This window comes from Coffea arabica, chromosome 1c (genome assembly GCF_036785885.1).
Source record: "Coffea arabica cultivar ET-39 chromosome 1c, Coffea Arabica ET-39 HiFi, whole genome shotgun sequence".
Classification (NCBI taxonomy): domain Eukaryota; kingdom Viridiplantae; phylum Streptophyta; class Magnoliopsida; order Gentianales; family Rubiaceae; genus Coffea; species Coffea arabica.
In genome coordinates, this window is record NC_092310.1 from 56,581,449 (window position 1) to 56,722,545 (window position 141,097).

The following is a 141,097-nucleotide window of genomic DNA, read 5'->3' on the forward strand; positions in this document are numbered from 1 at the left end:
TTTTTTTTTTAAATATTATTGATATGTGGAGATTGTGATTTGAAATTACTTGAAGCAACGTCTTTCACGTTGGAGGGGTGCTTTTTGATGCATCAGATTGGGGACAGCTTGATTCCATTGCTAATTCCATTGAAGCGAGTAGCAAAAACCTCACAAAATCAAATAATACGTACTAGTTGGTGGGTTAGTTGGGCTCTTTTTCATCTCTTTTTGACTCGGTGACACCCATTAGCGCGCCCCTGCGTGAATGGTCCAGTAGCAACGCCTCTCACCAGTGAATCTTGAGGTCACGAGTTTGAGCCTCCGTTCCGCTGGATTCCTCCGCGCACTTAATGTGTTCGGGTCAGGTTGGGGTGCCGAGCCCGGGCCATAGGGGATTAATCGGACCCCATAAGGATTGACCCGGGCACCCCTGTGTCGACAAAAAAAAAAAGAAAAAAGACACCCATTAGCGCATTTGTCCTTTCGTCCCAGAATCTGAAAGAAGTCGATCCAATTTTCGCGTAATGCATGAAAATAGCAGAGTATCAGGATTCAATTTCCCGCTACCATAGAAGAAAATTGGCGAAGTCATTTTCCATTTTGCCACCCATAGTACTGCCCTTGACTCCTTTTTATTGTCTAAAAGGCCTTTTTTTTTCCCTTGATGGGAATAAGAACTTTAATGCATATGACCCTATTCATTGTTACAGATTAAAACATGTTTCTCGAGCCGTTTGCGGAAATTCATATCGATCACTCGTCCATACAATTATCACATCGACAACGATATTTGAATATGAATGTCTAAATAATTTCCATTTCTACCGTATTGAACTGACTAATGCTTTGTCATCCGCGGATGCGGGTATGCAAACTCTTTGTCCCTTCAATCTCTGTAATAAATAACAGAAGATTTCTCTGATCATGAACACATTGATCTTCATGTCAATTCCACTCTCTTTTGTTTGTTTAGTAAAGAGCATCTTAATTCCTCAATCTCTTCCCATAATTGATTTCATTAATTTTGGGGCGTCTCGCCTCTTAGGAAGCTTTGTTATATCAATGGATCCGCCAAGGATTATATGATAAAACTGGCAGCCATCAATTTGTTTGAATACTGCATCAATCGTGTATATGTGATTTTTATAGGCAGGCAGAAACTAGGTAGCCTATTGTAATTAAAAGTTCAGGGGATTTCAGTAATGTAACTTTGTTTTTTTTTTCTTTTTCTTTTTGCACCCAATAAGTAAACTTATCCGTCATAAGTAGCATTGAACTATGTAGCAAACCTTTTTTTGTCTTTGGGTTAAAAAAAAAGTGAACATTAATTACCAGATAATTAACTGGATCTATTTCTGGTGGAAACAAACTTAAAGCCATTATTGAAGGCCTAGCTCGAAGACGCTGATCACTTCTCAAGGTTTTTTGGGAGTTTATCTCTTGGTAGCTGCTGGCCCCTGTCCATTATTGGACTGGAAAGGCATGGACAGCCACCTTCCCTGCGGCAGCGGCTGAATTTGGAAATGGGTTCAGAAAAATTATTTACCACCGACCACCAGAAGGGAAACATAAACACTAGTCAGGCCCAACAACATTCCTCAACTTACTCCAACATCAGCCCTGGTCCATAGAGCAGCAACTAGTTCAGTGACTTTAGACAAAATTCGCAGTTGGACCATTCATCTGTTGCTTGTCACAGAGAAAATCAAATTCTACCAAAGGTAGAGCTAATAGTGAAATTTGTGACGGTATCAGATGTAATCGTCGTAAATAGATAAGAGTGGCTGTCGTTAGTTAGTTTAATTAATATAGCTAGTGGAGGAGTAGAGGCTTTCACACACTACACCCTTCTTATACATGCATGAGCAGTATACTTGAGGCTAAGGTAAGAGTTTCAAATAAAGTCAAGATTTTAGCCTACTGAAATAAATTAGCCTACTGAAATACACATGCTTTGGCATCTTCATCATACGTAAAAAAAACTGACGCTGGCTGAAATATATATATATATATGATTAAGCCAGAATTCTACAACAAAAAAAAAAATAATAATAATTTTGTACCAAACCCACTTTTTTGCTTTTACTCTCCTAAGAAATTAGAAATAAATAGTAACTCTAAACTTTATGTTTTGGGTAAACGCAAGAATAGAAATCACAGCTCATTGAAATGGTCCCACAAAATCCGGTTTTCTTCCTTGTGTGAATGCGGATTGTGACGCAGCAAATAGTGGGGTGGAGTGAAGCAATCAATGGTCGAGTTTGGATTTGACGGGGTCAAGATTTTTTTGTTTTTTGAAGCATACGGGGTCAAGATTTAGTTTAAGACCCTGAGAGATCGAAAAAGGAGCATGTCGAGATTGACCAAGTGGCATACGTAGTTGTGGACTCATGTGATTACAATAAGTATGCAAATATGTGACACATCTTCATCAATCAATTCATATTATTTACATATTAGTTAATAATATGAATTGATTGATAAAGACGTGTCAATATAAATATAATTATGTTTAGAGATGGAATAAAGATGTGTCAATATGTGATTACAATAAGTATGCAAATTCTAATATGGAGAAGCTGATGCAGACTTTTTTGGTTTAGTAGTAAGTTTTGTGGTATCGTGGACAGCAAGATTCAAATAGGAGTGGTAAACTTGTGGGTGTGGGAAAGTGGAGCGCAGTAGAAAAGTTCAATGGGTTGTCACTTCCACTTACTTACTTCACTTAGTACACCAACAGAAACCAGACGAAATAGAATTGGTTTGCGAGATGAGGAATTGGTTAATATTATTATTATTCTAGGTTTACGGTAAATTGAAATGTTGAAACTAATTGCAATCTTCACTTGTTAATGTAAGATTTTTTATTTTCCTTTTTTTTTTTTTCGCCTTCTAGCCTAGTTGTGTTTATAGGTTTTGAGTTCTTTAAAACTAATACTCCATCAGAGTGCAAGCATTTTCCTCTTTTTGGTTGGAGTCAAATTTTCTTTCTTTCTTTCTTTCTACCAAAGTAATTAAACTGAAAACTTTCGTGAACTCATCATATAATTTCCAGCTGCTTCACAGTGTTAGATCAAATATTCGTTCCAATGTTAATAATGTCTTTAAATTGGTAATTTTGACTATTCGTTCCACTTTTACTGTCATAAGGAATAAGCACAAGATGGCGAGAATAGGACATTTTGCAGAGGCATATCGTATGAAATCAAACGTTTGATACTTATGTTCCACTGATTGCTTCCTCCTTTTTTACCATCACTCTAGATAATACAAGACACAATGATAGATTGTTGCAACATTATTATTTCCTGTTTGTTTGACGATTCTTTCATCATCTGTGAAAGTGGATTTATGCACGTTCGTTGCGGTGCACATGAATTGAATTTAATTGTAAAGGTTGGATTGATGAAGTAAATTATGAAATTAGGAAAGGATCTGATGAAAATAAGATCGATAGTAAAGTTTGTAGAATTGGTGAAACAACTCTCGTTGTTGGAGATAGGCATATATAAAAAAATTGATAAATGGAATTCTACGTATATGATTATGGTACTTGAGAGGGCCGTATATATTCTTTTTTGGATTTCAGGACGTTCATGATGATTACAAGCTGTGACAGAGTATCAAGTGTAATTGATTGCTGTAAATGGGTAGGAACAGTAGTCGTTGCTTGTTTAATTCTCTATTTGCCGGTTTGGCTTCCGCCAATCTTGCAGCAGAGAGCCTGTCTGTCACTGCAAGCTCTATATACTCGATCGAGGTACGTACTTAAAGCAGAGTTTCAAATCTAGAAGTCAAGATTTTAGCCTACTGAAATAAATAAGATGGTACTATATACGTGCATTGGCATCTTCATCATACTTAAAACTGACGCTAAAATATAAGCGAGAATTCCACAAAATTACTAATCCGTACCAGACTCACTTTTGCTTTTACTCTCCTAGGAAAGAAATGAATAATGCTGAACTTTATGTTTTGGTGAAAGCAGGAATAGAAATCACAACTCATTGACACCATATTCCCTGGCTTTGGGTAGCGTGTGACGCAACTCACGCTGATCCAGTCCAGTTTGAAGGGATTAAGAGTTAAAGACCCTCCTAAGACATAGTTGTAGGGCTGGTGCGAATGGTTAAATTTAATTTATCTCTAATCACATATTCACTCTTATGTTAAAAAAATTTGCCAAGAAAGAAAAAAAAAAAAAAAAAGAGGTTCTGCTACACGCACAATATTTGTACTGCAATTGTAAAAATGTTGAAATCAGCAAAGAATTTTGTAGGCTTGTGGTGCTGCAAATTAAGTGGAGGCCGGTAATAAAAATGATGATGTTGTCGCCCCCATTTAGTTCTGCTATGCAGTAATACGTACAACAAACCTACCTGTATTATTCTTGTAACGAAAACAAAAAGAAAGAAAGATACTTTTGTGATTTTTGTCTGAACTGAAACCAGAGAGGAATATATATTTTATAATTGATGGAAATTAATAGTAGCGTAAATGAGTGGCACGGCACTTTCGGGCAGAACTAGAAAGGATGTTGTTGTCAATTTGATTTTTGGTCATGGTCTCACTATACATATATACATCTGAAAGGATATACAGCAAGCTTTGCTTTGGAGCAGCTTGATGAGCAGACTTTTGACCCTTCCCTTCATTACTGACACACTAATGATGTCAGTATAATCTTCAGTGCTCAAATTTGATTGATGGGCAGAAAAATTGGGATGAAATGCTCCAGCTTGAATCTTTCTCCACAGAATATGGGGTTGTTGTACTAATTGTTGAGGTAAAAGAAGCAGGCCAGCTTAGAATTAATATTATTGTTTTGCAGTATTATTGCTTGCAGGCTTCCTGACTGATGCTGCCAATTGCTCCTTCCTCAACTTGGAATTCCGGTGATTTTTAACATCATTATTGTCTGTTCTTCCCGGAAGTTGAGAAGCTATGATAGACCATCTGCGATTTAATATTGGACGTCACCAAAAAAAAAAAAAAAAAAAAAAAAAACAGGATAGCTACTACTTGCTACATATTACAGAGAATGAGTCGCAAAAAACAACATGCCTGCTTCCCATTTTACTGTAGAGAGTGCAAATTAAGTTTTATGTCTGGTCTTAGGTAATTAAGCCATCTCAAGCGGCAACTTTTGCCACAACGCTTGAAAGATTGCAGTAACTTGTAAGTGCTGTGAAATGCGCGCCTTTTTTTTGTCACTTGTGTCGGACGAGTTCCGCCGCAAGCCCCGCCTTCCTTTCAGTTAGTACGAGAAATCTACCATCCATCCTGTACCTCACTTTTGGTCCTACGTGCTAGGGCACCCACTCCAAAAGAACACTATACTATAGCAGGAGGCCTAACTCCACTTTTTAACTTTGCTTTTTTGTACCCCTTTCTTAGCTTTTGCAACTTAAATTTTAATTTTAAACATTTTTATCTTCTAAACTCTTAATTTAGACATTTTTTTTAAATCTGTCTCATTCAACTCCATGAATAATAATGTTAGCAACACTGACGGAATAAATTATAACAAAAATCAACAATAACATGTTTAAAGTGGTCAAAGGAAGTAAAAAATTCCATCATTCGTTATTTGAATCGTCAATTCCATCCCGTTTATTTTGTTAACAATATTCGTTATTATTTGGGATGAACTTTTTTATGTAGTTTATTCCAGCTACTATCCCTTTGCTCATTTTCAACGTGTTATCATTGTTGATTTGTGTGATCCTTCATTCCTTAATTTTGCTAATGTTGTAATTAACTAGACTTGAGTAGAATAAACTTGAGTGTTTAGGATCCAAAGTTTAAAAATTTGACAATTTAGAATGCAAAATGTTCAAAATCAAAATTTAGAGCACAAAGTGATCGAAATAAGTTTGAGGGTACAAAGTAGAGTAACTCCATAGTAGTAGGAGGGACAAGCGAAAATTTTGCGACCGTAGTACCTACTAAGTACCACCTAACGACCATGCATGCACTTGGCAGTTGGTTCAGCCCCAGGGTTCCCAACCAGGTGCTTATTTTACTTCATATTTTACCGGAAGAATTTATCATACCAGCATTATGCCTTGGTAAACTTAAACGACCAAAAAACACAGAGAGATGGAGAGAGAGAGATCCTAATTTACCAAATCATGCCAATTTAGCAAGCATTAATTAGAAAAAACCCTCATTCAGTTAGTCGAATGGATTATACAACTTTGCAAAGAATCAAGTTGAAACTAAAAGAACTTCGGATGTACTTGAGTGTTTCGGACTCTCAACAAAGAAGAAGATTAAGGGTAGTGCAAGTAGTGGTCCGTCATGCAGGAGTGCCTCTATTACTCCCATTATCTTAGCTTCATATATAATACTACCACAAAGCCAAACCAATCAACAATTGGATTTGTCTTGTCTGTATCAGTTGAGCCAGCATTTGCATCTCAAAGTAGTAGTAGTTAGAAGATATATATGGATAACAACAATAGTTGGGATCGATGATGTTTAAATATATTTGAACCTCACTTTCGTTAAAGGTATATTTAAACAAAGATATGGATATTTTTCCCCCCTTTTGGGTTAAAGGAAACCTTTTTTTTTTCCCTTTCCTGCTGCTAGATATAAACTTCGCCATTTGTTCAGATTCCTGGTCGCCTTAAAGAAATAAAAGAGCACTTAAATAACATCAGACTTTGCATTGAGATCAATACATTAACCATATACCAAATATAAAATTATAATGGGATCTGAGACGTGTATGTCAAAGCTCTAGATATGCCACAGTTCCATCCCACCAAAGTTAGGGGCCACTTTCTTAGTTGAGTATTTTCTTTCTTTCTTTCTTTCTTTTTTTTTTTGGATGGGAATCCCAGTAGACAATAATGAAACAAAGCTACAGACTACAGTGTATATTCTTCCATTCTTCTTGAAAAAGAATACTAGAGAAAACCCACGTTTCTTGTTTTAATTAAAGTAAACAGGAGACTTCAGGGTTTTAATTGCTGCTAATTTCCATCCACTAGCTGCCTGCATGCGCAGGATGGTAGAATTTTTACATGTACTGTAACAAAGTGCATAAATGGCGTCAGATTTGCCCCACGAGACAGCCTTGCGAGCTGAGGTATTTGGGAAAAAATTTTCTGTTTGTGGCAAATCTAGCTAGCTAGCTAGCTCAAATTCAAAAACAGTTAAATGAAAGAAGACATGGCGTGCCTGTGGATAATTAGAATAAACTGCTGAGTGCTGACTCTATAGATTGCCATTAATCCTCTCTTCAAGCCTAAACACATCCGGCAATGGCAATTGAGGATTGGCTTCCCATATGTTCCATTGAGAATTAGAAGAAGAAACTAAGGATATATTATTGGCAAAAATTTTCTGCTAAAATCGTTTGTTATTCATTACAAGTAAATTAGAGTTGTGAATCTAAAGCAACATGAAAACAACAATAACAGAACCCCATATTCCAATCTATGACAGCTTTAAGAAAAGCAATATAAATTATAAAGCTAAGATCAACTAGATTAAGAGTAGCGTATTAAAAAATGATTATGTCTCATTCACCTGACATTTCATTTCATGTGTCGCCACGAATTACTAATACCTCAACAACAAAAGAATTAATTAAATAGGCTTTGGTCATAGTTTACAACTTTAAATAAAATTTCCAGACTGAAATCAACGTTTATGGAAAGTTCTTAGCCAGTACTCTTTATCTTTACAAGATGGCAATAAAGGAAAAGCAATTTCTAATTATATCCTTTACAAGGATGTCTAAGATATTTGGGGGACAATTGACCTCCATTTCACAAACTAAGAATATAGACGGCCCTTGCTGTACTTATATATGAGGGTGGGTACGCTCTCTCTTCTCCCCAAGACCTCTTACCGACCTACTGTACAAGCCACAACCAACTACCACCAGAAAGATTTTTTTTTTTCAAGAAAAAGGAAGAAAGAAAAGAAAAAAAAAAAGAATAAGAAGAGGGATGAAACTGTAGCACCTCCCTTTCTTCCTTTTGTCTATAAAAGCATCAGTGGGGGGCTCTGAAGCTCTAACTGCAAGCAATTCAAGACCTCTATACTCTCTCCCTCAACCCAGTAATTTCCCAATATCTTTTCATACAATACATTTCTGATTTCTCCGCCACCAACCCGTATTCCTAACTTCCATTTTTCTCGTTCATTTGCAGGTTTTCGTACTCCGTTGCTGAATTCACGTCCACGCTTGCTTTGTTCAGGTAATCTTGTATTCCTCATCCAATATTTTTTCAAGTTTGTCTTAAAATTGCTCCTCTTGAGAAGTGATCAGTGTCTTCAAGCTAGGCCTTGAAAGATGTGGGAAGAGTTGCAGGCTGAGATGGACTAACTGTCTCAGACCCGACATTAATTAAGAGAGGAAACTTCACTGTACGTAATGACCCGACTCATTTGTCATAATATTCGCCACCACCATAGATAGCTGATAGTGTAGAGATGCACAAAAGGCTATGTCTTTCCCCTCCCAACAAACTGTATCTTTTTTTTTCTTTTTTGGTTCAAGGGGAGACTCCAAGGCTTTTTCCCCCCTCCTTATCCTACCTTTTTGCTTCTTAAACTCCTCCCGGTCCTTCCTCTCCCTCTCCTTCTTCTCTTTCCCTTCTCCAAACATTGTTCATGGACATATGATAAGAGAAGAATAAAGTAGAAGAGCAGCCACAAAGCAAACCATACAAGCTGCGCCAGCATCTTTCACTCCCAATAATTCCCTCTCCACAACCACCACCACCATCATCATCAATATCCGAGTTCTACAAGATCTACTCAATGTCACTTTTTCAAGCAGCTTCTTTAATTTTGGGAACCTGTATTAGGATGGACAGAGGGCCACTTCTTCCCCTCCCAACAAACATAGTACCTGCATCAGTCTTCTGGGTATAACCACCATAGTTAGCTACAAAAGTGAGGAATGAGGAAAAGCAAAAGGCCATGTCTTCCCCTTCCAGTAAACACTATACCTTTAGGCTTCTGGGCATGACCAACATAGCTAGCTGCAAAAGTGCAGATGAACAAAAGGCCATGTCTTTCCCTCCCTACAAACACTATACCCTTATTAGGCTTCTGGGTATGGATATAATCAGCATGAGCAGCAACGGTTCTCCTAATCAAGCAATTTTCCTCAATTTCCAAGTGCTCCCCATCCTTTTTCCCCCCCTCCAGGAATCTCCATCACCAGTTCACCACCTAGCACATTCTTTTTGTTTTTTGTCAAACACCTAGCACATTCTATTTAGGTGAGATCTTCTTAACTATCAAGAAGAAGTTTATGCTGAATGAGCATGTTCCAGACACACCACCCAATGGCTATATATACTAACTTGATCTCATTATAATAGTTTGAGATGGACAAACTAGTTGATGACTGAGCCTAACAAAGTTATGATACATAGGAGGACTAGGATAACAAAGGCCTTAAATTTCCATGGAAAATTTTAAAGTATATCAATTTTTAGTCTTTCTTATTCTTCCAGCTTAAAGTTATACACTTCAATGGATCTTTATTAGGACTTTCAAATTAAGTTGTCATCTCTATGCACTATGAGTTCCTTAGAGGACAGGAAATTCTCCAAATATGTCACCATTCAAAGTTTTGATGCTTCTATTTGAATATCTGTTTGTTGAGTAATGAAATCATGGTGATATCACTATATCCTGCTTGATGGATGTAAAAGTAAGGAAAATTGCAATCCAAATCTAACTGTGAGTGAGTTTATGCTTCTGGGAAAATTTTGCCCCGGAGTAGTCTCTTGTGATGATATACACTGTTGAGTGGAATCTCCTAAGTCTCAGAAGAAGAAGAAAGAAACTTTGAAGGGCACACATCTGAAAGTAGGCATGGAAATCAAGAACCATAGATAGCTAACGGAGCGGAGATGGACAAAGGCCATGTCTACCCCCTCCCAACAAACTGCACCTTTATTAAGATTAAGAACAAGTTTATGCTAAATGAGCAAGTGCCACATGCACCGCTCAATGGCTATACGAGCTTGATCTCATTATATTAGTTTGAGATGGACAAACTTGTTGATGACTGAGCCTTACGAAGTTACCATACGTAGGAGGAGTAGATAAAAAAGGCCTTAAGTTTCCGTGGCAAATTTTAAAGTTTATCGGTCTCTTTTTAGTCTTTCTTGTTCTTCTATCTAGCTTTAAGTTATACACTTCAATGGGTCTTTATTAGGACTTTCAAATAAAGTTGTCATCATTATGCGCTGTGAGGTCCTCAGAAGTAATTGCAGTATCTCCGACCCTTTATGGTGCAAGAACTTTCTTGACTAACTCCACTCTATAAGGGCTCAGCTTTTGGGGTGAGTCAGTATAATCATCAATTCATTCGTGATTGAAGTGCCTGGATGATCAGGTGCTGCTTCACGCAAAAGCCGGCATGCACACGAGTCGGTCACTGCTGTATATTGTTTCTTTTCTACACACGTCTTGAAAATAAATGGGAAGGGTACATTGTTCGTTTAGCAATGAACCTTAGACTTTCGGTTTTCTGTAGGATGGCTGGTCGAAGAAGGCCAAAAAAAGGTCCTCGGAGGCATGTTGTTCTTCAAGGTCAAAAAGCAAAACCCTATGAACGTGGATCAACATTCATGGCAGAAAAGATAGATCTTAGCATGTTCAGCAGCAAGTACACACTGCTGGAGATGCATCTGATCGAAAAGTCTGGCGGGGGCTTTCGTACTTATCCCGGGGGAGCAGACTATCCGGTCATAACCTACACCAAGTATAAGGAGGACGGTAATGAGCGTGAGCTGAACAGCGAACCATGGGAAAGCTTTGCAGCATCTGTCTCGTATATCCTCATCAACAGGAAAGAGGCTTAAATTACTTGCTGATCAAGTCGCAAAAGATGAGGGTTAAAGCATTTCCTTTGGGTTCCTGTTTGAATAAAAAAGACTCTGCAATACGTAGTAAAGAATCCAATTCTGCGTAGAAAACCTAGAAAAAAGTTTGGATCAATCATTATAATTATTAATATCCATCTCGTTGTCAAACTTTGAATTTGATGTCAGTTACGGCCCTTAATTTAAAGACAGGTATTCCAGGTTGTTCCCTTGTGGCCTTGGTTTGAAAATCAAATGATATGATAACCAAATTCATATTTTGATCTCGGAGAAAAGGGGGAAAAATCATACTTTGACGATCTCTTTTGCAGCCTAAGTACTAAGAATTTGTAGTCGTATGCATAGAAAAGGAACTAAAATATGCCAATAAGTCACAGGTAGCCTATTTCATACTCAAAGGACGCTAGTGTTAGATGCCTAGATATGGTAACAATCCAGAATAGTTTGCATGCCAGAAAATAGAAACAAACATGTTGATGATGATTATAATAATAATGGTGATCACAAAAACGAAGCTAACTGCCTAGTAACTAATACTCAGTCAATTAATGTGCCGGCCATGCAGTTCCTTCTTTCACATTGACAGTGATTATAGTTTCTAAAACGGGGAAAGCTCATTTGTCATTACGGACACTGCATGGATTTTCACTACAATTTGGCACAAGCGTCTCTTCCTTTTAGTTACTGCCACTCTCACAGCTCACCCTCTTGATTGATGGCAGGAGGACATCATCAGCTAAGCCCGTAGGCAAGTTTTGTTACAAAATTAACGGAACATATTTGTTTAAATAAATACTTATGTCTATCAAGTTTGATTTTATTAAGCTGGTTACTTACGAGGAGGTTTGCGGCCCTCAGCAACGTATCTTGCAGCAAATTTTTCTAGCCTCGTTAATCAACTATGTATATTGATTATAATTGCAATTTGCACTGTTCGCCAAACTCTGTCTTTCTCTTGGCTTTAACACGAACACCTTTTTAATGTTTTCTCTTTTGGCTATACTTGAACATTCTTTTGTGGCTGTAGTTCCAGTTGGTTAGCTCAGCTCAGAGTCTACTTTTTTTGAAAGCTGGTGCTCCATGATTAAGAAAGCATATCTATTAACTATTAAGAAAGGCACATTTCTTTTATTTGACACTTCCAACTGATGTAAGTAAGACTGCAGAGAACTGTGGTCACAGTATCCAGTGTGAATTGATAAAGTATTAGAACAGGGTGGGTGCACTTTGAGAAGTTTTGTTTCTTCTTCCAGGTTCATAAGACGATAATACTAGTATATATTTTCTTATGAAAACGAAATCTTAATCATCTGACATCTATAAAATTAGATCCTCCTCCATTTCTTTGGTACTGATTAAAGAAGCTTAATTAATTCCTGTATGTTATTACTCATTAGCCTTGTAGAGGCAAGGTTTGTCACAATGGACCAGACAGATTCAACTCTTGAATGGCAATATTAACACGAGAGAATCTTTGTAACCCATCCAATTTCTAAATTTCATACATATTGGTATCTGTATACTGATATTGAGTTTTTAACCCAGCACCTTTCTTTGTGGTGGGGTGGTGGGGGTTTGCATGGGTCCTCATGTATGCATGCGGGGGTACGCAACTCGTCGAGTTTTAGTGGGTCTAGCAAATCAACTTATAATTCTTTGTGGTGGAAAAATAATTCATTGACTACAAAGTCGCAATGCCTCGTGGAAAAATAGGAATATATACACTTTTGTGTGGGACTAGCAAATCAACTTAGGCTTCATTTTCATCGAAAATTTCCATCACCAAAACCAAGACTCTTGCAGAATGGGGTTAACATGCCACCTGCATCATCAACCCACCAATACCGGTTGCACGTCATTTTCTATCCGCTCCTGTCCAAAAGAAAAGAATCATGAGAGACCTATACTCTTTCTGCCCCCTTTCCAGTTTTCTTGTTCTTCCTTTTAAGAAGAAGCCGGAATATTTCCGCCTCTTTTGTTGTCTTTCTACCTTTGATTCTTTTGTAGCAGTCTCCCATCCACGCAAAGTGGCACATGTGAAGGTGGAGCCCTTTATCTCTATTACCCAAGAAATCAAACTGATGAGAATCAAAATCCCAACCTTTTTTCACAATATATAATGGTGGGATTTTGATGATAATCAAAATCCCCCACGTACCACTCTGGCTGGCACTTTTCTCGCAGCAAATTTTGTTTCGTCCAAAACCCCAAACATGAGAATTCATAAATTTTCCCAAGTCCTAGCGTTTGGATCGACTCTCTTGATCAAAGCAATAAGGCCTTCGTAAAGTGATACAGCGAAAATTTAAAGTGTATGCCTCACGTGAAATGTGTATGCAAAGTAATATTTGCGCTAGCTCAATAGAAATTTAGTGAAGAGGAGATAATATATATATATATATATATATATATATATATATATATATATATATATATATATAAAAGAAAAGTCTACCGGGCTCCAAAATTGCATTGAAATATATATATCAATGTTAACTCTTATCCTCGTGTATAAGACCTTAAATTTATTAAAATTGTTAATTGTATATGTACAAAATTTATAGAATTATGCTATATGTCGTTGTTATTTTGTATGTAACTAGGAAGATAAGTCATTGTCCTTACTCAAAATTAATTTTTTTTTAAAAAAAATTAAAGTATAATTTGTGAAGTATAATAAATAAAAAAATTTATTACATATTTTATATAGTTAATTGAAAAGTATAAATACTTTTCAGAATATTTTTAAAATATATGAAATATGAAAGTTTTTTGAATTATATGTATGAATGTGTTTTGTATTGAGTATAATCCGAGTATTTACTGACTACGATATCAAACCCAATTTTCAGGTAAAAGATACATTTTTTTTTTTAAACTTTTTACCAGTGGTGCAAATTCAACATCCAAATGCTTGAAGTCCTATGTCCAGTAATCCGCAGACCAAACAGTAAGCCCATAATTCTGCATCTAAGCTCGTAGCTTTTTCAAGGGTCACCACAAAGCCCAATAGACACAGAGACCTTGGTCGTTTCATCATGGATGGAAAATTAACTTCAGGGGAGCTGACTATTTTCATCATGGATGGAAATTAATTTGCAGCCAAGCCATAGGAGGCTTTCCAGCTCCTGGTTTCAATGCTTCAACGAGAGGAGCACGACCCACACATATTGCAGCTCCTGTTCTCAAATTCTTGCTCGAAACTATGAAATATTCTGTTGTCGACAGATGACAGAAGCATAATCTACCACAAGCCCATTTCCCAAAATATGGGGTTTTATGTTTCAGACATGTCCTCTGCTCTTCAAGGTTTTCTCCTTGAGTCAACTGCTGATTGCCATAAAAAGTTCTGCTAAACATGCATGCAAGAGTACCTACCAAAAATCAGTTACAAGAATGCAAAACAAGCATTAATGCAATTGTCTCACATAGGCTGATCTCGTGATAAACAACATTCGAAGCTATCAAATTACGACAATCAATGCAAAGCAGGATACTACAAAGTTTGCCACTTCAGGGTTGATCTTGCTCTCCTGCCATAATCAAAGCAATAAACTTTATAGCAGACGGACGCCTTTGTAGTCGAAGTTCTTGACCTCCAAATGTTACTGTGTGTGTCAAGCATGCATTTGAGCTGGGATGTTCATAACAATCTTCATTTCTACGTTCCACCATATTTATCAATTAGTTTTTTTATCCATCAGTGGAAATCCGTATGCAAATTCTTTTTCTTCCTTTTTTGCTTTTTAATAATTACTACTAATACAAAACTTCTGTGATCATGCACACTCATTGGCAAATGCATGACAAAGAAAGAGCCAAGAAAAAGCACCACAACTACAAGAAGCTAATAAAATTACACCAAGAATCAAGCTATTTCCTCTAGTCTGGACTTGATCCTCTGCAAGGCGCCTTCAATAGCAATATCAAACGCATCCTTCTTGCTCCCCAAACCGAGTGAGCTCTCATGCTTTCTATACATCATTTCCAAAACCTTTTCTCTCATTCTCCTAACTTCAGCTCTTGGTACGCTCATCAGCACATCCAAAAACCCTCAACCCTTCGTATACTACCTCTTCCTTTGGTATAAAAACAGAGAACTCCTCATATTTCTCCTCAGGCAAATGCCATTGATACTGCTTTTTGGAAGACAAATCCTCAAAAAACACTGGCATGCAACCAGCAAGAATCCCATCAAAAGTTGACCTCCTAGTTGGTGTATCACCAGGAGGCTGCAAACAAAAAGTAGCCTGCAACATTGGCTTCATAACCCTTAACGGATCATGCTCACGAACCCCATTTGAACAATCAACAAATTCACATAATTTAGTGTGCCTTGTACCATTCACACTCATGCTAGTCCTATTTTCACATTCAAGCCTAATACTCCTCCTAACATTGGGATTGGCCGAAATTCCAACCCCACCAGCAAACAACATTAAACTAGTTCTCCTAGTCCTCCTCAACCTGTTAACCCAAAATTGCCAAATTTGGCGGATGAAATGAGGTGGAATACGGAATTGCCCTTTCTTGCCAAGGATATGCCCTGGCCTCAAATTTCAATACTGTGACATTATAAAATTCAGGAAATTCAAGAAATGATGTACCAAAAATTGGTGGATCAGCAGATGAAGGTTGGATAAGGTCCCATGCTGGCCTAGCCATGACCAGAAAATGGTCGTGACCAATGTTTTTATTTCACGTTGGAGCGGTGCTTTTTGATACATCAGAATGTGGACAGCTTGATTTAGATGTTCTATTTTTTTTTTTTTTTTTGTTATCAAACACATGTAATCTGATTCCATTAAATTTAAACACTGAATTAAATTATTAAACAAGGTCTGTTACTTTTTGTAACTAATCAGTTTGACCTCATTACCTTGTTTAGAGATTTCGCTTCCTACTTTGCTCGGCCCCATTGCAGTAAAAAGGAGATTTTGAAAGGATTGGGCAAGATTTTTTTTTTTTTTAATTACATGTCGGGGAAGAATAAATTATTTGAGCAGGTTTGGAGAATTTAATGAACCAACAATTTCGTATCGGAATTGGCTTGAAAGTTTAAATGAGCCAGACGATCCCGATATAGCAAGTAAAAGTCTGGAACTCTGGCCCAATGGAGCGCACAATAATGTCAAAAAATGTGCGAATATCAGGAGGAGTGTTTCGGATCTGGGAGTGGGTTGGATTTTTGTATCTTTACGAGGTTTGATCGTTGGCAGCCCTGTTGAGCTATCCTCTTCCTCCAATATAGTACAGTATATATTTTTTTGGAGCATCTTAATTCTCTTTTCCATTGCTGTACAAACAGATTATCAAAAACTTTACCATGAATATGCTTTTCTTCTTTTCTTTCTTTTTTTTTTTAAAATAATATTGATATGTGGAGATTGTGATTTGAAATTACTTGAAGCAACGTCTTTCACGTTGGAGGGGTGCTTTTTGATGCATCAGATTGGGGACAGGCAGCTTGATTCCATTGCTAATTCCATTGAAGCGAGTAGCAAAAACCTCACAAGATCAAATAATACTACTAGTTGGTTCTTCTGCATCGCTTTTTGACTCAGTGACACCCATTAGCGCATTTGTCCTTTCGTCCCAAAATCTGAAAGAAGTCGTTCCAATTTTCGCGTAATGCATGGAAATAGTAGAGTATCAGGATTCAATTTCTTGCTACCGTGGAAGAAGTCATTTTCCATTTTGTCACCCATGGTATAGTCCTTGACTCATTTCTATTGTCTAAAAGCCCCCCCCCCCCTTTTTTCTTTATAGGAATAAGAACTTGAATGAATTTGGCTCCGTTCATATCGATCACTCAATCTCTTCTCATAATTGATTTCATTAATTTTGGGGCGTCCCGCCTCTAGGGAAGGTTTGTTATATCAATGGATCCGCCAAGGATGATATAATAAAATTGGTAGCCATCAAATTGTTTGAATACTGCATCAATCATGTATATGTGATTTTTATAGGCAGGAAGAAACTAGCTAGTCTATTGTAATTAAAAGTTCAGGGGATTTCAGCAATGTAAAACCATTCCTTATTTACACCCAATAAGTAAACTTATCCGCTATAAATAGCATTGAACTATTTAGCAAACCTTTTTTTTTTGTGGGTTAAAAAAGAAAAAAAAAAAAAGTGAACTGGATCTTCTGAAAGTATAGACTCATTAAATAACCGGATCTTAACGATGGATCCTCTTTCCTATTTCTGGCGGAAACAAACTTAAAGTCGTTAATTTGTCTCTCAGGCTCACTAAATTTCATTAGCCTCGTTGAAGGACATCTTGGCACATAAATAAAGGCAACAAGGCTTTGTTTGGACCAATTATTAACGCATGGATATTGTAACCCGAATTTTCTTAAATGCAACATTCTCTTTTCTATCAATTTTTTATTCTTTTAACGCGCTTACATACGAAAGCCATCATTGTCTTTGAGCCTTCAGACCGCCTGATGGTTGTCTGGTTCATTTTAAAAAAGATCCACATATATACATCTCTACTTTAGCAGAAAATCCCGAGAAGCACTTGATAGATTGCGGAATGTGTTTTTCCTGTCTCTGCATTAATTAGTTAATGCCAGAATTTTACTTACCTACAAGTTAAAGACCTTGGGAAGATGAACGAACCTAACAAAGACAAGTAAAAAGGAAAAAAAGAGGAGAAAAGAGTTGTTTACTTTCTACTACTATACATGCAAAACAATCTTATCTTATCAAGGAAGACGATAGAAATATATGTTTGGTCCCTTGGATTCCCTGCCCTGAGGCTAATTGCTCATTATTGTACTTGTCAATTGCAGAGGCCCCATCTTGGGCCTGAAAACGTGGCAGCCCAGACAAGGCCGAGCTGGGCTTCGGCCCCTGGCCCCTGGCAGCCGACCTGAGCCGCACCACTAGGGCTCCCGAGGGGGCAAGGGTCCATCCCGAAGAGGTCGGGGGCAATCCCCCTGAGTGCGGGATATCGACTATTTTGGGTAGGTCCCGAAACGTGCGGAGGCTGGACTCCCTCGCAGGTATAAATGGTAGCACACGTCAACTGTACAAGGTACGCTCATTATAGGCAAATTACTCCCGGTTGTTATTACTTCCCGTGAACTTTACTCACCGGATGACTAACTTGGCCGTCGGAGTGCCCTCGGGGACAACCCTCGGGCCCCCTTTGCTAGTTCATCCTTGTTTGTTTTGCAGGCTTAGGATCAGCTCTTCCATCAGCACACCGAGCTCGTTAGTTCAGCTCGGTCCAGGGAAGCTCAGCGCTTCTTCAGTTGGGGGAAGCTCAGTGCTTCTTCAGTTGGCGCCGTCTGTGGGAACGTAAGATAAGTAAAATTGTGCTGATGGCCAGGACGCGATCCAAGCGCACGGTAGAAAGCACTGGCCCGGGGGGCGGTGAAGGTTCCCAGCAAAAAGAAGCTGAGGCGTCTCGGGGCGCCGGGGGCTCAGCCCTTTCAGGGGAGCGCAGGCAGCAGATCTTCCAGTTTGTGACGGAGAATCACCTCATGCTGGAAGATATAATCCGGCAGGCGAATGAGGGAGAGGGGGCTGAGGGTGCACAGACCTCCAAGGCCAAGAGGAAGGAGAAGGAGTCACCCCCTGATCCTTCGGAGGATGAGTCACGAGACCAGCCCCCCAGGAGGAAGCGACCCCGGACTCCTCCCCGCCCGCGAGCCTCAGTGGTCGAAGACAGCGAGAGGTATTCCCGCGACAGGTCCGCGAGGAGTCGTCCCAGAGACCCTCCCCCAGGAAGCCCACGCGGAATGGGTTCGAGCGCTCCCCTGCTCGGTCCGTCAAGAGCCGACCCCGTGACCTCCTTCACTTGGAACCTGCTCGGGATGAGTTCGAGCAGATCTTGAGGCCCCGGCAGTACGAGAACAACTACGCAATCTCGCCTTTTACCCGGGAGATAGAGGACTACCCCCTACCCCGGAGATTTAAGATTCCGAGCATCGAGATGTACGATGCCTCTAAAGATCCGGAGGACCACCTTTCGATTTTCTTGACGCATATGCGCCTGCAAACCGCCGCGGATGAGGTCCGCTGCAAGACCTTCCCTATGTTCCTAAAGGGGAAGGCACGGCTCTGGTTCCAGGGACTGGCGCCGGGGTCTATCCGGAGCTTTCCCGAGCTGGCTCGGCAGTTCGCAGCCCAATTCGTCTCCTCGAAGGTCTACGCGAGGAACGCAACTCACCTGATGTCCATCAGGCAAAGGCCCGACGAGTCACTGAGGAATTTTATGACCCGTTTCAATGCGGATAGCTTGCAGGTCAGGGACAATGACGAAAAAGTGGTGATGGCCGCCTTCAAGAATGGGCTCAGGGTAGAGGAGCTTTTCTACGACCTGGCCAAGAAACCTCCCGTCAACCTGGAGGAGCTCTTACGCAGGGCGCACGAGGCCGCTAATTCGGAGGAGGCAGGTCGTCTGAAGAAAGAATCAGATCGGGAGTTCGGAGATCGGAAAGGTCGGACAAACCCCCCAGAGGGCAAGGACGTCCCGTCCAAGAAAAACGTCTTCGACCGGCTCTCGAAGGAGAAGGCCCCTGCTCCGCCGCCACTCCCAGAGAAGACCTACACCCCTCTAACACGGCCCAGAGCCCAGATCTTGGCTGTTATGGAGGCGGAAGGACTGGGAGATCGGCCGCCCAAGATAGGGACGCCCCGGAACAAAAGGAACCAGGACAGGTACTGCGCCTTTCACCGCGACGTCGGACACGACACGGAGGGGTGCTGGGCCCTGCGTAAGGAGATAGAGGACCTGATCCAGCGCGGCTTTTTAGGACGGTTCGTGCGCCGACCTGGTCAGGAGCCCGGGCGCAACCACTACGGAGATAGGTACGAGGGACGGCGTCGAGACCGCCCTGAGCGGCGCGACGCTCCTCGGAACCCCTCCCCCGACCTGGAGAGCCAGAACCTAGCGGGGGTTATAAACACTATCGCCGGAGGCCCCACGGGGGGAGACAGTCACACAGCTAGGAAAAACAGGCGACCACCCCCCGAGGGAGACGACTCCTTGAAACGCCTGCGCATGGACGAGGAGATCACCTTCGGACCAAGAGATGCAGTTCCCCTAGCGATTGGGAATCACGAGACTATAGTGATAGACATTGTCACCAACAACTATCGGGTGAAGAAGGTGTATGTCGACCAAGGTAGCGCGGTCGACATTATGTTCTACCGGGTGTTCAAAGAGCTCGGACTGAGGGACGACCAGCTGACCCCGGTTCGAACACCTCTGGTGGGCTTCACAGGACCACCCATCAATCCGGAGAGAATGATCACCCTGATGATCACTGTAGGGCAGGCCCCCAAATGCCGGACCATCCCTGTCAATTTCGTGGTGGTCAAACAGCAATCCTCATACAACGTGTTCCTGGGCCGGCCAGCTCTGAACGCCCTCCGAGCTATTCCGTCCACCCTCCATCTCAGCGTGAAGTTCCCCACTCCAGGAGGGATTGCCTAGGTGCACGGTGACCCAGAGGTGGCCAGAACTTGCTACTTGGCCACGCTCCGCGGGCCGGAGAAGATGGTCGCCCAGACGACCAGCTTGGAGCCCTACATCCCAGGGGATGAGGCCCAACAGCTAGGCACCCAGGATGAGATTGAGGAATTTCCCTTGAGGGAGGAGCGGCCCGACCAGGTCATCCGCATCGGGGCATTGCTGCCAGCCGAGGAGAAAGAAGGCTTGAAGGCCTTGTTGAGAGAGTACTCCCAGGTATTCGCATGGACGGTGGAGGACATGCCTGGATCCCAACAGACCTGGCGGTCCACCACCTCGACGTGGACCCTCACTTCAAGCCAGTGAAGCAGAAGAAAAGGAGCTTTGCCCCCGAAAGGAATGAGGTGATCAAGGCGGAGGTAGGCAAGTTGCTGGAGTCCAAGATCATACTGGAGGTCTACTACCCGACCTGGCTGGCCAATCCCGTCCTGGTCAAGAAGGAGGACCAGACCTGGAGGATGTGCGTAGACTTCACGGACCTTAACAAAGCCTGCCCGAAGGACTGCTTTCCCCTGCCTAGAATCGACAGGTTAGTAGACTCTACTGTGGGTTTTGACGTTTTATACTTCCTGGATGCCTTTAAGGGATATCACCAGATAGAGATGGCTGAGAAAGACCGGGGCAAGACCTCCTTCATCACCGAGGAGGGAACCTACTGCTACAGGACCATGCCGTTTGGGTTGAAGAACGCGGGAGCTACTTACCAGCGCCCTGGTCAACAAGTTATTCCAAAACCAGATCGGCAAAAGCATGGAGGTTTATGTTGACGACATGATCGTCAAAAGTCGAACTGACCAGCGGCTCATACCCGACTTGCGGGAGATCTTGGACATCCTATTGGGGAGTCGGATGCGCCTAAATCCGAAGAAGTGCACCTTTGGGGTCAGATCGGGAAGGTTTCTCGGCTTCCTGGTGTCCCGAGACGGAATCCGGGCCAACCCGGATAAGCTCCAGGCTATCGTGGATATGGCTCCTCCAAGGAACGTGAAGGAAGTCCAGCGGCTCACAGGGAGAATGGCCGCCCTGAGCAGGTTCCTCTCGCGCTCCGCGGTCCGTGGGCTGCCCTTCTTCCGAGTTTTGAAAGCGCCTAAGGATTTCCATTGGACAGAGAAGTGCCAGAAAGCCTTCACCGACCTGAAAGCCTATTTGGCCGAGCTGCCAACTCTGACCGCCCCGGAGTTGGGGGAGACCCTGTTCCTATACCTGTCCGCTTGCAACGAGACCGTCAGTGCGGTCTTGGTGCGGGAGGACGGGGGGGCTCAGAGGCCGGTGTATTACGTCAGCCGAGCTCTACAGGGGCCAGAGACGCGATACTCGCCGGCCGAGAAGCTGGTTCTTGCCTTGGTGCATGCTGCTCGCAAGCTCCGCCCTTACTTCCAGACTCACAGCATTGTAGTCCTGACCGACCAACCCCTACGACAGATACTCACCAAGCCCGAGGTCTCGGGCAGGATGACCAAATGGGCCGTCGAGCTGGCCGAGCACGACCTTAGTTATCGGCCTCGCACCGCGATCAAGGATCAGGCCTTGGCGGACTTCCTTGCTGAGGGGGCTAACTTAAAACTGGCCGAGCTAGCCCCAACACCTGCGGAAGCCCCGGCGGAGGAGCCGTGGGTGCTGTTCGTGGACGGTGCCTCGAGCAAGGAGGGGAGCGGAGCTGGCCTGCTGCTCACCTCGCCTACCGGGGAAGAGCTGACCTATGCGCTTAGGTTCGATTTCCCGGCATCCAACAACGAGGCAGAGTACGAGACCCTGTTGACGGGGCTGCGGATAGCTCACCAGATGGGCATCACTGCGATCAGAGTTCGGAGCGACTCGCAGCTCGTCGTCCTCCAGGCTCGCGGAGAGTATGAAGCCAAGGACGACGTCATGAAGAAATACCTGGCTAAGGTACGGGAGGTAGTAGCCTTGTTCGGGACTTTTGAAATCGAGCGGGTGCCAAGGTCCAAGAACAAGCGCGCGGACGCCCTGTCAAAGCTGGCATCTTCCTCGTTCGCCCACCTGAGCAAGGAGGTCTTGGTAGAGGTGGTGAAACAGAAAAGCATCGACCAGGTCCAGGTCCTGGCGATAAATAGCTCGGTCACCTAGATGGCTCCCCTCATTGACTTCCTCAGCTCGGGTGCCCTCCCTGAAAACAAAATCGAGACTCGTCGAATCCAGCTCCGAACTGCCAAGTACGCCTACGCCGGGGGAACCCTCTACAGGAGGTCGTACTTGTCCCCCTGGCTAAAGTGTGTGACGTCCGAGGAAGGTGACTACGTTCTGCGCGAAATTCATGAAGGTATATGTGCGGCACACGTGGGGTCCCGGGTGTTGGCCAAAAAGTGCCTTCTTTTGGGCTACTATTGGCCCTCCGTCTTCCGAGACGCAGCAGATCTGGTCCAGAAATGCCGAGCTTGCCAGGTGCATGTTTCGCTGCGCCATCAGCCAGCTCGGGAGATGGTCCCCATCCACAGTCATTGGCCCTTCGCTCAATGGGGGATAGACCTCCTGGGTCCCTTCCCCCGAGCCCCGGGAAGATATGAACACCTCGTGGTGGCAATAGACTACTTCACAAAGTGGGTGGAAGCGGAGCCCCTGGTCTCTATCTCTGGAAAGGCAATTCAGAAATTCTTTTGGAGGAACATAGTTTGTCGCTTTGGGATTCCGCACGTCCTGATATCCCACAACGACCGCCAGTTCGCCGAGAACCCTTTCCGGAGCTGGTGCGCTGAGCTCGGAATCAACCAACACTTCACGTCGGTTGGTCACCCCCAGACCAATGGTCAGGTGGAGAACGCTAACCGAACTGTTCTGCAAGGGTTGAAGACTAGATTGGAGTCCGCCCAATCGAGCTGGCTGGATGAGCTCCCCAGTGTCCTCTGGACTTACCGTACTACGCCCAGGACGGCTACTCACGAGACCCCGTTCTCCCTAACTTACGGAGTGGAGGCTGTGGTGCCCGCGGAGGTCGGTCTTCTCTCACCCAGAACACAGAATTTCGTGACAACATCCAACGAGGAAGAGTTTAGGTGCAACTTGGACATGCTCGAAGTCAGCCGTGAGGAAGTGGCTGTTCGAATGGCTAAGTATAAATGTCAGCTCGCCCGCTATCACAACGCCAAAGTGAGGACTATACAGTACCAGCCCGGAGACCTCGTCCTAAGAAAGAACTCGGTCAGCCGAACTCACAGTTCCAACAAGCTCGACCCAAATTGGGAGGGCCCCTACAAGGTCCTTGAGGTGGGTCGGGCCGGTTACTGCAAGCTCGCCGGCATGAACGGATCTGAGGTACCCCGTACTTGGCACTTCTCCAACCTGCACCTGTTTCTAGCGTAAGATAAACCAGAATGTCCAGTTGTCTGTACTCTGGAATCAGAATTTTTTGGTTTTTTCATTCAATAAAAGTTTGCCTTTAGCGTTTACATTTCACTCGTCCCTGTCTCCTTTCCAAGCTAATAAAGTTCAAAATTCACTAGCACACTTAGCGTTTCCTCCCTAACTGTTCTAGTGGGGGGTTAGGGGTAGTAAGGACGACCAAGGTATAGTGTTCGACCCAAGAGGTCGGCAGGATCGAGGAAAAACGAGGAAACTTGGAAGGGTTAGTATTCATGGGGTAAATCCTCCAAGGCTTCCAAGTCAGGGTCGGCATGATCAAGGAAAAACGAGGAAACTTGGAAGGGTTAGTGTTCGGCCCAAGAGGTCGGCATGATCGAGGAAAAACGAGAAAACTTGAAAGGGTTCTGGGTTTTGAAAACTCCGCGCTCGGCCCAAGAGGTCGGCATGGGGTAAAGCCTCCAAGGCTTCCAAGTCAGTGCTCGACCCAAGAGGTCGTCACGATTGGGAAACTTGGATGGAAGCTGATGCTCCACCCCAAGAGGTCGGCATGGTTTAAGTCCTCCAAGGCTCCTAAGTCAGTGCTTGACCCAGGAGGTCGGCACGATCGAGAACTTGGATGGAGGCTGATGCTCGACCCCTAGAGGTCGGCACGACAGAATTGGGAGCAGGCAAAGAAATGCAAAATAAGTCTCCTCAAGTTTTATATATGCATTCAAAGCCTATCTATTACAAGGCTTACAGAGTCTTTGAGCCGCCTATCTATTACAAAACGCCCTGCCTATCTACCGTAAAATTTTCGAGTTGGCGATCTCCTTCGATGTCTGTTCTACCTGCTGGTGGCCCGACCGGGGTGGGAGCTGAAAGTACACCTTAAGCATGTTGAGAGGCGTATGGTGAAGGCTATTCAGGAGCCCGGATGCAGGGAAACCCTTCCGTCCCGGATGGACCTCCAAGAGCATTTTCAACTGGAGTATGGTCACATCCTTATAAGAAGACGGAAAGGGTTTCTGGAGTGGCCGCCGCCCTAGACCACCGGCTCTTTCCCAACAGCCCTGCCAGGAGACTCGCTCTCCCCCAAGGGGACCTCAGCCAGCTCAGCCCCAACGTCGGTTCGACCTACCAACCCTTTCAGGGCATGCCCCTTGCGATACCCGTCGAAGAGCCAGTCCAGCCTCTCCTCGGCCGCGGGGTTGTAGTCCTTGAAGTCCGCCAAGCTGAAACCAGGAGGGTTGAGGCTCTTCACCTTGTCCAGGGCCCGCGTAGCACCGACCTGGAGGATGGGCAGGTTAAGGAGGGCGATGTCCTCCTCAAACTGTTCGGAAGAGAGGAACTCTCGAACAGCTTTCTTCCGCTCCCGGCTGACGGTGCCGGAGAGCTCATGGGCATGGTCCTCCTTCAGCTTGGCCACGCCTGCCTTCTCTTGGTCGAGCTCCGACCTGGTGGAGGCGAGTTGGACCTGAGCCGCGTCCAGCTCCCCCTCGGCCTTAGCCAGTTTGGCCTTAAGGGAGGTCGCCTCCTTAAGGGCCTGGGAGAGCTTCTTCTCCGCCTCCAGGTTCTTCTTCCGCAACTTCTCCAGGTCGGGAGACAGTTCGGAGAAGCGGGTAGCCAGGGCGGCACCAGCAGCGTTGGACTGAAAAAGAAGGAAAGCGGGTCAGCACGCCACATCACTTAACCCCGACACGGGGGCGAAATTAACCCACGGGCGATACTTACTTGGGTCTGGGCGGTGTAGTATGCGTCCAAGAGCTCGGAGGGGCTGGCCAGCTCCATCCACCTCCTGTCCCAAGGGAGGATCGAGCCCACCATCAGCTCGCGAGTCACCTCGGGGAACTGGGCTCGGTCATTGATGGAGAGTTCCCAGGCCGGACAGAAGTGGCGGGGGTCATGCATCGTGGGGGCTTGGTCCGGCTTCAAGGGGGCCACGTGGCGGAAGTGCCACAAGCTCGAGGGAGTTGCCTCCTGGGCATGCTCCTCGGCAGAGCCCACGCCTAGGTGGACCGGCTCCCCGGAGACCAGCGCTCGAGGAGGGGGTTGCACGGGGACCAGCGCGAGCTTCTTCTGCCCGACCTGGGAGGGCTCGTCCCCTCTGCCCTTCTTCTGCCCTGCCGCCTTCTTCTTGTTGGCGGCCTGCTTGGTGGGGGATGGCTGCGATGCCTCCTTCTGGGAGGCTGAGCCACCCCCAAGGGTGAAAACCCCTCCTGAGGCCCCCTGAGCAGTCTCGGGCTGGGGGCGGGGGTGACCTCCTCGGTAGCAGCACCTAGCAGCTGGGAGAGCTTCCTCACTGCAATGAGCACCACCAGATCAGCAAAACGCAAGACGGTAAAAAGAAAAAAATCTATACACTGTGAATGTGACAGGGGCAAAGCCAGTGTTACAGGTGTCGAGTTTGGGATGGGGGGTCGCCACTTCCCCAGAGGATCCGGACAACGTCCCCATCAGTCCGGCTGCGAAAATCTGCTCGGTGGAGATCCTGGTGACATCGAGCTTCACCTTGGAGCCCAACAGCTGGCCGAGGGTCTCGTAGTTCAGGTCCTCCGGATAGGAGTCGGCCTTGACTCCCCCAACCTTCCACACATTGGGGGGAAAATGTGTGGATCTGACAAAGAAGAAGTCCTCCTTCCAATCCTTCACGGAGGAGGGGAGACCGAAAAACAACTCCTGGGCCCCTTTCCCTCCTTTGGTCTGGGGGCCACGGCGGGAGAAGTAGTACCATCCTGGGAGAGCGGTCTTAAGGATGAAGGCCGCTCGGAAGAGAGAAAGAGAGTAGGGGATGTCGCAGAGGAGGCAGTAGATCAGGAATCCAGTAATGATCCTGATGGAGGTGGGGTGAAGCTGGGTGATCCTGAGCCCCCACTAGTTCAGGATCTCGGTGAGAGCTGAGGGGATGGGAAGACGAAGCCCTGCAGCGAGCTGCTCCCTATAGATGGCTACGAAGCCTGCTGGAGGTCGGCAGGCTCGGTCGTCGGGCCCGGCCGCCCTCGGCTCATAGGCCGGAGGAATGAAGTAGGACCTGGCTAACTCGGCCACGGCCTCGGGGGATAGGGTAGCCTCCTGCAGGTCTACACGACCGTAGGAGAACTCAGGTTCATTCTCCTGCTCAGAAGCAGGGGTCCCCTCAGAGGAACCCCTGTCCTCCCCGACTCCACCTTGGGCTCCGCCGGGGGAGACTTGGGGGGAGAGGCGGTGGTAGCCAGCCGCCCGATAAAGGCATCGAGCTCGGCTGCCTCCTCAAGGGCCCGGGCAGAAGGGGAATGTGATGAAGGAGACTGGGGTGAGGGAGAACTCATAATGACTATAGGGTCAAGAGGTCGGGGTTAGAAGCGGAAGAAGAGGAAGGAGGAGGAGGGGAAGGCGACGGCGAAGATGAAGATGAAGACGAGGAAGAAATGAAGATTCTGGTGGCTCTGCGGCGGAACGGAGACAGGGAGGCGATGGAGGTGACGTCGGAGTGACCCGACATAAAAAGCAGAAGGTGGCGGAAGGCAGGAGAGACACTGTAAACAGGGAAGAGGATCGCAAAAGGGACTTACTGATGATGATCAAGGCAGAGGAAGGATGAAGGACTCGCCGGAATCTGGGCACAGGGCACCGGAATCTGCTGGAAAATGGAAATGCGAATGCACAAGGGAAATGGGAGTGCAGAATGCGCCAGGGGAGGAAGAAATGGCAAATGGAGTCGGGTGAAATCCGAGGACCCCTATTTATAAGGAAGGGGAATGGGGAGAAACGGTTGCGTGAATTTGAACCGACCCCCATGTGAACGCATTTAATGCTGGTACGAAAACCGAAGAGGTGGGACAACTGAAAGGAAGCGGGCGCAGCGTCCCTGTAGCAGCACTGTACCGGAAATGACCTGGGCAGAGCAGTGCGCGGCCCTGGCCTCCCCACGTGGCAGAGGTAGATTAGGTCTGCCTAATAGCCCTACCTAATCTAGGGGGCTAGTGCAGAGGCCCCATCCTGGACTTGGACACGTGGCAGCCCAGACAAGGCCGAACTGGGCTTCGGCCCCTGGCCCCTGGCAGCCGACCTGGGCCGCACCACTAGAGCTCCCGAGGGGGCAAGGGTCCATCCCGAAAAGGTCGGGGGCAATCCCCCTGAGTGCGGGATATCGACTATTTTGGGTAGGTCCCGAAACGTGCGGAGGCCGGACTCTCTCGCAGGTATAAATGGTAGCACACGTCAACTGTACAAGGTACGCTCATTATAGGCAAATTACTCCCGGTTGTTATTACTTCCCGTGAACTTTACTCATCGGAGGACTAACTTGGCCGTCGGAGTGCCCTCGGGGACAACCCTCGGGCCCCCTTTGCTAGTTCATCCTTGTTTGTTTTGCAGGCTTAGGATCAGCTCTTCCATCAGCACACCGAGCTCGTTAGTTCAGCTCGGTCCGGGGAAGCTCAGCGCTTCTTCATCAACCAACATCAGTATTAAAATTAATCGAGGAAGATAAGAAGAAATGGTTCGCCTGTTTCCTAAGAGATCAGGGAGTTGAATGATTGTTTGTTCCTCTCTTAATTAATGTCGGGTCTGAGGCAGTTAGTCCATCTCAGTCTGCAACTCTTCCCACACCTTTCAAGGCCTAGCTCGAAGACACTACTGATCACTTCTCAAGATTTTGGAGTTCATGACTTGCTACCACTTGTAACTGCTGTCCCCCTGTCCACTATTGGACTGGACTGCAAAGCTATGGACCTCGAAGTACCTTCCCTGTGGCTGAGTTTTGGAAATTGGTTCACAAAACTAATTGACCACCTACCACCAGACAAGCCAGGCCCAATAACATTCCTCCACTTACTCCGCAGTTCAACAGTTGGTGTTCAACCCTGGTCCATGGCACCGCCACTAGTTCAGTTCCTTTATACAAAATTCGAAGTATCTGTTGCTTGTCACATGTAAAATCAAATTTTACCAATGGTGGAGCTAATACTACTGATACTTAAAACTCAGATGTAGTCGTATCCAACGAAATATTATTTGGAATATCCAACGAAATATTACTCAGATGTAGTCGTCGTAAATAGATAAAAGAGTGGTTGTCGTTAGTTACTTTAATTAGTATCGCTAGTTTGGCTTTGGCATCTTCATACTTATAACTGACGCTGGCTGAAATATATATATATATATATATATATATATATATATATGCTTAAGCCAGAATTCTACCAAAAAATTATAATAATTTGTACCACAGCTCCTTGAAATGGTCCCACAAAATCCGGTTTTCTCCCTTGTGTGAATGCGAATTGCGACTATCCGTGACACAGCAAATAGTGGAGTGGAGTGGAGTGGAGTGGAGTGGAGTGGAGTGAAGCAATCAATGGTCCAGTTTGGATTTGACGGGGTCAAGATTTTTTGTTTTTTGAAGCATACGGGGTCAAGATTTAATTTAAGACCCTAAGAGAAAAAGTAGCATGTCGAGATTGACCAAGTGGTATGCTTAGTTGTGGGACTCATGTGAATGGTTAAATTTAATTTATCTCTAACTACATTATCTTATGTTAAAAATATTATTAAGAAAAGGAAAAAGGGTTATGCTCCGTTCGCGTACTACTACAATATTTTTGTACTCGATCTGGTTGGAAAAATATTTGTAGGTAACTACTCTACAAGACTACTACAAGATTCAAGACAGGGCATGCAATATTTGTTGGCATGCAACAATTTTACCATATCAAAATAAGCCGCCACTGAAACCATGCAATTAATACTACAAATTGTGAAAAACTACTATTCGTTCTCGGAGCTTACGGAAGGCATGAATTGATAGATAGTAGTTTAGAGAATAAAGACGTGTCAATATGTGATTGCAATAATAAGAATGCAAATTCTAATCCGGAAAAGCTGATGCAGACTTTTGGTTTAGTAGTAAGTTTTGTGGTATCGTGGGCAACAAGATCCAAATAGGAATGGTTTAGTCGGTAAACTTGTGGTGTGGGAAAGTGGAGCACGGTAGAAAAGTTTAATGGTTTGTCACTTCCGCTTACTTTCTTCAGTTAGTACACCAATAGAAACCAGAGGAAATAGAATTATTTTCTCAGTTTATACTGCTAATGAGCTTTTCTCAGGTTTTTTCAGTGCAAGCATTTTCTTCTTTTTTGGTTGGAGTCAAATTTTCTTTCTTTTTACCAAAGTAAAGGGGTCACACTGAAAAATTTCGTGAACTCATCATAATTTCCAGTTGCCTCACAGTTTTAGATCAAATATTCGTTCCAGTTTTAATAATGTCTTTAAATTGGTAATTTTGACTATTCGTTCCACTTTTGCTGTCATAGGAATATGCACGAGATGACGAGAATAGGACATTTTGGTACGAATTAAACGTTTGATACTTATGTTTCACTGATTGCTTCTTCTTTTGAGCACAGGATTTATTAAATTAAGGCATCCTTTAATTTACTACTAATCGGGTACCTTAACTTTTGATGATAAAAAGTAAAAGGACATTAAAGGTCGGTGGAACCGAGGAAGGTGTTAGTTATACTACTACTTAATCAGTGACAGTAGTATAGGGTTATACCCTCCCTCTGAATTGTTATTGTTTGACATCTTACCTATAGTTTTCTATGACGAGTGATAGATACGTGTCACTTCTTATAATGCATTTTGTTGACCGGAATTGGAGTTTGCAAAAGAGATTAGACGTGTTTCATCATGTACCTCCTCCTCGTAATCAATGGTCCAAATTTATCTGAGAAGCTGATTAGTTTTCTAAAATGATGGGAAATTGAGAAAAAAAAAAGATTTTTACCATCACTCTAGATAATACAAGACACAATGATAGATTGTTGCAACATTATTATTTCCTGTTTGATGATTCTTTCATTTGTGAAAGTGGATTTCTGCACGTTGGTTGCGGTGCACATGAATTGGATTTAATTGTAAAGGTTGGATTGGATGTGATCGATGAAGTAAATTATAAAATTAGGAAAAGGATCTGAAAATAAGATCATAAAGTTTGTAGAATTGGTGAAACAACTCTCGTTGTTGGAGATAGGCATATATAAAAAAATTGATAAATGGAATTCTACGTATATGATTATGGTACTTGAGAGGGCCGTATATATTCTTTTTTGGATTTCAGGACGTTCATGATGATTACAAGCTGTGACAGAGTATCAAGTGTAATTGATTGCTGTAAATGGGTAGGAACAGTAGTCGTTGCTTGTTTAATTCTCTATTTGCCGGTTTGGCTTCCGCCAATCTTGCAGCAGAGAGCCTGTCTGTCACTGCAAGCTCTATATACTCGATCGAGGTACGTACTTAAAGCAGAGTTTCAAATCTAGAAGTCAAGATTTTAGCCTACTGAAATAAATAAGATGGTACTATATACGTGCATTGGCATCTTCATCATACTTAAAACTGACGCTAAAATATAAGCGAGAATTCCACAAAATTACTAATCCGTACCAGACTCACTTTTGCTTTTACTCTCCTAGGAAAGAAATGAATAATGCTGAACTTTATGTTTTGGTGAAAGCAATTAAGAACAGAAATCTCAACTCATTGACATCATATTCCCTGGCTTTGGGTAGCGTGTGACGCAACTCACGCTGATCCATCCAGTTTGAAGGGATTAAGAGTTAAAGACCCTCCTAAGACATAGTTGCAGGACTCGTGTGTATGGTTAAATTTAATTTATCTCTAATCACATATTCAGTCTTATGTTAAAAAAATTTGTCAAGAAAAAAAAAAAAAAGAGGTTCTGCTACACGCACAATATTTGTACTGCAATTGTAAAAATGTTGAAATCAGCAAAAAGTATGTATTAAAAGTAACCCTACTAAACTGCAAGATTCAAAACACAGCAAGCAGACGAAACCAATTCTTCGGAAGGCATTCTCAGGTAACAATTTACCATGTGAAAACGAGTCACCGAAACCGAAACCGGGGTGGTTTCCTTTCAATTAATAATTCAAATTGTGTAAAACTATTAATTCGGTTCATGTCTGAGATTAAGATGGAATTAAAGCAACCAAGAATTAAAAATAACGTTGTAGCTGTTACATTCTCTGGCGTTTTCTACGTACCTTTCGATTTGCTCTTTACTGCAAATATTTTTTTACTGTAGAACAAGTGGTAATTATCCCATGATACCTGCAATGGCAATTTCATCTTTTAAATCAGCAAATTCTTTGTGCACGCGAGAGAAGTGGTCTATTCTATTGAACACAAAATTCTAAGATGAAAAAGGCGATGCAGACGTTTTGGATAAGTTTGGTTTGTGTTATCGTGGACAATCAAATTCAAATTGGAGTGGCTAATTAGTTGGTAAACCTTTGGTGCTGCAAAGTGGAGACCAGTTTGCAATTTAATATGATGTTGTCGCCTCCAGTTAGCTAGTTTTGGTATCAGTAATACAAATAGAGGAAATAGAATTACTATTTTCTCAACTAATGCTACTAATAGTTCTAGGTCTATTTTCTCAACTAGAGGAAATAGAAAATTGTTCTGGGTTTAGGGTACATTATTGGAACTAATTCCCATGTTCACTAATTATACAATGTAAAATACTTCATTTCCTTTTCCATCTTTTTTTTTTTTTTTTTGGCTTTGGGACCTAAGTCTAGTTAATAGGTTATGAGTTCTTTAAAACTAATATTAAAGTGCAATAATTTTCCTTTTTTTCGTTTGGTTTCACAAATATAAATATTGAATATTGGTTTCCAATTTCACTGTCTCAATAATGGTAGTTTTGAAGCATTTGGCTAGAGAAGTAATCGTATTCCGAAAAGAATGTTTTTTTTTTTTTTATAATAAAAAGTTTGGATGTGCTCGACTCCTGTCACCATCGTAGGTCACAACAGGTTTTTGGAACCATAGGTTGTTTAAAGAGATACTTACAAATCGACCACCAACAAATCCTCGTATTGGTAAGGGGATTCAAACACACAATTTTTCATGAGTAAGTGATTCATTCTTGCCAACTGAACCAACTCATGCTGGCTGTGAAAAGCTTGTGATGGTTTTGATTAAAAAGCAAGAAGAGCCATCGTATTTTGCCCAAAAGCTAACAATCAATTAGAGCCTTTGGGTAGTGAAAGTTTCTGCAGAGCCCCCTTCATGCCTTCCGTTGACCAGAATTTGTAGTAGTTTGAAAAGTAAATCCAAAGAACTAACCAGGTCAACAATATAATTAAGCAACACTGACTGGCCATTTCATATAGTACATTACAAGTGCATAATACTTTCGCCATGATCCTCTAATTAATTAGCAAATGCCATTTTCATATTTGCCACATTTGTTGATTTGCACCTTGACAGAATTGCCTGCCTGAAGTAGTTTTGCTCTTCCTGGACAGTGGGATTCGTTGAGAGTTAAAAGTTAAAGACATCATAGTTGCCTAACGTCATATGAATTAAAAATTTGATACTACTGCATGCTTTAGCATAGCTTTTGATCAGAATAACAAGAGGACAACATCAAAGGTGGAAGCCCGGAAGTTGTTAATTATTCTACTACATAATCACTGACATGAATTCGTTATACCCTTTGGTTAAAGAAGATCAAAGGTGGAAGGCCGTAAGCAAGTTGTTAATTTGATTTTGGTCAATGCAGTACAGTACATATACATGACAGGAACTGAAAGGAACAGCTTCGGTGGACTTGGAGCAAGTGGCAGACGGGTACTAGTACAATGAAATGCGCTCTCTTTTGTTACTTGTGTCGGACTAGTTCCGCCGCAAGCCCCGCCTTCCTTTCGGTTGGTAAGAGAAATCCACCGTCCACCTGTACCTCACTTTTGGTCCTTGGCGCTGGAGAACCCACTCGAAAAGAACGCTATACTAGGAGGGCTAAATCCACCTAACTTTGCTTTTGTAACCCTTTTTAGCTTTGCAACTTAAATTTTAATTTTAAATATTTTATATTCTAAACCCTTAATTTAGACATTTTTGCATTCTCAATTCTTAAAAATTTGTCTCATTTAAGTCCATGAATAATAATAGGGGTGTTTGGATTGTGAATTATTAGAGATATTTTTACTGTAGCACTTTTTATGATGTGATGTATGTGAGATAAAAAGGTAATTGGGAAGATAAAAAGGTGTGTTGGAAATTGTAATGATGATGTAAGCAAATATATTTTGGTAAATAAACTACAATCCAAACAAACCCTAATGTTACAAGATTGACGGAATAAAATATAATAAAAATCAATGACATAGTGCTTAAAGTGATCAAAGGGAGCAAAAACTTCACAACCATAATAAAATGATATATTATCGTTAATTTGAATTGTCTTTTATCTCGTGAATTTTGCTAACAATATTAGTTATTAATTAGGATAAACTTTTAACTAGTTTGCTCTAGCTACTGTCCCTTTGCTCATTTTTAACATATTATCATTGATTTGTATGATCCATTTTTCCTTAATTTTGCTAATATTGTTATTAATTAGACTTAATTTGAATAAACTCGAGAGTTTAGGATGCAGAGTTTAAAAATTTGACAATTTAGAGCGTGAAGTTTTCAAAATCAAAATTTAGAGTGCAAAGTGAAATAAGTTTGAGGGTACAAACTAGAGTTACTCCATAGTAAGAGGGACAAGCGAAAATTTTGCGACGGTAGTACCTACTAAGTACCACCTAACGACCATGCATGTACGTGGTAGATGGCTCAGCCCCAAAGTCCCCAACCAGGTGCTTCTTTTACTTCATATTTTACCAGAAGAATTTATCATACCAGCATTATGCCTTGGTAAACTTAGACGACCAAAGAGAGAGATCATGCAAATTTAGCAAGCATTAATTAGAAAAACCCTCATTCAGTTAGTCGAATGGATTATAAAACTTGGCAAAGAATCAAGTTGAAACTAAAAGAACTTTGGATGTTCTTGTGGCCTGGCTTGCCTGCAGGAGGCAATTTATGTCAATGATCCGGACTCTCAGCAAAGAAGAATATTAAGGGTAAGTAGTGCAAGTAGTGGTCCGTCATGCAGGAGTGCCTCTGTTACTCCTATAATCTTAGCTTCATATATAATACTACCACAAAGCCAAACCAACCAACAATTGGATTTGTCTTGTCTGTATCAGTGTTGAGCCAGCATTTGCATCTCAAATTAATTAATAGTAGTTAGAAGATATATATGGATAACAACAATAGTTGGGATCGATGATGTTTAAATATACTTGAACCTTGCTTTCGTCTAACATGCATGGATATTTTTCTCCTCTTTTGGGTTAAAGGAAACCCTTTTTTTTTTTTTTTTTTTTTTTTTCTCTTTTCGTGCTGCTAGACATAAACTTTGCCATTTTGTTCAGATTCCTGGTCTCCTTAAAGAAACAAAAGAGCACTTAAATAACATCAACTTTGTATTGAGATTGATACATTAACCATGTACTCAATATAAAATTATAATGGGATCTGAGAGGTGTATGTCAAAGCTCTAGATATGCCATAGTTTCATTTCATCCCACCAAAGTTAGGGGCCAGTTTCTTAGTTGAGTATTTTCTTCTTTATTTTTTTGGATGGAAATCCCAGTAGACAATAATGAAAGAAAGCTACAGATCGACTACAGTGAATATTCAACCATTCTTCTTTTAAAAAGCATACTACTAGAGAAAAGCCCACGTTTCTTTCTTGTTGTAATTAAAGTAAACAGGTGACGTTAGTGTTGTGATTGCTGCTAATGCCATCCACTAGCTGCCTGCATTCGCAGGATAGTAGAATTTTTACATGTACTGTAATAAACTGCATAAATGGCGTAACATTTGACGGCCTTGCGAGCTGAGGTACTCTGGAAAAAAAATTTCTGTTTGTGAAAAAAATCTAGCTAGCTACCTCAAATTCAAAACAGTTAAATGAATGAAGGCGCGCATGGTGTGCCTGTGGATAATCAGAACAAACTGCTGAGTGCTGACTCTATAGGTTGCCATTAATCCTCTCTTCATGCCTAAACACATCCGGCAATGGCAATTGAGGATTGCAGTTTCCCATGTGTTCCATTGAGAATTATAGAAAAAGAAACTAAGGATACATTAAATTTCTGCTAAAATTGTATGTTATTCGTTGGAAGTAAATTAGAGCTGTGAATCTAAAGCAACATGAAAACAACAATGACAGAACTTCCAATCCATGACAAATTTAAGAAAAGCAATATAAATTATAAAGCAAAGATCAACTAGATTAAGAGTAGCATATTAAAAAATGATTATGTCTCATTCCCCACAAAGCTGATGTTTCGTTTCGTGTGTCGTCACGAATTAAAAATACCTCAGCAACAAAAGCATTAATTAATTAGTCTTTGGTCATAGTTTACGACTCTAAATAAAAGTCCAAGACTGAAATCAAACGTTTGTGGAAAGTTCTTAGGCAGCACTCTTTCATCTTTACAAGATGGCAATCAAGAAACAGCAATTTCTAATCATATTCCCTGCAAGGCTGTCTAAGATATTTGGCGGACAATTGGCCCCCTTTCCACAGACTAAGAATACAGACGGCGCGTGCTTTACTTATATGAGCGCGTGTGCACTCTTTCTTCGCCCCAAGACCTCTTACCGACCTACTGTACAAGCCGCAACCAACTAACACCAGAAAGTTTTTTTTTTTTTTTTTTAAATGGAAGAAAGAAAGGAAAAGATAAGAAGAGAAATGAGACTGTAGTAGGATGATTAAATTCCTGTGAAAAACCTTTACCTCCCTTTCTTCCTTTTGTCTATAAAAGCTTCAGTGGGGGGCTCTGAAGCTCCAAGTCCAAGCAATTCAAGATCTCTATACTCTCTCCCTCAACCCAGTAATTTCCCAATATCTTTTCACACAATACATTTCTGATTTCTCCGCCACCAACCCTTATTCCTAACTTCCATTTTTCTCGTTCATTTGCAGGTTTTCGTACTCCGTTGCTGAATTCACTTCGACGCTTGCTTTGTTCAGGTAATCTTGTATTCCTCCTCCAAGTTTCAACCAATATTGATGATGAACCTGATGAAGACTGTGAAGCAAGTGGCCCTCCAGGAAAGCTACTAGTACTGCTTGAGATCACCTCATCATGCAAGTTATTTTGATCTCCACTCCTAAGCATACTGAAGAATATGAGGATACTCGTGAGGAGGCGGAAATGATCGATTAGAATGAGAATGAGAAACTTGCTGATCGGCTACAACTCGGGCGTCTTGGCGAGTTGTAAGATAACCATACTCAGTTTTCCCTTGAACTCTTACAGGAAAATTGAGCTTTGCTTTGTTTCCCTCGAATCTTAGAGCTGCTTCATCATAAGCAAGAGCTGCAGCTTCGGCAGTTTCGAATGTGCCTAGCCAGACCCTTGCCGGCTTCTTGGGATCACGAATTTCAGCGGCCCATTTGCCCCATGGTCTTTGCCTCACTCCTCTATAGTGTCTTCTTCTCTGGTTCCCTTCGATAGTAATACAACATATGTGACCACAAAAGTAAGTGTTGCATCCATATACAACATTTGCTCTGAGGAATTCATTTTACTTCTTTCAGCATAAGATATCAGATTTCAAGTTCCCTTACATTCATACTCATATTCATACAGCATAAGATATCAGATTTTAAGCTCCGTTACATTCATACTCATATTCATACGCACTTAAGAGGAATTAAACTCTTTCAGCATATTGATTAAATGTCTCGAGTAGCAGTAGTTTTATAAGTACTAAGTGAATTGATGATTCACCTGAATCTCGGCATTTTCATCGTCCAGACGATACTCATGCATGATCCAATCTGTCTTTTAGCCGTGAGGAGCACGGCCTATGTAAAACACCAGAGTCTTTCTCATGCCAATTCTCTTGGAGTTGCCAAGGTGAATGGCTTTGTCCCTCCCAGTCGCCTTCCAGAATCCGGCTGAGGTGGCCCGATCTGTCCGGGTTCCTGTTGGGTACTTCTTGTCCTTGTGGCTAAAGAAGTACCACTCATTCTGAGGACCCAATCCAATTCTACATTTTTCTGCAAACAAAAAACTCACCCGTTTATACTTGTTGATAGATTTATGTAATTATGTAATAGCTATCTAGCTAGGTTACGAACTATGTACATGGCATTATTAATTCTGTACCAACTTAAGGGCGTATGAATATGAGTATGAATGTAAGGGAGCTTAAAATCTGATATCTTATGCTGTATGAATATGAGTATGAATGTAAGGGAACTTAAAATCTGATATCTTATGCTGAAAGAAGTAAAATGAATTCCTCAAGAGCAAATGTTGTATATATGGATGCAACACTTACTTTTGTGGTCACATATGTTGTATTACTATCGAAGGGAACCAGAGAAGAAGACACTATAGAGGAGTGAGGCAAAGACCATGGGGCAAATGGGCCGCTGAAATTCGTGATCCCAAGAAGCCGGCAAGGGTCTGGCTAGGCACATTCGAAACTGCCGAAGCTGCAGCTCTTGCTTATGATGAAGCAGCTCTAAGATTCGAGGGAAACAAAGCAAAGCTCAATTTTCCTGTAAGAGTTCAAGGGAAAACTGAGTATGGTTATCTTACAACTCGCCAAGACGCCCGAGTTGTAGCCGATCAGCAAGTTTCTCATTCTCATTCTAATCGATCATTTCCTCCTCCTCATGAGTATCCTCATATTCTTCAGTATGCTGAGCTGCTTAGGAGTGGAGATCAAAATAACTTGCATGATGAGGTGATCTCAAGTAGTACTAGTAGTTTGTCTTAAAAGTGCTCCTCTTGGTTGGCCACTGGTGAACATTCGCCACCACCATAGATAGCTAATAGAGTAGAGATGGACAAAAGGCTATGTCTTTCCGCTCCCAACAAACTGTATCTTTTTTTTTTTTTCTTTTTTGGTTCAAGGGGAGACTCCAAGGCTTTTTTCCCCCCACCTTATCCTACCTTTTTTGCTTCTTAAACTCCTCCCGGTCCTTCCTCTCCCTCTCCTTCTTCTCTTTCCCTTCTCCAAACATTGTTCATGGACATATGATAACAGAAGAATAAAGTAGAAGAGCAGCCACAAAGCAAACCATACAAGCTGCGCCAGCATCTTTCACTCCCAATAATTCCCTCTCCACAACCACCACCACCACCATCATCAATATCCGAGTTCTATAAGATCTATTCAATGTCACTTTTTCATGCAGCTTCTTTATTTTTGGGAACCTGTATTAGGATGGACAGAGGGCCACTTCTTCCCCTCCCAACAAACATAGTACCTGTATCAGGCTTCTGGGTATAACCACCATAGTTAGCTACAAAAGTGAGGAATGAGGAAAAGCAAAAGGCCATGTCTTTCCCTCCCAACAAACACTATACCCTTATTAGGCTTCTGGGTGTGGATAAAATCAGCATGAGCAGCAACGGTTCTCCTAATCAAGCAATTTTCCTCAATTTCCAAGTGCTCCCCATCCTTTTTCCCCCCTCCAGGAATCTCCATCACCAGTTCACCACCTTGCACATTCTATTTAGGCGAGATCTATTAGTTTATGCTAAATGAGCAAGTGCCACACGCACCGCTCAATGGCTATACTAGCTTGATCCCATTCTATTAGTTTGAGATGGACAAACTTGTTGATGACTGAGCCTTACAAAGTTACCATACATAGGAGGAGTAGATAACAAAGGCCTTAAGTTTCCGTGGCAAATTTTAAAGTTTATCGGTCTCTTTTTAGTCTTTCTTGTTCTTCATTCTAGCTTAAAGTTATACACTTCAGGGGGTCTTTATTAGGACTTTCTAATAAAGTTGTCATCATTATGCGCTGTGAGGTCCTTAGAAGTAATTGCAGTATCTCCGACCCTTTATGGTGCAAGAACTTTCTTGACTAACTCCACTCTATAAGGGCTCAGCTTTTGGGGTAAGTCAGTATAATCATCAATTCATTCGTGATTGAAGTGCCTGAATGATCAGGTGCTGCTTCAAGCAAAAGCCGGCATGCACACGAGTCGGTCACTGCTGTATATTGTTGCTTTTTTACACACGTCTTGAAAATAAATGGGAAGGGTACATTGTTCGTTTAGCAATGAACCTTAGACTTTCGGTTTTCTGTAGGATGGCTGGTCGAAGAAGGCCAAGAAAAGGTCCTCGGAGGCATGTTGTTCTTCAAGGTCAAAAAGCAAAGCCCTATGAACGTGGATCAACATTCATGGCAGAAAAGATAGATCTTAGCATGTTCAGGAGCAATTACACACTGCTGGAGATGCATCTGATCGAAAAGTCTGGCGGGGGCTTTCGTACTTTTCCCGGGGGAGCAGACCGTCCGGTCATAACCTACACCAAGTATAAGGAGGATGATAATGAGCGTGACCTGAACAGCGAACCATGGGAAAGCTTTGCAGCATCTGTCTCGTATATCCTCATCAACAGGAAAGAGGCTTAAATTACTTGCTGATCAAGTCGCAAAAGATGAGGGTTAAAGCATTTCCATTGGGTTCCTGTTTGAATAAAAAAGACTTTCCATCGTTGTCAAACTTTGAATTTGATGTCAGTTAAGGCCCTTAGTTTAAAGACAGGTATTCCAGGTTGTTCCCTTGTGGCCTTGGTTTGAAAATCAAATGATGTGATGACCAAATTCATATTTTGATCTCAGAAAAAGGGAAAAAAATCATACTTCGACGATCTCTTTGGCAGCCTAAGTACTAAGAATTTGTAGCCATATGCATAGAAAAGGTACTAAAATATGCCAATAAGTCACAGGTAGCCTATTTCATGCTCAAAGGACGCTAGTGTTAGATGCCTAGATATGGTAACAATCCATAATAATTTGCATATCAGAAAATAGAAACAAAAATGTTGATGATGATAATAATGGTCATCACAAAAACGAAGCTGACTGCCTAGTAACTAATACTCAGTCAATTAATGTGCCGGCCATGCTAACGATGCAGTTCCTTCTTTCACATTGACAGTGACTATAATTTCTAAAACGTGGAAAGCTCATTTGTCATTATGTACACTACATGGATTTTCACTATTTCTTTTACTATTTGTTTGGTACAAACGTCTCTTTCTTTTAGTTCCTGCCACTCTCACGGCTCACTCTCTTCATGGCAGGACATCATCTAATTAAGCCTCAGCCCAGAGTCTGCTTTTTTGAAAGCGGAATCATGGTTATAAGCTGGTGATCCATGATTAAGAAAGCATATCTTTTAACTATTAAGAAAGGCACATTTCTTTTATTTGACACTTCCAACTGAGATAAGACTGAGAACTGTGGTCATTGTATGCAGTGTGAATTGATAAACTATTAGAACCATGGTGGTGACTGATGATGACGATGAGAAAATGAAATCTACGAGCGTAGAATCAATGCAACTTTATCAGATATACTTATAACCAAGTGGGTTCACTTTGAGAAATTTTGTTTCTTCTTTCAGGTTCACAAGACGTTAATACTATATATATTTTCTTATAAAAACGAAATCTTAATCATCTGACATCTATAAAATTAGATCCTCCTCCATTTCTTTGGTACTGATTAAAGAATCTTAATTAATTCCTGTATGTCATTACTCATTAGTCTTGTAGAGGCAAGGTTTGTCATGATGGACCAGATTCATTCAACTCTTGAATGGCAATATTAACATGAGAGAGACCAGCACCTTTCTTTGTGGTGGGGTGGTGGGGGGTTTGCTTGGGTCCTCATATATGCATGGGGGAGTACGCAACTCATCGAGTTTTAGTGGGTCTGGCAAATCAACTTATAATTCTTTGTGGTGGAAAAATAATTCATTGACTACAAAGTCGCAATGCCTCATGGAAAAATAGCTAGGAGTATATATACTTTTGTGTGGGACTAGCAAATCAACTTAGACTTCATTTTCATCGAAATTTCCATCACCAAAACCAAGACTCTTGCAGAATGGGGTTAACATATTACCACATGCATCATCAACCCACAAATACCGGTTGCACGTCATTTTCTATCCGCTCCTGTCCAAGAGAAAAGAATCATGAGAGACCTATACTCTTTCTGCCCCCTTTCCAGTTTTCTTGTTCTACCTTTTAAGAAGAAGCCGGAACAACATTTCCGCCTCTTTTGTTGTCTTTCTACCTTTGATTCTTTTGTAGTAGTCTCCCATCCACGCAAAGTGGCACATGTGAAGGTGGAGCCCTTTATCTCTATTACCCAAGAAATCAAACTGATGAGAATCAAAATCCCAACTTTTTTCACAATATAATGGTGGGATTTTGATTATCATCAAAATCCCCCACCACTCTAGCTAGCACTTTTCTCGCAGCAAATTTTGTTTCCTCCAAAACCCCAAACATGAGAATTCATATATTTTCCCAAGTCCTAGCGTTTGGATCGACTCTCTTGATCAAAGCAATAAGGACTTCGTAAAGTGATACAGCCAAAATTTAACGTGGTGGACAATTGAATTATTGGGAGAATATAATGCCTGAATATATAAAAGAAAAGTCTACCGGGCTCCAATATTGCATTGAGGCGATGTCCAAACATCACCTTTCTAATTAATTTCGTGTATTTATCTCGTTACATATGGTCTAATTAGATGTTTCGAGAATTTTATGTAGGCTTAGTCATTCATATACGGTTTCATCGATTCTCCTCAAAATGATTTCCTTCATGGCAGCAGTTAGCTAGCTATATCAACCATAGTTAGTAAAATACAAAACAGGGTATGGCACGAGATATCATACGTATGCTGAACATTTTTTGACCTTCATTAGCTGCAAACGGCTGCAGTTGCACTTCAGGACTTACAGCTTTTTTCAATTCATCAGGTTTACAAATTTTAGACACTCCTTCAACTTCATCTGATGCAAAAGAAGGAAAGGAATGTTCAAAGATTTTTTGAAGGGTGCTAATATCATTTCCCTTTTTTTTTTTCTTTTTCTACTTCACTTTGATGCAAGTTAAAGCTTCATTGCGTTTTCTTGTTAACGCCCCTACTTGAATCTAAACAGGAAAACAGGAAAATTAACTTCAGGGGAGCTGACTATTTTCATCATAGATGGAAATTAATTTGCAGCCAAGCTATAGCAGGCTTTCCAGCTCCTGGTTTCAATGCTACAGTGAGAGGAGCACAAGCCACAGTTTGCAGCTCCTGTTCTCAAATTCTTGCTCGAAAACATTAAATATTCTGTTGTCGACAGATGACAGAAGCGTAATTTCCCAAAATATGGTTTTCTGTTTCAGACATGTCCTCTGCTCTTCAAGGTTTTCTCCTTGAGTCAACTGCTGATTGCCATAAAAATTCTGCTAAACATGCATGCAAGAGTACCTACCAAAAATCAGTTACAAGAATGCAAAACAAGCATTAATGCAATTGTCTCACATAGGCTGATCTTGTGATAAACAACATTCGAAGCTATCAAATTACGACAATCAATGCAAAGCAGGATACTACAAAGTTTGCCACTTCAGGGTTGATCTTGCTCTCCTGCCATAATCAAAGCAATAAACTTTATAGCAGACGGGCGCCTCTGTGGTCGAAGTTCTTGACCTCCAAATGTTACTGTGTCAAGCATGCATTTGAGATGGGATGTTCATAACAATCTCCATTTCTACGGTTCTACCATATCTATCAACTAGTTTTTTATCCATCAGTGCAAAATCCGTATGCAAATTCTTTTTCTTCCTTTTTTGCTTTTTAATAATTACTACTAATACAAAACTTCTGTAATCATGTACACCCATTGGCAAATGCATGACAAAGAAAGAGCCAAGAAAAAGCACCACAACTACAAGAAGCTAATAAAATTACACCAAGAATCAAGCTATTTCCTCTAGTCTGGACTTGATCCTCTGCAAGGTGCCTTCAATAGCAATATCAAACGCACCCTTCTTGCTCCTCAAACCGAGTGAGCTCTCATGCTTTCTATACATCATTTCCAAAACCTTTTCTCTCATTCTCCTAACTTCAGCTCTTGGTACGCTCATCAGCACATCCAAAAACCCTCAACCCTTCGCATACTACCTCTTCCTTTGGTATAAAAACAAAGAACTCCTCATATTTCTCCTCAGGCAAATGCCATTGATACTGCTTTTTGGAAGACAAATCCTCAAAAAACACTGGCATACAACCAGCAAGAATCCCATCAAAAGTTGACCTCCTAGTTGGTGTATCACCAGGAGGCTGCAAACAAAAAGTAGCCTGCAACATTGGCTTCATAACCCTTAACGGATCATGCTCACAAACCCCATTTGAACAATCAACAAATTCACATAATTTAGTGTGCCTTGTACCATTCACACTCATGCTAGTCCTATTTTCACATTCAAGCCTAATACTCCTCCTAACATTGGGATTGGCCGAAATTCCAACCCCACCAGCAAACAACATTAAACTAGTTCTCCTAGTCCTCCTCAACCTGTTAACCCAAAATTGCCAAATTTGGCGGATGAAATGAGGTGGAATACGGAATTGCCCTTTCTTGCCAAGGATATGCCCTGGCCTCAAATTTCAATACTGTGACATTATAAAATTCAGGAAATTCAAGAAATGATGTACCAAAAATTGGTGGATCAGCAGATAAAGGTTGGATAAGGTCCCATGCTGGCCTAGCCATGACCAGAAAATGGTCGTGACCAATGTTTTTATTTCACGTTGGAGCGGTGCTTTTTGATACATCAGATTGTGGACAGCTTGATTCAGACGTTCTATTTTTTTTTTTTTTTGTTATCAAACACATGTAATCTAATTCCATTAAATTTAAACACTGAATTAAATTATTAAACAAGGTCTGTTACTTTTGTAACTAATCAGTTTGACCTCATTACCTTGTTTAGAGATTTCGCTTCCTACTTTGCTCGGCCCCATCGCAGTAAAAAGGAGATTTTTAAAGGATTGGGCAAGATTTTTTTTTTTTTAATTACATGTCGGGGAAGAATAAATTATTTGAGCAGATTTGGAGAATTTAATGAACCAACAATTTCATATTGGAATTGGCTTAAAAGTTTAAATGGGCCAGTGTATCCCGATATAGAAAGTGAAAGTTCGGAACTCTGGCCCAATGGATCGCAGAATCCTGTCATAAAATGTGCTAATAGCAGCAAAAGTGTTTCTGATCCGGGAATGGGTTGGATTTTGGTATCTCATAACTTCAGCCCGGACCCGGTACTTTGCAGTTAAAAAGTTCATACCACTGGCCAGAGTGTGATGGCGTTAAACAAGTTACAGGGGAGAAAATCGCAACGGATCTCCTGTCCAACACCTTGTGTCATTTTCTGTCCCATTTTTTATTATATTATTATTTCTCTTACATAAACACCATGTTTAATTTTTTTTTTGTTTCCTTAAGACCCAATAGCTATTAACTGAATAATATACAAAATTTATCAAATTCAAAAAATCAAAATGCATAAAAAATGAAATTTTTTATGAATTTTCTGCTGTATTTTTAAATTTTCTATTATATATTACTTTTTTGAAATTGTTGTATTTATTTTTTATTCAATTAATAGTTATTGGATCTTAAGGAAACAAAAAAAAAACTAAAACATTGTATTTATATAGGAGAAATGACAATATAATAAAAAATGGGACAAAGAATGGCACAGGATGTGAGACAGAAGATCCGTTGCGGGAGAAAACCCTATCAATAGTCTCAAAACTAGAAGAAGCAAAGGTAAGATCCAGAAGGTCTTAAAACGGCTCCAGATTGAACATTTTCCACGACCAACAATAGTTGTGAGCTTTGATGTCCGGTGAATTTGATTAAGAACCCAAGAATCCCGGTTGACTCTTCTTAAAGTGAATACAAAACTTGCCTGTACTGTGCTCACGAGGTTTTATTGTTGGCAACCCTGTTGGGCTGTCGTCTTTCTCCAATATAGTATGTGTACACACACATAGGAGCATCTTAATTCTCTTTTCCATTCCTGTACAAAGGGATTATCAAAAACTTTACCATGATTATGCTTTTCTTCTTTTGCTTTCCTTTTTTTTTTCAAAAAATATTATTGATATGTGGAGATTGTGATTTGAAATTACTTGAAGCAACGTCTTTCACGCTGGAGTGGTACTTTTTGATACATCAGATTGGGGACAGCTTGATTCCATTGCTAATTCCATTGAAGCGAGTAGCAAAAATCTCACAAAATCAAATACTAGTTGGTGGGTTAGTTGGTTCTTCTGCATCGCTTTTTGACTCAGCGACACCCATTAGCGCATTTGTCCTTTCGTCCCAAAATCTGAAAGAAGTCGTTCCAATTTTCGCGTAATGCATGGAAATAGTAGAGTATTTGTCGTTTCAATTTCTTGCTACCGTGGAAGAAGTCATTTTCCATTTTGTCACCCATAGTACAGCCCTTGACTCATTTCTATTGTCTAAAAGAGCCCCCCCCCCCTTTTTTTTGCCCTTCATGGGAATAAGAACTTGAATGAATTCGACTCCATTCATAGTCTCCATTCACAGTTATGAATTAGAAAATGTTTATAAGTCGTTTGCAGGAATTTATATTGATCGCTAATTAATACAGTTCTCACGTCGACAAGAGCCACATTTAAACATGTGACCTTTTATGACTCGGAAAGCCAGTTATCTACAAAGCCAATTGCTCCATCGTCCTGGGGCCGGAAAAGTTGTCTGCCTCATCCATTGGCACCGTGGCCGGCCCGCTACAATCCTTCATTATTCATTCATCTACGTTAGTGCAGTGATAATTTGATGGGCTCTTCTCGCCACATGCGGTGATTAATTATCTGTTCAACCATAAAAAGTTTGTTCGCAGTTTAAACTAAAAAATGGTGCGTTTATGTTGTGCGAAAAAAAATAAAGCTTCGATACTAAGACATGTTATACCTGAAAGGACAAATCTTCAATGATTCTGTACGTTTAGATCGAGCATTTACATAGAGGTATGCACTTTCCGATTTCGAAAATATTCTTTGCACTAAGGTTAGAATCTTTTTCAATGAGGAGATTTTGGGTTGTATATTGAAACAAATTTGGGGGAAAAAAAAAAAGAGAGAAGAGCAAAAACATAAAACTTGGCAACTATAATAATTGATCAACACAATAAAAATAATGTTCCCGAATCTAACTCACTTTTATGCAAAAGTTCCGTTTTCACTTTTCTTTGGAAACAACTTGATTGGTGAGAAGCTAATGCAAATAATAAAATCTAGAGGAGTCATTGAGAAGCAATGCCCGAAGCCTGATGCGTGATGAAGACAGGCCTACCCTTCACCCATTTGACCCCTTCGACACCTTCGAGGTTGACACAATAAAACTAAGCATTAGTAATTATTAGTACAATATTTGCTGCTCTAACATCTCGGAATATGATGAGAAGCATGCATATATATATATACATATATGTGTCTGTATGTATGCATGTACCGTTAACTAATGAATAATGAATTAGTACCGTTATCTCAATCTGGAGTATGGACTAGGTACGTAGGTAAGAATATTCCCATCCCATGTTTCTATCATTTTGTTGGCCATGCATGGTTAAATTTCTCAATCTATTGACATGCACGCGCAATTTTGATGCAAAGGCAACGGAGACTGGGAGGCCGACTGAAATGACTCTACAACGAAAAGGCAGCATGGTAGGTGTAATTGTTATTGATATTTGATAGTAGTTTTTTTTTTTTGGGGAAGTGGGGGGGGGGGGGGGGGGGGGGGGGGGGGGTTTTATAGTTAATTTGCCGAAAAAAGAAAAACCACTTTTTCGTCTAATTGTTATTCCTAATTTTCATCCAAAACCAAAGTTTAAACTGAAATTACAGTCTCAATTTATGTTCCCCATCATTATTGTTACCTACAAATCATGACCAAAGTTTTGGCCAACGTGTATTTATTGGATATTCGTTAAAATATATTATAGATATTAGCATGTGCATACACACACACGAAAGAAGTTACGTACATGATAAATGATGAGAAAGTGGGGAGACCATCTTAGCTTAGCTAGACAATAATATAAGTAAACAGATCCCTTGTCTAGAATTAACTAGTACTATTTGTTTTGTTAGCAAATGACTTTTAATGGAGTAGACTTGGCACAACATTTGTTAAAATATTAATGGTTACTGCTGTAAAATTCTAGTAGTGGTCTTAATTTGGTGGGACAAAGAAACAAGTGTAGTGCAGTATGGAATATTTTAAATTCTGGTTGTAAAAAAGGGCACTTGGGATTTTTAGTCAGTTTTACCCTTTATTCTGGCATCAAAGTGGATTAATGGTTTTGAATGCTGCTGCAGCAGCAGCAGCAGCAGCACGCTAATCTAATGGTGGTGTCATTAGACCCGCATTCCTGTCGGAAAAACACAAGTTATCAAGTAATGCTGATGGTAGTTCGGGCGCACATTAATTAATTAATAATCAAATACTACTACTAGTCTACTGCTACTGTATTGACTTTATTTTTTTTATTTAAACAAATAATCGAGAGGCTGTAGATACATACATATGATACATAAATGAGATAGAGACGCCGGACCCATTCGGCGCTGCCGCACAGCAGCACACGGGCGAGAAGTTTGTGTTGGGGTGGCTGCCTCCATGTCACATCACAAGAGGTGACCAAATTTCAAGAAGTTTTATTTCGGGAGCATCAGCCGCAGAAATTTGCCCTTCGTCGCCGAAATATGCTACCACCAGCAGCCGCAGAAATTGCACGTTGTTCCAGGCTTTATTGCCCACAGATTTTCATTGAACCCAGTATTCATATGGAAACAATAATATACACTCGTACGTTCATGTTGCGGTGCCGCCCTTTCGAGTCTCAGGTTGTGTTTGGATTACATTTGTCGTATGAAAAATTACTGTAGCAATTTGATATATGTGAGAGAAAAAGGTGATAGAAAAATGTGATCACAAAAAACGACAATATTTATCGACGGAAACAAGCAATCCAAAGCATGCTTTTTTTTTTTAATCATTACGATAATATTTATATAATCTACTCTAATTTAATCTAAGGAGAAGAAGGGTCGAAATTTTTTTCCGTCGAAGGAAACTATAATTAGATGACAGTTATAATTAAGTAAGAATATAAATGACAAGGATTGAACCTTAACCTTCTATTCCGAAGAGGCTGTTGGCAGCCTCAGTTTATACTTGCGAACGTACTGAAACAAGTAATGGTGGGATGTGCATATATATATACATATACCAATCCGGTGAATCTGGGAACACTCTCCATCACCGCTCAAGAAAAGATTCGTCGCAGCATTATTAAATTATACGAAAAGTAATATAAAAAAGTGGAACTGGTACAGGGTAGTAGTATCAAGTATGTGGGAAAGACAAAATCATATAGCTATCTATCATCATTCCCGTTCCAGCCTCAGCCCAAGAAAACACACTCTTTCACATGCCGTTTTCTCCAATTATGCACACATGACATCTCCAGCTATACGTCTAGATTCTTGGATTTATTGTACGCTTTTTCCAGCAGCTGGGGCTTGTCTAGACTTTGGATGCCACCGTTTCTGACCATTTTATCTTCCGCAATCCCCAGTTCCCACTTCTTTCCTCTCTCTCCTTGGCTATAGGACGGGGAAAAAAAATTTCACTTTTTATCTCTAAATTTTGAAATAGGGATACATTTTATCCCTAAATTTTTAGGCGCAACACATTTAGCGCATGAATTAATAATTTTTATCACATTTAGTCCAAACATGTTAAATTGTTCAATTTGGACGGAGAAGACTCACATTTCTAGCATGTGACTGTTAATTTTAATTAAAAATTTGATTTTACTTAACGGTCACGTGCTGGACACGTGAGTTTTTATCGTCCAAATTGAACAATTTACTATTTTTGGACTAAATATGGTAAAAAATCATTAATCCATGTATTAAATGTGTTGTGCCTAAAAGTTTAGAGATGAAATGTGTCCGTCTTAAAGTTTAGGAACGGAAAGTAAATTTTTCCCGTATAGGACAGACCGCTTGCTTATCAAAATTAAAAGTCTTCACTCTTCACCGCTCTTCTATTCTTGGACAAAAAAAAAAATCTAAAATTTGGATGACCCTTAATTTATATATATATATATAGTTGATCAACTTTTGACCCTTTAATTATTAAGTGCATATTTTACACTCTGGTCTAGAAATCAACCAAGTTAATAGTTTGAGGGAAGAGGGACAGGAATGACTGCAATTCATGGCCAAGATTTGGCTAAAAAATAAAATGTAAGATTCAAATTTCATCTTATATATTTTTTTTCACACAATGTGTGAAGTTCATAAAATTTTATTCTATAATTATAAATTATTAAAAATAAATTACGCCATTTGCAATCTGCTTAAAATCGCCCCGAATGATTTCCTGATAACCGTTCAGCCCCTCGTCCTAGTTTGAGAGCGTTTTGCCAGCTCTTTTAACCACTCTTGCCAACATAACCACACCACCCCATCTGTGTGGTTTATTCGGCCAGGTCATTCTTGCTTCTCCTCTCGTACTTATCGCACTATTTTCATGCACATCATACTAAGTAGTATGCATGGTACGATAAACCATTTCCCCCAGCCGCCAAGGAGACGGCGTGTCTTCACGCGCCTCCGATGTCTCCGCCATCCTTTGTGTGTGTAAAGTCCCAACCCAACGCGTGCCAAAACTTAAAACTTGTCTCGTCTCTTACCGTTCCACCTCAACCCTTTTCTCTTTCCACGTGGACTAAAACCAGTGGCTACACCTCAGAATCACTTGTACATTAGCAAGACCCCACCTCTCACCACCAATAATTGATCATTCTCCTAATCCCCTCTGGACTCTTGCTGGCAGCAGTCTTCTCCTCCTACTTCTCCCATATGTCCGTCCTTCCCTCCTCTCCTCTTCTTCTCCAAAAACCCACCCCCACTTTCTAATTTCTTTTCCCTTCCCCAAAACCCAAAATTTCCTAAAACCCTTGTGCGATTCTAAACCCCTTTTCCCATATTCCATGCTTTAGCACAAACCATTCTAAACTCCATCCCATACATGAAAAAGATGCTTCCTTTCTGACACCTCAGTTGCCTATTCCTTGTACTCTGTTGCCTGTCATCAGCAGTACAATCGAACTTGGAATTATCTTCTTCAATCTATGAAGTACTAAAATGCCATGGCTTGCCAATGGGCTTACTCCCTAAGGGAGTCAAGAACTTCACTTTGGATAATTCTGGTAAATTTGAGGTGCACTTGGATCAAGCTTGCAATGCTAAATTTGAAAACGAATTGCACTACGAAACAAATGTTTCCGGTACTTTGAGCTACGGCCAGATCGGTGAGCTGGCTGGAATTTCAGCACAGGATTTGTTCTTGTGGTTTCCCGTTAAGGAAATCAGGGTGGATATACCTAGCACCGGGTTGATTTATTTTGATGTTGGGGTGGTTTCTAAGCAGTTTTCTTTGTCCTCGTTTGAGACACCGAGGGATTGTACTGCTGTTCAGCTCACGGATCAGATTCAAGATGGGAAGCACATATTAGAGGCTGTTTCAAAGGTCCCTCATTTTGTTTTCGCCTATCTCTTTTCGTTTGTCTTTTGAAATTCAATCGTCAACTGATAGTTATGTGCCTGTAGAATTCTTTGGCTTGTGGCTTGTTAATTTGCTTGGCATGTTGGTTTATAAATTTGGAAGATGGTAGAGATGTTGTTCGTGTTTATTCCCAAATCTCATAGTTTTTTGTCATTGGATCGCCTAAACTTTATGGCTTTGTATTAGCAGAGATGTTTGCTTAAAATTTCCGAACTTAAACTGACTCTATAGGCAAATAATATGGAGAGCCACGGTCAAAATTTGGAAGCTTGAGACAATGAGACTGCTGCTTCCAGATAGATGCTTTAGTTGATTTCTTAAAATTTGTTTCATTGAGTTTGAACTTTGATAGAGTGAAATTTTGACTTTTATTTCTGTCCAACGTTTTATTGGATTCTTATGGGAAACTTTACCCTCAGTTACTACTCAAATTAGCTACAGTTGCAATACTTCCTTTTGTTCTTTAAAGTTCTTTTCACAACAGGATATAAAGATCTTGTGACTACATAACCACAAAATATATCTTCCGATGCCTTTTTCCTTTTCCTGTCACTTCACTTGATAACGTTATATTCCTTATAAGTGATTCTGATGCATGTGTTTGTGAGCAGAGTCTCTCGGGGAAGCTCCGGTATCAGCTTGATCAGGGAGAATTTGTAAGGACTGTTCTGTAGATTTTGCTAGTCAGGAGAGGTCAAGTTGCACTATAGCTCAATCAGACCATGGGTCTTCCATTATTCATTCTATGTACATGTCTGCCGAAAGTCTGGTTTAGTGGTCATATGCTTCATTCAGGTGTGCTTGCTTGCGGTTTCATGTATAGTTCTGCAAACTATCATGCCAGCTCCTATCTTTTTGACGGTTGTGATTGGACTCCGAGATGAGGAGAGAAAGCCAGGATATATTGATGCTTCATTTGAGTGTCTATGAGAGAGAGGATATAAAGATACAGGAGCACTACATAAATTACTTGTGATAGATTTGCAGAGGTTTGTAACTACGTTCAATTCATATCAAACCTGAAATACGATTGTTACTTAATTCTCTTTTTGTAGTTGATGAGATATACATAAATGCAAGAAATAAAATCTATATTATTTTGATTCTTAAATTTGTAGTCTTTATTGTCTCATTCAAAGTTAACTGCGCCACTGCTTGTGATCTTCCTTTGCTTTTTGGATGCCACTACATTGTACTTGCTGGTTGCTTTTCAGTTTCTGAGAATTAAACAACTTAAGAAATCTCTAGTTAAATTGCATATGCAACTAGCCTGATATGATTCTTTTAGTTCTTTTCCAAACTTTAGTTTCTCGTCTTGCTTCTCATTTTAATTCTTTTCAGTTTGGCTTCTCATACTTCTTACTTTTTCTGGAACAACTCAATATGAATGAATTTACAGATTTGCCTTTTTTTATTAGGCTAAGAAAGTTGGATTCATTGAAGACGGCATATTTTTGCCAAAAATTGCATGAGCAATGGTACGCATCTGCTCCAAGTTTTTTTTTTGTTTTGTTTTCCTCCTCCAGTTTTCGACTGTGAGATACATACATTCTCTTGTAAGAAGAATGTAATGTTGGCTGAAACTATTTCAGGAATTTCTCTAATCTAGTGGGCCAGAGTTGAATCCTAAGCTTAGAAAACCTGCTACGTGCAAATCTTGATTCTGCCTCTGTTTAGTTTTGTCTTCCTTATCAAACTTACTGTGTTCTTTTACAAGGCCATGTATTGAAATAGTTAGATGGTCTTTTCCCAATTCTCACATGCTTGCTAACAAGATTTACCTGTTTACATCATGCAAGCAATTCGCTTCTCTTTTCTGTGATATTTATAATGCGTTCAAATTTGGGAAATCAAAATTGTCACTAGCTTAAGACCAAAGCTTTCTGTTCTTTCTGCACTTAAGAGGAAATCAGTATTCCAGTGGGGGTTTGATGTAATTATATTTCAATGTAGAGGCTATGACTTGTTTTGTTTAACACGTAAATTCTTAGAATTGTTTAACATATGTTCTTTTTTCATTTTCCTGGGATTCTTGTGATCTGTGTGGAATGGGAAGCAGGAGGGAGAGAACGACATATTGACCTAAGTTTTGCACTTGACTAAACTCTTCCATACGTTGTCTCATTTACTTCTCAAAAATGATTTATTTACAAGTAATGGGATCAAGATGAGAAATTTTTAATCCGGCACCTGCCCACACTTCTTTTAAACATATCAAGCTGTGCTAAAGTGGACTGTAGTGAGGTTCATGAACGAGAATACGAGTAAAAGAAAGAAAACTTGATGACAGGGAAAAGTGGTCAAATGTCTTAGTGAGAATTGCCTTATGACTTCAAATATTGCAGCTAGATTTTGTAATTCTTTAAGCATCTTTGGCTTTATTCTTGCATGGTACCGATTTCACAACAGGTGTTCCTGGACTGTTGGTATCCAAGGAAACCCACATGTATAACTATCGTATACTAATAAGTATTTCTGCCCCATATTCCCATAAAGCTGCTGATGAACTCATAGCAATGTTATATTTTCTTCTATAGTGTCCATTGATTGGATTTTAGCTGATTTGCTTGTTCATTGTCTTGTTTCCTTTCTGTTGCCTACTTTAACAATAGGAGCATTTTAATAAGCTTTTATTTTTCTATGAGCAGTGGGTTTCAGTATAAACCTTTTTCCCCTGGATCGATGCCATGGGATTGTTACCTTTTAATGAATCATCAGGTTAATGAATTGTAAATTGCCACTGGAAAGAGAGTGAAAGATAAGCAAGAGCTCATTAACATCTTTCATTTTTGCAAATATGTTGATGATGCTGGCCTGAACGGGGGCTGCCACTTGCAAGCATGCATGTGGTGAAGTGAAAAACAAAATACCAATAGTGGCGTGAAAATTAACTTTTTCATTCTTTTTTTAAAGTACGAGTTTTGACCATGAGAAAAGGGACAAATTTAGGGAAAAAAAAAAAAATAAGTGAAGTCTGACGTATATTCAGTGCCTTTAAAATCTCTTCGTTTGTATTGGGATATTGTCTTTTTTATGTTAAATAATGAAAAGCTGGCAAAGAGTGACTTTCACATGGCATATGCTGGATAAGGGCGCTATGTATTTGAGTACAGGCTAGTGTATACATTTACTATCTTAATGCATGCATTGTACTCGACAATGATCACTGGTGACGGTAGAGAATTCGTGGTATGGATGGATTTCCAGCGAGTGTGTGAATATGCACATGGAGACAGATTTCTATGAATGGGATTTCCAGCACCTGAGTGTCCCTCTAATGGAAATGGACCACCCCCTCTATTATTGTCATTGATATCATCTAAAGTCTCCGCCTTTAGGTCTTTGCAGTTTTGGCCAGATAAGTCAATCCGAGTGCAGGGCAGCATAGCTCCTCAAGGGCTCTCTTCTTTTTGTTGTTTTTCTCTTTTGCTGGACGTTACTGCCAACAAAAGACACCAGCAACAACTCCTACAAAATGTGTCCGCCACTCAACATCCTCATCCCAGACCGATGAGAATGATTCAGATTGTTCTCTGGGTTTACCACTCGACCAAATAGGCATAAAATTGCGGATGTGAAGGAATTCTAGGCTTTCTTTCTTTGTGCAAAACACAAGTTTTTCCTTTTTGCAACTCAAATAAGACTCAAAAACTGTAAAAGCTTTCGCAGTGAAGGGTGAAATTGTGGTTGATTTTGTGTAACAGCACGTACTACTGTTATAATACTAGGGGGATGTCTGTCGGACCCACGGCGGGCTTTATGGATGGACGGACAATGATGATATCATTGACTGGAGAAGTCTCCCATACAGTTTGATGGCCACTCGGGTGGCATTTAAGTGTTGCAATTATTCCAGGCAAAGCTCATACTCTATTACTAATAGGGAGAAAATGTCAAATGTGAAAAGTGCCCCAGATACTGTATAAAGTATACTAAACTAGTAGTAATTAAAGAAACCTACGGCACTATACATTTGTTTCGGGCCTAGCTGCGCCTTCAATTAGTATTTAGCAGCGGCAGATTCAACAGGTTTCCCTGTTCTGTTTTCGGGCCTTTGATCTTCCGACCAAAAGAAATTATTGGTAACATCATAGCAAGATTAGAATAGAAGTTGGTTTTTTTGTTCATTACTAAATGGAGACGAAAGGTGCCTAATTCACCCGGTGCACAACACACTTTGTACAGAAAGAATGAACTTGTTCTGGAAATGGTTCAAAGGTTTAGAGGACTTGCAAATCAAGGAAAGACACGGGACCAAACCTGAGGATGAAGAATGATGTGGGGTTGTGGGTGCAAATCTTGAACAAGGATTATGAACGAGGATGAGCTGCTGAGTGGATGCGAGACACATTTCAACAAAATCCGGACCGTCAAATCGCTCAATCGAAACCCCAAAAAGTCTCACATCACAATCACATTGGCAAGTCTTCCTTCCAACCGTTGAACATTCTAGAAAAATCTCTTATGTGCTACGTAGTAACAAAAATTTTTTTTTTTTTAAAAAAAACAAAAATATTCTAGTACTCGTACTACTACTAAATACAAAGGGATTTTCCTAATCTGTTTATCTTTTCGTCATCTACTCTCCTTCGCTCTACTCCTCTCCTTTCTCTTTCTTCTCTCCCTGGCCCGGACAAGGAAAACCCATCTCCTCCGGCGCCCGCACTCCATCTTCAACGGTTACTTTCTGTAAACCAGTTGGAAATGTCAGTTATTATTCCATCTATATCCCTTGCTCCAACTCTCACTTCCCGCCACCCGAAAGCTCCCACATCATTTCTCTTCCTCCCCAACGATTCTACTTCGAATCCCAATTCTCTTTCTTTTTCCCTCGCTTTCACGAAAAGGCCTCTTCTTCTTCCATTTTTGAACAAGGGTTTCCGTGGGTTTGGTTCTTTATCTGCCATAGCCTGCTCAACGACGTCGTCCCCGTTTACTGGAAAGGTTGGGTGGCATAAGCGAGAAGGCAATTTTTCTCTCTTATCGTTTGGTGCAAGCCTCGATGAAAGCGTGATGGAAGCTGATAAAAAGGCGGATTCTTCCCAAGTTTTGTCTGCAATGCTTCCTTTTGTGGTGGCCCTCACTGCAGTTTCTGCTCTTTCTCAGCCTTCTACTTTCACTTGGTAAGATTTCCAATCAATTTCTTTGTGTGTGGTAAGAAATCTTCCGGGGCTTTTGATCGAATCCGGAGTTTCTGAAGGTTTATATTTAGCTTAACTTATTTATGCTTCAATCATGTGAATATATATAAATTTTCAGGAGTTTGGGGTGTTGCTTGTGTTTCAAGACTTGTCCAATGCGAATCTAGTACTGTGACTCAGGTGCATAGTTTGATCAAATCATATGTTTTGATGCAAATATCAGAGAGGTTCTGGGTGGTCCTTATATTATTTTATGGGTTGATTTTATTATTCAAGTATTTATCGTCAGTCCAGAGTGAGGCAAATGGGTTTTCTTTATTTACTCATTGATTTATTTATCTGTTCTGTCTTTTTTTCTCTTTGATCTTCCATGTGCACTTTATGAAGATGCTTGATACTTAAAGCTATACAAATGTCTTCGTTTTGTTTTTGTAAATGATAGAGGAACCTGCAGGGTGTCAAAAGAACTCTATGCTCCTGCACTCGGAGGAATCATGTTGTCTATTGGGATCAGGCTTTCAATTGATGACTTTGCTCTGGCATTCAAAAGGTTGCAACTTTTTCACTACCTCAATCAATTTTTATGTGTTTTTTTTTGTTTTAACTAATATTGATTGATTAATGAATTTTGTTTCTGATTATACCTCTTTACTTTTTTCCCTTAACCAGGCCTGTCCCTCTGTCTATTGGATTTGTTGCACAATATGCCCTGAAACCAGCACTTGGAGTGTTGGTTGCGCGAGCATTTGGAATGTCTCGTATATTCTTTGCCGGTTTTGTCCTCATGTCTTGTGTTGCTGGGGCTCAGCTGTCTAGTTATGCCAGCTTCTTGAGTAAAGGCGATGTTGCTTTGAGCATTCTTTTGACCAGCTCGTCAACCATTGCTTCAGTCCTCGTTACTCCTCTTCTAACAGGCCTTCTCATTGGTTCTGTTGTTCCAGTTGATGCAGTTGCTATGTCAAAGTCAATTTTGCAGGCACGTAATTCAGTTAGAAAACATGAGTGAGCTGGCTCTAGTACTTCATCATCTTTATGTATTTTACATGTCTCTATGAAAGTAACAATTCCCAAATTTGGAATCTTGTGTTTGGATGGAGAGAGTAATTATGATCTCTTAATTGTTTTGATTAGCTTTTACCAGATCTGGATGCATTGAACTTTCTCATTTGATATTAAATTGCCTTACCAGGTTGTTCTTGCCCCAGTAACACTTGGCCTAGTCCTCAACACATATGCAAAACCAGTTGTCTATCTCCTTCAACCTGTGATGCCATTCGTTGCAATGATTTGCACTTCAATGTGTATTGGCAGTCCTCTTGCAATTAATCGTAGCCAAATACTTTCTCCCGAGGGTCTGAGATTGGTGGCTCCTGTACTGACGTTTCATGCAGTGGCATTTACTTTGGGTTATTGGATATCCAAAATCCCAATTTTGAGGTACCATATTTGCTCCTGTTATCAGCTCTTCATTATCAGTGATAACACTTTCATTTTGGACGAGATTGTGTTGAAGCATTTTCTTACACGTAAGGTATCAGATGTGATGCATCGAGAGGCAACAAATTGTGTATTAACCCAAATTTTGTAGATTTTGAACGAAGACAAGACATTAACCATCTTTCAGTTGTAATTCACATTATGCCTCCTTCAATTCTTCAACTGGGTTGCAAAATTACTCGTGTAGAGTGTGTAGCCTAGCCTTTACAATTTCCAGTAAGAGAGTCTTTACTTGCTGCAACCTTCTCTTTTTTTTTAATTGATGCCTTGATTGCATCTAGTTCTGCAAATCTTAGTGATTGGAGTTCGCTTGTTCTTGGGATTTAATGTTGGTATTACTAGCTCAACCAGGTTGTTTTCACAAGTAAAGCCAGTATTGATCAAGATGATCTGAAACTAGATGCTGCTTGCGTGCAAATAAAAGTAATATCTATTTTAGAGTTTCAAGCTAGCGAAATCTGACGACTTTGCTGTTGTGTCAGGTTAGAAGAAGAAGTCAGCCGGACAGTTTCGTTGTGTACAGGAATGCAGAGTTCTACATTGGCAGGGCTACTTGCAACTCAATTCCTTGGGAGCACTCAAGCAGTTCCTCCTGCATGCTCAGTAGTTGCCATGGCTATCATGGGCCTCTGTCTAGCCTCGTTCTGGGGGAGTGGACGTCGGATTAGGGACTTGCCCTCTGTACTAATTTCACAAGCGGGTAGCACCGTTAAGGCTTGACAGAAGTGGCTCCTTATTGGAATTTGGGAGTCACCACGCATCTTATTCCATAAACTGGTGTAATTGTCGAGGCCCAGAAAGGTGGCTCATTCTTTTTTTTTGGACAATCAGCAGGCTGATTGAACATCCAATATATAGGCAGCAGAAGAGTAGATCGTAATCTAAGTAGAGCAGCATAACCATAGATAGCCGTACACCTATAGAATTGGAGGATACGAAGCGAAGGTGTGGAAAGCTGTATATTCCTTGTACAGTTTTTTGGTATTTTGCAGCCCTGGGCTTCAAATCTGCAAGCCCCATTAATGTTTATTTCTGTGTATAGTCTATACCGACAAGATGTAAATCAGATTACTAAGGCACCTGAAATGTGAACGATCTGCCTCTCCTCAGTTCTCTCATACAGGTGCAAAAGATTAACGAAGTGTGCGCTCTCTTGAACTTGACTGCATTATAGCCGACTTCAAAGTTTACCCAAAAAAGTAACACCCTGGAGTTTCAGTTTCTTGGGATTGGAAGTGAATACTCCGAGTTAGAAAGCAGCAAAAGGATTGGGCTGGTTTAAAGTTGAATTTTGTGAATCATTCTTTGATACTGTCAGCATCATCTGCCTGATTGAAGATTTGGAGGTTTATGGGCCACATCGTGCCCGATTTATGTTTGTTAGCTTATGTTTTGTCAGCTTCAAAACAAGTTACATGGAATTAGTTGTTCTCTAAAAGTTGGACACAAGGTACCCATACAATAAAGCCCAAGAGGGCGCCATATGCAAGGTTCTGAATTCTCTGTTAGCAAGCATTATTACGTTCTCTCTGTTGCATTATGTGTTGGGGTGCGTTACATTTGTGCCTTCGGGCTATTAGTGTAGTGTTGTATGGAGCACAATGATCATAATTGTAAGAGGAGGAGATCAAACTATACAACCCTACATGAAACATGCATACATATATATACATGTATAACCCCACATGAAGATGTAAACATGCCTGTCAACCACATTTGGATAGTATCGTTCTGATGTTTTAGGATTTTCTGAGTTGTTCATCTTTTTCCTCGGAAGAATCCCCGCAAACATCACATAATTATAGCTCGAAGTTTAATATTTGCTAAAATGCCGACACTATGAATTTATTACAGTCTATCTTAAAATTTTAGTTTTATTTTTTACAGTTTTATAGTTGGCGTCCCCGAGAACTAAAAGTGTATTAGGGTTCCAAAGTGGAGGTAGTTAATTGGATTAATGAAGTTCTCTGAGTATGGTATGCATGCTAATCATTGCTAGTTTATGCTTGTAAACTTATGTTAGCTGCACGTAACATCAGTAATTAAATTGGAGAAAGTCAACTTTGAGATATATTTGTGAATTCTTATAGATGGAGTTAGCATCGAGTTGGTTACTTTGTTATAGTAGCATCTAGAGTGATTTATTTTCTTGGTCATTTGTATCTAGATTATTTCTAATTTACCGTCCTACCATCTCTATTCCTTAATCGAATTAACCTCTTTCTAGATAGCCTAGCTGAGCTCAAGAAAAGAGATAGACAACTACGATGATTTATTACACATGTTACGTGAGTTCACTTAAATCAATTCTTACAACATGATTTATTACAATTTGAAAAGTGGAACTTAATAAAGGGACTCCATAGTAGGACTGAGGATCTGAAGTGCTTTTTTCGATAAGTTTGACTCTTACTAATTTCTGCTCCGTCTCTCCCGATAAGAAATAAGAATTGTCTTTTATTTTTCTTATCGTTGCTTTCCTAAATCCTCAAGAGCTTGTATGTTTTATTTTGGATTAATTTTTCCTATACTGACAGTGTATATACTATCAGCGTTGAATAAATAATAACTATGCAAAATTTGAATTTAAAATTTAACTTTTACATATATGTCATGAATTCCATGGTAATAGTATATACACTGTCAATCTATATAAGATTTACTCTTTAATTTTTGTGTTCTCTTCATGTTTTAGATTTTTTATCCATTTTTTCTTTTACTTTCTTAATAGTGTCTCTGCTAAAATTTACTAGTCTATGGAATAATGATCATCAAAATGACAATGGGTATTATCAATATAGGTAAGTTTTGATCATTTTTCTTACACTAACACTATATACACTAACAGGTTTGAATGTATGATAAATATGCAAAAATTGAATTTGATCTCTAAGTTTTGTATATGTGACACACAGATAAACCTGTTAATGTATATATAGTATAGGAAAGTTTTATATCCTATTAAGTTTTGCATCAGGAGGGCTTTTAGGATTTTTTTTACTTTTAGATTTAGAATTCAAATCCTATATCAAATAGTTGAATGTGAGAAGGGTGTGGAGAAATGTGAGAGAGTTAAAAAAACAAGTATCTATATTTGTTTTACACCTTCACATCAAGAAACTCTTACCCTTTCTTAATAAATTGTTCTATTTATTACGGTCCATTGGATCATCAGAGCACATTTAAAGTAGGCTGCATTGGTTACGGTTATTTTTAGAGTGCTATTTAAAAATGTTACAATAAATGAAAATGTGTTTGAATTCTTTTTAATATATGTCTATGAAAATGGTCCAAAAAACAAGAGCATTAGTCTTTTTTTTTCCCTTTAAATACCTACCATTTTGAAATTAGGTTTTAGTTACAATTTATTTTTTTGAGCATTAGTTACAATTTATTGTTATAGTTTAAACTCAAATTTTCAAAAGAATGAAAAATGTTGCAATTCAAGTATTTTACTAATACTTCATGCTTATTTCCTTCCAAAATAAGAACATGAAAATCATTTCTTACATAGGAATTGAAATTAAATCAATATAAGAAAATAATAAGTATGGAAACCTAGGAAAAAACCACTAGGATCGGCCCACTGGTCAGGGAAGAATCTTATAATTTTCTCCATGGTCAAATTTGGAACTCGAATCTTGAGTCTAACGGTTAGGTTCACAGTTCAAATTTTGAATCTAACAGTTTGGGGAAGGGATGGGGTAAGGAGATGAAATTTTGAATCTGACAATTTGGGGGAAGGGATGGGGTACAGAGATGAAGGAGGGTTAATTAAAAAAAAAAACTTGGGAAAATAAGATCTTAGGACAAAGTATAATTTCCTTTACTTTTTTTTTCATCCTTTTGATGAATCTAGGCCTTATTTGAATTGCTATTTTTCTTGAAAAATTTCTATGAATACATTTTTCAATCGCTTTTTTATTTTACATACATCAGATTGTTACAGTATATTTTTCAACAAAAAGTCTACAAAATAACAACCCAAACGAGCTGTAAAGTTTTTATTATGAGATAAAATTTTTGAAAATAATGTGGAATATATTAGACACAACAATGACAATAGAAAATCATTTGTTTCTATTCTTATTTCTTTCATGAAAATCATTTCTTTCTTTCATAGGAATTGAAATAAATCAATATACGAAAATAGTAAGTATTGAAAACTTGGCAAGAGGAGATCTTGGGATTAAAATTTAATTCCTTCTACTCTTTTTTTTTTTTTAATCCCTTCCTTTTGATGAACCAAAGTTGTTTATTATGAGATTAAATTTTTTTTAACATTATGCGGAATCTATTAGACATAACGATAATAGTAGAACTCAAACACTAATACAGCTCTTTATGGCATTCTAAAGTCCACCAAGTTGAATGCTTTTGAATCCTAAACTACTGAAACAAAATAACACTGAAAAAATCCTAAAGTCGTAGGAATTAACAAATTGTACCATACAATTCCTTCTAATGTGTAACATAAGTAAGCAAGTTACGTTTTGTTTTATTCACAAAATTCACTAACCCAAAGTTCATGGCAAGTAACTTTTTGAAATCCTCACTCTTTATTCTACTTAGATTAATAGAAAGATATTTCTATGGATCCCACAACACAATAAGCCTTTGACGTTACCAAATCCTAATCCTAGAACTATTTTTTGCAAGTTGTCCTGCATGAGTAGTACTATAAGCCTTAAAGAAAAAGAATCCATATGTACGTTAAGTCTTCTTTACAAGCTATCATATCCATATCGAACTCCCCAAATTGTAGGTTGTACGTACTATGGATGTCAACCACACCCGAATCTTTGCTCTAATTCTCTTTCTTCAATTCTTCAAAAGCAGCAGTAGTTTTATACATACATACATATATACACATATACACACACATATGAGGCCACAGAGTCCCAAAACGTGTTGATTTGGATGCACGAAGGTAATCCAAGTATCCTACTTGGGAAACTTTTAGAAATGGAAATTTTTAAGACCGAGGACAGATGTTACTTTAGCACACTCCATAATTCAGGTTTAGCATATTCTATTGCCTTTCAAAAGTAAGGTAATACGTTAAGACAATGTGAAGTAGAAAATAGACATTCACTCAACGGAATAGCTTCTAGCTTATGGGGAGAAAAAAGTACAATACCCTGCATCTGAAACTTTAGTGGAAAATAAATATATGTATTAAAAAAAAAACTGAGCGATCTGCAATTTTTTTTTTCTCAAATAATATGTGCACTGTGCACAAAACTCTGTTGAACAGAAAAATATTTGACTCAAATAAAAAGGGAAGAAGATTCTTGAGAAAAACTTTAATATCTTTCAAAGTCGGCCAGGAAAGCTGGAATATTCTTTGCAGGCCAAGTTTTGTAATACGCATTTGCAGATGCATGTATACGAAGTGGAACGTTCTGCTTATCGATCTTAAATGAAAACTCTCTCAAGTTGAGAGAAGCTAGCTCCTAAATCAAACAATAAAGACAGAATAATAACTGTAGAAGAAGGTGACAGAGAAAAATATTTGCAGCAGTATTTTCCCAGAAAAAAAAAATTGAGGACCGAAATTATGCGTATATACTTAAACCATACATGCTACTATTACTCAAAATCAGTTTCTTATAATTCTTTCGAAAAGTTCTCTCATTTTTCTCTCTCTTTGATTCCAAAATTAGAAAGTTCACAACACCTTTGTTTTGCGGGTTTCTGAAGACAAAAAGAATTAAAGTCATAATGATTCATGGCAAACAGAACAAGTCTCACCTCCATCATTATATATATATACTTTACTTGCTTCATATCTTGGGCTGCACTCGGTTGAGCCAAAAATCTGCAAATATCTTCCAAGAGATCTAAGAGTATCGTCATAGTCTCACACACAACACACACCAGATACAAGAGAGAAAGTAAGAGAAGAGAAGGATGAGTGGGAATATAAGCACCAAAACAGACACACAATAACTCCTGAATATTTCTGTACAATAACAGTGATACAGTTTTTCAGCTTATCATACACGTGACCCTCACATCTTACTGTTGGAAAAGTCGTACCTCAGATTTACTCGTATGAAACATGAACCTAATTTAAAGCCACCTTATTTTCCTTGGTCATCGTTGGCACGCACTTACCTCTGCATCCACCCCCAGACGGGATCATCTCTTTCTGATCTATGCATCAGATGAACTGCTGTTGATGATGATGTACTGTTGTGCTTATAACCATAACAGCTGGCTTATCATCAAGCCGAATAAAAATCCACAATATTTCTCATGATTTGTACCTGGGAGGTGAGGCACTTTATATAATGGGCAGTTTCATCGAACAAGCTCAACACATCCATAACTTCACCTCCCGGAACGAGCTTCCGAAGTTCTTGATGAGCTTCTTCAAGACCAACTGTTGACCCTTTGCTAGGGTTTTCTCTTTCTACAGCATTTGATGAGCTTCTTCCCCTTAATGCACGAGATTTGTTTCGCTTGACAAGCCAACGGTTCAGCCCTCGATTCCTAATCTTCCAGAGCAAAGCACGGCTCCATGCTCGTTTTGATCCGACAGCAGAAGCCATGGATGCATAAGCAGCCATCTTAACCATGTGATAGCGTCTACAAGTGTCTCTGATAGATGACGAGGTTGAAGAAGTTACAGCACCGGTTCTTTGCTTGTTCAGTTTCTTCAGGGCTCGAAGGAACCGGTAAGCTAACCTGGTTCTGATCGACCTACGACTCAAAGGGATGTTCATGTGTTGAGGGCTCATCGAGAAGAATGCTGAGACGAGGTCAAGAAGTAGGGGGGAAATTTTAGGGTTTCTGAGGGTACTTTACTTGTTGCACTTGTAGCTGTCTAGGAAGTAAATATATACTACTTATAGAGGATGATCCGAACTACGAAAGAAGGAAGGGTTTGGTTTGGTTTGGATTCATGGGACGGGATTGAAAGAGAAACAGGCAATACTAGTAGTGGTGGGAGGGTATGTACTTGCAGATAAAAGATTTTCTTCTGACACAAAGGGGCCTCTTTGCTCAGAAGGACAAAAGGGAAATTAACAAGTTTCTTGACTTCTGACACAATATCTAGTTATCTACTGTACTAATTATAACATATATGAGGAAGAAAGGAAAAAGGAAAAGGAAAAGGTGAGGAGGGAGAGATTGGGAAATGTGAGGAAGCAACGTGTGAAGGGAATGAAGGAAAAAGAAGATTAGGAAGAGAAGATTAAGAATGGGCGGTGAGGAGGAGGAGAGACGACTTAAGGGAATCAATCTTTATTGTGTTGGTTGTATTTTTCATAGAATTGAAATTTTTTAAATACAAAAAAAAAAAAAAAGAATTATAGCTGTATGCACCCTCCCTCCATCTTTCGTTTTCAAGATTTTGGGGTTAAAAAGAGAGGTTTTTTTTTTTTTTTTTTTTTTTTTGGGTTGGTGTGGGCCTTGAAAGGGCCAACCACCATATGATCGCACATGGTTCCATTACCCACTTGAATGGTGGGGCATTTTTAGTTTGGTTCCATTATTGCAAAGTATATATTTCCCTCATGTTCTTCTTGCTATATATGTCCTCCAATTTGTCTGTTTTGGGCGTTGAGGCAGAGAGACTACTGGACTCGACCACCCCAAAAAGAAGAAAAAGAAGTAGCGGTGGCTTTATAATTAAGAGATGAGATCATATGGACTCGGGGCTGCACCGGCAGGGCAGTTCCGGAAATTGGCGGCTTCAGGGATGGATCGATGGACAACCAGTCTTTAATTAGGTATTACACGCTCGCTCTGATCTATGGACCCCCGTGTTTAATTTTTTGTTTCTCAAAACTATCACGATAACACTACTACTACTACTACTAATTAGGTATAAATCTCTCGAGAAAGGCACGTGTCGTCGTGTCATGAATACATCAGAGACGAGGCGCATAACCTTGAGGAGGAGGAGGAGAAGGGTCATGATCCATCACAATTATTAACACTACTCCTAAGTTAGTTAATGATGGGGGGTTGGCGGCAATGGAAGCGTATAGCAAAATGAACGAATGAATGAACGAATGAGAGGATTAAAATTGTGCTACGTACGTACATTGGCACTTAATAATATATGTTGTTGCTAGGAAAAGTAGGACCGACCGATGTCATTAAATCTAATTTTCTCCAAAGCTAGCTCTGCTTATTGTTCGTGTTGAGCTGGGCAAATTCCATGACCAACAACAAAAAGAGCCTTAATTATCTTCCGTGACACTTTCTCTCATGAACTTGATTGTGTGTAACTTTTGACGAATGATCAAATAGTAAAGAATAAAGTCGGTTCAAATCGATCGATGATTGCTTTTGACTTTTACAAAGTGTTTCGTTGAAATTGTTACATGCAACCGAACACTGTTGTCGTTTTTTTTGACAGCCATCTTTTCTCGTTTCTTTAGCGTACGTACGTGTGACGCTGGACAGAACCTTCTTTCGCATTAGATTAGATTAATCTATCCCCAATTAACGAATTTCCAAATTCCAACCACACTGCTGGCATATGTTCTCTATTGAACCACTAGCTGGGCAATTGTATAGTTTCGTCCACACCATATACATATAATGTATCCTGCGGATTATATGTTGAAGCACTTGCGTTTATCTTCTCTTTCCCTCGTCTGTACATTTGTGATTCTTCTCCCCTTCAACTGTCAGAAGAAGAAGTATAATATTCAGACGATGCTGTAAACAGAAAATGTTAATTTCTGGTAAGATATTCCCTAATTAGCTAGCTAGTACAAGAGGAACTGGCTCTGAAGAAGAAAATTATCATTTTCCACGCATGAGTTTTCATGATGACTTTTAACACTTGACATCGTACCTGTTTTTACTACTATTGTGTCTTTTTTTTTTTAGGCATATCAGATGCGCAATAGACTGCTGATCATGCCTCCCATTTAGATTGATACTCACGATGCCGCCGGAAAACAAAAAATAATAATATCGACAGTGAGAGATTTACTGATGTGATTGGTATTTTAATCTGGTACTAATAAGACTGCTGCTAGAGCCTAGAACTAATTTGCAAATATCATGAAGATCGCTTTCTTGTTGGTAATCGGTGACCCCTTCCCTTCCCTTCCTAATGATTTCTTGATCATATTGTAGAACACACAGGCTGGAACTTTATTAGCTAGTTTGGGAGGTGGGATTTGAGCAGAAAAGAAAAGAAGGAAAGAGAAAATTAGGTGCTTCCAACCTATGAGAGTTTTAGTGAAATAGAAAAGAAAAGAATTGTACTGGTTTGAGAGGAGCTACAGTTTAAAACAATTTTCCATTCCAAATCGGATAGCAAGCAAAGGAAAGTCACCAAAAAAATTTTTTTAAATTGCTCATTCTGTTCTTGAAAAGCTATTAAATGAAATTTTTATTGATCAATGTATCCAATATCATCTCCTTTCTTTCATAAATTCCCAAATAACATTAAAATCTCTTCTCTTTTTTTCTCTTATCCTTCCTTCGTTTCTCTCGTAACTTAACCTTTCTCTTCTTTTTTCTTGTCTATCCTCGACTCCCAAACTAACTATATAAGTGTAGAATGAAATGCAACTTCAAGCATCAAACAGAGTAGGGTAAAGCCTGTGAGTATATCATCACAATTACGTACTCCAGTTCAGTTGTTTTGGTTTCAGTGCATCCTCTTCTCAAGAATGCTTTTAAAGGTCCACGCTCAAGCACACAGGGCACACTTCGGAGTTGAACACATCCAACTGTGTCCTTGGTTCATTTCCCCAAATAGAGATACTTTTGCTTTGAGACCAAAATTTACTCTATATGGCCAATATATATTGTACTAATAGGGAAACAAAATGTTACGCTAGTATTGTGTGGGCATAGTTACTTTAAAAAGGGTTTGGTTTTTTTTTTCTTTCTTTTCCAAAAAACGAGGGGTCAAATTTCAAGAGGTCAAAGTAGATTTTGTGGTCTTAGAAGAACTGCCCTTTCCCGTCTCCCTCTGGATGCGTGAATGACTTTGAGGCCATGCTCTTTACGACCATGGCTACGAAGATCAGGGACTGGAATTTGGTAATCAATAGGGATATCTCCATATTTTATCAAGATATCATGTGACTTAAAAACCGATCATGCATGCATTTCAAAAGTAAGAAATCCCAAATATCGCCTTGTTTGGATCGCGGTTTTCCGTCGGAAAATTACATCATTTTCCGTGATCACATTTCCCTATTACCTTTTTTCCTCACATACATCAAATCACTACAGTAATTTTTCCATGAAAAATCATGAAAAATGCAATCCAAACACAACCATTTATCTCGATCGTCTAGTTGGATAACCTCTTGGAATTATTGGAAATAATTGAGGCATGATCAATTATTCACAATCCGTGGTCAAGTTGCCCAAGAATTTTGGAGGTTCTTTGCTTCGTCTCTCCATGGCTGAAATTTCTCAGGAATGTGAACATAATAAGGTTGTCATCTTAACTATTACCAAGTGTTACAAAAAGGATGATCACGTGTTTGATCACAATTCTGGACTTATCCGAATATCAGTTAGATTAACTGAACAAAGCTGGTTGATCAATATACGCTTCTTACAAAGAGAAAACCGAAACAAGATGTTCAGACAGTATGATCAAAAGGTATCCACATGAAATGATCCAACAAAATTATGATTACGTACGAAAGCTAAACTTGATGAAACGTGAAGGTGAAGCATGATACATCAATCTTTTGGGGCTAAGCTATGAAACCTTATCTAATTCCTTATCCTTATTTTATGTGCAGGCTGACTTCTGATCACATCTCGTCAGCCATTCAAAGGGTTACAGCCTGCACCAGCAAAAAAATATCTCGTTCCTACTAAATTGAGTTATGTCTGTGCATGCATGCGTGTGTGCTTTTGCATAATTAAGCATCACCAATCAATCTATCTTGGCTAGTTGAGATTTCTTGTCCACCAGACAAAGGCGATATAGCTAGCAATTAGCTAGTGGTGTTAAATCCCCTCTCGGTTTGGTTGGTTTCTTCCTTGATAGGCTTAGATCAACTAACCCTTCGGTCAGTGCTCATCAGTTAGCCCAGTCTTTTGAGTTTGCCAAGCCTTGGAATTATATGCATTAGTCAGCTATCGTACTGAAACCAACAAGTGAAAAAAGCGATATAGGATATGGCAATGAATGTCTGTATAGAGTGCAATGAATTTAATTATATACACGTCTGTCTGTGAGTTACGTGTGTCTGTGTGTGTATATATCTATATATACCTATCTTTCTGTGTGTGTGTACTAGCTAGTAGTAGCAGTAGTTGTTGTACGTAGGACAATTTTTGTAGCTACTAAAAGCTTGAAGGAGCTGGCAGTATACTCTTTGACAAAGGAATTTAATTAGACGCCTATACATGGGAGATAAATAGTGGAGTATATACCAGAAGAAACGCACGCGAGATCTTCAGTGCCACTTTTATATTTATGCCAAGTGTCCTATTTATTTAATTTGTCATGTGTTATTTATTTAAATTTCTTCGACCATCACGTGATAAGTGGGATTGGCTCTGGATTTGACACCGAATAATGGCATAGAGGATCCCAACCGGAAGAAACGAAGCCCAAACCTCATGATTATAGCTAGCTAGTTCCCTGATCAATCAAACCAATTAATGCTAGCCCTACATATACTCTATATATTTCACGTTCAATCCTTCTAGAATTTACTTCGTTTATTGGTATGATTGCATGGACGATATATACTCGATGGTAGAGCAAAAATTACCCAAGAAAGGACGAATGTTTGAAGGAGAAGATCTATCTATGGAAACGTAATGTTTAGTGCAACTGCCAGCATATATATACACATGTATCTTGCTGTAATCTTCATTCATGCTGAGTATATATCAAAATTATTCTGGATGAAATTGAAGAAATATATATACATATACATATATACATATGTGTGTGTGTGTGTAGCATAAATAAATTAAAAATTAAAAGAAAGAGACATGCAAATGGAAAACGCACGCTTGGCTGGATCCATTCTTGAAGAGGAATACTTCAATAGGAAAAGAGGAACATGGTAGGTCCAATTGGCAAGAGGATGACATACATGTCAAACATTTTAAAATAGGACTCCTTAACTAATCTCATAATTAGACAAGTATTTTCAGATAAGCAACCATCCACATGCTTGCATTAGGACCACTAAATTGCCCACTGACTCAGCAACAGGTGTAATAATCCCCATTAAACTGCTACTACTACTCCTCCATCCTCACTCACTCTTAATTTTCTCTCTCTCCTTTTCTTTTTGTTAAATAAAAAAAATTCAATTTAATTATGTTGTGAAACTGCATATAATTACTACACTCCGATGCCAAAAATATTCTCTTGGGGATTTTGCATAATAAAAGAAAGCGTTTTTTAAACAAAACAAAAAAAAAAAAAACACACGACACACGACACACGACACATGGTTGGTTAAGTTTCTAAATAAACGAGTATTGCGATTGAAAGGAATGTAGCTGTAGGCAAGCTAGAGAGCTTTGCGCAAGTGGAAGGAGATAAAGACCCCCGCTGATGATGAAGTCTAGTAATCATCAAGAAATGTGTTTTAGTGGCCGAGCCGAAGCACATCTTTGATTATGAGACCCGCCACTAGAAGAAGATTTTATAGGTCATAAAACTAAGAACGTTTTATCGCATCAAATGTCATGCTTTATGCTTTGGAATTCTGGTGCAACGTGACAAATCATCAGCATCTAACTACTGTCCATAAAGATATTTTTGCAGTCATTAATAGAACAAGAAGAAGGATTTTTCAACAATTTTTCTCTTTTTTAATTTTCTTTCGTAGTAATTTGGTAGGTTGTGTTACATAATATTATTATTATTCCAAAAAAGAAAAGACAAGGGGGCTGTGGATTAGCTAGCTAGCTGGGTTAATAATTTATCTAAAAGCCTACGAGCAGGAGGATTCCTAGCTAGCTATCTCCTCTTTTTTCAATTAGTAACGGATATTCTAATCCATTGAATTATTGTTGTCCTTGTGGTTAAATAGATTGAAGATGAAAATTTTGCTTGAATAAGAAATTCTCAATTCCGCCGCAGCTTTTAATTTCCTTTGCCAGAACCAATAAAAATAAGGAAGGATTGAACATCTGTCAGCAGTAGTTGCAACTTTCAGTCGCTCTCCCTCACTAAGTTTGTCCCATCCTATTGGGAGAATTAGTGGTGTGGTGGAAAAGACCCTCGAGTCAGTGTCGTCATACCAACAAGAAAAAATTTGCCAGTGCAGATCCCGCAATATGCTCGCCATTGCACAAGTGTTAAAACCGAGAACTAAGATAAATTGTGTGACAGCCAATCAATCTACCATGAAAATTCGAGAGACAAATGAAAACGAAAATAATTGAGGACTTTTTTTGGCCCCCCTTTAAGCACGACAATTTGCACGTAGCATGCTAGTACCTACGAACTGTTACTACTTACTGCTTTCAAGTAACAAACAGTTCACAAAAACCAGGGCAATGGAAGCATAATGAGTGTGTTTGGATTGTAAGTTATTTGAAATATTTTTACTGTAGCACTTTTTGTGATGTGATGTATGTGAGATAAAAAGGTAATTGAAAAGATAAAAAGGTGTATTGGAAATTGTAATGGTGATGTCAGCAAATATATTTGGCCAAATAATTGGCTGTCCAAACACACTCATTATTATTCTTCGTTCATAACCTTGGGAAATACACAGGTGCAAGAAAGATTCCGAATTTAAGGATATCAAGCACTCAAATCCACTATGCGCCGCCACGCTTGCTGAAAGTTTGCGCGTTCGGACTGGCATCTAGCAATCTGAAGCTCTGTGCCCCGGTCACTTTTCAAGGCGATTCTGGCATCCAACACCCAATAATATTAATTATATGTGCGGTATGATATTTACATTCCAAACTAATCTTGTTGAACTTCACCTTTCTTCACATGAACAAATGTTAAAATGGAGTCGTAGGTACTATTCTTAGAGCGCAAATATCACTTGCACTTTAGAACCCGTTTGGAATTGCTTCTTTTTTTTTTTTTGAAAAAAAAAATACTTTTAACGGGTAAAAACTTTTTTAAAATGTGTGGTTAGCATAATTCTTTAAAATTTAGGAGAAGTACTCTTGGCTCCCGAAATCACTTTTAGCACAAGTTCAAAATTAACTTTGTCAAAACAACTTTTATGCTTCAAAAAATTAAAAAAAAAATTTTAACCTTTTTATGATAAATTTTGAACTAAATGAAAAGATAAATATGTTTCAAAATTCAAAACTATGCATTATCAAATGGAAAAATCACTTATGCAAGTATGGATCCAAACAATATGACTAAACACTCACTTGGTACTTTAATCAAAAGTCGAGGAAGCCTTTATCTAGTGATCAAGGTTAAGATTCCAGAAATTAGAAGTCCTAAATTCAAATCTCCCTGTCCCCCTCTCTGCCTCCTGAATCTCACCCTTTCCCTACTAGAAAAAATTAATCAAAAGTTCTAATGATTGAAGTGCCTTTTAATAAATTAACGCAATCTCAAATGAGCACTTGATCAAATAATATTTGTTATAGATCCTAGTCTTTTTTTTGGGGGGGGGGGGGGGGGGGGGGGTAATATGCAATAGCTTTTAGTCAATGCTACATAGAACAATTACATGACCGGTTACAGCAGGGAAAACCAAAAACATACATCCCACTAAGACAGGAGGTGACTCTGTGAGATTGTTACAACTTGAAATTACACGATAAGGCATTCCATTTTTGCCATACTTCTTTTTTCAAGTACAGAACTTCAATAGTGGTTTTGACAGAATTGGCAACAGGCAAAAATCAAGCACCAGCACGCTACAACTTTTAGCATATCTTCTTCTAGTACAAATACGTATTCCTATCTATTCACATGGGCATTTGCTTTTAGACACAGAACATCCATCCAATACACTGATTTGTGAAGGGTCGTCACCTTAAATTTGAAAATCTCTTTCTTTTTTTTCTTTTTTTTTGGTTTTTCCTTTTAGGGAGGTGGGGGATGGGGGCTTCAAAACCTCATATCAAAACAATGCAATAGCAACATAGAACTTTATGAAAAGAGCCGAATTATCTATTACTATTTTCATCTGCGGATGACTCAGAAGCCGTATCATCTGTTGCAGAATTTGAGGTTGTATCCAGAAGGCTTTCGCTATCAGATGATCCACATGATGTTTGGTCTTCTGTAGGTTGTTTCAAGTACCAATACATAATACTTGCCGTCAGTGTCAGGATCATCTTTTGGTTCACCTAAAAGAACATGTCATCGTATTATTAGTATTACTAAAAGATGTAAATTAACCATCAGCGAAAATTAAAAGAAGAAAGGACAATAATGTGATATGACTTATATCTAAGATATGCATGATACCAACGATGTTTAGCTTAAGTGAAGCATGATAACAAGCTGTGCATGTCTGTTTACGTGTTCTTAGTTGCGAAGCAGCCCCAATACGAAATTTCAGGATATCAGTTGCTACTTAGTCGACTCACGCTTAGATATCCTATATATTGTCAAGTAAAATGCTAAAAGGCATATGCTGGCACTTATTGGAGGAATGAATGTGACCTATTACTTTGCAGCTAAATGGAGAAAAATTGTTTAAAATAATAGTAAAGGGGAAAACTTGGACATTAGAAATAGAAATAAACACGAAAAGTAAATAAAAATTTACCTCTATTAAGTCTTCGGGAAGGAGAAATATAGAGCATCCCAGCTTCCTTGCAATGCTAATAATGTAGGTTGCGTTCATCCTTTTCTCCTCCTCTATATGGGCACATTTCACAGAAATTTGCAATGAGTAGTTATATCACAGTAGCTTTATAAACTCCAACGATTGAAATTGAAGAAAATGATAGCATAAACTCTGAACATGTAATGTACTTCTAACTAGCTAGTTAAGCTAACAACTCATATTGCTCTACTAAAAGGGACAAATCTCGAGAGCTTCGCTTCAATGTATCGAAAAACTAGCAGTAACAAGTTGGCAAAACTTCTTAAAAAATATAATCCTCATTAATGGAGACTACCATTAACCAGACTACCAGATTGCCAGTTTTTGCAAGACAAACTTCTATAATAATCTAAATGCTACAAACTATTACAGAAAAAAAAGGGGAAGAGGGAGAGAAAATAAAAGGAAGCTACAGGATCGGAATAGTGGCAGGTAAAACTTGCATTTGACTCCACATAACAACGTAAATATATCTACTTGTTCATTCTTTGTACTTTGACAGGCACAACTTTGTGTCAACTTCGGAAATTTAGTGCATTAGGCAACAGCTCACATTTCTTAACTAGACTCTGGTATTATTCGTCAAATAGAAGAGCTTGTATATTTAATTAGTTATAATCAGATGCAAACAAGCAGCAAGTGGATAACATCAAGAGAGATCTGAACCGAAATGTACCAGTTCCTCCTTTTGTAACAAGACTCCAATTAACAGCTCGAGGATTTACAGCACTAAGCAGCTCAAGGAAAAATGTGCCATCAGACAAACTCTTATCCTGCAAGTCAGACACAGTGATGACCTTATTAATTGAATTCAGCTAATCTCAACACAAGTTACAAAAATAATTGGCGCACACAAGTTTGTTTTGACTAAATAAAGAGCGTGCACGATCTATTCTAGACACAAGATTTTTCCTATCCAAGTCCAGACTAGTTCACAGCAAAAAATAGAACATTGCCTGGAGGTGGACCCACAAAAAATTAGAGGATTATTTGTCACAACACCATTTGTGCTTCTTATGCCAAAAAATTAGGCATAGCCACGTAATTTTCAAAAAAAAAAAAAAAAAAAAAAAGAAGAGAGAGAGAGAGAGAGGTGGACCCACAATTTTTTTTTTAAAAAAAGAAAATAATAATAATTATTATTATTATTATGTAGAAGCTCTAGGAAATATGCCTTTGTTCAGTAAATAAGTAAGAAAAAATCCTCAAGAAATCTTTAACAATTTAGTTTCCTACATTCGCATGTACCAAGCATCACAATTGCAGAAAGAAACAAACTATAGCAACGGTACCTTGAAACTGCACATACGACTGTTGCTTCCTGAATTTTTGACTTTGGTATTAGCCCACTCTAAAATATCAATATCCATTATTTCCTTTCCATGAGAATGGAATCTCAAGTTCTTCAGGAGCTGAAGCATGTTACATCGCATCAACTGCCAAAGGTAAGCTGAAATTGAAGTCCAAAACTGTTTTTAGAATAGATTAAATATTTTGGTAGTTAGTAAAACAAGAAGTGAACGGTTAAACTTCATCTAATGGAAGGACTTGTTTAACGTGTCGAAGACTAGTCCCCCAGAGGTAAGTGTGGAAAAGCACATACCAAGAATCAATTTCTTATTTCCTTGAACAATATCATTTCCGGCAATATTAACCAGCGAAAACTTCAATTGTTTCCCAATCTTGACAACTTGGTTACAGTTTTCAACTTTCCTGAATGGCATCTTGATTGGAGGTTTAGAAGCGATTTTCCAGTTAACAATACCCGGAGACACCTTGTCGAGCGCCTCTAGAAGTACCCATCTGCAGGCACAAGGAAGCTACAGAGAATGAGAAAATAGATAAACCCAAATCCCTGCAATAGTACGTGACCGCTACGTGATTTTGCAGATCCAAAGTAAAATGGCACTATTGAGGATAAACTTTTTCATCCCGTTGTGTTGACAAGTTTGTAAAGATCCAGCATATATACTGCTAGCAGGGTCACATACCCATCTCTGACATCTTCAAAAATGTTGTCTATGTATATTGAAGTTCCCAGACTATTTATCCAAAATCGAAATGCTTTCTCCTCTCTGGAGATTTGGGTGTCATCTGGCGATGATTCAAGAAAAGATATCTGTTTTGTTTGTGCAGAGAGACCATTCCTGCGAGCAGAATCATTACTTAGCAACTACAAAATTAACACTGACAGATTAAAAGCAAAGATAAAGGAAGGGAAAGCACAAATACCGTCCTAAAATGCATTATCTATCAAAGAATAATCAGACAACTTCAAATGGACAGTTTCATTTGGAAACAACCCAGAAATAGGTTGATCTGTCAACATATATATCTTTCAAAGCATTTGATCTTTAATCATTGTCATAGCTACAGGAATTCCTGGTTGATGATCCACGATGCCGGGTTCTAAATTCTTCAAAATTTTTCATTATGCTCAGGGGGTCGGCTCCTTAGCTAAAGCTCAGAAGGTTGGCTCCCATGAGATTCATAGCAGCACAACGTTAAATCTTTCTCTATAAACAAACCTTTCAAAGTTGTCATGCATTGCAACAAGTACATGTTTCAGCATTTGAAGCTTTAGTTGAGTATGAATCAGAATAACAATGACATAGTGCCACATTTCCAATTCTAGAGTCTATTCCCACACTCCCACTAGGGCAACTGGAGAGTGCGGCATTCTAAATTTTGAAGTAATTGGCTGGCCTGGTGCCAAAACATTATGGAGCAAAGGTACAGAATAAAAGATGTGACTAAGCTATAAGAAAAAAAGCACCGAAACTACACTAATCAACCCATGTTTTTACTTCAATACACCCTTTATAAAACCATGCTATTTACTGTTGACTTGGGTCATCATTTATGCTAAGGCAAAATACATCAACTTCATTTTAGTCAAGGTACTTGCTACAACCAAAAGAAAATTGGTATCTGCTAGCAAATTGGCAAGGACTCGTCATATTGGAAGTAACTCCTTACCTATGCTGGAAAATATGTGCCACGAAAGCAAGGTTAAGATTTGGAGATCCTTCCACGATATCTTTTGGTGTTATGTATCTCTTGCAGCCCATTCTTTCTGCATGTTCCAAAACAAGCTTTGCTCTTTGCAAAGGATCTTTTGTAGCTAATGTAGATGGACTACTATGCTCGGGAGCAAGAATGTTCAAGAGATAAGCATAAGCCTCAGCATCCTGTAGCCGAAGCAGATGAAAACCTCAAGTATCAGGCGCTATCCCACCATAAAACAAATACATGCATTTTCAAAGAAGTGAGAAACAACTAACAGGAGAAACTTTTCCTCATTATGACAGTTTTTCAAAAGGACTCTCTTTACCAAGTTCTTTTGACCAGATGTAAGACTGCTTAGATAAAAACAACGAAAATCAGCCAGCAAAAAGTTTGAAACTAGAGGCTTTTGCTAAAGGGGACATTTTAGTTCACAAGATGGCTGGATCAAATGGTCACAGCATGTTACCACCTTAAAAATTATATAGGCAGTTGAATCAAGCGTCTAACAAGACATGAAAAATGTTTCTCTTGCTGAAAAAGAACTAATCCAGCAACAACAACTACTTGTTGCGGAGGAACTTCCTTGTGCAATGTTTCAACATGGTATAACTAAAGCTTATGAAATTATGAGCCATTTCATGGATGCATTGTTTATTAAGAAGGTAGAAGAAGAGACTTCCATTTGCCTACCATGCAAACCAGAGTTGATGAAACCTAATGTGGAACTTGAAACTTGTGGCTTCTAGTTATTCTATACCGTGAATAAATGAAAGCCTAAGAGAGGTAAAAATTTTCTCAGTTTATACGCATGGTTGTGAAAAAGTTGAGTTATTCAATTGTTCAAAGAACTAGAGCATTTCAGGAGTATAATTTTCATTTGCATTCAAACTACAAAGCTTCAGTACACTGAAAGGCACTAAATTTGAATATTAGATAATGCATATACCTTTACATCAGAAGAGAAATTTGTGACTGTTTTCTTGTATCCTGCTTTTTTTAACTGAAAATTCATCCACCTAAGCAAGATTTTTTCAGGAGCAAGGCTCATCAACTCCTCAATGTCCTGGGCATTGCAAAAGATAAAGTGGATTGTATTATGGGAAGTAATTGATATTGTTGGAAACATAAACCTGGAGGAAGATCTTCACCTTACTATCATCAACCAATTCCACCAATTGAGGTGTTTTCTTTAAATTGAGATCCGCCAGTAGTTGTATCTAAAGCATAACAATTGCAGCATAAACTTTAGTATATTAAAAGACCACAAGAAGTTAAATTGATTTGATAACAACAGTGTCGAGGCTAAACATTAGAAGTTATAATAACCCCTAGGAGGATTATACATAGGAAGTCCTTTCATCAGAAGTAGAACATCAGGGTAAGAATCTTCTCAGCTAAAGATAATAAAATAACTATTTTCTGGACAGAACATACCTTTATAATCTGTGATATCAATCCAAGAACAAGATGCCTCTGCGATACAAAAATTTGATGTCAGTAAAGGTTATCCAGGAGGACATAAAAGAGAAATTAAACAAGAGGAAATAGAGTTTACAGAGTGAAGACAAATTTAAACAAGATCAGCCGTGGAATTATTTGATGGAGCATCACTTCGATCATAACTAAAGAAAATTTATTCAGGTGGCATTAAAAAATTGTTGAGGAAAGATATGCTAATACTAGCAATTTAGTCACGCATAAGATTCTAAGGCCAACCAAAATTGGAAGACTAGTCAAATATTTGTTGAATCAGAACCAGAAGCCTCAAAATGTTCCACAAGTTGTTCTGTAGTAAAAGTAAATTCTTCGCTTTCCAACCTCACAGTTTGAATGAGCTTAACAGAACCCCATTTGATGGAGAAAAATAACACCACTTTCCTAAACTAGGGAATGTCATATTTGTGCATGAAAAGTCCACACAAACTGGTTAAGTTGAGGAAGTTCATCTAGGCTTTAAATGCTTATTTATGATTTCACAACCATAATCAACCATTTGCTCAACATGTACTTACCCTTCCTTCAATAAAGTCTTCATTTCCTATATTGACTACAGTACATCCAATTGCCTTGGCAGAGTTGAGGCAAAGAGTATGATTCTCATTTCTTTCCCATGGATTGAGTAATCTCTTGGTATTTATTGCCCGCTCATCAATTGTTCCTGGCACTGCCACATTAATGAGCTTACTGCACAGGAGGATGAAAAGGAAGAGAATATATCACTATCCAGTTGACTGTATTCAACACATAGACTAGTAAAGCAAGCAACACACTACAATCACCAGATAAGAACTCCATCCTTGGCAATTTCAAACAGGTCATTAGTTGAAGGATCAATGGGGAGGTATTTCTTTATGAACTCATCCTCTGCAAGATAGTTATTAATGTGTGCCACGTAGGATGCCTTCTCGGATTCACTGATTGTGTGAAGCAAGGTAGAAGTGGGAGACTTGAGGAAAGCAGATGAAGTTTTTACACTTCCCATTCTTGCAGAGCCATGTGCTTGAAGTTTCAAATAGATCTGCCATGAATTTAAAACATCTCTCATGAGTCAAACCAAGTTAAAGATCAATGAACTCATCCTAGCAACTTTTGAAAATGAAAAAAAATGAATGAAAACTGGAATCAAATCAGAATTTTAACTGTCCTCAATTGAAAACACACAAAACATTAAACTGATGTGTAATCAGAGAATGTTAAAGAAATTTTGGTTTTTCGTCCCAGTAGCTTTACTCCAGAAGCATAATTTCGGCAAATTTGTTAGGATACATCAGTACGGATGCTTTTAGGAGACAAAGCTCAAAAAAGCTGAGGAAAAAAATTTATCAAGTCCAATAAAATTGGAAAATTAGATTTGAGTAACTCCCAAAACATTAAGCTCATTAATTTTCTGCATTCACGTTTTAAAGATGAAAGTGTCACGAGAATATCTATGTCTAAATAGCACATACAACGAGTTTCAATATCTAACTTTGCTCGAACTGAGATTCTTAAAGAGAAGACGTCAGTTCTCGAACTTGTTGTTTTTCATTTTTTGCATTATTTTACCTTTAAAATATAATTTGGAAATCCTCTTGGATTGCTCAACTGCCAACAGTAGTTTTGAGTACATAAATGAGTTCACTAGCATATAGGAGTATTCACAAGTAGAAAATCGTACCCGAAGGAACAGCTCGAAATCAACATCTTCATCCAAGTTCTGGTACGAATCTTGAAGAAATGCAGATCGTTCCTCTTCGGTAAGACTCTCTCCAACGTGTTTCAGTTTACACATTCTCGCCGGCAAGTCAGCCACCTTCAAAACTCCTCCATTTTCTCTTCTGATCGTCGAGAACTGCAAAAAAGAAAAAAAAATCAGAACACGGAGAATCGTAATCCGCATCATATCAACTGAAACTCAACTCTCAAACACCAATAATTTGTAGAACAAGTTTTAGACACTCACATGAGTTTTCAAGCTCCGAAGCTCCACCTGAGTGAACTGATTCTGCAGCCATGGATCCGACACCAACACGCCTACATAACCAGCCATTCTCTTGCGATTCAAACAGTGGATCTTTGTACTTTTCTTTTGTCCAACGGAAGTGAATTGATACTTTTGGTTTGTGTACTCTCTCTTTCTCTCACTAAAGAGGGAGTTAGTGAGGAAACAGAGGAAGAGGAGAAGGAAGAAGGCCTCTAACAAACAATGGGGACGGAGTAGAGCTGGCAGTGAAATGAAAGCAAGGTGGGGTGGGGGGAGGAGGAGAAAGTGGGCTGGAGAGTAAGTTTCCGGATAGAATTCAAAATATGACCATACTGTCCCTGTAGTTAACCGTTTTTATTAGAGTCAGACTCAGCTCATTACCCCGCTTTTTTGAACTCTCTCTCTCTCTCTCTCTCTCTCCCCCTCAGTTCTCAATTTGTTTGATTAATAAATGAGCATTACACTCTGTGCTATTTACGTAACAGGATCGGGGCTCCACTCGGGCTCGGGCGAGCTGCTAAAAAGGTGAAAAGTTGGTTAATGCTGCCACTAAATTACTACTTCCTCCCCGTTTCACTTTGATAATTCTATTTTTTTTTTATCTGTTCCAAATTATAGATCATTTTTTAATTAAAAATTTTAGTTATTTTTTAACTTCTCTAAAATATTTTTGTTCAATATAAGTTGTTATTCGTATAAATTAACTTATTTAATATAGATTATTTTTTTTATCAAATAACATATCCCATTTAATATTTTTAAATTTTTCAAAACATATTGATAAATGAATGAGGATTGCTTCTTTCTTAACCATCAATTTAAGTTCCCATAAACCATCAATTCAAGTTTTCATAAATAATTACTATAAAGTTGTACTCTATTAAATGTAAGGGTATTTTAGAAAAATAGCAATCTAAATTTATTTTTTCAACAAAATTAACTATATTTTTTACCTGTGTGAAAAAAAAAATCAGAACTATCAAAATAGAATAGAAGGAGTACTTGGTTTACTACACTAACAAGAGAATTGTAATGGTAAGTGGCAACCGCAACTTTCTCCCTTCTTTTTTCTAAAATAATTGCGGTCACATGGATGAGGATGGGGAGTATTAACGCTTCACGGTAGTTGTACTCTTAGCTGGGCGGTGAAATTTGGAAATCTGCTCCTCCTTACTTACTTTTGGGATTATGAGGAGGATGGGGTAATTAATTAGTCCAGTACTAATTTGTCCCGATGTGGTGGAAAAAGTGGTAGGTTTGATACTGAACTTTATGATTTCATATAGTAGCACTCTTAAACAATCTTATTAGTGTGACTTTAAGATTTGCTCCATTTTTAAATGGATATTAATCGAGATTCTAGTAACAATGCGGCAAGGTAGCTCGTGATGACTCACATGACACGGCAAGTTTGGACTCTATTTTATATTTTTCTCAGAAAAATTTTTTGCTGAATATATTTGCAAATGTGGTGCATTTCTTAGTGAACCTAGGCTCCGTTTGGATTAGCTGTTTTTGGGGTTGTTTTTTAAAAACAGCACTGTAGCATTTCGTTTTTGAAATACAACTCCGTTTGGATTAGTTGTTTTTGGAGTTGTTTTTCAAAAACTATATGAAAAACTTTTACTGTAGATGTTTTTTGGATTATTTTTAGAGGTATTTTTAAAACATATTTTTGGATATTTTTATAATTTATAATACATTTATAAATATTTATAAATAAATATATTTATATATTTGCTAAAAAATATATAAATGTATTATAAATGTATTATATTATATATAATACATAATATACATATATTTATAAATATATAAGTGTATATTATTATAAATGTATAAATTATAAATGAATATTATATAAATGTATAAATTACAATTTATAATTTATAATTTTTATATTTTTATATAAATATACATTTATGCATTTATAATACATTTATAAATAAATATATTTATATAAAATATATAAATGTATTATAAATTTATTATATTATATATAATACATAATATAAATGTATTTATAAATGTATAAGTGTATATTATTGTAAATGTATAAATTATAAATGAATATTATATAAATGTATAAATTATAAATTATAAATTATAATTTTTATATTTTTATATAAATATACGTTTATGCATTTATAATACATTTATAAATATTTATAAATAAATATATTTATGTATTTATATAAAATATATAAATGTATTATATTATATATAATACATAATATAAATATATTTATAAACGTATAAGTCTATATTATTATAAATGTATAAATTACAAATGAATATTATATAAATGTATAAATTATAATTTTTTATATTTTTATATAAATATACATTTATGCATTTATAATACATTTATAAATATTTATAAATAAATATATTTATGTATTTATATAAAATATATAAATGTATTATATTATATATAATACATAATATAAATATATTTATAAACGTATAAGTCTATATTATTATAAATGTATAAATTACAAATGAATATTATATAAATGTATAAATTATAATTTTATTAATATATATTAGTATTAAGTATAAATGTATTAATATAATTAATATAAATGTACAAAATGTATTAATATTATGTATAAATATAAAATTAATATTATGTATATTAATAGAAATGTATAAATGTATTATAAAAGCATTATATTATATATAATACATAATATAAATGTATATTATAAATAAATATACATTAATATATATTATGTATAAATGAACATTTATATAAATGTATAATATATATAATATATAATATATGTTATATTATATATAATTTATATAATATATAATATTCATATAACTATATAAAAATATTTATAATATGTATAAATAAATAAATAAATATTTAAAATATATAATATACATTAATATTAATTGTAAATATTATAATATTATAAATATGGTGTTTATATAATATTTCAATGTGTAATATTTATTGTATATTTCATTATATAAATATTCATATAATATATAATATTTAAATTTATAATTTATAATTTTCAATTTGTATAATATACATAATATTGTATATATATAATATAATATACATAATATAATATGTTATATATAATATACATTATTACATTATTACATATTATGTCTATTATATATTATACGTAACACTATTATACATTATTATACACAATAATGTACATAATAATATTATACATTAATAATGTATATATTATAATATAATGTACATAATATAATATGTATAAATATTTACACATTTATGTATACAATATTACATATTATGTATATTATATTATATTATGTATAATATTAATTTATATAAATATTTATATAATATATATAATTTTCAATTTGTATATTTCAATTTATATTAATATAATATAATATATATTTATATATATAATATACATAATTGAAATGTACAAATTGAAATATACATATGTAGTTGTTTTTGATATAATATTTGGATATGGTGTTTTTGGAGTTGTTTTAGAAATACACATTTACTGTAGCATTTGGAATGTGAAAAACAGTTTTTCAAAAACAACCCCAAAAACAAGGGATCCAAACACACCCCTAATATTTCAAACTCCTCTATTTTTATCAACAGCAGAAATACAAAACAAAATTGAAAAAAAAAAGGGGGGGGGGGGGCCTAATAGTAACTCCAAATCTCTTGCAGCTTTCCCTTCTCCAACAAGGAAATATTACGCAGGTATACTGAGCCTTGCAGTTGATCACTGGTGCGAAAATCAAGAGCTGCCACGGAGTGGTCATGATGGCAGATGAGGGATAGCTTGGTCATTTGTTTGAGGGAAGGTTCGGGTCCACGCAGAAAAAGACGATTTGCTTTGGTAGGCTTTAGAAAAAGCTTGAATTGATTAGAGAACGGCTCTTTTTGGTCTGGACGTTAAGAGTACAAATTCAAATAGAGCTTCACAGAACATGGACTTGCTCGAGGCTTAACTAAACCAGACTACTCCCTTCCGTTTATAACTGTAATGCTCCACAACCCAGACACGACGTGACCTTCCGCTTGGATGTTTTGCTGCATTAGGATATTCATGGCTGTCCGCGTTGGACCCATAATTGGCCGAGTATCATTTCCATTAGCATTACTTTAACTATTCCTAAATTAGTTGATTGAATAAAAAACATATGACGACGAATTATTAGTCTAGATGCGTTTGAAAGCGTGCGACATCAAATTACGGTCGTGACCGTCTACCTAAATGGACACATTTCTATCCCATGTCTCGATTATTGATTTTGAAAATTCGATGCTCTCTAACAAAATACTACAAATATGACAAAAATGACGGAAGATCTAGTTAGTAATATAAAGGGCAAGGAAGATGTTGCGTTACTAATACTTGTGTCATTTTAACACCTAGGAGAGACAAGTGTCGAGGGAATGTTGTACACGAGAACTTGTTTTTTTGGATTGCAGTTTTTTGTAAAAAAATTTTACAGTTTTGCAAAAAAATTACTGATAAATTAATTAAGGAGGAGAGGGGTTTAAATTTTGATTTGGATGCATTAACATGATTGCTCTTTGGACATGCCAAGTGATTTTAGTTAAAGTATTTCAGCTCTGTCATACCAAAGAAAGTTATTTAGTTCTTAGTGGTGGAGTATATATTTCAATTAGGGAAAATTATCCAAATGGCCCTTTAACTCTTTGTCTAGGTAAAATTAAGCCCCTCATCTATTTTTTGACGACTTTAAACCCTTGAACTTGTAAAAGTGGGAAATCGTGGCCCTTTTACCCAGTTTCTCCGGTTTTGCAACCGGAGGACCAATTCACACGAATGCAAGTGTGCTTCTTCAAAGGGCATTTTTGTCCGCATGTTCTAAACAAAAAGGGCACAACTCCTGTAAATTCCAGCTATCAGACAACTCCTGTTTCATGGACGCCGACCGACTTTTGCCCAAATGCTTACAGACAACGGGGAGCCCAGCCTGTAAATTCCCCTGCTTCTGAGTGCTCTTCACTACATTACTCCCTCCCGCGACTTCACACGCCACCTTGACAGTGATAATTGCCAGAGCTAAAAATTTAGACCCGCCAGATGGGCTGTTGGAAAGAACAATTTTTTTAACAAAAGAATCCCGCATCTCCTTTAAACCACAGGTGTAAAACCGGCTCACATAATTTACATGGCTGTCGTCGTCCGATGACTGGAGGACGTATTCACGGCCGACGTTGAAGACGTCAAATCCTACCACATAGGGGAATGTAGAGAGAGGCGGGAGGTCGATTTTGGCTCGGGTAAGCGGATTGACGAGGAAAATAGGAGGGTATTCGTCAAGCATCACAAGCCAGCCGTGAGAGGAACCGGAGTGGCGGCGACGGTGGGAGGCTTCGGGGAGGTAGAGAACGTGGCATTTGCTGTCGGCGAGATTGAAGAAGGCCCTGCGGCGGCTGGAGGAGCGGCTCTGGGGAAGCATTAGCCAGGGGAGTTGACAAGGGAGGTGGGTTGGGGTTGTGGGAGTGGAGGTTCGCCAGGTAGTGCACACTGCCCGAAATCAGATGTAATCAGCGTAAATTTTGAGATCGATTGAGATTTTCTGGATTAATTCCGGCGGGAGAGAAGACGAGTTGACGGAAGACATGTTTGGCTTCTCTTTTTGTTTTCTCTTTTCTTCGTTTCTCAAGACGAAAGGATATTTGAGGATGATTTCAGAGAGTCGACTGTGGTCAATAGAAGTTCAGAAATGCTGGGGAGCATTATCACCGTTCAACTTCCTTCAACTTGACAGTGAAGAGTTTACTAGTCTGTTGTCTGATAGCTGGAATTTACAAGAGTTGTGCCTTTTTGTTTAGAACATGCGGACAAAAATGCCCTTTGAAGAAGTACACTTGTATTCGTGTGAATTGGTTCTCCGGTTGCAAAACCGGAGAAACTGGGTAAAAGGGCCACGATTTTCCACTTTTAAAAATTCAAGGGTTTAAAGTCGTCAAAAAATAGATGAGGGGCTTAATTTTACCTAGACAAAGAGTTAAAGGGCCATTTGGATAATTTGCCCTTTCAATTATCGCTATGAATCTCAGTTGGGGTATATGGTATATAATGTAATTATACGAAAATCAGGACCTCACGTGGGCAATCTCGAATTTCCCTGGCAGCGTGCCAAAGACTTGTAGAGTGGAGCGTGTCAAATCCCAAGTCCACGGCATTTGCCCCTTCCGCTTGCTATAATAAGCGCATCCCAATTGCGTTGCTTTACAGAAAAAGGCAACGGTGGGTTTAAGTACTACTACTACTACAAATTATTAGGGGCATTTCTTGCTTTTTTATTATGCAACTTCTTTTTTTAAATATATTCCTCCAACCCATATTAGTATGGACTATGGAGGACGGAGGATTGTTATCATTTTGACCAAAAAAAAAATGGAGGACGGAGGACGATCTTCTACAAGCGTTTTTTTTTTTTTTTAGTGGTACAAGGACAACTATTATTGAGTTATGAGATCACAGTAACCATTAAAGGACAGGTAGGTCCAATCAACACATGGGTTTCCCGTCTTGGTGATTTTTTGATCTTGAGTGCCATTATCATCATTACTACTGATTGGACATAGGAAAGAAGTATGGAATGGTTCGACTCATGTTCGGAACTCATCCAACAGTTTTTTTTTTTTTTTTTTTTTTTTTTTTTTTTAAGCAATGATACATTTGTATAGCCTACTCTATCTTAATCTAGGAGGAGGGAACCTAAGGAGGTTTAGATAGTAGGGAGCTAATGAATATCCTAAATTTTTTTCGCTGCAGGTGAGGTTTGAGCCCAAGGAGGGAATTAAACCCCCCTTGGTGGCCACTGAGTCATTGGCCCAGAGTTCACTGTATTATAAATATAATTCTACTTATTTTTTGTGTCAAATAGTTAAATATGTGGTACACACAAATATTCAATCGACAATATCAACGCTCCTTAAATTTCAGCTTATGCAAAAGAAGAAAAGAAAGGGAGTGCCTGAAGCTTTGTTAAAGAGTGCTAATATTTTTTCCATATTTGGGTATGAATGGAGTCCAATAGTAATACGTCGTTAGTTTAAGTTTTAACTACACTTGAATTAAGTTTTAAGTACAAATCATAGTTCTAACCCCCCCCCCCCTCCTCCAAAAAAAAAAACCCTGAAACATAATGTGCACGATATAACTACATTCATGAAATAATTAGGAACATTACCACCACTTATAGGAAATTAAATAAGTGGTAAATTTCAAATAGTCTTCTAAAATAAATTAACATTATGTAGCAATAAATAAAAAGGACGAGTGTTTGATTTGAGATAATTGAGAGAATATGTACAGTTTAATAAAGAATCAAAATAAGAAAAAAGGACACCAACAACACCTCGCATGCTGCATTTATAGTTATTTAGTCATTCACTTGTAAAATGATACAAATTCGAACCTTACATATATGAATGATACCATTTTAGTCCCAAAATCTATTTCATTAAACTTTTTCACTTCAATTCATCATGTGACCACGATTTAATTATGATTTCAATCGCACAAAAGATATTATGTACTCATGATTTATCATTACCATTTTTTAAATTTTTTTTCTTTTATTTTCTTTTCCATGGCAATCTCAAGTTTACAAGATCAATGTGCTTCATTTTTTTTTCTTAGGCTTCTTTATTGTTATTAATTAAGATAGATGATTTTGAGTTCAAATATGTTTGAAACAATTTGGGAAATTCTTTGTTGGATTGTTTTGTACGGAATAAAGATTTGTATGCTAATTAATTCTTTCTTATTTTTCTTAAAAAGATACGCGTTGGTTAATTATTCAATCATTTAATTAATTAATTCTAATAATGCTTAAATAAACAGATTAGAGTATAGCGTATTGGTGTAGGATTGGGCACATGATGTCTTTTTTGCCCCTGCAATTTTTTGGTCATGTGATAGTCGCGTGACAATTTCAAGCCAAAAAAGTTGCCTTAAATGGATTTTAGGAACAAAATGGTGCAATTTGCTTAGGGTAATATTATTTACACTCCCCTTAAATTATTTGCACTCTCATTGTCTCATTTTCATCTTAATGAAACCGTACTGCCCTGTCCTCATTTCTTTTGTTGTTATGCTTTTGTTGAAGTATATTAGAAAACTTTACTCCCTTTATAGTGGCTATATGAGCTATTTTCAGTAGACTTTTTTGAAGCATTGATGTCCTAATTATGAGACATTGTAATTGTACTCAATTTTTTATCATCTTTGAAGTTTGAGATTTATTTATTTATTTATTTATTGTCTTGAAGTTTAAAATTTGTTCACATTGCATTGCTAGATTGATCTTTGACATCATATAATTTCATCAAGTTTTGTAAAAAAAAATCCATAATACATATTGGTGACAATTTTAAATTAGCCATTTTAATGTGTAATGGAATAATTAATTAGTTTTAGAATGTTAGAGAAAATCTGGTAAAGTTAGTTCATGGGCAAGGAGAAGAAAATTAGTGCAAGGGTAATACAATCTCATTAAGATAAAATGGAACAGTGAGAGTGCAAATAACGTAAATGGAGTACAAATAACATGTTATCCTTTGCTTATATGAGGAACTAATTTGCATCATTTCAAATGTAAGGACCATTTCTGTCATTTTCCCTAAAGACAAAACACTCGATGATGTCTCTAAGCATATGGAATCTCCATTTCCAGAAGCCTTTATCCTTAGTCTCATGACGAGAATTAGTAAGTTGAAACTTTTAATTAAACCATAAACCAGTCAAATCCTAGTAGAAAGTTCGTCACATTTATGCCACACCAAAAGGTTGATGACAGGCAGTCAAACCAGAAAAACACTGTGGAACGAGAAAGGATCGTAGGTAATGATCATAAGATCCTTTACCTTCTTTTTCCTATAGAAAAAAAAAGAAAGAAAAAAAGAACCGAGCAAGATGCAAAATGCTTATCCATATTCATCTTTCTTTGAATAGCGATTCTGCAGTTCTAGAGCCTAAGGTAAATCCAATCACCAATAGCAAGAAAAAATGAATGCTTATTAAGTTACAAGGTGTGGGAAATAAAACATATCCTAGCGCACACATAGATGGCAAGACTCCCAGGATTACGGATCTGTAGCAGCTGAAGGTCAAAGGGCAAAACATCCAGGTAAATCTATGCAGAATAAAAGGGAGGAAGATATTTTTACACCCAAAAAGGGGCACTGCAATGTACTTAGTTGATATGTCCATATGTACAAAGATTGTGATGCCTTTTGTTCTATATCCCATAAAAGCATCGACATGTCTACAACACTACAGCCTAAGTCATTATTCAAAAATTTATGTACGGCACCTTGGTGCATCTTTGTTTGCTGTAATGAAAATCAGAATGCAATTTCTTGAAGAATTTGTAGCGTATTCTCGTGAACCTGAATAACAGACCTTAGAAGTCAGCACTAGCCCATAAAAAAATTGCACACTGCAGAAGTAAATAAGCTTTGACAAAGTGCACCAGAAATCAGAAGAACCTACTAATAAATTGGTTGGTGAATCGCACCACTGTAAAGCATGGTAGCATAGCATAAAAACCTATTAGCTTATAAGGTACAAGAACATTTATCCAACACTATTTAACTAACATCCCGAAGGACAAAAAAAAGGTCCTATTAGGTTTTCCCAAGGAACAAATGCAAGTTGTCAATTTAACCAACTTAGAAAGCACTCAGAAACAGAAATCTACTCACCCATTCTAACTGCTGTGCTGTAATGCCAGAGACATTCCCTGCATATATGCCACTTAATACCTACAAGTTCCAACAAAGATAAGAATCAGTGAAAATAGAGATTCAATGATTCTCTTTGGCAGAAAGCCCTTATTCAACAAGTGCTATGAGTTTCCATGAACTTGATTACATTTGATTCTGAAATAGCTTCAATATTTGACATGCCATTATGACTCTTTCTTTCTAACTTTTCCGGCCTTATTAGAAAACGTCAGTCTATATGCATCCCATATTTGACAAAATCTCCTATCAAAACTTTTATCTGAAAAAGCCACAATCATCCATGTAACAACTGGATACCTTGGAAACTGTCTCAAGAAACATTCCAGGGCGAACAGGTAACGGTTTCACACCAGTAACGCTAGCCTGAATAACAAGATTAGAGGGTTATAAATAGATTCATCCTAACTAGACATAGTTTTTCAAGACTTGTTTCAATAATTAGATATTTGATTAAATCATACTTTTCCAGCAATCCCACTTGAGATCCTTCCCTCACTGCCAATCTCCTCATTCCCAGGGGAATCATCAGCACCTTCATCCTTTCCTTGCATAACATTTTTTATCATCTCACGAACAGTTTTCCCCGGTCTCAGAGCTACAAGCTTGGTTAAAAAGTTGACCTGCATTATCACAATATCACACCAAATAATTCTTATACCAAAATAACTGTGATGTATAACATTGTTCAAGGGATTACACTACCAATTGATAAGGCAATGACTCTGTAATGTATGAAAACTGGAATATCACGAATCAATTCAGAGGAAAAAAAGGACCTCTGACTGAGGGAGAGTTGTAAAACCACGATCATTTCTTTCATCTAGTATCCCACCTCCCATCATATTCCTGGCTTCTTCTCGTATCAAAACAAGCCTTGCAAGTAACTTGCGGTCAGGAACAACAGGACGGGTTTCCATTGTCTGCAAAATGCAGATCAGAAAATGAGTTTTAACCAGTTAATCAGCAAAGAAGCATTGACCAGTATTGTCTGCAAAATGTATAATGGAGTTTGCAATTTAGATTAGGTAATGACGAATATGATAATCTAAATCACTGGTTGGAACTTAGGCCAGGGGGGCAAAAAAAAAAAGCAATTCAGAATCAATAACTGAAAACCAGATGAAATGTGGAAAGATTTCCCCCTCTTGAGTTACTCAGCTGATCTCAAATGCCAGAACAGATGTTTTCTGCCCCTATGATAAATGAATCTTCCCAAGAATGAATCAGTCCCAATCTCATCAAGAAGAAGGTTTAATACTTTGCCACCTTTTCTTTCACACAAAATAAAAAAATTCATAGGGTTTTATGCAAGCATAATAAAATAATAGAAAAACCATCTTTTATGACAAATGCTTCCTTCAGTTTTGAGAAGAGCACAACCTCTAGAATGTCATCAGCCTGGTAAGCTATTTCATTCAGGTTTGCTGCAGGAAGGTGGATTTTTGTGCCACTATTGTTTTCAAATACACCGCCGCCTGCAGCTACTCGCCTGAGAAGTTCATGTCTGCTTTCTTTTCCAGGAGTTCGGCAGAGCAATCCAACTACTTGGACCTGCACCATGAAAATAATTCACTGCCAAGATGAACTTTTAGCCTGATAACCAAAATAGCTAGTTAAAACTACTAATCCAAGTAATATCCTCACCTGAGGGGGACATTTCTTGGTAAGATGGGATAGTACAGTTTCCTTGATCACCTCCAACAGTGACTTGCGCTGAAAAGAAACATGTAATAATGGTCAAAATATACTATTTCGAGTGAATCAATCATTTGAATAGAACCTGGCAACGACGAGCTTAATACATAGGATACTGCAAATGGCAGCCGATATGTCAAAACTATTGTGCTGTAGGTAGGTTTAACAGAAGGATTAAATAAATCTCTAAAGCTTCAGCACAACTAAGAATGCCTGCAACTATAGCTAGTTGTTCTTGCTATTTTTCAAATAGTTTTAACAATAGCAAAACCATTGTTCTAGAAAGGCATATACAACGGCTAACAGATAATACTCACTCAACAAGATGACAATAGCCCAAAAGAAAGGAACACTAATGGAGATATTAAATCATTACTTTTTCATCCTGGTCCTTTTCGGCAATCTGGATCATGTAATCAAGGGCCATCATAAACCCTGACTCCATTTCATCCACTCTCTTCCCAATAACTCCTTGGGCAGCCAATTGTACAGCCACCTCCTCAGATGCTTCATCCATATTCATGTCTTCTAACTATTGCGACATGCATGAATCAGAAAAATACGACAACTTTAATTTCCCGATATGAGATTGAGAATACAGTAGGAGCTTATCAATAGGATAGATGCAGTAATTCAAAACTTCGTTCCAGCTGATAGAAACTATTCTCTCAGTCTAACATCTTGAATACACATGCAGAAGAATTGGAACAAGAAGAAACTCAAGCAAGTGTATAGTCTGGATCAAAATCTTAGTTATAACAACGTACAGAAACAACAAGTCTACACCGCAGAGTAGGATTTAACTATTTCTACAAAGACACATGCAGTCATTATCGACTAACACGCAAGATAAGACTAGCATACTCTACGACCAACATGAAACCTGGAAGCAGACTACAAGTAAACACAATTAAAATCCAAAGAGAGTGAAATCAAAGCATATTTGATGTGCTAATCGCCACAATAAAAAAAAATAGTAGAATTGGCGACTTTTCTGGAAACAGAATGTGGTTCGTGGTCTTCTTTTTACCTATAGTTATCATTTTCCTCTTATTTAACAAACATCTGAATCTTCACTCGAAATCCCCCCTTTTTCATTGTATCATTTGTGAGGAAATATCAATCACATTACCCACATCTTTGAAAATATAACACGTTTATGCAGGTAACATAGGAAAAGATTGAAACATTTCAATTTGATAGACTTTTTTTTCCAGGATTGCACCTCTCTCCATCCTGCAGTGGTACGAATTTCAGCATATTCATTTCGATAACATATTTTGCAGCAATAAATCCTGTTGGGCTCCTTAGAATGCAGCAAGGTTTAGGTTAAGTATTTACAGCTTTCATTCTACTAAATATTTAACTTCTAATTTCTACTTTTTTTAACTCCCAAAACAAATGAAGGTTTGAGATCATACAATTGTTTTTCCTGATAAGGAATATCAAAATAGCAATTAATAATTAGTGAAGTAAGATGAATCAAGATTTTCACCAAAATAAGAGGCAGTTGAACAGGAAAGTGCACAACCCAAAAAGAAAAGAAATTTGTTATTAGGATAAGGCCCAGTCAATTAGGACTTGAGACTTGGGAGAAAGAATAATGAGCAAAACTTACGAGCTTGGCCATCTCTTCTAGGACAGAGGTAACCTGGTCACCACCTTTGAGTAGAGATTCATATTGGGATGGGTCCCAGTTTTGGTTTTCTTGCCTTGAACCACTACTGCTGCTACTTTCTTGATCCACTGGAAAACCTCCACTGGCTTCAAAAGTGGAGCATGGAGCCAAGAACTTTCGTCTCTTTAGCTGCCACTTGGGTTTCGTGGGAAAAGAATTACGCCATTTTTGTGTCCTGAGAAATTTTGATGGAATTAAATAAGTCGTCCCAGAAGCTGCGACGGAGGTAACGGAGAAAGAGGCCATGGAGGAGGAAACTGACTTCGTGGGTTTACCAAATGCCGGCTTGGAGCCCAAAAACCCATCACCCCATCGCTATAAACCCCGGATTTTCTTTCTTCTGCCAACGAAAAGAAAACAAGTGGCCTCCCGACGCCGTCTGTGGGAATCGAACCCACGACCACATGGTTAAAAGCCATGCGCTCTACCGGCTGAGCTAAGACGGCCCCGCACAGTGGCTAATGCTGATTAGGAAGACTAACCACGAATTTACCGGGTCCAGTCACGTCCATAATACTTACTTTGATCTTTTCTTTTCTTACCCAAAAAAAAAAAAATTGCTTTGACTTTTGAAATTGCCGTATTACTATGTGAGTTTCAATTTCCAAACGATTTGCAATAGTAGCGAACAATCAAATACAATCATTGGTTGAGGTAATTGGTAAAAGACAATCAATGTGTTATTGTATCAAAAAATTATTTGCTTGTATCACAAACATATTTTTTTAATACATTTTTTTATTTTTTTAATTAATTTTTTATTTCAAATATATTATATCACACATAAATTATAATAATTATTTTATATAATATTTAAAATAATATGATATTCAAACACACCCATTAATACAGTTGACATTCGGCACTCTAAACTGGACGATTGCCAATATTCCAATGTAGGACTGCCTGTGACCAAGTAATTCCTCTATTGCTACTGTTTCTATGTATTAATCGACGATTTGAATGCAAGGTTGAAGTTCTATGAGTTAAGTGGTGATTAATACTAATAATAATGTACTTAACGTAGTAATACTTAGTCCATTGGGCCTTAAAGGGCCCGCATTTCTCTCTTCACACATCCAACAAAGGAAATTTATTTATTGACGGGCCATGTTCTGGCTGGTTAATTCCTACTTTGATTCCCCTTGTATTGCAAGTACTGCAACACTATTTCCACACGATGGGCTCCAACTACATAACACCCTCCCAATGTCGAGATATGCCCAAGAAACAAAGCGGCGAACAGCCCAAAAGAAATTAGGGCCGCAGTTTTAGCACCGTTTTCCTCATTTTCCATTTTCTGGGTTAATATATTTCCATTTTAATTTTGTTAATGGCAGTAATTAAAAAAAATGGAAAAAAACTTTCGCTTTTTATTAAACTTCAAAAAAAGTAGTAGCTAATAAGGACACTACTCATGTCATTTGAAATTTGAGAATCGAGAATGCCATTTCGTTTCTAAGAATCCATGTAGACCCATAGATTGAGAGGTTCCGGAATACATATATTAAGACCAATTTTTTTGTGGGGGGGGGGGGGGGGGGGGGGGCGTAATCTATACTTCAATTAAGACCAACATTTAAAAGTTATTTCAAGAACACACTTCTAATTTAGAAATGAATAATATATATATGTGCTAATTTCAAACAGTATACAGTAGTGATTTAAATTCTCAACCTTGTGAAAACGTTTAGGAACCATCCATGAAGCCATAGACTTGATTCGAATCGATGACCTTTCCTCCCAACAAAAAAAAAAAAAAAAGAGGATGGCATTTCTAGCGGCTATTCTAATTGAACGTTGGATATTTCATCATTTTCTTCCAAATATGGATTGGCTATTTCATTAGGATTTTTCTTTACTTGGCGTAGTGCCAATTGGACATACGTTAGTAAAGATAAAATCCATCACTAACGGTATCATTGAATTATTTGAAAAGAAATCTGACTCGTTTTTTCCTTTATCCTGGCGTCGAGAAATATTTTCCTAAAATCCAACTGAGTACATATGTAAAATGGTATGACGATTAATTTTATCGTTACATTTAATGGATGTCCATTGAGTTTTTGTTAAGAGGAATATCAAGTTCTATATTTCTTTATAAAAAATGTAGTTAATTTAAAAAAGTGTCACAATTCATAGGTGGTGTATCTATATGGTATGATAATTTAAGTGTAATTTAGATATCTTAACAATTATCTATTGCGCATCAACTAGAAATATTCTAACTTCTATGGTGGTAAAAGGATATTTTCCCCCTTTATTCTCATGCTAGTAGTGGTAGTAGTACTACTACTGCGTACATCCCTCTAGCCTAAACCTCAAGTCACGCACCCCATCACGTTAGAACTTAGAAGAAGCAGGGGGGCTACGACGTGTTGTTAGTCGTTCCAGTCTTCCAATGAACCTTACCACTGGGAAACGGACAAATTCCTTAATGCATGCTGGTTTTCAACTTTTCTCTTTTCTATTTTTCTTTTTTATTTCCCTTTCACTGACACGCCAACAGAACTTATGACAAGGAAATCATCTGAGATATGGCTGTTTCTGCCCAGTGAAAGATGGCATCCCCCGTAAAACCCACGAAACCAAAGGCTAGTCGGGTCTTCCCAATTTTACAGGACGAGCCTTCCATTTCCCGATGCCCCCCAACTGCTGAATGCATGGCATTACCAAAATAAAAAACAAACTCAATGGCAAACAGTCAACTTGTTCTCCAAGAATACTTTACTTCCGATATTTACCTCCCCCAACCCAACCCGATAAAAATACCAAAGCACTACCGTTTCCGCTTCTGCGCTTCCTATAAATGACCCCACATCTGCAGACCTAGCGTTCCTCCATTTATCCATTTTTTCAGTCGCTTTTCTCACTCGCGCTCTCTCTCTCCCTCTCTCTCTCTCTCTTTCTAAGTCTCACCTTCGCTCTCTGTTCCGCATTTTCTCTCACTTAGGGTTTTATAGTTTTCTGCTCTCTTTTCCTCTTCTTCATTTGCGATGGCGCAGGAGGCTCACAACGCAGGCGCTGCACCCAACGGAGCGGCTGTGAAGGAGGTGGTTTTCAAGGTGGCGAAGCCGTGGCTGTTCGTGGAGGCACCAAAGGCGAACGACGCCGTACAGTTTTACAAGGTGGCATTTGGAGCCGAAGAGGTTAACCGTACCGTGCATCCTAAGAGGAAGGCCGAGCAGGAGCTTCCTCTCCTTCTTTCTGCTGAACTCAAGCTTGGTTCCTTTTCCTTCCTCGTCTCTGACCTCATTGCTGATGACTCCCGTGCTCCGTACGTTTTCCGTCCTTTTTTAAATTTTTGCTAGCGCTGAAATGATCTCCGTACGATTTTTTGCTTGCTGTTTGGATGGATCTGTATTATCAAAACGATATTTATGAACGAGGCCTGTTTTACGTTGTTTTGTTGTTTGTTTAATTTATCTTGGTCTTTTGGTTCTTCTGCTGAGGTCGTTATTATTCTGTTGTTGGTTGTCTTGTATCAGGATATTCTAAAACGATAAAAAGGATGTATGATCATTTTTTAACAGCTAAAATTTCATTTTATATGTTTTTTTCCTAGTTTTGGTAGTTTTATGATGTGTCTGTCCTTTGCTCATAATATTTCGGCGAACGTTAGTTGTCATTACCATTTTCCCCCCTCTGAAATATAGTTGTATTATGTTTTTTTACTTATTTTTGTATTAATTACGTGGGTAAATGGAGTCGACTGACATGGTTTTCGCGTTAATCTTTTAATTTGTGAGCTTAACTCTTTTACATCGCCTCTCCAATTTTTTTTGTGGTTGGACGGTGTTTTCCCGTATGTTTTTTACTTTTTGGCTTTCCGTGCGATCTTTTCATTGCTTTAGGGTTCTTTTTTTTTGCATTTTTTATTTCACTTCATTCACCATAACACTACTGTTTTTAATTCCGTCCAGAGTGAAAACAGTTGGAGGCGGAGTGGCTTTCTGCCTGGAGACTGAGGAGGTTGAAGCTGCGGTGGAGAAGGCTGTGGGTGCCGGAGCCATCTCGGAGGATGTGAGTGAGGCTGATTGTTGCGGTGCTGATGGGCGCGTGGTGAAGCTCAAGGATCCCTACGGAAATGTTTGGCTGGTTTGCTCGCCTGCGAGTGCCTCTGCTGACGTGGAGGCTTAAAAGGCGTTGGATCTAAACCATCATGTCTCTCATCTCTAACTTTTACTAGTACTCAATCCAGACGTATTATCGTTTTGTCTCAGACAGTCAACTCCGGTAGCATTGCAGATATTAAGCTAGTATTATTAAATACCAGAAACTGCAGTAGCTGGTTAGATGCTTAGAACATCATTATGGTATTTTGGGTTCGAAACAATGTTGATGATCCATTGCAACTTTAATTCCCTCTCTCGGCTGAAACGGCTTAGTAGTTAAGGTCTTGCATTATGTGCTTTGTGATTTGCTTTTGTGGTTAGTTGCATGTTTCTAAAGCTACCTCAACTAATGGCTTGAATGAGGGTTTTATGGTGAAAGGATAAGGGGTAGTGCTGACTTTTCGACAACCCCATATCCGGTGGTGAGAGACACGTCCTTGGAGAGTGTAATGGGTTATGCGGGTTCTAGGTGGTGGTGGTTTATAGTTGTTACTTTGTAAGACTATAGTATCTTACTTTGATATATGATTATTAAGGATTAGTATTATATTGTTTAAATTACTGGTTGGAGACTTCGACGAATGAAAAAGGCCTTGGGCGTTGTTAAGGTTGGATGGGGTAAAAAGGGGGGCCCGAAGTGTGGAGAAGTGGGGTCTGGGGGTTTGAAAATTAGGGCCGTGGGCACCAGTAGTTGTACGAACGGCAGGCATTGCCATGCATTAGAGCGTTGAAAACGCAAAACTATAATTACGTTCAGGCGAGCAGCTCTGCGTATCGGTATGGGACGAGCTTGGCCGTTAAATTAACAGAGAGATGTGGTCCCAGTAACCTTTCGTGGATTTCTCGTGAGTTAATGTTGGGAGGGTGGAACCGATTCTCTTTAGGCGAATTGGTTATATTAGATAAAGTGCAGGTTTGATCACAGATTAGAAATTAATCTCTACGCTTGCAATAAAATTTGAAAGGTGTGTAGTATTATTGTATCTTTTGATTTGGGAGGTAGGAACTTTTCCTCCTAGTTTCCCTTGGTCTGCTCAAGCCCTCATCTGATATATGTTAAAGAGTGGGAGTCAGAATTGATGGCTGACAAAACATAAATGTTGGTGGTGCTAACAATTCCGGTTTCAGCTATAGCTTGTTTATTTGGCTTGAAGCACGAGCTTACCCCCTACTGGCTTGGCACGCGATTATGCTGTATTCCTATTGTTTCTCTTTTCTCGTATTAGAAGAATACTCGGTTGATTCTCGCTAAAAGAGTATTAATTAGGTTCATTAAAAGTAAACTAATTGGTTAGTGTCAGGATTGGCCGATTAATCTTTAGGGAAGGGGCACAAAAATGAGGAATGCTGCAAAATGACCACTGTTGATGCAGGGATTGCCTTGGCAAAACCAACAGTCAAATTCAGGGACATTCATTCGATTGTCGGAACAATAAACGTACTGTTCCCTCCGTCCCACTTTGATAGTCTTGTTTTCCTTTTTCGTCTGTCCCAAATTGTAGTCCACTTTCCCGTTAAGAAATGTAGTAATCTTTCAAATTGTCTAAAATACCCTTATTAAATATCTTGTTATTAATACATTGTTATTAAATACTAACCCACTACATTGAATACATTGAGCTTTTTCAATACTAACCCATTAGCTGTAACTGATATTAATTGACACTCTTCGTGATTAGCATAAGGGTATTTTAGGAAATTATTAATCTAAATTTATGTTTCCAACCAAATTAATTATACTTTTTTAATTTGTGTAAAAAAAAAATCAAGACTAACAAAATGGGACGGAGGGAGTATTAGATTAGTTTTATATTTTTAAGGTACACGCTTCCAAGTAAATCTGAATATATCTTACGCAGCAAACCTTTCAGCGTTTTGCTTAGACACCCGAAAAAAAAAAAAGAGAAAAAAGAAAAAGCTTTTAGCCTTTCTGCTCTCTCCTATAACGACTCACCGTTCCTGTAGTACTCTAGTGTAATTTTGCTTTTAAAATGTTAATTCTAAGAAGAGTTATAGTTATTGATTTATTCACGTCATTTTTATTTTTGGGGTTCCAGATTTATTTATGTATATTGTTAAAGCTTTTAGCTTTTATTCATCAGAGTCCTTGATTACCCTTTTCCTGTACTGTATTTGTTACTATTTTGTGAACTATCCATCATACACCAACGGACAAGGAAATGAAGAGAACAAAAAACTTTTAATATCAAAGTAGAAACCTACAATCCTGTTTGGTTAACAAAAAGTTTACGTGACAATCTCATCGAACTAAAGTCGTTTTAGCTTCTCAGCTAGCAACGCTGGTTGGGTATTGAAATCGACATAAAACTTGGAAAAGAACATGTCAGCATTGATATTGGTAAAGTACCCGAAGCATAGAAAGTGAAATTCCACAGGCCCAATGTTCCTAACTTGCGCATAATGGCTAGATTTGTGCATGTAATCAGATTTTGTGAATTGAATAAAAACTGAACTTCCAAGTTTCCCGAATTATGCATCGGACTATGAATTTTTCCAATAGCCAATTGTATGTATTCTTTTCCCTTTTAATCAACATTTGACATTCATCTAATGCCGCCGTTATTAATTTCTACAGTATTTTCCTTTTTTGCTTGGACCCTGTGGTTAGCTTTTTGGGCCTGTTGAAAGAGCATGGATTGTTGTGCATATGGCAGGGTCCTAGGATACTAAGTCAGGGCTGTTGAACTTGGGCCACTCCTCGGTGAAAAACAATCGATTGTTGGACACAACCGTAATTGATCCATTGCCATTTATCTCCCACCATCATGGACTCCCCCCAAATCTCAGGAGCCATAGAATCATATAGACCTTACTACTTCATACATGCGACGACGGCCACGGTCACAAAGATCTGGCCAATAAAGAAAAAGAGTGTGTGGCTGTCTATAGAGAGTAGAAACACCTTGGCTTGGAGTCGAGCACAGAAATTAAGGCCGTATAGAACTGAAAGTATCTTCAGGACAATACTTTAGCATCTCGTAATGTGAAGTCTCATTTATTCTACTCCGTAGACAGAATAACTATTACGTAAACAGGTTTAACCGACTCTAATCTTGTATGTTTACCCTGTAAGCTTTATCCAAAGAGGCATTCATTTCATGCATTTGCCCACTTGGGATCCTCGGTGACATGTTTTCTATGCCAACCCAATGCCACCTATAATATTGTGCCAAGTGTCCTGTTATTATTTACACTTTAATTTTCTAATAATTCAACTTGGTTTGGTTTTTATTTACACTTGTGTTAAACCAAACCAAGTTGAATTATTAGAAAATTAAAGTGTAAATAATAACAGGACACTATGCACAGTAGTATTATAGGTGGCATTGGATTGACATAGAAAAACATGTCACGAGGATCCCAAGTGGCATTTGCCCTGCAGCATATTTCATGTTTCAGAATAAGCGTGGTCAAAGACTTAAAAGAGAGGAATTAATTCTTACACCACACAACAAACACCACAGTAGGGATCTTCAGACTTCCATGCTGATTCAGGTTGCTATTACAAACCATATACATACAACGACGATGCTAATTAAAACAGTACTACTCCATGAAACTGCAGTCCCAGCTCTCAACCAATTAACTATATGTGATCCATATAATGAATGCCATAGCCAGCATGTATACTCCTCGGACGTACCTGGAAGAATGCAAAACAAAAGTTGATCAATAGTCTAAAAACTTATTATTCTTTTTATATACTACTCAGTAAATTTAAGCCATGCTTGATGAGTGGAATATCTTAGAGATCCACGGCTTGTTAGTGGAGGGGGAATATTAATTGATGACCTTTTAACAATCTGGAGGAAGGGCGAGGTTGCATTTGGATGGGAGTGCCAAGGCAAGGTCAGGATCAATCCCAAGAGAGGGCAACGTGAAGGAGTTCTTATAAGAACACAAGCATTTCAAGTCCGCCCCTTTGAGGGCATCGCAACAATCGGAGGTGGGATCGACCGGGTCGGGCGGTGGTGGTGTCACTGATGGCTTGCATGCCATTAGTCCCTTCTCGTCCATGTTGCACAAGCTCATAGCCCTTGACCATTCAGGGCATCCTAGTCCCACCAGCACCACCAGCATTACTGCTACTGCCGCTGTTTTGCTTCCAATTCCACTTCCCATCTCCGCCATTATTTCAGTGTTGGTTGCTCAATTGCGATCTTGAGTGGCTTATGGCTAACTAACTCACATGCATGTCTTGAAGATTTATATATAGTGTTAGAGTCCTTCCGTGAAAATAATAATAATAAAAATAATAATAAGTGTGAGCCCGTGACTTAGAATTTGGCACGAACGGCTTTAAAGTTGATTCAATCATACGAGTCACGGGTGGTGAAATGCAGAGGGGTCATCTAATGTTTGTGGCTTTGGTAATTGGGTACGTTTCCTGAACCAATCTTCTTTATTGAATTTTTGTGGTCATAGAATGGTCTGGAATTTTACTAGATGTCGGGAATAGATTGGAAGGTATGATTTTGAGTTTGTCTTTTTTGTGTGTTTGTTTGTTGTAGTCCGGATGTACTCTAATCCGGCTGTGGTTTGTTAGTTCTAAGTTTATTGGCCTAGTTTGTTGATACGTTGGCAATTAGGACGGTCAAATCATCGTTTTATGGAACAAAGCGAGGATTTAGTTGTCTTCTCCATATTCATTATCAATTCCACTATGAACTCATGGCCTGGCATACATAATGCAATGAAATTATGTCATAGTTTAGGCTCCCATCGAGTTTCATATGTTACATAGTTTTCGTTCAAATAGTTTGTTGAAGGTGTTGCAGTGTAGCGCAGATACTAGGGATGCAAAAGATTCGGGTCACTCGATTTGAACTCGCAAATAACTCAATCAATAACTCAACTATGACCAAACTCGAGTCAAATTTGAGTTTACAAGTCGAACTCGAACTCCAAATTCTAGTACTCAAAGGTTTAAAGGCTCAACAAGTCCATTCGAGTAATCACATTTTTTTAATTAAATTATTAATATTACAAATTTACTATTTTGTGTACATTTTGTGAAATTTACTAAAGGCTCTACAACTATTTTGAGCTTTTGCCAGTCGAGACATGCATTTGAAATCATATAGACAGAGATTCTTACATATAACCCACAAACACAACTCTCACATTGTCGGCAGTAGGATTCGTACATACGATTGGAAGATACTCGTTCTTATCAACTAACTAGGGAGGGATAGCCAGCGCGACGCACGGGAATTTGGTGATTGTGATTCAAGATAATTAATAATTATTGTTTAATATTTTGTAGTATAGGAACTGAAGTATGATGATTTTATCATGTGATTTTAATAGAAAAATCACATGAATTACATAGTGAGTCAATAAAAATAATGTGCAATAAGACATTCTTATCGTTATACTATATAAGAATCCGTTATGACCAAAGGTTGTGTTTAAATTTCAATTGCAAAGATAATGGTAGTTTGAAAATATAAGAATGTTTGAAGTGCAATTAAAAAGTATCCAAAGGTCTATTCTAAAACTTATCCAAGATGATAAAACATTTTAAAATATCAATTAGACCCTTCATCTCTCGAATCTATATATGTTCGTGAAAGATCCCTCAAGCAATACTTCTGATTTCTTTCTCGACTTAAGCTCAATCTGAATTATCAAGTCAAGTTTATTCATCAATCACTTTACGTCCAATCTAATATAAAATAATTTTATTTTTTACTAACTATTTATATAATTTGGTGGGTATAACACGACTTAATCACATGTTTCTTACAGAGATAATAATGTCCAAAAATGATAGATAGGTAAGAAACTTAAATGGGCTTTTTCAAAGTTTTGTAGAAACTATTCAGATTTGGTGTTTTTTGTTAGGGGCATTTCTTTATAATCTCATAAATAAGTTCAAATCTGCATAATTGTTAAAGATCTGAATTGAAACTATCTTGATTATAAAAAATTGGTGCAAATAATATTTTCTAAATTTAAAATTGTAGAAAATGGTAAGTAAAATCAGAAGAAATTCCTCGTATGAATTCAAATTGCAAACTATAGGTAGAAACTGCTTAATGATATTTTTCAATGTTTACTTGTATAAGTATCCAATATAACATCTCTACTTAATTGACTCGTTTGAACTATGGATAATAGTTGTTTCAATCAAATCAAGAAACATTATTTATCATTGTACAACATACAATTATGAGTAAATGAATTAATACAATGCAATCAAAATGGTGCTGTAGGTAAGGCATTTAAACTCATCAAGTTCCACTACAAATTCTTTTACATAGCATAAAAAAACAAATTTTTTATATTTGAAACTATATAAACAGTATAATACAAGAACGAGATCATAACATGGAAAGCAAATAGAGTGCAAATGACATCTCAGTACTATGTGGCATGATTAATTTTCTTTTTTAGTTTCAATGAAATACAAAATTCTAAGTTAATAAATTTTACAATCATAAAATTCTCAATTAAAATAAACACAAGCTGAATTCCAAATCATATTATATGAAAAAAATAACTACTTGAACCATAATTGTTGGAATATAGTCAACAGATCCCTGGAGTCAAGAATAATAGGAGAATGTTCATGAGAAATAAGGGGAATGTTTGGATACAAAACTTATCTCAAATAATTTTTCGCTTGCATCATAAACACATTTTCCAATCCACCTTTTTATATTCCCAACCACCTTTTTATCTCACATACATCACATCACAAAAAGTACTACAGTAATTATTCCAAATAATATTTCAAATAATACCCTATCCAAAAGGTTATTTGACTTAAATAAAGAGATAATATCTTGGGTGAGGAGGAGAAGATGATAAAATTGCTTTTCTGATTATTTTAGAAAGTGACAACATTATTTCAAATTGTACTTTGACCAGAGACAGAATCTCTGGGATCTACTAAGAAAAACAATACAATTAGTCAGCTTTTGGAATTAGAAGTATCTAAAGGCAAACTATATGGAGTTCTGGAATAAACCAATCATCAGAAAAAAAAAACTACAATCGAAGAAAACAAATTCAAAGAACTCACCTCAATTTAAAGGAAAAGTTATGCATTCCACCAAATATTTAATAGCTATAATAAAATCAAAGAGGTGAAACCGAAAAAGAAGAAAGGGTATCGGCTAAACATAGGACATAAATATGATAATGATTGTTCAGATAATAATTAAGTTAATTAATTGTAATTAAAATCCAATTATGTAAACATCCAATTAATTCCTTAACGGATGAGAAAGGTTTCAAGAAATTGGAAGGCTTGGATGTTAGTAAAATAAATGATTAAAAGGACTTTTATGTAATTATATCAAAATACAAGCTTTATTCAGTTGTATTTGATACTCAATTTGGCACCAAACATTGTAACATACCAAACTTGCCCCTAACCTTAAATGTCTGAAAGGTTATATAAGTAATTATAGTGAAATTAAAGCTATAATGACTTGTACTCAATGTTCCAATTACTCTTCAAACACTCTTACATTCCCAAAATAGCCTCACCCCCTGCAGTTGAAATCTAGTCCTAAACTCGTTCTTATATAGTATAAGGATAAACATCCAATTAATTCCTTAACGGATGAGAAAAGTTTCAGGAAATTGGAAGGCTTGGATGTTAGTATAATAAATGATTAAAAGGACTTTTATGTAATTCTATCAAAATACAAGTTTTATTCAGTTGTACTTGATACTCAACTTGGCATCAAACATTGTAACATACCAAACCTGCCCCTAACCTTAAATGTCTGAAAGGTTATATAAGTAATTATAGTGAAATTAAGGCTATAATGACTTGTACTCAATGTTCCAATTACTCTTCAAACACTCTCACATTTTCAAAATAGCCTCACCCCTTGCGGTTGAAATCTAGTCCTAAACTCGTTCTTATATAGTATAAGGAATCAATTTGTGTTACCAACTGAACCAACAAATTTTTGCCACCTAAGCCGAAAATTGGCATCTCTTTTGTTGTTCAGCAGCACAGAAAAAAAAAAAAGAAGAAAAAAAAGAGTTAATCTCAACCCCCCATGAGCGAAAGAAAAACCTTTGCCGTTGCAAGCGTTGACGACCCAAATCCAGACAATTAGAATAATGGGAAGGCTTTCAGGCTTCGGACGACGATCGGTATTGGGCCAATGGGCTTGTGTCCGACTAACCAGACCGATAGAATCTGTAAACAGGACGACGCATCCAATTTGACCATGCGTTATTATGTGCGGAGCACAATGAAAGAACCAAAGGGCAAACTCGGCTGGGACTCCCTCCACAATGGATGAAATTGAATGGTCGTTTTCCTTTGTCGAGAAGCCGATGTTGAGGTGGGCAGGCAACCCTGGCTATTAATTAGTTGGTCTCCCCGTTAGCTAAGCTTAGAATCAATAATGCAAAAGTCAAACCCGGTTCTCAATGCGACGCAGACGCTACAGTAGAACGAACTTCAGGTGCTGCAATGTCATCACTCATCACACAGGGGCAGGATCCGATCAACCAATCAATAATTCATTTCTCGTGGAGAATCACACGGAGAGTTATTTGTGCTTCTTATGGATAGGTCCATATAAAGATTCGGTTGTCCAATGCATGGATTCTCCGGTGGAAGAGATTCAATAAATCGGCGAGGAGGAGTCAAAAATTAGACTGTAGTAACACGCCAATGTTCAAATTATTATTATTTCTTGGGACGGAAGCGCAATGAAGCTGGACTTTACTAGTACTCCATTCGGTTTTCAAATTCAGAACTTACTACTAGTAGCCTCGAGATAAGAGAGAATGAATCTCTTGCCAATTAAATTGGTGGTTAAGAAGATTATCTCGAGTAGCTAGCTGCTATGCAGAGGTACGAAGTTATATATATACTAGCGGAGAATTGCATGTTTGTACCGGATGGATACTCCACAGGCAACTCAAATTCATCCACTTAAAGGAAAAGAGTTTTGAATGAGAATCCACGATGACTAAATTACTATATCGAATATGAGTGCAAAGTACACGAATTTTAAGCAAGATTATATCAAGTGACAATTTTTTGATAAAAAATAAGAATTGAATTCTTGATCTCTTATCCTTCCATCCCACGCTAAAGGCGACGGTGAACTCCATTAAAGGGTGTTGGTTATCCCTGTATTCAAAGTTTAAAAACCTGCAGCTGCAGCTGATGCCTCTGTAGTTTTGTTGACCCATCAACACTGCAATGCAAATACATCTATCTATCTATCTGGGACTACTACTACTGTTGAGCTTTAGCATTAGACTATTTGTGCCTCTCTCTCTGGAGCTTTGCAGGGGCACAGAGCACCATGCAATTTTAGCAATGACGCATGTGGGGCTAAAAAGCCATTTTTCACTTTCAATCCTCTCTCTCTCTCTCTCTGGTTGCTTTGAGATGGGAGAATCATCAGAGAGAGAGAGAGAGAGAGAGAGAGAGGGAGAAGAAAGCTACTAGTACTACTTTTTATCTGCATACATTGGAATATACACTTAGCCAGCGACAAACAAGCCAAAGTATTAGAGCGACCCCTCGTCACAAAAAAGTTGATAAAGAGTTGAGAGTAGTAATAGAAAGACAAGGAATTCAAACCCTGCCTCCTGCCTGCATATACCGCACAGCCTTCCCCGGCCCCCCATACAGAGCAAAAAGTAAACCTAATCAATTCACTCCCCTTCTCTTCTTTCTTCCTCTTCTTTCAGTTCTTCTTCTTCCTGTCCGAGGAGTACCTACTACTCGTACTCCTGCAACTGCAAATTTGCAATGCCTCCTTTAACCAACAACAATAATAATAAATAATACTCCAGTACTAATCAGTAATAATATCTGCCGGGGCCTTTCTTTTCTCTCTCTTTCCAGCTTTTTCCTGTAGATTGCAACGTAAGTTACACCGCTTTGGATCCCCATCCCTCCCTTTACGCTCTCTCATTTCTTCTCTCTCTTTTCCTCTTATACATTTTACTACCTTTTTGTTTTTTCAACTCCTTTGTTAGGTCACAAGCAAGAAACCGGTCATTTACTCCTCTCAAGTCTCATCCCCTGCCCTTTTTATACCCACCACCGCTCCCCCCCAACCCTCCCTTCATATTCAACTTGCCACAATTTCAAGCCCTTTTGAGTGCTTGGAAAACTCAATTTTGCCTCTTTTCTTGCTGGCTATTACCAACCACTAGTAGTCTTCTACCAATGGATGTAAGTATTCATCTTTCTTGACTCTTGACAAGTGGTATATAAGACCAATTGGCGTTTTGCTTTGATGATATGATTACATTGCTCTGTTTTGAGTTTTCAATCAATTTAAGTAATGCGTTTAACTATCAGGAGTACTACTTCAACGGGAGGAGGGGCCATGTCCCGGCATTTGGAAGCTGGGATTGCAATGACGATCTTCCGTTCACCCAGTGCTTCGAGACAGCAAGGCAGACTGGGTTGTTTCGCTATAGCTACTCTGAAGATCGTGATCTGTACGTTGCTGGTGATTTGTACGAGAATGATGTTGTCGCTCCTGCCATGATTGTGGTTCCTCGTCGCAGGGTAATGCTTACTTATCCTTAGTTTCTTCCTCAACTCTAATCCCCATCCAATTGTTTTCCGTCACGTTACTCCAACAAAGAGGCTATCCAATTTCTGTCCCTAATATAAATAACCAACTGAAGCTGGAAACAACTTTTTGGTCAAGTGCAATCCCAGACCCAGATTTCTTTTGGGCATGTGAAAACATTTATTAATTTCTACTGCTATCAGAAACCATGGATATTATGATGCTACGTGGTGGAAGCACTACACCATATGGTAATGGTATTGACTATTGCTTGGTTTGACAGAGCAAATTGACAATTGTCAGATTGTATCGTATGGCGGCAGAATATGCAGGGGTGGGGTAGGTTCTCCAATACCGGTAGTAGATTTGAGATTTGACCGATGGGTGGCGGTTATTTCTGTCCACCCACCCATTTGCTATGCTACAGCGGATTAGCATTTAGTATTTGAATGGATTTTATTTTATTTTCACAAATTGGCCATTCGATTTTCGCTGGAAACAGATCCCTGCTCAGAATGGTACGACTAATAGTAACAAGCGGTACTGTATCTGTATGGAGTAGTAGTTTTTAAGATGCCACGTACACATCATCATCACTTTTTTTCAAGCATGAAAATGAAAATGATGGTGCATGATTGCAGGTAAAATCAACAAGTTACCAGCGGCAGGGGAAAGAAGCAAAAGGTGGGGAAGCTTGGGTGGTGTGCGACTGTGAATGTGGGGTCAACGTCAAAGAGCCACCAAGCCCACTGCCACCTTCTCCTCCCCCTCCTGCTCCTAAAGCCGTGGATGAAGACCTCTACAAGATTTCGCCGGAGCTCCTCCGAGCACAGCCCCGAAAGGTAAAAGTCCGATAAGAGATTATTGTGTTGCTACTTCGCACGCAGTAGTCGTATTATTTATTTATTATGTGGTTGATATTAGAGTATTAGTGGTTTAACTTACTGTCTGTCTTTATGCGTATGCCCCCACTGCCTCTTAGACCTCGACCCGAAAGCAGCAGTGTTTCTGACATGCTTGCCACGCCCTACTGGTTTATTAATTTATCCCTTGGCTTTGTCAAAAGAAAAGAATGGCCAATGGAGGAGGGTTGACCTCGCTGGAAATTGGACCATCTTTTATAACAGCCCATGCATTCGTAGATGTTACTTTGGGCGTGTAAAGAAAAATCAAAGAAATTTGGAGAGCATGGTTTTAAGTTGTGAGTTGTGGCCCCTTGAAGCAAGATGAGGAAAATGGAAAAGTGCTACTCTACTAGTTTAAAAGAAAAGAAAAACAAAAGAAGAAAAGGCTAGCTGGGGTGTTTTAACGTCGATGAACTGCTTTGGAATTTTATTAAAGCGCGCGCGCGCGATCCCTCTGTTTCCTTCTTCTTTCTTCATCATCATATGCAAAAAAAGGAGAAAGGGCTACACGACTAAACACAAAAAGTCCTTTAATTTGCACCTTTTGAATATACTAATTAATTCTCTGGCCAAAAGTGATTATAATGCTGCTTTGTCTGAGGGTCGATTTCTATGTGTTGCCTGCCTCCACTTCCATTTGTGATTAAATTGAAATCTGCTCTCTTTTAGGGATAATTTGCTAGTTGTTTGTTGTTTTGTGGTGCAGAAGAGGGGCTGGGGCTTCTTTTCAATCTGCATGCAACCACCCAGCTGCGTCCGTTGAATTCGCTGCAGAAGAAGCTCATCATCATCCTCGCTAGCGCGGCATTGCGTACATCTATAAATATATATAGAGGGGGGAAAGGGGGAAGGAGTCTTCTTCTTATTATGAGTGCTCCTATGGTCGGGGATGGATGGAATCAATCGTGGAAGGAAGGTTGTCATTATCAAACATCATACTATGATAAATTATTGATAACCGTTCTTCTTACCAACGGTTTATCCCTGCTGCTGGGCCTGCGAGCATTGCTCCTTCCCTACCTTATCTTTTTGGAACCACGCCCCTCTCTCTCTCTCTCTCTCTCTCTCTCTCGCTTTCTCTCTTTTGTTGTAGGAAGACCCCTACTCTGTTCTGTTCTGCCCTTCTCCGCCCTCTTTGCTTGTAGTTGTATATTGGTACTGTTTTCCAGATCTTAAAAAGCTGGGAAGTTACTCTTCTATTGGAAATGGTGATCGATCAGAAAGCTTCCGTGGAAAGTGAAGACGTACTTACGTTTTAATTAATTATATGTTCTGAAGTCTTGGCTCTGATTTACTTGTATTACTCCTGAGTGGACAAGGAAAAAGGCAAATAGTAATGATAAACAAACTTAATGGAAAATTGCTGTTATCACATTACGTACGCATAACCAGCGTTTATTATTTGCTTAAATAAAAAAAAAAAAGTAATAAGTGGTGATCTGAGATTGGGGCTAGCAAGATGACTTTGGACGCATTCTTCTACCAAAAACAATTTACTTCCTAGTACGTACTTTAGAAACTATTATTAGTAACTACGAAGCAAGAATTCTGATGGTAAAATATTTGTGCTGTTCCAAGAAGATTTTGATCTACACTACAGCCTACACCTACAGGCCAGCAGCAACAGCAATGACGTGCTGCTTTTCAGAATGGAATTCATCTTTGTCCCACATGAATCTGGAAACTAAACCCCCGTCTCTGCTGGTTTCATAAAGTAGATAACCTTCTTCCTTTGCGCTTTTCCCTTTTACTAAAGTTAGTAGAGCACTGGGAATGCAGTGAGAGGAGGAAACTCGCGACGACCTCTGATTAATACTGCGCCTAATAAATAATTACTAACCGGTATGGTTGGGACACAAGGAGGACGCTCTCAGGACTCAGGAGAAGATTGTCAATGCAGACCGGAGAAAGGTGATGGTGAAAAGGGCACAAGAGAAAAAATAAAATTTTTCTCGCCCCTGTTTGGATTGTCATTTTCTGCGTTATTTTCTGTGATCACATTTTCCTATTATCTTTTTCCCTCACATACATCAAATCGCTACAGTAATTTTTTCATGAAAAATCATAGAAAATGCAATCCAAACGGGGAGCTCAAGGGAGAGTTGGTTAGATTGGATTATAAGATGGGAGATATGAATTGTAAGTAGAATGCCTTAAATTTAAAAGTTTTCTTGCTTATCAAAAATAAAGACAGGGTGGCAAGTCCCGTAATTGGTGTTTGATCAATCAAATTACTATAATATTTTTTGTAATATAATTTGTGTAAAATTTAAAAAATTTTGTTGTAAGGATAAAAGTTTATTAAGAATTATGGCCGTGATGAAAGTAAAATAATATTTAAAAAAATATTCAAAAACAATTTTAGACATGTAATTCTTGGTTATTCAGATTTGAGGGGCCAGGCCATCGTGTTTAGGGACGGTGGGATTGGAGCCCAACTTTGGTGGTCGAGTAAAATGGATATATAAGCTATGTTTTTCAAAATCGGACCAAATATAGACTCGGTCGAGTTCAGGGGTCAATGGGTTCAACCGAATTCGATAGGGATTAAACCGGATGATATTATAAATAAAATTTATTTAAAAATTAAAATATTATATGTAAAATACTTAATAACATGTTAATATTAATAAATGTATATTCATATATATTTGATGTTTCAAATATATTTAATAAAAAAATATAAATAAATTAGAGCAATCAAGTATCAATTTATATTATTTAATAAGCATTAACAAGTTTAGAATTAAAATTATGGATTTAATTGAAAAATAACACCAAACTTTAAGACAACATTTATAAAGTATGAAATATTTGAGGTATGTTAATAATTTTTAACAACTTACGGATCAAAACATCATATTAAAAATATTATGACCTTTCAAAAAAAGTAAAAAAAAAAAAGAAAAAGAAAAAAGAGACCGAGTTCATTTTTCCGGTCAAATCAGGTCAAAACCCGGGTTTTGACCTGGTTTGACTGAATTTTTGATTTTTCGGTTTTTAGAATTAACTCGAACTGACAAACTGACCGGTTTCAGGCTCGACAACGATCGAACCGACTGGTCCGATCCGAGTTTAAAAACAGAGTATATACGTAGCTACATTATTGCTACTTAAAACCAATTACAAGATGAAGCCTCAAATGAAAGAAGCTACTAATAAGCATGTTTGGGTTGTAAAATTAATAATAAAACATATCTATATTACCATGTCACGCGCACGTGTCCATCATTCAACCATTATTTCTTTTACCGAGCAACAGAATTATGGAAAATAGTTAATGGTCATTGAATCTTTTTAGATTCCGAGGCTTAATTGGCATCGGCTTCAGAATTTCCGCTGAGAATGTCTACCAAGCATAGTTAGTAAAGTATGGGACGCATATAATACGAGATATTATACTTGTGCATATTATATACATTTTTTTTTCAATAGTACGACGAAAAGTACTGCATAAAAACACGTGTTCAGCAAAATTACGTATACAAATTCATACGTGAACAACACGAATATATTTGAAAGTTACGGAACTAAAAAAACTAACGAATATACTGTAGATTTCGAAGACTATGCTACATTTATACTAATTTCAAACTCTTTTTTTATGAATAAGACATTAAATTTATTAAACATTTATCACCTTATTATTTTAGATATGTATGCATCTATCATTTTTATGACATATATTGCTCTTTTTTTTTTTTTATATAACTCAAAAGTTATGTCATTATCCTTATTCAATTTTTAAAAGATTTTGAAAATTTGAAGTATAATTCGTGAAGTACAATACTTTCAAAGTTTACTATATGTTTTGTACGGTTAATTGAGAAGTATGTTTGTTTTTCAGAGTAATTTTGAAATATATGGAATATAAAAGTTTTATTAAATGATATGTGTAACATACAAATACGATACTAATATTTACTAACTAGGCCAGCAAGAGCAAAGTATAATACAGATCTTATATGGACAACTTTTTTATGCACAGGTAAAGAATTTTTTTACATAAGTACATTTAGATCACATCACATAATTTAAAATTCAAATCATACATATATAATATACACAAGATTATTGGTGTAAAAAATCACTATACTGCATAAAAAGTTAATCCTGATTATATTATATATATATTATTGTTTCAGCTGGTGAAAAAAAGCCATAATTTCTTTGCTTTGCAGTTATATTATATATTGTTGTTTCTGCTATTTAATGTCATTTGCCCTCATATATGTCTTTTTTTTTTTTTTTTGGGCTTTTTTACTCTCTCTCTCTCTATCTATCTGGCTACCGATAATCAGTTACGGGTACACGTGTTAGGCCCAAAACAGTTGCATGAAAAACCATATGTCAACGCCGAGTGAGTTCTAGGACTTCTACGAATTTGCTAAGCTTCTTTGAAACCATATCCGGAGCACCTTAGAAACTGGATCCCACTGCAGATTCGTCTGCGTCGGCTGATATCTTTACTTAAATCCGACTATTGTTAGAAGTTGGTTAGGATTCTCCCCCTTAAGGCATAATAAACACTATCATCATGCGTCAACTTTTCCGCCACCCGTATCATTAGATTGTTTGGACTGATAACAATGAACATCACCTCCCTTATCTCTCCTTTTTTTTTTTTTTGAGAAAAAAAAAATCTGGGACAAATTATCAGATTGCCACGACCCCCCAATTCCCCCCTCCTCTCATACTTGTCTCTGTTAGTGCTTGTATGTGTGTGTTTTGTTTTGGGTATTTCGAACATTTTCCAATCTGCAGCGTGACCAGCAATCTGGGTGCTTAGCAGTGAAGGGACGGATCAGTTATTGTCTTCTTCCTTTTTTTTTCTTTCCTTTGCACTTTAGATGCAAATGGGAGTGGCTGCAGAACTGCAAATTGGAGAGGATGATCATCATCACACGTCCACCTCCACTATTTGGTACTATTACTAGTATTACTACTGTTTACTTTATGTCTTGTGCCTTTCTTTTTCTTCTTTCGAGTTTTACAACAATGAAAAAGGAGCTCTGCTGTCCAAAAATCAGACATGGCGTCAAAAGAATTCTCAAATTTTCATATCATCCGATGAATCATGTGTGTGAAAAGCCTTTTTCTTGCGGGGTTGTTTTTCATATCACCCTCTTTTGCTTTTGGATGGTTCCTCATCGGTTCTTGATTTGTTGCTTTCTTGGTGTCCCTGGTTTCTGCTGCTTTTACAGCGTACACATGTTCTATGGGTAATTATTTTGTTGGTTCTGGGGAAATGGAAAAAAAAAAAAAAACTCTTTTCGTTGTATATCTTTTACCATTTATCAGATAGACATCCGTTTCTATAACCAACAAATAACACCCCCCCCCCCCCCCCCCCCCCCAAAAACAATCCCGCCGGCAAAAAAAAAGGCAACCCAAAAAAAAAACACTAAAAAGGTAAACAAATAAGTGGGCGAAATGAAAATTATTTCTGAAGTTAAATGTCATGGGGTGGAATTGAATCGACTGAACACTTGATTTTGCAATTGATATGCATGGTGGAGTTTAACAATAAAGTTCTGGTTGCTTTCTGTACCTAATTCATGTTGGTTCAACCAGAATAGCGAGACAGTATGATGTGTAAATTACAGGCTGAACAGGAGGAGAAGTGCCTCATGCAAAGGAATTACTCTGTCAAATCACTGTGATAAGAAGTCAGACAAAAAAGCAAGTGATCATGGCAATGCATCCAACAAGCAGAAGAAGCAGCTTTGCCTTTGTGCTCCAACTACCCATGCTGGCTCGTTCAGGTGCCGTCTCCACAGAGCCGCTGACACTGCAAATGCTGCTACTGCTCACAAGCCATTGGTGTCATCTTCAATCAAGTGCAGCGGCAAGAAAAGCTTCGGTTCAAGAAACATGGCACAGTCCCGGATCGGAACCCTTGATCTCCAAGCCACCCTTCCCCGTCTGTCCAGATTTGGCAGGGCTGCTGCTGCTGCCAGCACCGGTGGTTGCCATCCAATTTCAGTAGCATTGCGAAACAACGAACCGTTTTATCAGCCTCGAGTCCTTAACAAACACTAGAATTATGCAAGTCCCGGTCTAACTATTGCTGTGGCAGGAAGTTTTCGTTTCCTGGAGCTTGTATATAAGCAGCAGTACATCTTTTGTTTGTACGTTCGGTTTTCCTTTGCGTCAGCGGAAAGTGTGATTTTTTAGTACTTTCTGCAGACTGCCATGGATGGATGGCACTGTGGCTATTTTTTGAGTACTGAGCTGCATGGTGCATCTTGATTTTCATTTGTTTCAAGTGCTCTTTTGCGTCCCTATTTTATGAGTCGATAAAATTCTTTGTACATTCCTTAGTTGTCATCACATCATGAATCTCTTCCTGGAGAGATTATGAAATCAATTAAAACGACATTATTCTTGTCATGTCAGATTACACTCCTTTTGATAGTAACTGCCATCTATATCCCCTATTCGATCAGGTCGTTGGGAACACAAGAAACTCTGCACACTGCAAAAAGTTGCACAACTGAAAATGGTGGCGTAAAATGAAATGCAGTCAAATTTTGAAAAAGTTGCACAAGTCAAAATGGGGGCAGAAACGCAAAAGCACCGAGCTTATCTTTGCCATTGTCATGTATACAATGAAGCCTGTACAGCTTGTTTCTATGCCAAGAACAAAAAAGAACGCTGATAGTAGACCAAAACCCATCTTCTACTTCCCCATGAAGCGATGGACAAACTTGGACAATCAATTCTATGTATTGGCGATGATAACACAGAACCGTCTATAGGCAATTACAAACAACACTATAAACTGGAAGTTATGATGCTTGCAGAGCCCTGACTCTTGCCGTCAGCTCTCTGACTTGGCTCCTCAAACGGTCAGGGTTACAGAAGAAATCTACAAATACACGCCTCTGGAGCGCCAGCTCTTGTGAATGATGTTTTACAATCTGTACTTCCAGAAAATTGGTGATTAGAGTTTTTCCATATGTTACAAAGACATCAAGAACTCCGAGGTTAGAAAACTGAAAAGGAACGATAGCAAATAGACTTGAACCGGTGAAAATTTTCACACATTTAGCATCCATCAAGAAATCACCATCGCTTCCATACAAGGGAAGTTAAGACAGCATGTGATATTTTCTCCATGATATAACTAAACTAGAGAACTAATCTAGAAGAAACAATACCAAGAAACTTACAATCGCAGCACTAGTCAAACCATAATTCTGATGATAACGGAGAAACTGGTGTCTACAAGCTGAAGACTTACCTCCTTCTTCTTGTTATGCTCTAATGATACTTCTTCAACAGCAGCTGCAAGCTCTGCATTTGCCTTTTCCATTTCATCAAGCTCCTTCATTAATGTCTACAGAGAGATGGAAAGATAGGTGCAGATGGATTCAGTTTTTAAGATAAATCAAAACCATTTTTCAGGAGCCTCCAAACTGGAAACCGCACTATCACAAAGCTAGGTGGTAAAATTACATGAATAAATGACAAACAAGGCGCAGCCTTGACACATCTAAGAACCCACAAACAAGTAAATATGTTGAAACTGGGAAAAAATTAATTTTCTAAACCAGTAAATTCCGAGCGTTGTACTTGTTTAGATGTGAATACAGGAAGAACAACTCATTTTTAAAAGTTTCCTTGAAATGCAGTAAACCTAAGGCATCAAGTGCATCAAATGAAACCTAAAGCAGACATGTCCTATCAAGTGCACTTCTTTACCCGAGGTGTCAATATTGGTTGGGCAGTTGTAGAAGATGCAAATAATAATTGCTGCAAGCTTTGGACAAGAGTGCACCTGATACATTAAACAGGAAACCAAGAAATCAGATTTTTGTTATGCTTACAGGTCCATAAAACAACAGTATCTTATCCAAGAACTGTTGTCTAACAAACTGATGGCAGCCATATTGCATGCTCCCAATTAAACAAAATAGTCAGAGTCGACTGATAATAAATCTGGAACTTGCAAGTAGTTTGAAAACTGAATTTTTGATCAGAAAATCATTCCTCAGGTATATGGATTCCTACCTTAGATAAATCAGAGAATGTTGAGGTGAAAGGATATTACTGTTAACAACTGTCTAACCAGACCATATAGAAATGAAATATCCAGATATAGACTATATGGCAATAACAGGTCAATACTCAATTATCATTAGTATTTGCTACTGAAACATGAATTGAAAACACCACATGCTTCTCCTATTTCTCAAAGCCTTTCATCCGCTACTCATGACTGTAATAACTAGTCTACATTTTGTGCCGCCAAAAATAAAATCTTAAACACATTGATTAAAACCATGGACAAGCCAAATAGCTAAGCTAACAAACCACCTTTTTAAAGAAGCAGTTCTGCTGGAAAAGTGTGGACAACTAGAGATGTTAGCAGGATAATGCTATGGCAATGTTAGCAAATAAAGGTAATAAGGACAACATACAGCTCATTGATACACCTATTTCGGTCATCTGGGAGGGCATGCTCCAACTCAGATTGCAGGCTCATCAGATCTGATTGAAGGCTCGATATTTGCTGAACAATGCCTGGTGCCGAGACATATGTTGATAAACCAGCTTGAGCATCTAAAGATATTACAAATCCTTCGCTGTTAGCAATGACTCAAAGATGAACAATCATGATAATTTAAGTCCTGGGATATTACTTGAGTAGATACTTAAAAGGTCTCTGACACCATGCAAAAAAGTATCTCGATCATCCACAGCTCCTTGTTCTTGTACCTCTGATGAAGCTTGAATTAATGCCATACAACGACCCTAGAGTGACATATCACATACGTAAATTGCAGTGTGCAATGACAATACTATGCCATCATAAAAGGTGCAGAAAGATATTAAGTTTCATATTTCCTTGAGATCATGAGTTTGAGAATGCCTTGCAAAGTAAGTGATTCCATACCACTCGTCCTTTGGCTGCAGAAAGGTATCCCTGCAGTTCTGACTCAACAACTTTGAGTAATGAATATGCACCAAGCATGGTCTTCTTCTCCAGTTGACACGCTACTTTTAGGAACTGATGTCTTGCTAGCTGATTGACTAAATAATTTATGAACTACAGTGCAGAAAAGGACAAATAATAAGATTTCAGGGAATGATATTTAGAAATTTAAGAAAAAATAACTTCCAACACCCTGAGCTGATTAAGGGAGACAAATATTAACTATCAAGAAGCACCGTGATTCCTACCCTATGACTGATTTTGGCAAATAGAAATTTCATGCATCGACAACAATGCAAATCAGATATGATAATGGCATATATTAATCACTTCTGCATCTGGGGGTGACTCTGTAAGTTTGTTTAGCCTCCAAATATGGCATCTTTAACTGAGTATATGACTGAAATGTATGCAACATGCATTTACAAAGGGAAAATTAAAAAACTAGATGCATGAACACCTAATCCATTGTTGCTGCTATTCAAAATCTAGAAAAGCAAAAAATCTAAGTGATACGACTGTGGGCATCATATCCCAATAACATACCGTTTTTTGTCGATTTATGTAGAATTCTTGGCGCATGACCTTTAAATCATAATCACCTGCATATTGAAGTAGTGCAATAACTAACAACTACAATGAGAAAGGACACATTCAAATGAACAACCAAACTTCCCAAACTAGAAGCAAAAAAAGATGCTGAATACCTTGCAATATATAAGTGTCTTGAAGCTGAGCTAACTCCCAACAAAGATCAGGTACAGTCTGGAAACAGTCTTCCAGTAAGATATACATAAAATCAAGCAATGCAGAGGAGGCCAAAAAATAAAAGTTAAGTAAAAAGTACAAAAAACCATAGAATTAGGCATTGTGCAAGAATTTGCACAAACATTTAGCCTCCTTCAAAGAGAAAAGAACAGTTGATCAATGAAAGGCAGTAAGCTGGTGTTACAGTGACAAAGTTAGATTTTCATTTGTCCATGCCATAAAGCGTTCTTCCAGAACTCAATGGAAGAACTATAATGTTTGGAAGTCATTCAATTATCTTCTAGCAAAAGGCTTCTAGAATAACTATTTCTATCGGTTCAGTTTTACTGTATCTTCAGTCCACTCTAAGGTTAGAACATCCCATTCTAACCATGTAGCCAAAATCAAGTAGAGTAGCCAACCATCTATTCTCCCTGTGTTTGCGAAGCAGTAACAAAAAATTTAGAGAGGACACAGCTACCTTCAGATTAAATCCATAATAAACCAAAAGGTATTGCCGCTTCAACTGGAATTTATTTTTAATTTCACTCCCACAGAGTGAGGTAATTAAAGTTGCAAAGGCCAAGGACTATGTATGTGTCTCATTTAAGAAGAAGATAATGTGCAATTTTATTTTGTGCCTTAGTTATCATTTATATGGCAAAAGTAGACTATCGAAAAAAAAGCATCCGCAGCCTCAGATACAAACCTCAGATGACAATTTCTCCTCTTTCCGGTACAGAGTTGAAAGTTCTCCTACCAATTCAGCATGCTTTCTCCTATTTAGTGTATAGCAAATGTTCAAAGAGCCACCATAGAAATTTAAAATTTGGTAAAGCAGAACATAATTCACACAGACAACACAATGCAAATATAAACTACGTTACCTCAGGGAATGAAGATCAAGATGAATGTGAGCTTCGTCTGATGTAACTTGCCCTTTAAGTGCCATGAGAATGGCTTGTTGTTTTGCATACTCAACCTGAGCTTCTACCCATTGCCTTTCACTTGTTCCAAAACTGCATAAATTTCAATAGGATGAGCTCAATTACAATCAAAAGTAAAAGTCCTACCACCTGAAATCCCACGTTGTTTAAACTTAATACCACAAAGCACCACCCAAACAAAAAAATCCAAAGTCAAATAGTTGATAAACTACCAGCAAGTTCAACCAGCCCATGGAGAGGAGGGGGGGGGGGCACTAAAGTTTGGGCACACAAACCTTTTTTTTTTTTGGGACAAGCTCACTACTTTTTGCAAATTTATACAATAGGTGATATCAGATACATGTAGAAAGTTAGTTACAAGATTGGAGAATAAGGTGCAAACTCAAGGGATAGAGTGTTGCATCTAAAAATAGAAAAAAGAAAGATCAAAGAGTACTGCTACGTTTATGTAAATTCTGGCCATTGCTAAGTAGGGAGGGAAAATTCCTTCCAGACCACCATTTGTTAGACAGTTCAGTAACAATATTTTATTTTTCTATAGAAGATACTAAAATGCTGAAGAGAGGTCTTGGAATTTGGGATACAAAGACAATAGCAACAACCTTATTACCTTTTCAGAACCAATCAACATCCTTCAAGAGACACAAGATGGATAGAGATAGTAATAGCAGAAACTAAAATCTTAGCTTTACAATATTTGATTCCAAAACCGAGGTTCATAGGCAGTGACAGATGGGCAGATAACTCAAATGGGCTAAACATTTTGTTATATTGCCCATATCATATTACAGTAGCCATGGCATGAAATAAGAGAAGTAAACAGAGGATATAGCAGCAACCAATAACTGAAAGTAGCAATACGTCTAACTAAACATGCAAGCATTCTTAAAAAGGGACCAAAAAATCATACTCATACAAGTAAAAGGACTTACATGGAGCGCAAGCGTTGCAACTCAGAAACACGCTGATGATGTGATTTTTCTAAATCTGCAATGCACAGTTATTAAAAAAAATGTATCCCAACAATTTTAATGAAGCTTTTTGAAACATGTCTCATTCACATAAGCACGAAATTAGCCAATTAAGTCATTATTGCAAAGAAAGGATATCAATATTTTGAGAGAGAGAGAGAGAGAGAGTGCAATACCTCGTACTAAGACATTTGAGATTTCATCCAAACTCACCCATGAACATTTAGACTTGCCTTCCTCCGACACTAACCTGTATGGACCCTAAGCAAGGAAAACCAGATGAGCCAATAACCTTTCATCGCCTATGAAAGTCGATAACAAGATACAGTCAAGTTGTACTTTGCAATTAAGCATTATCCTAAGAATCCTTTATTAACTTCACATCCCTGTATCAAAATCGCCCCCTCTCCTCCAAAGAGATGCAACGAGTTTGTTGCTGAAGAAACTGGAGACAATAGAAACAACCACTTGCTCATGTGTTATTAAAATGTATATTGCTGACATTCACTCTTAGTAATGCTGACATGATTTATGTGCTGGTAATACCATTGTAGAAACAGAAGAAATTCTAAAACAACCCACCCCCCCCCCCCAAAAAAAAAAACCAAAATAAAAATTATGTGACAGGTGTAAAGAAATTTTTTTCTAGGTTATGTCCCAAAAGAAGGAAATAACTGATTCTTTGTAATTGAAGAGTATTTGAAAAAATTTTCCTGTACTAATCTTTTCTGATGTGATGCATGTGAGATAAAAGGTAGTTGGAAAACATGTTCTGAGAATAATAAGAAATTTTTTTGTAAATAACAATATCCAAAACAAACCCACACTACCATTCAGAAACCAATATCAAGATCTCTTCCAGAAAACAAAAATTTTGGCAAACAAACGTCAAAGACACCAGAAAGCACCAGTAATCACATGCTCAAGCACAATTACCACCTTCAAGGCTAGCCATATGTCATAGCTGTACTAATCCAGTCTAAAAGTAATGTGCTAAACAGCCAAATAAGGAGATCCAGTATGACATCTCTGACCTCTATTGCAGGTAATTGTTGGAAAAGTCATAGTCACGCATTAAGGTAATCAAAGGCTTTTATGTAGATTACTTTTATGTAGTGAAATGAGAAGCAGTTGTCTACAGAAAATAATACCGTATCCAGTTGCTTTGAAAACCACTGGTTTAGCTCCTTCATACAAGAAGAATCCACAAGCAAATACTGATGAAAGTCAGAGTAAGCTAAGTAGATACCATCCTCTGCATGCAAATAAGGTAAAACCTCATAAATGCTGGCAACTGCATATAATTAGTGCTGCATAATCAAATAATTCTAATATAACTCCTGAATTTATGCCTACTTCATAAGCTTAAGCATGCCTACATTTCAATTTTGTGAGATTTCTGAACCACAAGTACTTGTTTCATTATAAAAAGAGTAACTACGAAGTCAAAGGCAGTGGTAGAGAGACTAGTGACCACGCCTTCTTAAGGCATTCATGAAACCAGTCAGGAAATGTAACAAAAAAAAAGATTATTCTACTCATTGTACAACAAATCTGTCCAATCAAATAAAAAACAATAATAGTTAAAGAGGTCAAGCATAATTCATACTTCAAGGGTAATTCACATAAATGAAAGTGATCCATTTTCTAATGGGCAAAAACTTGGGTGAACCCGGTCTACAGATCCACCAGTAGACTGAGTGACTTAGAATTTGCCACGTCATCATTAGATCTCCTCCTTCAAAGCACACACCCTGCACACAGTCACATTCAGTTGTCCATGGAAGTCGGCAATGGACTTCCCACCCACCATCCTCAAAATTCATCACAATCTTTCTGCCTATTACCACCTTCCAAAACAAATATATACCCTAGATCAAAAACCATGCCAAAAACAAATAAATTTGGATTCTTTACACCAATTTCAGTAGCTTCATGGATCTTATGTTCTTCAATTAATTGAAACTCTTGAAAATTTCCTCCTCTCTATTTCTTGACCATCTCTCCAGAAGCTCAGCAATTCCTTTTCAGAATCCCTTTTCTTCACAACTGGGCCTTCAACAAAAGATGAGTATTTTTGGTTTATAAACACTTCTTTTTTCAAAAATTTAAAAGTTTTCCTCCTTGAATCTCCAGCGCACTGTTTAATACTTCTCCATCTTTTGTTTGTCGAATCTTCCCGTTTTCTTACCGCTGTCCTCCTGTTCCTCCATATTCTTCTCCTAAGTCTTGCAAAATCTAACAAGATATTACAAGCTGAATATAAGCAAAAATTAAAAGGAAAAGAAAAATAAAGATTGTGTTTGCGGATCCCTAAAATGGGTGAGCTTGATTGAACAAAGCTGGAAGAACCGCTAACTTGGAAAATTGTTGCAACTGTATTTTTCTTTATGGTGGTGAGTGTTTCAAAATGACCAAAAAAAGGAAAAAAAAAAGAAGAAATAAGAGGAAGCATGCTAGAACAGATGCCAGAGCGGAAGCCGAGGAGTTCCTGAATCTTGTGCAGTTGTGCTTTAGGATTTCTGAAATTTTTAATTGTTATGAGAATGTGGCAGATTTTCCACCACATGGTCTACAGGTGGGCCCATAGACGAGGTTCACCCAAGTTTTTGCCTTTCTAATGAAGGTGCATACCCAAGTAGTCAGAAGTCAAGTGCAAGAAAAGGATCTTCATTTAAAGACACATTTTGTGGTAACTAAAAATTATCGATTCAAGTTTCTTTTATAGCTTCAAGAATGTCAATGAAATTCATGAGAAACAAGTTTCATGTGAAAAACAAATAAATGAAAGCAATCGTACCATCTCCTGAATGATAATGAGCCAATTCTTGAGCTGTTGAGGCCATCTTCCCGAGAACAGCATTCATCTAAAACGGAGTTGAGATAATTTCAAACTTAGGAAAAATGTATAGAATCAAACAACAAATTTTATCAGAAAAGACATGCATAAAACTTGAATGCAATCATGAAAATTGCATATGCATGTTTAAATGCCAGAAGAAAGTTCCATGCTAGACTGCTATCATAAACTAGTTTAAGCAGGATTGCAAATCAAACAAAGTGGAAAAAACTAGAACTCGTAGCAAGTCATGCATGTGTGAATATTGCAGTTGCAAAAAGTCATTAAAGAAAATATACTTTGTAAGCCACTAAAACAGCGCTGTTCCACAGTGCAGCTGGCTGCTGACTTACTTCTCTGAGACTTTCATAGTTAACTCTAAACTCCAAATCCAGCTTAAACTCCAGCAATAATCAGAACCTCCAACATAGACTGAAGAAACAGAAGGACAAAGACAGTACTACAGCCTATTCTAAAGGTAAATTTATATTTTGAAATTTTGTTTAACACCAAAACGTCAGCAAATATTATTAGCAAGTAAAACCTAATATAAACAGGACTCCAAGATGTTGGCGAAGTTAGCTTCAAGGTCCACAATCACAACTCTAAATCTCTACAATCCTGTCGTACTCTCTTTTTCTAGTATTGCCTTGAAACCACATGATGCATCTTGTCCCCACTGGATGCATTGATAACATGTCAAAAACCAGCAAACAGGTATCCACACCAAAGTTCCGGACCAGTAAAGACGTTAAATAACAGTTCTCAAGAAGATATCACATAACAACATGAGCCTATGGTGAACTAACAGGCAACCATACAATTTTGCTCACCTCTAAATTCCTAGCTGAAAGACTATCCTCTAGAGATGTCAGTTGTCCATTGACAACAGATGTTGCTGCAACTCGTGCCCTTCTTCCTTGACTTAATGCTGATGCCTGCCCAGACAGCATATCGTATTGAGACTGAAGGCGTCTGAGCTGTTTTTGCAACTCCAAAGCTTCAGTCTTCAGTGATGCAGTAGCGTCCCTGAAGGTGCAATGAACCATCAGGAAAGACGGAATGCAGCAGAAAAAATTACTACTTTCTCTCGAGAGCTATAACTTCAGTGATTCTGCAATTGTTCATGAAACCTTGAGGTGCATTTCAGCGTGTTTAAGCAAATAGAGCCAAATCACTGTTTTCACGTGACTTAACATTGTTCTCAAGAGTAATCTCCAAGCTTAATTCAACCAATAAGTTTCATATCTTGTAACTCGAAACTTTGTCCTTACAAAATTAAAAGATGTGCAACAGTAGGACAACTATAAACTAATATAATATGAAAGGACAAAATTAAAAATGTGCAACAGTAGGAAGATGTGCAACAGTAGGACAACTATAAACTAATATAGTATGAAAGGTCCAATTAAACCAATGAAGAAAATGTAATCACTTTGCACATCCTAAACTCCATCCTTCGAAGCACCTTCAAACCTCTTCCAGCTAAAGTAGTAGGATATTGACTTCAGCATAGTAGGTTCACTATATGAAGAAGGATAACACCACTCTGCAGCCAAACTTGTTACCTTATTTCCTTGAGTCCTTCCTCTGTTCCAAAGACTGCTTCCTGATTGTCTCTCCTAGTTGAAAAGGCTGAAATGCTATCATAAGCAAAATCTAGGTCCTCCCCCTATAAATTCAAGTCATCAAAAGCGTGATTGCAGATATGAGAATAGTAAATAACCAAGGCTAAATCAACATCGCACCATCCAAATCGACACCTTTGATGCATAAATCATTTGTAACACGAACATTAACGTTATATAAGGTGTGGATTCAGAGTTGAGGGATGCGGATTAAGACTTTCTCGTAATTAAATAGTTATGAAATGCCAATGGAGAGGAAGATGAGGGCGGTGGTTCTTTACCTCCAAAAGCTTTCCTTCTTGTACGAACTGTTCATACCTGAATGACAGGGAGACAATGTAAGTCGGGAGGCAATTATTGCTTCGGTAAGAATAGAACATCAACTACAAAATCAACAAAACATTCCCCACAAAATTTATGTTTCATGCTATACCGCGAATTCAAAGATTAGACCTTTTTCCAGTTAGAAATGAGCCAAATAAAAAATCTGACCCAGCAAGAAACCCAGTAATTAAAAAGCATTTCAGCTCAAAAGAAGAAGATATCAGTATCATTTAAGAAAAAAACAGCAAAATAAGAGACAACGGGAAGAAATAATGGAAACGCTACTGGGAAACTTCAGAGGGGGAGAGGACGTTGGAGGGGCGAAGGCTAGAGCAGAGCCAATCGAGAATGGGTCGGACGTCGTCGTATTGGAAAGGCCATTCGAAGCTGTCAGGGTCCAATAACTCGTGCCCTTGGTAACCCAACTCCCCCAACAATGCGCACAATCGGGCCCCACTACCCATCTTCTGCTGTCAATTCGCCGATCTTCAGATCTGCCAGCAAGTTACAGTTCCAAGCTGCCCATTTCAGTTGGGTAGGTGGCACTGGTGGTGGTCTTCCGTCGTTCTTCTGTTCTTTGATGAGATTTGGAAGAATGTATATACAGTCCAGAGGAGTAAAGCAGAGAAAGAGAGCGAGCACAAACTTTTGGCGCCGGCCTGACCTGATCTTGGAGATTTCTAGGATAGACGATTAAATTTGAATTCATTAGGGGGAATTTTCTCTTTTTAAAATTTCCCTATGCTCAAAAAGGTCAAGGGGAAAAGAAGGCCCGATGTAGCAAGTTTTATGTTCTTTTATACAGTATTTTTTTTCCCTTTTTTTTCTTGTTGCTACAGTCTAAAAACACTAGTATGTATGGATACGAGATTATTTTGAAAAAAATTGTTTATAATAATATTATGATTCTTTTTTATGACGTGATATACATAGAATAAGAAAAGTAATTAAAAATTATATTTATAATGTAAATGGGTTAATATTTGGAAATTTAAGTTCGTTGTCAAGTAGTATTAAAAAGTTCAAATTTTTCTATTACCCTTATCTATATTTTGGTAGAAAAATATACCCATGGAGTCAACGAATTTATTTCACAGCCATGGCTTACCACTGAATGGTTAATAAAGCATCGCTTAAAAGAAGAAAGATGGAGTAGAAAAGTAGCTTCATGTTGCAAAGTTTCTTTAGTAACACCAAAGGATTTCTTGAGACAAGTCCCAACGCCCAATTTTTTTTTTATTAAACTTTTGAAGTTAGTTAATTAAATCTAATCTCAAATTTAATCCCAAAAACCGACAACTCTTGAGGTAAACTTGAAGACTTAACTACCCAACCCCCAAACCCCTTAGAATCGATATGGGACTACGGGAAAGCTAGTAGGAAAGCCGGCCAAGAAAGCACCAGCTCTTATGGCTCTGGCCTTTTCCATCTCTTTGTTTGAGAACAAATGCTGGCAGTCCTGAGTTCTCTAAAATAATGAACTACCAAGTAGATTAGTAAATATGAGGCAGTACTCCAACGTCCTGAACTAATGTGGAGACACTTCAGAGAAGCTTTACATGGCCAGTGGTTTGGCTTCTGCAAAATAATCCGTATATCCAAAAGACAATTAGCAACATATTTGTATCACCCGAATGCAATCCTGGTCAAAGTACAGCACCACCCCTTTTACTATTGTAACTTTCAACACACAGTCTCAATCAGACTGAGACGCCCCTACAAGTCCCTGCTTTCCTGCCAACAGATTAGAACTTTTCTATTTACAAGCAACTGCAAAGAAAAGTGCCTACGATTAAGCCAAAACTACTAGTACAATTTTTTTTGGCTGCAAAGAGAAAGGGCTTGCAAAGAAATAGAAACTAAGAAAAAAGGAAAAAAATTATAAGCTTGAGATCCGAGACATTCAAAGTTGCAGTCAGTACACCTTCATCCCGCCATTTTGCATTCCCACTTCAGCCTGGGCATAGATGATCTACCATCAGAAGAGAATTTCTGGATGCAGTTCTATGCAAAGATGGATCGCCTCCAAAAAAATGCTTAAAAAAGCATTGCATGTCATGAATCATCCTCTAGTCACTCGCTATCACTCTCGGATATGTATCTCTCAGCATTAAATGGCTGATTCCTGGAGGCAAAATCATCTGTGCTGAAATCATTTCCTCCACTCATGGGTGCAAAGGCTGCAATTTGAACACAGGCAGTCAGCATGCAGCAATATAATAGCACGCAAATCCAATCAACAAATCAGAGGCGATACTACAGAAAAAAACCCATATGGTCATTTTTCCACTTCCAGTAAGTTACGTTTTAGGTGATTGAAAAACAGCCAAAAGCAGCAAGCAGGCATTACCCAAAACTTGACTGTTTTAACAAGAAGACTTGACAAACTTAATGACTGTTTTAACAAGAAGACTTGACAAACTTAAGCATCAAGATCATCTGACAGAGGAAGGGATTCAGGCTCATGCTTCTTGCAGTTAAGTGACAACAACATTGCTAGTTATTTTACAGTTGTAACATATTATGAACTTTTCAGCAAAATCATAGTATAAGAACACATCAAGTAGGTCAAAAATGAATAAATAACTAACCTTTCTCCCTCATTCTTCTCTCTCGATCATATTCAAACTTATCACGAATTTGTCTAACCTTTTGCCAAGTATTTGCTTCCCTACTTCTCCCCATTCCTTGGTCCTGCATACTCAGAGAAGTGAATCTATAGAAAAACTACATGGATGATTGGATAAGCATGGTTTTAACTATTAATAAAAACACCTTAAAGCTACAATAAATCCCGAGGCAGATAGCAGTAGTAATATTTTGCAATCCCCATCCATTCATGATTTTTGGAACAAAGAAAAGAGTGGAAAGATCAGTAAGTGGTTCGTCCAGCTCAATGTTAAACCAACCAACTTCCATATTTTCACAAGTAAGTACTAACAAAATTTGCCCAACTCTTACCATGATAAGCATCCATGTGCTCAAATAATTGCACTTTTTCTAGTGAATGTTAATCTCACAATGTCCTTTGAGGAAAACATATATTCACTAGGGACAAGTAAAACTTGAAGAGCCAACACATAATGGAACAACATATCCTAGCACATATTTTAGGCATGGACTCTGCGTTTAACCAATATTATTAGCAACTAACTATTATAACAAGAGTGAATATGTATCAACTATCACCTTTTGGAGAAAAAGTCAACAGAAAAAATATTTCAAGCATCATGAAATGAATGTCATGGAGAGGAAACTGACATAGATGGCTAGAGACCAAAGAAAGTAAAAAATATCTCTGACCAGCTTGAGAAAAGGGTAGAGAAAACCATTCTTTCTGTCTTCGAAATTGACATAGCTTAAGTGAAAAATGTGCATCCATTCTTTCAGTCGAACTAGATTAAGGAAGTCCAACAAGCAAAATGTGGAACATCAAGAATTTTTAATTCTCAGCCTATTGTCTTAAACCAGCATCAAATTCAAATCCAGTGTCTCAGAACATGGGAAATGAGCAGCATAATATTTAACAGCAACAGAAAACTGCAACTGCAATTTCTAGATACGCAAGCTATAAAAAGCAACAGTCTTTGTACCTTGAATTGCTCAGCCCGGTTTTGCCTTCTTCTGCAACAAGAAGAAAAGAGCCATAATCACTTTTTGTGAAGATAAAATAACAAAGAAGAATTATAATCTTTACGAATTCAAAGAACAGCTTACCCAAACAAAAAAAATTTAAAAAAAAATAATAAGAGGACTGTAGCAGCTGGACACGAAAAGTACTCGTAACATTTCTGAATAAGTGAAAATTGCGTAAGACTTAACTTGAGAAATGATGAAATGACTAAATGTCATCAGTAGAATCTACCAATTCACCAACATAAGCGTATAAAACCAAGTGAATTATTATCATGCGAACAACATAGGGCAGTCGGTAGATGCAATACGAAGATTTATACCAAGACAACTGATCCCAAAAGAAGAAATGGAGAAAGGATGAAGGAACAACCTATACGGGTTGAAATCTTCATCATCACCCTCAGCTGAATCGTAGCCGGCATGATCTTGAGCAATTTTCTTGGAGTAACCCTCATCCCAATACAGCCTCTCCCAATTCTCCCTCAGCTCATTGTACAACTCCATATATCTTTTACACCATGGCTCATGCTCCTATCAATTACATCCAATGCAGCAACAGACTTCACTACTAAATAAGCAAAATCATCAGAAAAAACAAAGAAAAGAAAACCAGATAAAGAGAACTGTACAGATTCTTTAAGAACAAGCCGAGTGCGGCGCATGAACTGTTCCCGAAGCTGCTTTCTGCGCTTGTTTGGAATATTTTCTCTGGGAATCACGAAGCGTTCTCTGGGCGGAACGTTTTCCCCAATCTCGTGCATCTCGCCGTCGACTACCCACCATTCTGATTTGTCTTCGTCTGCTTTCTTAAGCAAATTCGATGGGGCAAACTTCTGCCGCCTCCTGTTATGGGCAGACGATGAACCGGAGTCAGTTCGGGCCAACCGAAGGTGAACTAATTGCGGCCATGGTCTGAGGGCGGAGCTCCGAATACGCCCGGCGAACGAGAGCATCGAGGATTAATGAACCAAGATTCAAGCTTTAGTACTTCTTTTATTTCCTCCTACTCTCTGTAAGGCTTTCAAAACTCAGGCCCCTCAGACGTTAGGATTTTTACCTCCTACCCTTACAAATTAACTACGACATATTTTCACCCTTGTAATTTTGCACATTACTCGCGCCACCCCATAACAACCCCCCCCCCCCCCCCCACCCCCACAAAAAAAAAATCCCAACAAACCTTTGGTGAAATATATATGGTGCTTTGATGAAATTCATTTTAGTACCAAATAGTGCTAAGTGCACACTCATGTATGTGTGTGCAATTAGAAAATTTATACGATTTTTTTTGATTAAATTGATAGTTATCTTAATTGTTGTGCCTCTTAATAGTTAGTTATGTTGGCAATATGTTGTTGGATAGTTATGGTAAAGATTATGTTGGTTATGTATAATTGTATAGTATAGAAAAAATTTAATTTTTGTCAAAAGTGACGAAAGGATAATTACACCAACCTCTTCCTCCCACTTCATATATAGTATAGATTATAGTCAATTCAATATAGATTGCACTTAAAAAATGATAAAACAACAAAATCTACCTTATATTTTCATTTTGAAAAAAAAAAATGAAAAGGAACCTCAATTTGATTAAAACATCATAGATATAATTTGGTATAATGCCATCGAATCAAAAGATTTTGGTGGACTTGGATTTCAAGTTCTCAATTCAAATCCCCTAAATAGTTTGATTAACTCCAAAGATCAACCTCTCAGGCTTCAGTTTCTAACAATTCATTTGGGGGTTTAGATTTGATAAGAAAAGAACAGAAAAGGGCTGGATTTACGTTGTTGCTCTGCCTTCAAAAGGTTTCCGTCCATTTACAATGGACGGAAAGCCGGAGAAAGATTTGCGTGAATTTTTTAAAAACCAACTCTATTTAGAATGACTTTGAAACTAAACGGTTTGTTGGGATTGTAAGTTATTTGGAATATTTTTACTGTAACATTTTTTGTGATGTGATGTATGTGAGATAAAAATGTAATCGAAAAAATAAAAAGGTGTATTGAAAATTATAATAATGATGTAATCAAATAAAATTAGAGAAATAATACTCAATCCAAACAAATTAAAAATTTTAATGACATTATTATATCCAAAATTGTCCTATTTATTTCATAAACTATTAAACAACATAAAGTATATTCTCTTCTTTTTTTTGCCATTTCTTTTCTCTCAACATCTAAGATTTTTCTTCATCTTCATCTTTTTTCCTATCCTCAACTCCCCAACTAGCCATAAGAGGTCATTTAAATTGCTACCTTCTATAGTTTTTATACAAAAATGCGATGTATCGGTCTAATATATATGAAGTGATAAAGCAACTAGGAAATGAATTTACCAAAAACAAAAAACAAATTCGGCAAAAAAATGTTGAGTTGGAATGATTTTTATTCCTCGTTGGGTCAGGGTGGGTTCAAGCACTGTAAAAAGTAAAAAGCGAACCAATAGATTTGCTAAATAAGATGATTCCTGCTCCGAATCTCAAGAGAAGAGTGAAAAATTTCTCAAGAAAATATGAAGAAACCAAAGCGGTTGATTTGCAGTTCCACGGCCGGGTACGACTTACGAGCAACTAGGAGCAGAAGGCAAAAACTTGGGTGAACCCGGTCTACAGACCCACCGGCAAAATGCCCAACCGGAACCCACTTCCTTCCCGCCCTTATTAAACAAAGAGGAAAAGAAAAGTCAACAAAACACGAGAAATTTCCTGCTATCAGTCTCAGAAGTCCGATAGCTTGCAGAGCACAAAGACCAAAAAAAGAAAGAGAGAAAGGAGAGGAGCTATGTGTGGAAGGGCTCGCTGTACTCTGAGGCCTGATGATATTCCTAGAGCTTGTCACCTCAACGCCCGTCCGATTCGTCATGTAGACATGAATAGGTAAACCCACTACTTTTTTTTTTTTTTTAAACAAATACTTTTTGTTGTTCATTAGTTTTTAAGTGAACTCTAGAACTCTTTGCTGGCTACATGGGTTTGTTTGTGAAATTTTTAGGTATCGGCCGGCGTATAATGCCTCGCCTGGTTTTAATTTGCCGGTCGTCAGGAGAGAAGATGGCCAGGGCGGAGATGGGGTTGGTCAGGCCCAACTGGAGCAAGGAGCTGTAGTTCAGTGTATGAAATGGGGGCTCATTCCTAGCTTTACCAAGAAAACCGAAAAGCCTGATCACTTCAAGATGGTAATCAATGTCATCCATCCTAGAGTAATAGTGTGTATTCTTATTTCTGATTTTTTTTTTTTTGGGGCAAAAGAGTTGTTCTTGTATTAGCAGTTTATCTGAGATAAAAAAAAAATTTCTACAATATCTGCTGACTGTAGATTGTAGACCACTGCTACGGGGACTTTTCTTTTTGGGGGGGGGGGGATTTTGAACAGTGTCTTGGACGTTAGGAGCCGTTCATTTGTGAAGATTGTTTTCCGCATTTTGCAATTTGCTTGCTCTCAATTAAGTTAGGTCATTCCACAAATTGTCTGAGAGTCTTCTCTTGCTGATGATTGTTCGTGTTTGAGGTTTTAAGGTATTAGATCTTTGAAGGCATATGTTATTTTTGAAGCTTTGCATCTTTATAGTTTCTTCTTGGAAGAGCTCACGTGGATACCTGAGTAAATGAGATTGATTCTGGTCGGACCGTATATTCTCGAATTAGTTGAGTACTTATGTTTCTGGTTTGTTTCTGCATGGATAATTTTACCCTTATAAAACTGTCTTTAAGACGGCCCCGAGAAAGTTTAAGCAGGGGGGTGGGAAAAGATACTTTGGATTGCAATGCGAATATCTAGCTTTAGATGGCTGCTATGCTTCTTATCTTTGCTAAATTAGACTTTAAGCATTGAGGATGGTGTTGCTTGTTGCAGTTTAATGCTCGGAGTGAGTCAATAAGAGAGAAGGCTTCTTTTCGCCGTCTTCTTCCTAACAATAGGTGCTTGGTTGCTGTTGAAGGGTATGTAGTTGATATTAACATGAGTGTAGGGCCTCCCTGCTCGTATAGCTTTTGGTTTTTTTTGTTTTGGCATACTATGTTGTACCAAATTTGAAATCTGGCCAAGTTTATCCTCACTATCCTGTCAATTTTAGTGCTGTCAGGAATGTGGTTGATCTGTTGTAGATATTGCTTTTGTTCTCTTTTATAGTTCCATTTTATGCTCGTTATGTTGTTCTAGCCAATTAATGATTTGAATTTGAAAATGATAAGCCATAGATAAACATGCCTATATTTTGGTACATTGAAAAATTTTATGCAATTGGTAAACCGTGTCTGGTTGGCAAAGAACTTTCACACACCTTTATTCTTCATTTGATATGTTACCTTTGCAATTTAATTAGTCATCTTTCTAAATTTTAATTCCCAAATTGCTATTATTGCTATATAGTTTTATTTCTTTCTTTACTTTACAAAATGGAGTTTTATCGAACTTCTCAATTTGTTTAACCATTTCTCATGTCATACTACCAAAAGCAAAAAGTGACATGGTTTTGCTATTGAAAATTTTGTTCATTAGGAACATTAAGAATCTTCTAAGTTGCATTTACGAGATTCAATGGACCATCTCGATCTGTCTTTTTTAATTGTGATATAGGCTGCTGAAAGGGGATACTTGTCTGTTTTAAGTTGATGTTGTACTTTACGTGATGGTAGCTATAACCAAGCACTGGTTATTGTGCTCAGATTCTATGAGTGGAAAAAAGATGGTTCAAAGAAGCAACCTTACTACATATATTTCATGGATGGGAGGCCCCTAGTTTTTGCTGCTCTTTTTGATTCTTGGAAAAATTCAGAAGGTAAACTTGAAGTGATGGACATCCTGATATCTCTCTCAACTTATAGTGACACATGCAAGTTTCTGCAAGCATCATCCTTGTTATTGCCAACATTCCATTTATATTTGGATCATGTCCAAAAAATTGGACTCCTTATGTTGAGGATTACTGTCTTTTGTCTACAGGACCTGTTGATATTCATATAGTAGCTCAAGATGCGTTTGTTCTTCTCTTCATTTTCCCCTCTTTTGAAGCTTATGTTGGAACATGGTCTAAAATAGCAACAAGTCCATTTTTACTCTTTAGTCTTTATACTCTCTTTACTTTCTGCAAGATTGGTTCCTAATGCTTCCACATGCAGGTGAGGTCTTTTATACGTTCACAATAGTTACAACTTCATCATCATCCACTTTGGAATGGCTGCATGGTAAGATATACAAATGCTTTGTTCTTTTCTTGTAGCCTCTCCAGTAAGTTAATATATTTTTCTTTGTCTGATATTGGAGTTATTTATGCATAACTGGTTCTTTACATTGTAGACAGGATGCCTGTGATTCTGAGAAACAAGGAAGCAACAGAAATGTGGTTAAATGGTCGTTCATCATCTGATTTTGATACAATACTGAAACCGTATGGAGAATCAGATCTGGTGAGAATATCAATGAAATAGAAGAACGGTATTTTCTTTTTCATTTATGCTGCATGAATCTAAAATTGTACGAATTTTGTAGGTATGGCATCCCGTAACAACTGCTATGGGTAAACTTTCTTTTGATGGCCCAGAATGCATTAGTGAGGTACCGGTCATCTAATTTTCTACTAAGATTTAATATAGCATGGTCAGCTGCTCCTCTGTCTTTTTCACTTGCAAGAGCACAATTGACTGACTGGAGAGTATTGAATGCAAGTCCATACTAATTTTATTTCTTATTTTATCTATGCGATTTTATGGTTTTCAACGATAACTTTATTCTACTAAAAAAGCATTCGCTCGTTAACAGTAGTCACTTTGCATATTATGTGTGTCAGATGCTGCCACTTTTATGCCGTGGGTTCTGATTTGTGTTGAACGTTAATGCGTTATCTTGGTTGCACTGCAGATACAACTGAAGAGAGATGAGAGCAAAACCATCTCACAGTTTTTCTCCAAGAAAGGAGCAAACAGTCAAGCAGACTCAAAAACTGAAAACAGAACAATAAAGGGAGAGCCAATGGGCTTGCAGGAGGAATCTGAAGCTGATGATTTAACCAACCATCAACATGTCACCAAATCAGCTGAGAATGACATTAAACCCGATTTTTCCAATCTTTATCGTGCTGAGGCTCTACATATTCCAGTAAAGCGAGAATACGAAGTATGTTCAAGTGATACAAAACACACTGATGATGAAAGTGAGAAGCTACATGAAAGTCCAGTAACAAAAAAGGTTAGGGGTGCAAGTGAAGAAACAATGGTGAAACTTGAGGAACAAACTCAGAAAACATCTCCTACCAAAACTCATAAGCCAGGTGCGAGTTCAGTGAGAAAGAAAGCTTCTAGCTCCGGTGACAAACAACCAACATTATTTTCTTACTTTGGGAAGTGCTAGAAGGATGTGGATACCCCCCTACTTTGGCTATAGCTCAACTGGTCATTGCTGAAAACTGTGGATAAATTTTTGCTTAACCTATCAAAGGAACCAGGCAAGATGCAGTGCAATTTTGGAGCCGTTTTGATTCTAGTTTTCCGGATCAGGCGCGTCTATTTCTGGCTATGGGCTATAGCCCTTTGTACTGTAGTCTCACGGTGAGGGTTTCATGGAACTCGTGTCGTTTTGAAGCTGTAAAATGAAGAATGTAGTACAAAATTCATTAGGAGTTTGTAGCTTACAAGGAAGGTAGTCCTGTTAACATATAATTTCCCATACTTTGCAGCTGTGCATCTGTCAACTTGTAAAGGCCATTTAAGCAAGTAATGGAGATTCAAACTATCTTCCCTTAGAAGATTAGTGGCGGGGCAAAATTAGTTGTTGATCAATGCCATTTTCACCATTACGATCCCATTTCCCTTGTAAAATGTTCAATTGCGGAACCAATATAGCGATGGTAGAAGTTCTTTGAGCTTTGCTTCCACTTAAAAAAGAAAAAAAAGAAGTGCAAAAATTCAAATTTATATCGCTAGATAGACCAAAAGCGGACTCCTGAACACGAACCAGGGACCAACAGCGCTTGACTACTTGCTAGCGATAAACATACATCACAGCAGTATTATAGTTTCTCCAAAAGTTACAAAATTGATAGTACTAACTGTCCTTAATCCATAACCAGAGATACAAACGCAGCAGGTCAGATCGATGATCCGCTCACTTCAAAATCCTTTGCTGCTTTTCAAAATGGAGCCAAGCGTCCCCAAAACGGCAAAAGCCAACAACGGACTGATATCTAAGGTATCGAAGATCGGAGGGATTATATTCCGGAAAAGATTCAAATACGGATCACACAGGTCCCTAATTGCAGACAAGGGCTGCCTATCCCAAGGTATATTGGGGAACCAGCTCAGCAAAACCCTAACCATCAAAACCCCGCTGTATATATCCAGCCATTTGGCCATCCCGGCTGCAACCACGGTGAACGGCGTGTTCAAAGTTCCAGTGGAAGCATCCCGAATTGCGGCGAAAAAAGCCGGGCCGGCGGAGTGGACTAAAGGCTCCGGCAGGCCATGAAAGCCCTTCAATTGCAGGCCCAGATTGAGAACCTTGTCGGCCAACAGCTTGGGGGCCGTTAGAGCGAGAGCCAACAGCGTAGTCACTGTCCGAGTTGAACCTGTGAGCAAAGATAGAGCGGGGTTCTGGTAACCAGAGGTTTTGGCAGATGAGTTACTGAGGAGGGTCGACGAGGAAGCGGTAATCATTGCCGGCCTTTTAGGGTTTGCGAGGGCGACGGAAAGCCTCAGAGGATAGGCAGCGGTAAGGTTGTTCGGAGAAATAACGGTAGGTTTTCGGAAGATTAAGGTCTGTGAGGCTACGAGGGAAGAAGCCATCTGGGTTTGGCTCGAACGAAATCTCCGGATTCTGAGTACTGCAGTGCGGAGTCGATTCTAGACTTGCCCAAGATGTCTTCCTTCAATTGGGTTTTAAGTAAGTATTCCGAGTCTTATCTATTCTTTTTTATATTCCAATAAGTAGTACTTTACTTTCCAGACTCAGGCTCAGGAATTGGTGGTGTTATTTCACCAGTTACCGTCTTTGCACAATTTTATTCGATGGGCCTCATTTTTTGAGACCTCCTTTGCACCTGCTTGCCACAATCAAAATTTCACACAAGTAAAGTCTTACAAAACTCCTGATATGTTTCGATTGTGAGAAAAAATCGAGAATTTAAATTGATCTTTCTCAGTATGTTAACTTTTTTCTTTTTGGGTAAAATCAGATATAAAGTATGTGTTAATTGGTTCTTCCTTCAGAAGCCATGAACTTAATGTATCTCTATGTGCATTATCATGTTAACAGCGTGCATTTTCCTGTAGTACGTAAGTTTCAGTTCATATTTGGATAGATTTGATTTTCAAAAATTCAATGATTCAAATTAGCACGAGAGAAGTCCAAAATAGTACTAATCTCTTCAATCTTTATCAATGCTCATTTTTCAGTTGGTATACTATGTTTGAATTGCATTTTTTTGAAGAAAAATTACTGTAATAATTTGATATATGCGAGATAAAAATATAATTAAAAAATATATTCACGAAAACGCACCTCATTGTATGACAATGATATGATCAAATGTACAATAGGCAAAAACAAAGGCCTGATGTGCCTCTGGCAACAAGCAACTCCCGCTTCCCATTTCAAACTGTGGATACATTGAAATTTGAAACTCATTCCTTCAACCCTTTTTTTTTATCAGCAACGACACATTTGTATAACCTACTCTATTCTAATTTAGGGAGGGGGAGAGGGGGAGCCTAAGGAGGCTGTAATAGGAACTAGTTTAGGGAGGGGGAGGGAGGGAGCCTAAGGAGGCTGTAATAGGGATTAGTGGGTATAATAAACCTAACTAGATCAAAGAAATGCTATGACATAATTCTTAAATTTTTTTCGCTCCAGTGAGATTTGAATCCTTCCTCCCTTTGGCCAGTGAGTCATTGTCCCAGTGGTTGAAACTTACTCCTCGACAGAATTGACTTTTATTTGCACTTCAATCTCCAGCTCGCCATATTCGAGTACAGGGCAGAGTGGAGAAACTATAGACAGCTAGCTAGTAGATTACAACTACAACCAGTCGATTTTTGTTTGGATTGTGAATTATTAGAGATATTTTTACTGTAACACTTTTTATGATGTGATATATATGAGATAAAAAGATAATTGGAAAGATAAAAATATGTGTTAAAAATTATAATGATGATGTAAGCAAATATATTTTAACAAATAAATCGCAATCCAAACAAACCCCAAAGGCACCGAGTGGGCGGTCACTTGTTTGCTGTGCCCAACGGCGCCCTCTAGCAATACCTCTAACGTACGTACGACTTGACAAATCAAATTTCGTTAACTAATTGATCTTCCACAGTAAATGCTATACTGCTATACCTGATCGACGTAGTATAAAATAGTAAAATACCATATATGCATGCGATAAAAAGGCCTTTAGATTTAAATTCTTCAAACCTCTTTCATTTCATGCCATTAGAGACTGGGATTGGAAAAAGTGGACGGCATTCCCTGCTTAATGCTAGAGCCAAAATCCGCCCTCTCCAAACTAACTATCAAACTGGTACAGGATTTATTATTCCTTGTTCCTTTCTCGGGATATGACTGTTACTCATTTGCTGCAGATCTTCAAAACCGCCTCAAAATCGTGCCAATGGTCCCCAAGACAGTGAAAGCCACGAGCGGACTAAGATCCAAGGAATCGAAAACCGGCGGAATTACACTCCGGAAAAGGCTTAAATATGGATCAGACAGGTCCCTAATAGCCGATAAAGGCTGCTTATCCCAAGGTATATTGGGGAACCAGGTGAGCAAACATCTCAGCGACAATACCCCAACGTAGATGTCAAGCCACTTTGCCATCCCACCTGCGAGGATAGCGAATGGGGTGTCTAATCTTACGGTAGTGGGATATTCGCCGATTGCTGCGAAGAAAGCAGGACCCGCTGAGGAGTAAATTAAGGGTTCTACTTGTGGTAAGAGGCCATAAATGGCCTGAATTCTGCCGGCCAATAATTTTGAGGCTGCTAGAGCGATTACCAAGAGCGTAGTGGCGGTCCGAGTTGAAGTGGTGAGGAGTAAACTGGACGACGATTGAGGAGGGGGCGAGTTTTTGTTCTGAGATTTGTCGGTGGATGGGTTATGGTGGACGGGCGCCGAAGAGGAAGAAGCGATCGTTTTTGGCTTTTCACTTGGAGGAACGGAGACAACCCGCAGCAGCGGCTGCGTAGGACCGGTTGAGCGGTGGGCGTTGGGGGCAGAAACAGCTGCCGTGCAAGTTGGTTGGCGGCAAGATATTATGTTTGGATGTTTTCTTGGCAACGGAGGAGAGATCACGGCTGTGGAGATATATGGAGAGAGGACGGCAGGGTTTTGGAGGACTATGCTTTGGGAGGCCATACCAAAACCTCGAGGTTCAGAAACCTTCGTGACTTTCGGGGTGTCGTAGGGAGAAAATTGCGAATCAGACGCTCAGCCCCTTTCAAGAGCCTCCTTCCTTACCAAGCCTTGCTCTTAAAAGTTTGACATATATAACAACTCAACTCACGGAATCTCACTCTGATCTAGTCCCACTTAATCAATCAAGATGTTCAATTTTTTATTATCAAACCAACTAAATATATTAACATCTAAATTCATTAATTTTACTCTAATTATCCATCCTCCCATATAACAACTCAACTCACGGAATCTCACTCTGATCTAGTCCCACTTAATCAATCAAGATGTTCAATTTTTTATTATCAAACCAACTAAATATATTAACATCTAAATTCATTAATTTTACTCTAATTATCCATCCTCCCACCAAAAGTGAAAAAAAAAATCAAAAAACTTGTTTTAGTTTGGCATCAGCTATCTTTTTTTTTTTTTTTTTTTTTTTTAAATCCTCCTGCCCCTCTCTGCATCCTTCCTATCATTCCATGTCTAAATAAAGATTTAGCAAATCCTAATAATTAAAATTAATTAGGGAGTCAAACGTTCAAAATACAAAGATCTTGCAAGAACGTGTACTGTTACCTGCAGAAGATATGTGTACTTTCTAATTAGTATACCTTTTAATATTAGTATTTATCGTGTTCTAGCTTTTAGAGGAGGATAATTGCTTAAACACTTCAGCAATCTTAAGGCAATCTCTGAAGTTTTGGGATACTTCAGTGATTTAAATTTTAAACTTTTGAAGTTTTACAATCTAGCAGCAAAAAAAAAAAAAAAAAAAAAAAAAAAAATCCCCCAACTCATATCCATTTTTACTCTTAAAAGAATGGGATCTGATTTTTTTTTTCACTTATAAAAATGATCACACATTTTTACTCTTAAATTCACTTTAAAAGGTGAATTTAGACTAAAAAATTGTCAGAAATTTGGGTTGGAACCAAATTTAACCAATTTGATTTTGTAAGGAATGTAAAATCATTATTTTAAAAACAAGGAATTGAAAATTTTACTTGTCAAAATGTGAAAAATGTCTTGAACGATTTTCACAAATGCTTAAACCAGCATCTTGGCCAACGGCCACCCATGAAGTTCTCCACCTTGCCTTGGTGGTTGGTGCTCCCAAACCAAGGCCCTTGAAGCTAAAGGTCACCCTTAACACTGTTCAAAAGGCTTTAGATTACTAATTACAGAGCATGCAATCTTGAATTCAAGATCACCGATGCAATTGGAAGAGTGCTTAAACCAAAAACCAACAAGAGAAGTGATATACTAAGCTAGACAGCCACGAGGATTAGCATCTCTGCAATTGCACATCCTTCAAAATTAAGAAAAAGATGCCTGGCGATGTAGATTGAGAAAACAAACTTGTTAACAAGAACATCAATAATGTACATATTTCCTCTCACTTCAGAGAATTAATGAAAAGCAAGAAATCACAAAAGCAGTGTCAACGTTGGATGACACTAGGATTTAGCACAAGGGAAATATCTGGGGACGAAGGAAGGGTAAAGACCAGTGATAACCCTCTACCAACCGCCCGTTGGTGGCCATCTCCATGATTAGCTTATGCAGCGCGCGGAAGGGGCTTAACACCACCCTCCAATGCACCACCTGGCGCGAACCAAGGCAGAACCCTCTACGCTTACTCCCTAACCGGATGCTGCTGCCCTTGCGCCTTCTTTGCCCTCGGCGTGTCCGGCACCAGCCTACCACCGCCGTGGAGTTGGAAAATAAAGAAATGGTTATGCCACCTCTCCTAAGTAGCATTCTGAGGATGTTGCTGCGCTGTTCTTTTGGCTAAAGTGCCATGGGACAAACTTTTGCAGAGGAGTTAAATATATATAGTATCAACTATCAAGCAAAGCTGATGGATCGTGAAGTTAGTTGATGATGAATGTCATTATGATTGTAATTATGACTATCATATTCTTTCTGCGGTGATGCTAATGGTCGAATATAATAATGGTTCAAAAGCGGGAATTTTTCCTTTTGCCATCTTTAGAGTTGTGGGTGTAATGATTAGGCAACGGGTGCTTTTGCTTAATAACTGTTTTAGGACGAATTAAAATATCACATTAGAAATTTTTGCACCTAGCTACGTGTTCCCATAAGCACC

General features: G+C 38.3%; 13 protein-coding genes, 3 long non-coding RNA genes, 1 other non-coding gene and 2 pseudogenes across 18 annotated transcripts; 9 read left to right on the forward strand and 10 right to left on the reverse strand.

The window, feature by feature from the left end:
• Positions 1–14,679: 14,679 nt before the first annotated feature.
• On the reverse strand, positions 14,680–15,542 carry LOC113729841 (probable xyloglucan galactosyltransferase GT19; annotated as a pseudogene).
• A 3,256-nt stretch (positions 15,543–18,798) lies between these two features.
• Positions 18,799–20,304, forward strand: LOC113743176 (uncharacterized). The gene has a single exon (XM_072047545.1). The coding sequence runs from the start codon at positions 18,799–18,801 to the stop codon at positions 20,302–20,304; it is 1,506 nt and encodes a 501-aa protein (XP_071903646.1).
• A 16,365-nt stretch (positions 20,305–36,669) lies between these two features.
• LOC140006024 (ethylene-responsive transcription factor ERF114-like) lies at positions 36,670–37,306 on the reverse strand. The gene is made up of 2 exons (XM_072047556.1): positions 37,293–37,306; positions 36,670–37,072 (listed from the first exon to the last, which is right to left on the reverse strand). Exons 1-2 carry the CDS (start codon positions 37,304–37,306, stop codon positions 36,670–36,672), a joined length of 417 nt encoding a protein of 138 aa, XP_071903657.1.
• Positions 37,307–37,745: 439 nt separating this feature from the next.
• On the forward strand, positions 37,746–38,292 carry LOC140006025 (ethylene-responsive transcription factor ERF113-like). The gene is made up of 2 exons (XM_072047558.1): positions 37,746–37,749; positions 37,883–38,292. Exons 1-2 carry the CDS (start codon positions 37,746–37,748, stop codon positions 38,290–38,292), a joined length of 414 nt encoding a protein of 137 aa, XP_071903659.1.
• A 4,938-nt stretch (positions 38,293–43,230) lies between these two features.
• Positions 43,231–44,130, reverse strand: LOC140006714 (probable xyloglucan galactosyltransferase GT19; annotated as a pseudogene).
• A 6,117-nt stretch (positions 44,131–50,247) lies between these two features.
• On the forward strand, positions 50,248–59,145 carry LOC113732276 (probable sodium/metabolite cotransporter BASS3, chloroplastic). The gene is made up of 7 exons (XM_072080906.1): positions 50,248–50,973; positions 51,621–51,998; positions 52,428–56,132; positions 56,605–56,700; positions 56,820–57,126; positions 57,340–57,587; positions 58,130–59,145. Exons 3-7 carry the CDS (start codon positions 55,714–55,716, stop codon positions 58,365–58,367), a joined length of 1,308 nt encoding a protein of 435 aa, XP_071937007.1. The 5' UTR covers positions 50,248–50,973; positions 51,621–51,998; positions 52,428–55,713; the 3' UTR covers positions 58,368–59,145.
• LOC140006026 (uncharacterized) lies at positions 50,605–51,683 on the forward strand. Its single transcript, XM_072047560.1, has 2 exons — positions 50,605–50,973; positions 51,621–51,683. Exons 1-2 carry the CDS (start codon positions 50,605–50,607, stop codon positions 51,681–51,683), a joined length of 432 nt encoding a protein of 143 aa, XP_071903661.1.
• Positions 59,146–65,089: 5,944 nt separating the features above from the next.
• Positions 65,090–65,939, forward strand: LOC140037053 (uncharacterized). The gene is made up of 2 exons (XR_011840945.1): positions 65,090–65,389; positions 65,485–65,939. It is a non-coding gene; the product is annotated as an uncharacterized lncRNA (long non-coding RNA).
• Positions 65,940–72,363: 6,424 nt separating this feature from the next.
• LOC113732283 (fimbrin-2-like) lies at positions 72,364–80,071 on the reverse strand. The gene is made up of 14 exons (XM_072080917.1): positions 79,842–80,071; positions 79,557–79,730; positions 78,679–78,917; positions 78,412–78,583; positions 77,834–77,872; positions 77,548–77,616; positions 77,346–77,462; positions 76,370–76,581; positions 75,382–75,537; positions 74,994–75,193; positions 74,683–74,840; positions 74,067–74,163; positions 73,331–73,422; positions 72,364–72,905 (listed from the first exon to the last, which is right to left on the reverse strand). The coding sequence occupies exons 1-14, from the start codon at positions 79,926–79,928 to the stop codon at positions 72,723–72,725; spliced, it is 1,995 nt and encodes a 664-aa protein (XP_071937018.1). The 5' UTR covers positions 79,929–80,071; the 3' UTR covers positions 72,364–72,722.
• An 8,903-nt stretch (positions 80,072–88,974) lies between these two features.
• On the reverse strand, positions 88,975–93,360 carry LOC113732288 (protein PEP-RELATED DEVELOPMENT ARRESTED 1, chloroplastic). Its single transcript, XM_027257982.2, has 9 exons — positions 92,933–93,360; positions 91,691–91,846; positions 91,264–91,332; positions 91,000–91,170; positions 90,396–90,539; positions 90,081–90,239; positions 89,917–89,982; positions 89,578–89,637; positions 88,975–89,262 (listed from the first exon to the last, which is right to left on the reverse strand). Exons 1-9 carry the CDS (start codon positions 93,236–93,238, stop codon positions 89,218–89,220), a joined length of 1,176 nt encoding a protein of 391 aa, XP_027113783.1. The 5' UTR covers positions 93,239–93,360; the 3' UTR covers positions 88,975–89,217.
• Positions 93,361–93,365: 5 nt separating this feature from the next.
• On the reverse strand, positions 93,366–93,438 carry TRNAK-UUU (transfer RNA lysine (anticodon UUU)). Its single transcript has one exon. It is a non-coding gene; the product is annotated as a tRNA-Lys (tRNA).
• A 2,389-nt stretch (positions 93,439–95,827) lies between these two features.
• Positions 95,828–97,399, forward strand: LOC113732296 (uncharacterized protein At5g48480-like). Its single transcript, XM_027257994.2, has 2 exons — positions 95,828–96,269; positions 96,916–97,399. Exons 1-2 carry the CDS (start codon positions 95,989–95,991, stop codon positions 97,130–97,132), a joined length of 498 nt encoding a protein of 165 aa, XP_027113795.1. The 5' UTR covers positions 95,828–95,988; the 3' UTR covers positions 97,133–97,399.
• A 3,147-nt stretch (positions 97,400–100,546) lies between these two features.
• Positions 100,547–101,306, reverse strand: LOC113732304 (uncharacterized). The gene is made up of 2 exons (XR_003458717.2): positions 100,921–101,306; positions 100,547–100,771 (listed from the first exon to the last, which is right to left on the reverse strand). It is a non-coding gene; the product is annotated as an uncharacterized lncRNA (long non-coding RNA).
• A 5,368-nt stretch (positions 101,307–106,674) lies between these two features.
• On the forward strand, positions 106,675–109,792 carry LOC113732309 (uncharacterized). Of its 2 annotated transcripts, XM_072080933.1 has the most exons (5): positions 106,675–106,990; positions 107,104–107,302; positions 107,432–107,644; positions 108,293–108,493; positions 109,263–109,792. In XM_072080933.1, exons 2-5 carry the CDS (start codon positions 107,297–107,299, stop codon positions 109,317–109,319), a joined length of 477 nt encoding a protein of 158 aa, XP_071937034.1. In that variant the 5' UTR covers positions 106,675–106,990; positions 107,104–107,296; the 3' UTR covers positions 109,320–109,792. The 2 variants fall into 2 exon arrangements, with proteins under 2 accessions (XP_071937034.1, XP_027113826.1); XM_027258025.2 differs by having other exon boundaries at positions 106,675–107,302.
• Positions 109,793–112,806: 3,014 nt separating this feature from the next.
• LOC113732332 (uncharacterized) lies at positions 112,807–114,949 on the forward strand. The gene is made up of 2 exons (XR_011840952.1): positions 112,807–113,480; positions 114,163–114,949. It is a non-coding gene; the product is annotated as an uncharacterized lncRNA (long non-coding RNA).
• A 164-nt stretch (positions 114,950–115,113) lies between these two features.
• Positions 115,114–125,724, reverse strand: LOC113732341 (AUGMIN subunit 3). The gene is made up of 18 exons (XM_027258049.2): positions 125,239–125,724; positions 124,911–124,947; positions 124,570–124,673; positions 123,835–124,030; positions 122,963–123,029; positions 121,314–121,417; positions 120,339–120,423; positions 120,124–120,178; positions 119,132–119,263; positions 118,954–119,023; positions 118,205–118,262; positions 118,044–118,099; positions 117,459–117,611; positions 117,205–117,316; positions 116,983–117,124; positions 116,264–116,339; positions 115,803–115,898; positions 115,114–115,479 (listed from the first exon to the last, which is right to left on the reverse strand). Exons 1-18 carry the CDS (start codon positions 125,415–125,417, stop codon positions 115,348–115,350), a joined length of 1,854 nt encoding a protein of 617 aa, XP_027113850.2. The 5' UTR covers positions 125,418–125,724; the 3' UTR covers positions 115,114–115,347.
• An 824-nt stretch (positions 125,725–126,548) lies between these two features.
• On the reverse strand, positions 126,549–129,651 carry LOC113732352 (uncharacterized). The gene is made up of 5 exons (XM_027258070.2): positions 129,219–129,651; positions 128,960–129,120; positions 128,547–128,577; positions 127,545–127,647; positions 126,549–127,133 (listed from the first exon to the last, which is right to left on the reverse strand). The coding sequence occupies exons 1-5, from the start codon at positions 129,540–129,542 to the stop codon at positions 127,027–127,029; spliced, it is 726 nt and encodes a 241-aa protein (XP_027113871.1). The 5' UTR covers positions 129,543–129,651; the 3' UTR covers positions 126,549–127,026.
• A 1,415-nt stretch (positions 129,652–131,066) lies between these two features.
• LOC113732362 (uncharacterized) lies at positions 131,067–135,353 on the forward strand. The gene is made up of 8 exons (XM_027258079.2): positions 131,067–131,471; positions 131,587–131,770; positions 132,448–132,533; positions 133,260–133,372; positions 133,713–133,778; positions 133,891–134,000; positions 134,083–134,148; positions 134,452–135,353. The coding sequence occupies exons 1-8, from the start codon at positions 131,377–131,379 to the stop codon at positions 134,938–134,940; spliced, it is 1,209 nt and encodes a 402-aa protein (XP_027113880.1). The 5' UTR covers positions 131,067–131,376; the 3' UTR covers positions 134,941–135,353.
• Positions 135,354–135,485: 132 nt separating this feature from the next.
• Positions 135,486–136,480, reverse strand: LOC113732375 (ylmG homolog protein 1-2, chloroplastic-like). The gene has a single exon (XM_027258096.2). The coding sequence runs from the start codon at positions 136,368–136,370 to the stop codon at positions 135,699–135,701; it is 672 nt and encodes a 223-aa protein (XP_027113897.1). The 5' UTR covers positions 136,371–136,480; the 3' UTR covers positions 135,486–135,698.
• Between the last annotated feature and the right edge of the window lie 4,617 nt (positions 136,481–141,097).

What these genes read in the sequence shown, in the direction of transcription:
- LOC113743176 (XM_072047545.1), top strand. Translation starts at nt 18,799, where the DNA reads ATGTACGATGCCTCTAAAGATCCGGAGGACCACCTTTCGATTTTCTTG.
- LOC140006026 (XM_072047560.1), top strand. Translation starts at nt 50,605, where the DNA reads ATGGGCTTACTCCCTAAGGGAGTCAAGAACTTCACTTTGGATAATTCT. An exon ending in TATTAGAGGCTGTTTCAAAG is followed by an intron (nt 50,974 to 51,620) that starts GTCCCTCATTTT and finishes GTTTGTGAGCAG; the next exon opens with AGTCTCTCGGGGAAGCTCCG.
- LOC113732276 (XM_072080906.1), top strand. Translation starts at nt 55,714, where the DNA reads ATGTCAGTTATTATTCCATCTATATCCCTTGCTCCAACTCTCACTTCC. An exon ending in TGTCAAAGTCAATTTTGCAG is followed by an intron (nt 57,127 to 57,339) that starts GCACGTAATTCA and finishes TTGCCTTACCAG; the next exon opens with GTTGTTCTTGCCCCAGTAAC. An exon ending in TCCAAAATCCCAATTTTGAG is followed by an intron (nt 57,588 to 58,129) that starts GTACCATATTTG and finishes CTGTTGTGTCAG; the next exon opens with GTTAGAAGAAGAAGTCAGCC.
- LOC113732283 (XM_072080917.1), bottom strand. Translation starts at nt 79,928, where the DNA reads ATGGCTGGTTATGTAGGCGTGTTGGTGTCGGATCCATGGCTGCAGAAT. An exon ending in TTCGGAGCTTGAAAACTCAT is followed by an intron (nt 79,731 to 79,841) that starts GTGAGTGTCTAA and finishes TCTTTTTTGCAG; the next exon opens with TTCTCGACGATCAGAAGAGA. An exon ending in TTTGAAGATGTCAGAGATGG is followed by an intron (nt 75,194 to 75,381) that starts GTATGTGACCCT and finishes TTGTGCCTGCAG; the next exon opens with ATGGGTACTTCTAGAGGCGC.
- LOC113732288 (XM_027257982.2), bottom strand. Translation starts at nt 93,238, where the DNA reads ATGGCCTCTTTCTCCGTTACCTCCGTCGCAGCTTCTGGGACGACTTAT. An exon ending in CCAAGAAATGTCCCCCTCAG is followed by an intron (nt 91,171 to 91,263) that starts GTGAGGATATTA and finishes TTCATGGTGCAG; the next exon opens with GTCCAAGTAGTTGGATTGCT. An exon ending in CAAGTGGGATTGCTGGAAAA is followed by an intron (nt 89,983 to 90,080) that starts GTATGATTTAAT and finishes CTTGTTATTCAG; the next exon opens with GCTAGCGTTACTGGTGTGAA.
- LOC113732296 (XM_027257994.2), top strand. Translation starts at nt 95,989, where the DNA reads ATGGCGCAGGAGGCTCACAACGCAGGCGCTGCACCCAACGGAGCGGCT. An exon ending in GCTGATGACTCCCGTGCTCC is followed by an intron (nt 96,270 to 96,915) that starts GTACGTTTTCCG and finishes AATTCCGTCCAG; the next exon opens with AGTGAAAACAGTTGGAGGCG.
- LOC113732309 (XM_027258025.2), top strand. An exon ending in TTGTGGTTCCTCGTCGCAGG is followed by an intron (nt 107,645 to 108,292) that starts GTAATGCTTACT and finishes GCATGATTGCAG; the next exon opens with GTAAAATCAACAAGTTACCA. An exon ending in TCCGAGCACAGCCCCGAAAG is followed by an intron (nt 108,494 to 109,262) that starts GTAAAAGTCCGA and finishes TTTGTGGTGCAG; the next exon opens with AAGAGGGGCTGGGGCTTCTT.
- LOC113732341 (XM_027258049.2), bottom strand. Translation starts at nt 125,417, where the DNA reads ATGGGTAGTGGGGCCCGATTGTGCGCATTGTTGGGGGAGTTGGGTTAC. An exon ending in TTTCAAAGCAACTGGATACG is followed by an intron (nt 120,424 to 121,313) that starts GTATTATTTTCT and finishes TTCCTTGCTTAG; the next exon opens with GGTCCATACAGGTTAGTGTC. An exon ending in CTTGATCTTCATTCCCTGAG is followed by an intron (nt 119,024 to 119,131) that starts GTAACGTAGTTT and finishes TACACTAAATAG; the next exon opens with GAGAAAGCATGCTGAATTGG.
- LOC113732352 (XM_027258070.2), bottom strand. Translation starts at nt 129,542, where the DNA reads ATGCTCTCGTTCGCCGGGCGTATTCGGAGCTCCGCCCTCAGACCATGG. An exon ending in GGCTTGTTCTTAAAGAATCT is followed by an intron (nt 129,121 to 129,218) that starts GTACAGTTCTCT and finishes TGTAATTGATAG; the next exon opens with GAGCATGAGCCATGGTGTAA. An exon ending in GAGAAGAATGAGGGAGAAAG is followed by an intron (nt 127,134 to 127,544) that starts GTTAGTTATTTA and finishes TTCAAATTGCAG; the next exon opens with CCTTTGCACCCATGAGTGGA.
- LOC113732362 (XM_027258079.2), top strand. Translation starts at nt 131,377, where the DNA reads ATGTGTGGAAGGGCTCGCTGTACTCTGAGGCCTGATGATATTCCTAGA. An exon ending in CGTATGGAGAATCAGATCTG is followed by an intron (nt 134,001 to 134,082) that starts GTGAGAATATCA and finishes CGAATTTTGTAG; the next exon opens with GTATGGCATCCCGTAACAAC. An exon ending in GCCCAGAATGCATTAGTGAG is followed by an intron (nt 134,149 to 134,451) that starts GTACCGGTCATC and finishes GTTGCACTGCAG; the next exon opens with ATACAACTGAAGAGAGATGA.
- LOC113732375 (XM_027258096.2), bottom strand. Translation starts at nt 136,370, where the DNA reads ATGGCTTCTTCCCTCGTAGCCTCACAGACCTTAATCTTCCGAAAACCT.